Here is a 126157-nt window from a genome sequence, read left to right as displayed (position 1 = left end):
ATGCCCAGGCCTGAGCTGAGCCGGGCCCTGCTGCACGTGGAAATGAATAGATGACTATTCTGTGGTCCCCACCATCAGAGGGGAGCTTACTCCGAAGGAAGGCTGTGCCGCAGCTCCTGGGCTGCCGCCCTAGGCCCAGCCCCCGCCCCCTCTCGCCTGGACTAACCCAGCCACCGGGTGGCAACTACAGACAAGCCATTCCCGGCCCAGCCCCTCAGGGAGCCTTTCCGATGTGGAGGCAGGCAGGTGGGGCCTTCACGTAAGAATCCACAGGGGGTCTCCCTTCCCATTCCCGGTGGCCGTCCCTGACCTGGCGCCTGCGCCGGTCCCAGCACTCTGCCTCGCCCTCCCTTCCTGCCAGCCCCACCCTGCTGGAGCCTTCCCGGAGCTGCGCCGCAGGCAGGGGGCCGCTGACCCGGGTGGAGAGGTGTGCTCCCCGCCCACGCAGGCAGGTCCTCCCTGCAGCCGCGCTGAAGAGCACGCTGCCCGGTCACGCTCCACACCTCCCAAATCACCCCTGTCTCAGAGACACCTTAGGCTGTTGCCACAGCGTGGCGCCCCCGCGCCCAGCACCCTCCGATCCTCCATCCAAGACCCCCATCCGCTCCTGCTCCTACTGGCCTCGCCATTGCGCTCTGGGGTGAAGCCAGGGCTCCTTCCGTCCCTAAAGTGCGGAGAGCAGCCTCCGTGCTCGGCCAGCGGCGGGGGAGCGGCCTGGCCAGCCGGACCCTGGCTCGCGGGGCCTGCAGGTGAGGGCGATGATGCTCCGAGTTCCCACGGAAATTGCTTTCGCTGTGTCGCAGACACCGCTCTGCGTCCCCCGCCCGCGCGGACTCGCCGGATCGCTGCCGCAGCCGGTATACAGGTGGGAAGGCGGAGGCGCCTGTGGACGAGCCAGGAGCAGCCGCGTGGCTAGCGGGACTCCTCTGACAAAGAAGGGCGTGTGCCCCGCGACCAAGCTGCTCCAGGAATCCCCCTGGGAATCACCAGGAGAGAGATGCAGCGCCAGGCAGGCGCCTGGCACCTCCACCAGCAAGTACTGTGCACCATCCACAGGCAGCGAGCCCTGGCCGGGGGCTCAGTGGGTTGGAGAGCCGTCCTGTGCACCAGAAGGTTGCAGGTTTGATCCCTGGTCAGGGCACATGCCTAGGTCATGGGTTTGATCCCCAGTCGGGATGCGTACGGGAGGCAATGGATTGACGTCTCTCTCTCTCATCAATAAAAATATATCCTCAGGTGAGGATTAAAAAAAAAAAAAGGAGAGAGAAACAGCTTTAGGGTTCACTGTTAAGTTAAAAAAAAGAAGGTGCCAAATAGTACATATAAAATGCTACTATTTGTGTGAGAGTAGGGGATTGTAAAAAATTATATATGTATAGTTGGTTTATTTGTGCAAACAAGCCCTGTCGGTATGGGGGGGGTGGGTAGGAGTGGAAGGAGGGAGGATTCCTCTGATGCACTTTTTCCTGTAATCGCTTCATTGAGATATAATTTATACATCATCCGATTTACCTGTCAGACGCTGTCTGACGGCAGACATGTTCCGATGGTGGGGTCTGCTGGGTGGGGCAGGGGGTCCAGCGAGGGACTTTCGGGGCTCCGGGGTGTGGGGAGAAGGGTGGAGCCACTGCCGCGGGCTTTTGCAGCCGGTGCCACTCAGCTTCAACGTGCAGCCTTGTCGGGGCTGCGGGAGAGCCACTGACCACGTCCCCCTCCGCTGGGCAGAACAGGGCCGAGCCCCCTCAGCACGGACCGGGCAGGGCGCCCAGGCAGGGGAGGCGGCGTCTCGGAGAGCAGGTTGGGCACCCTCTGTGACAGCCCCCCGACTCCGCGCCTTCCCTGTGGTCTTTCTGTTCCTACTGAGCCGGCACAAGTGGAGTAGGGAAACAGACGGAGCTAAACAGCCCAGCAATTTACAGCCATCTCATAAATCGCGAAATTCCACTTCCCTGACCAAGGACACAGAGTCAATGATTTACGCTGCTCCCGAGCCAGAGGGTAGATGGCATAAATCGCCCCACTCAGGGAGAGTGATAGCAGAAATCCACCGAGGGCCATTTGTTCTAACCGCGCCCAAGGACGGGGACTGAATCTCATTTCGGCACATCAGCATGAAGCTGAGGGCTAGCCTGCTGAGATCCTCCCCTGAACTCTCAGCTTTAAAACCCTCAAGGGGAACGACCCAGCTCGCTTTCCCTCTGGGGAGCGTGGCTGCACCCCCCCCCTCCCGCCTCGCCCACCCCAGGCATGACGGCCCTTCCGACTCCTGAGCTCCTGAGGCCCTGCTTCTGCTCCTGTAACTTGTTCCCTGAGCTTGCGCAGTCCGGCCGGCTTGCTTCTCCTACCTGTCACTTTCTAAACAAACTTGCTCTTATAATTTGAGTTCCTGGCTGAGTTCTTTCGCTGCCGAACTTAAGGACAGAGGCCCCGTGTCACCGCCCACACGGCCTGTAACGCCATCCCTCTCCCTGACAGGCCGAGGTCCCAGAGAGCCCTGCCTTGTCCCCGCTCAGTAGCTTGGCGCGGCCTTTGGAGAAAGGAAGCTAGACACAGGGGTGGTTCTGTAAGCCCCAACCGATTAGAAGGTGACACGTATGGGCCAGGGGCTTCAGGCTGCGAGACGGGGAGGGGGTCTCCCTCCCAAGCGCCCCACGAGCCAAGTCCCACTGGACACGGAGATGCGTGAGCCAGAGTCCCAGACAGCCGCCTGGGTGGCGTTTTTAGACAAAAGGAGCTGGGAGGTGCCCTGGAGGAGCTATTAGCTAGAGAAGCCACTGCGGCTGCTGGGTCAGGAGGGACTCATTGGTGGCTGTCGCGCCCCAGGGTGGGAGAGGGAAGCTGTAAGCCCCGGGGGTCCACACTGCAGCTGCCCCGAACCCCAGAGCTTCTGACCTGCGCTGGGTGTTTTCTCAGCCACCCCTGGTGGCTGCTGAGCAAGGCTGCGTGCTCTCCTCTGTTCACTTAACAACGAGGGAAAGGACCAAAGGAAGCGGGTGAGGCAGCGAGGCCGGAGGGTCCAACCTAGAACTTGGTGGGCTCCCTTTTTACCTTAAAGAACCCCAGGCTTGGTAGGGGCAGGGTATGTGTGTGTGGGAGACACGGGGACCTTAGGAAAGGACTGTGGGCTTCTGAGTGACTCCTGACGGCCCCCGAAGGAGGGACCTTTGTCTTATCCTGCCTTTGTCTCTGTCTCAGCCAAGCAGGGCCCTCCCCGGGGGCATGGCTGTGTCCCCCTCCTCCAAGCTCCTCAGCTTGTGTCCCCTTGATGTTGTGGTCGGGATGGCCCCAGCGGTCATTTCCCTGCCACTTGAAATTGACAAATGGATGGGGGCCAGCAAGGCACCCCCGGGGAGGGCGGAGGGGCGGGGGCGGGGGCGGGGCCGGGTGGGGCAGGGGCGGGGCCTGGGCAGGCAGAGCCTCCCTGGGAGCCGGGAAGCAGCTGGACTCGCCCACCCCCTGCCCTGGGCTTCCAGCCCTCCGCCCTCCTGAGGGCTGGTCACAGGGGCTGCCAGCTGGGAGCCTCAGCTGCTTCTGGGGCCCAGCCCTCAGGGAGGGGCACTGGGGATCCTGGGTGCACCCCCTCCCACCAGCCTCTCTGTTCTGGGAAGTTCTGGGGCCTGGTTCCTCTCGAGCGCCCGGTTCCCCTTTAGGGCCCAGGGCCGCTTCTTGGTCCCCACGTCTTACAGCTGCTAGCAAGTTGCTTAATATGCCCGGGGCCTCAGTTTCCTTCCTTGTGACAACGGTTTGTTTGCAGGATGAAATGAGCTGAGCTGCATACAGGGCGAAGCCAGTTTTACCAGTCACGTTATTGTTATTGTCACTAACAATAATTGATGTGGGCCAGCCGTTCCTACTGCCTCATGTGCGTGGAAGGATGCGCTTTGCAGGTGATGTGTCCGGGCAGGGTTTGGGGGCTGGTGGGGGCTCTGCAGGCTCCTCTGCTCTTTCAGGGGTCCCCCCTCCATAGCTTCTCCCATCACACCCCCAAGCACCCCTCCCAAGGAAAACAGCCGCCCTGTGGGCCCACCCAGGGTTTATCTTGCGTTGGACACTGCATTAGTGGGCGGAGAAGCCGTAATTAGCCTAATGAGGTGCCTGCTGCACACACGTTGGCGCTCAGGCCCCCGCTCCGCTCGGAGGGCTACCCAGTAATTTGCAAGATCTCTGGGATAAGGCCTTTGCCTGGGCAGGTCCCCCCACAGAGCACACCGGCGGGGGTGGGGCGTTCTCGCTGCAGCGCCCGCCCCTGAGCTGCGGTTTCCCAAGTGAGAACTTCCAGACCCGGAGAGAACTTTTATGAGAACTTGTCTGAGCCAACTGATGCCCTGCAGGAGGGCAAGCTCTCAGGTGCCTGGGAGAAGGACAGTTCCGAAGTTTCCTTTGTGCGTTTGGGATTAAGGACAGAGGGTGGGAGAAGATCGGTCACCAGATCACGCGCTCCTTGGAGGGTGGTTCCATCTTTAAGGTGCCTGGAAAAGAAGATTGTTCTCACATTTCCAAGGGGTGTCAACTAGATGCACAAGAACAATGAACAGGGCTGGCTTTAAAGCTTTTGCTAAAGAAGGTCTATCCCTGGCTGGTGTGGCTCAGTTGGTTGGAGCATCCTCTTGTACACCAGAGGGTTGTGGGTTCGATCCCCAGGTGGGGCTCTCATGGCTGCCCTGGAGGGTGGGGCGCCCATTGGAGACATCGCACTGAGCGCCTGGACCACCGCCTTCCCAGAGTCCATCTGAGGGTGCTGGGCTCCCTCCAGAGATAAAAGGGGCCCCTCAGCTCCACAGCTCCTGAGGAGGCAGGGAAAACCCACCTGGTGGGTTATATGCACCACACACTTTCGGGGGTCACATGTGCCAAACAACCAAATAATCCCCTCCCACTCACGCAGGTGCAAGGCCCAGGGCTTCCCGGACACCCACGGCTCTCGGTCCAGGCCCAGGCCTGCTGCCTCTGTTCCCAGGCCGGGCCCACGGGCGCGGAACATCCTGGGCTGGGTGTGGCCGTGTGGTCTGAGTCAGAGCTGGCTCAGGTGGGGCGGAGGTGCCCGGGGGTGTCGCTGCAGGGCTGAGGGGCGCCAGCGCGGCGGGGCAGGCCCTGTGGTCCAGGAATCCGTGCACACGTGGCCCCCGTGCCTGGTCTACCTCAGGTGGTCCTGCCGGGTCTGCGGGGCAGGGAGGAGTTCAGAGCCGGCTGGGCTCCGGCCTGCTCTGCCTGCCATTCCTCAGTGGAGGGGTTGTGCCCGGTGGGGTGGGGCAGCGGAGCAGGCGCAGATGGAGCCCCGCCCTCACCTTGGGCCCCTGTTGCCCTTGGGGAGGGGCAGTCAACCCCTGTGCACGCGTGAGTGTTAGGTGGTGATCGTAAGAAACAGAAAACAACAGTGAGGGTCAGGGGACCCCATGTGAGGGGGTGGTCTGCAGGTTTAAATGGGTGGATGGGGAAGCTCTTGAGTAGCTCACATTTAAATAGACGTCTGAGCCCTGGCCAGTATGGCTCAGCTGATTGGAGCATCATCCGGAACTGAAAGATGGTGGGTTTGATTCCCGGTCAGGGCATGTGCCTGGGCTGCAGGGTCAGTCCCTGGTCCAGGAGCAAAAAAATCCCCTGTCTGGGGGTGTATAGACGGCAACCAATGGCTGCTACTCTCTCGCATCGTTTTTCTCTCTCTCCCTTTCTCTCTCTCAAAAGCAATGAAACCCCCCCTTGGGCGGGGAATGAATGAAGGAAGGAAAGAATAGCCTTATTGAGACTTGCAGCTGCCTGGGTGAGGCATTTCCAGGCAGAGATGAGGGCAAGTGCAAGGTCCAGAGACCAGAAGGTTCTGGAGGAGCAGCAGGTGTGCAGACAGTATGGCGGCCCCCGGGGGCTCCTTGAGCTGGGAGGACTGGCCCTGGGGTATAATAAGAAATGCATTTGTTTTTGTCCCCTCCTCTCCGGTGCAGAGCTCCTCAAACCCTCGGTATTTCCTCAGTGACAGGAAACAGTGATCCCTTCGAATCGGCCCAGGCCAATTAGACTTGGGGGCTTCGGGGACCCCAGGCTTGGGGCAGGAGTCCCTTGCACACTCACCTCCTCATGCGCCACCGGGGACTCTCCTGAGAAACCTCCAGTGGCCTCTCTGGTTTCTCCAGAAGCCAAAGCATCTTGGGCTTCCTGACAAAAGGGTGGCGGTGTTTCAAAGGGGACTGTCCCCAGAGAGCCAGGAAGAAGCTGTGTCTTCGGGTGTGACCTAGCCTCAGAAGTCAAATAGCCTCACTTGCCCCTGAGTGGCACCCTGTCTGGACTCAGGAGGAGGGGGAGCTCTGCCTCTCTGCCGGGGGGTTGTCAGAAGAAATCCTTTGGTTGCTGACTGTGGAAAACTCACTCCTCCCAGACACGAGGGGGAAGGTGGGTGGGCAGGTCTAACGTCTCCCATGGCGGGGCGGTGGGTACCCAGTAAGTCCAGACATGGATTGTTACCCTGAGCTGGAGAGGTGGGTTCCAATTCTGGCCCCTGCTCCCCGGCCTCTGGGCCCTGGGTGGCAGGGGCTTGTCCCTGTTGGGGAGACAGGCCATTGCCAGCCTCCGAAAGGTGGACGTTTAGGTGGGAGGCAGCTCAGCCGGGACCTGCCCACAGAGACGCTGCTTCGAGGGGGTGGGGCAACGAAACCAGCCGAGTCTCCTCATTCACCATGGAGACAAGAGGAGGCTGGGAGAGGAGGCTTCAGGCCTCATCCCCCACGTGGCGCCAGATGACAAAGTCCCCCGGGGGCTGTTGCCATCAGACAGGAGCAAAGGCTTCATGCGGGAGAACAGGGGACTGAGTCTCCAAGCAGGACCCTGGCGGTCCGCAGACACGGGCCCTCGCGGTCACATTCTCTGCCTGCCATGCGGCTGCCGAGCTGTCTCCCAGCAGCCGCTGCTGCCGCTGCAGGAAACCCGGGTGGCGCTTGGCACAGCGTCTCAGGAGTCGCCAAACGCTGGGTTCCTCAGCTCGTTAGTCCAGACTTCTCTCTATCTGGCAGGCCCTCCCCCGGGACGTCTCTGCCAGCAGCCTCGCAGGAGGCTTATCCAGGCTCGAGACGCTGAAATGTGGGCTGTGTCTGCACTGAAGAGGCCTGCGGGGGTCCTCCCGGGTCCTCTCTCTCTCTGAGTGGCCCTGTGAGTGTACCTGGTCCCAGCAGAAGCGCCGTGCAGGGCGCAGGTCCCGAGGGACACAGCAGGAACTTGGGTGACAGGAAGGGCATGCTCCACGACAGTCTTGGAAAACAAGAACACTGTTTTCCATTCACTGTTGCTGATTCAAACTGACGGTCTTCCCGGAGCCCCACAAAGTGTGGGGGCAGATCCGGCCGCCGACCTTCCTGATTCAGGTCCAGCGTCTTTTCTGCTCTGAACTGGTTTGGGGCAAGAGCTTTCACACTGGTTTGGGCAATGAATTTAAAACCAAAGGCTGCAATGGTCCTGGCTGGGTAGCTCCGTCGGTTAGAGCGTCATCCCCACACGCCAAGGTTGCAGGTTTGATCCCCGGTCAGGGCACATACAAGAATCGGCCGAGTGCATGAATGTGTGGAACAGCAAGTCAATGTCTCTCCCTCTCTTCCCCTTCCTCTCTCTGTCTTAAATCAATAAATTAAAAATAAAAAAAAAGGAAAAGACTTTTGAAAATGAGTGTCTAGCAAATAATGAGCCATGAACTCTGGCCCAATAATTCTTGTCTCCAGACCCAAAAAATGTGCACAGGCCTTGACGGCCCAGAAGGCATGTCTTCGTCCATTCTGGCTGCTATAACAAAACAAGCTTATGAACAACAGGAGTTTATTTCTCACAGTCCTGGAAGCTGGAAATCTGAGATCAGGGTGCCAGCATGGTCTGGTGAGGATCCTTTTCTGGGTGACAGACCTCTATGGTGTCCTCACATGGGGGGAGGGGTAAGCTTTCTGGAGTCTCTTTCTCTCTCTCTATTTTTTTAATCCTCACCCAAAGACATGGTTATCAACTTCAGAGAGAGGGAAAGGGAGGGAGAGAGAGAGAAGGAGGGAAACAGCGATTGGTTGCCTCTTGCATGCATCCTGACAGGGGTTCAAACCCACAACCTTATTTCAGGACAACGCTCTAACCAACTGAGCTACCCAGCCAGGGCTGGAATGTGGCCTTGATGTCCGGAGCCACAGCTGCTATCTTGGGCCATGAGGCAATCTTGGGACTGGGAGCCACATACAGCAGAGCACAGGATGGCTGGACTCTGAGCCCTGGCATGTTCCAGCATCCCTAGCAGACCTGGACTTCTTCCTCCCACTGCTGTCTTGTTGACTTATCACTATTGTTTTCGAGTATCTTTTACGCACAGCCAAGGACAGCTCTAGCTGATATACCATTCTTGGGAAATGTGCAGTCAGTTACGTGTCTCACGCAGAAAGTTAGCCCATCGTTGTAAGTGATCTCATTGGATGGCAGCACCGTAGCTGGCAACTCACCGGCGGAATAACGCTGGCCTTGATGGGGAAGCGGCCCCTACACCCAGACTTGCTACATGGCTCTGGTGACTTCCAGCCACACTGCGGTGGCTCCCAGCCAGTGGCTAGAGGGCGCTGTGAATACCCCCTTTACCTCCCTCCCTCCAAACTCCTCGGAGATCACCACACAGGAACTCCTAAGCAGACCTGAGAACAGGGTCGGGGTACAGGTGAGCGCAGGTGACTTGCATGAACTTCCAGAAAATAGAAGCCAGGCACGATCATGTTGGCTTATAAGCCAAGACCAAGGAGGCGGCAGCCTGCTACCTGCGCAGGGGAAGCGTTAGCTTCCCAGAGCACCTGAGAGGCAGTGAGCTCTGATTCTGAGGCTTGAGAACAGAAGGTCACAGGCTTTACGGGGTTGGGGTGGGCGGACGAAACAGCGGGTGGGTGTTCTGCTTGGCTCCGCGAGGCCAGAGTGCTGTATTTGCATTGGGCAGTGATCCGCCCTTGTGAAACCCTCATTAGCTGGGTGTTTTTGTGGGGCGAGGAGTCCGGGCACCCTCTAGCGAAGGCTGCCAGTTCTTCTGAGTCACCCTGTGTACAGGCCCCAGTCAGTCTTCCCAGGAAAGGGCAAGTCCTGCTGAGTACACAGGCCGGGAACCGCGGAGCGAGCCCTTGCCAGCCGGTCCCCAGCCCTGCGTTTTGTCTTTCATTTGCATATGTCAACAGGCAACCAAGGAGAAGCCGCCCGCTGCTGCTGCTGCAGAGAGGAACCCCAATGAGCCAAAGTGACAACTGTCCTGGGAAGATCCAGATCGTAAAGGCAGCGAGGAGAACCTAAAAGCCATAATTAACATCTTAGGGATGTTTGGGGCGGGTTCGGGTTCACAGAACGAGAATGGGAAGCTTGAGAAAGGGAAAATTAGGAGGGAGGGAGGGGGAGGGGGCGGGGGAAAGTGGTGGGGGGAAGGCAGAGACAAATGTATTTGGAAAAATAAAAATAATTTAAAAAATTAAAAAAAGAAAAAGAAAATAAAATAAATTTTAAAAAAGAAAAAAAAAGGGAAAATTAGGAAACATGTTCAAGGTCCTAGAGATTAAAATGCGGTGGTCAAAAAAAAAAAAAAAAGAATCAGGAAAGGGTCGAAAAATAGAGTCAAAGAAACTGCCCATAAAGACAAAGACCATGAGAGGAGAGATGTGGGGTAGCGTCAGCCCAGGGTGTCCAAATTAGGAAAAAGAAAGTGCTGGAAAGAAATGGAAGGTCCATGTATTGGCCCCCACGGCTGCGGAGGAAGCCAAGTCATGACTTAGGGCGACGCAAGATGATTATCTGGAGGTCAGAAGGTCTAAAACCAACGTGTCAGCATGTCAGGCGCCCCCTGCAGGCTCTGGATGAGATTCTCTCCTTGCCCTGTCTGGGTGCTAGAGGCCCCTGCATTCCTTGGCTAGTGGCCCCATCCCCCATCTTCAAGGCCTGCTGTCAGCGTCTTCAAGCCCCTCTGTGACCACCACCCCTGTTCCCTCCGTGGCCTTGCTCTCTCCCCCTTCTCTGACTTCGACCCTGCTGCTTCCCTTTTATGAGGACCCAAGTGAGGACATCTGGCCGGTTGACCCAGGAAAATCTCCATCTTAAGATCCTTAACTTAATCGCATAGGCAAAGTCCCCTTTTCCATGTAGAAGAACCGATTCATAGGTTCAGGATATGCACATTGTTGCGGTTGGGGAGGCGCTATTCTTTTGGCCACAGTGGGGAATAAAGAGATAATGGGGGGAATCTTCCCAGACCTAAAAACAGGGAGGGAGGGCAAGTTTTACAATTAAAAATTCCTGAGTGAGCCCCAGCCAGTGGCTCAGTTGGTCAGAGCATCATCCTGTGCACCAAGAGGTTGTCGGTTCAGTCCCCAGTCAAGGCACATGCCTAGGTTGCAGGTTTGATGCTTGGTCTGGCAGCACGTGGAAGGCAACCGATTGATATTCCTTTCTCTCTCTCTCCCCCTTCCTCTCTCTCTAAAATCAATAAACACATCCTCAGGTGAGGATTTAAGAAAAATTCTTGAGTTACTTAATAAGATGATTGAGAAAGGATCAACACCTGGGCCCTCTGACTTGCATACTTTGGAGTAAAAGGGGGAAATCCTGAGGGCTGCCTGGAGAAGGAAGAGCCTGTCATGTGACCACGACATGCTAGAGGAAATAGACTTCCTTCCTTCAGGCGCAAGGAAAAAAATTCCCGACTCTACAACGCAGAAAAACAATTTTTAAAAAAAAAAAATTTGAAAAAGGATTCTGCTAGTTAACCTCCCATGGGCTTATTCTGACCACAAGAAAATGGGCATCAAGGTGAAGGAAAATAGGGATGTCCCCACGCCAGGGCACTAAGACAGCACCGCAGCGGGAAGGCACACTGGGCCAGGAATGATCGCAGAGGACTCAGTGTTAGGGAAGCTGCTATTCAAATAGGCCCTGTTAGTAAGTTGAAGTGTTAGGGGCCACTTGGAGAGAGAGAACCCGGGAGGACACCTGCTGGCCTCTTCAGTGCAGACGCAGCCCATGTTTCAGCATCTCGAGCCTGGACAAGCCCCCTGTGAGGCTGCTGGCTGGGTAGTTCAGTGGTTAGAGCGCTGTCCCAATATACCAAGGTTGCGGGTTCGATCCCCAGGCAGGGAACATACAAGAATCAACCAATGAATGCATCGATAAGTAGAACAACAAATCCATGTTCTTGAAATCAATAAAAAAAATAAACTGAAGGAGCAAACATTACATGATTCTGTATGTTACACAGACGTGAAACTCTCACCCTTATCCTTTAAGGACACCGGCTTACAGGACAAACTACAAAGCTGTTCCCGGCCATGCTGGCTGGATGTCAGGTATAGCGCTTCCCGGAGGGGACAGGTGGGGGGACGTCACCAGGATGCACCTGAGGGGTGGCTACGCAAGGCTGTGCTTTACAATAACTTGCTGAGCTGAATGTTTATCTTTTCAACATTGTTCAGGATGTCTATGAGGTTTCCCAATAAAGAGGAAAAATGGAAAGGGCGTGGAAACCCTTTCATATAGTTTTGCTGAAAAAAAGAGGGTCCCTAGAGGCAGGCGTGGAGTTGCGATTTTTCCCCCCCTGGTTCTTTTGTGTATGTCATCGGCTCTCTGCCCTCCCCGCCCACCTGGTCCTCGTGCTCCTGTGGGGACCACGGGAGCTGGCAGAGGAAGTCCCTGTGGCCCCTGCTGGCTCGTCAGTGCGTCCCTGGCAGATGCGGCCACCATGCTGGCCAGCTGGACCAGGCCCAGCCCTCGCTGGGGACGTGTCTCCCTGCCACTTTGTGTGCTCAGCCATTTTAACTGGCTGCCAGGTACTGGGAATTTGACCATGTCAACGGTATTTTTTCCTTCTTATAAATATGTATTCTTGAGCTGGTTTCTGAATGCAATTAAGGGACTTAGAAGTCCTTTTATCTTTTGAGAGGGGGGTGCTTTTTTTTTTTTAATTCTTACCTGAGAATATGGTTATTGATTTTTTTTTTTTTTTTTTTTTTTTTTTTAGAGAGAGAGAGAAAAACATTGATGTGAGAGACACATTGATCTATTGCCTCCTGGACGTGCCCTGACCAGGAACCAAACCTGTAACCCTTTGGTGTATGGGACGACACTCCAACCGACCGAGCCACCCGGCCAGGGCAGGTCTTGCTTTTCTGCTTCGTCAGAGAGGTTTGGAGCTGTGCTCGGTTGAGACCCAGGAGTCTAGGGCGACCGCTGAGTCCTCTCCCTGGTGCCCAGAGAACACGGAAGCTCTGGTCCAGCCGGTGGGAGCCCCGTGGGGCACCAGGCGCTGCTCTGTCCCGCGAGTGATGGCCGCAGGACCCTCTGCAGGTCCCCACCGCTCTCTCCTGGCAGTCTCCTTTTTGGTCCTCTCTCCTGGAAACTCCAGCTGCCTTGGTCTCCCTGGCCCTCCAGCTCCATCGCTCCATCTCCTGCACTTGGGGAGCCTTCTCTCTTCCCCCAGGGCTCCCCGTCTCCTCTCAGGCTGGGCGGGGCCTTGGCAGGGCTTACCGCTTCCCTGTCCCAGGACCCACGGTCTGTCCCCGCCGTCACCTGCCGGGTCGCTGGACTCGCCTGATTGTGTCGCAGCTTCAGGAGGGAGGGACACCCGCTCCTGCTGCCCCATCCTGGCGGCAGGGCAGGCCACTGGCGCTGGTGTTAAAGGGGGAGCAATGACAACAGGACCCGCTGAGGCAGGTGTCCAGCAGGGATAGGACGGCGAGGGCTCAGGGCGCGGTGTCCCGGCGTGGACGCAGCGGGGGAAGCGGCAGCGCGTGCCAGTGGAAGGTGGGCTGCGGCCGCCGCCAGGGGAACACGATGCCCTGGGGTCGCCCCACCGGCATGCACCTTGGTAACAGTTCTGCCGGGCATGAGCCTTGGTAACAGTTCTGCCGGGCGTGCCAGTGCGTCCAAGGCCGGCCTGGCCGGTGTGCTCGGGCCTGGCTCCCGCAGGGCCCCGGCCCTGCGGGCCTCTGTCGTGAACAGGCCCGCAAACTGCCATTTGTTTGGGACAAGCCAAAGCCTCAGGGAACGTGTCTGCTTGACCAAGGAACGTGAGCCCCTGCCTGGAAGATCTAAGGGACCGCAGCGCCAAGGTGTCAGCAGCAGCAGAATATTCAAATGAGTAGAATATTCAAATGAGCAGAATATTCAAATGAACCCCTTGGGCTGCCCCTTTCTCTTTGCTCTTCATCAGGACTCTCTGGACCGTGTAAAATCCAGGGGACAGGCCTCCTGGCCTCCCTGCGGGGGTGGCCTGGCTTCTTGTGACTCAGTGCTCCCATGACATGGGACAGGGCCTGGACTGTGTCCCGCCCCTTCTCTCCTTGGATCCACGTGTCTGGGCGGCCAGTCTCAGACCACAAAGAAGTCCCGGTTGCCTCTTGATAAACCGCCCTCGTGGGGTATCCCTCCACCTGGGCACAAGGCGGGTGTTGGAGCCGGGCCTCCTGCCCCTTCCCTCGCTGGCCTCTGCTGGGGGAAGAGAGAAGCTTCTGGCCCCCTCTGCCCGCCATTGGCCACCCCCCACCCTCTCCAAACAGAAGCAGCCCGGCCTGGCCTCCGGTCTTGGCTTCTTTCGGTTAAAGGTCTGGACGTGGGACACCCGTCCAGCCTGTGGCTCAAACGACAGAGCCTTTGGGGGCCCCGGGGACGTCACCTCAAAGGTTCAGCCAGATGGGACGCTCGGCCGGTGGGATCTCGCTGAGCCCTGAGTCAGGCAGGGCACGGCCCTGGCCTGGCCTCGCTGGGGGACCAACGCTCCTGGTGTCTCAGGCTCCGTGCTGGGGGACATCGGTCCCAGGCTGGTCCCAGGCTAGTCCCTGACAGCCCCAACCCACTGCCCCACCACTGCTCCTGGCCCTTGGGCGGGGGTGCGGCTGGCCATGCTGGGACCGCCAAGAGGCACAGGCTCACATTCCTTTTGTGAGCGCCTGCTGTATACAGGGAAGATTCTATGGGCACTGAGAGAAGATGGGATGGAGGGGACCAGCTAGTCTTACTCCAAAGACGTAACCGTCGAGCAAGATCAAACGTACCAAGGTCTGTTGTCCTTGTGACCACGGGTACGCAGTGGCTGGGATATCGATGGAGCTGGCGGAACGGTGTTCCGGGCTCACTGCTTTCATCTATTATTGTCTTGTGTGACAACTCTGATTATACCCACTGCACAGACAGGGGAGGACACGCAGACTGTCAGACTCGTCCCCGCTTACGCGGTAAAATGCCGGGTCAGCGACAGCGTGGGCCAGGCAGGGAAGGCGCACCGAGGTGGCGGCCCTGAACTGCGCTCTGGGACAGGCTGGGCTTAGCCGGAGGACAGGGAGGAAGGGCAGGGACAAACGGCATAGACCCAGGGAGGTGCAAATGCGGGGCTCGCCTGGATGCGGGGGCGGGGGGGGGGTGCTGGCCGCTGCTGGCAGGGCATAGTGGGCCCAGAGCTGGGTCCCTCAGGAAAGCCATCGGGGTGACAGAGCGCGGAAGGGACTTTTGAGTGAGGGAGTGACACACTCAGAGCTGGGCTCGCCGGGGCCTGAAGCCGCTTCTGGGCAGAAATCAGAAACAGGTTTGCTGGTGAGTCAGCCGCTGGAACACGCGAGAGTCCAGCCTCCTGGAGGTCCGTTCCTTCCCCGCAGACTGGGCCGTCGCCCACGCGTCCCCACGGGGACCACAGCTTGGCCGCGCGGGCTGGGGGGAGCGTTGGCCTGGCCGGCCTGGTTCCAACCCAAACGTCGCCACGCAGGGGCCTGCTGGGCGTCTTCCTGCGCGTTGGCTACCCTCTCTGTTGTGTCTAGACAGCAGACAGGACAAGGGCTGACGGGGATGTCGGCCGGGGCGGGGGGTGCATTGGCCAGCGCTCCGTCTGAAATCGTGTTCAAAACCACAGTCAGGGCGGACTTGCTGGAAAATATCTCTTTTCCTGGAGACCTCTGGGCTCTGCCTCTTTGAATCACCAGGCCACTTCCTTCCTGTGTGTATCGTGTGCACGCTCGGGGAGTGGGCGGTTCAGTGCGTGTGTTGTTGCTTCAAGTTTTTGTCTGTGTTTTGTTTCTTTGGGGGTTGGCGGCTCGAGGGTGGGGCCTCTCTAAGGGGCCTTTGTGGTTGTGAAAGATATGGGGGTGCCTTGGGTTTTCTCTGGGCGTTAAAAAATCTCTGGTTGCGGGAATGGGAAAGAAGGTCCCATTAGGGCCACAATTGGGACCCTCCTCTACACACGACAACATCGGGGTTAACCTGAAAACAGCCTGGAGAGGAGAGGCGGTTGGCAGGTGGAGGGTGGGAAAGGTCAGGAAGCTGGGGTCGTGCCAAGGTCCCCCTCCCCCCACCCCCTCAGCGCTTTCCTGGACATCCACAGGCAGTAACGGCCACACGCCCTCCAGGGCCGCTGGCGCTGGCGGCCAGGGCTGCGTCTCCACCCCTCGACCATCAGAGCCTGTTTCCTGAGAAAACAAGGGACCTTTGGCCTGTTAGTTTTTCTTCCTCTTTAGGTAAACAGCGTGCAAGAGGGCTGCTCAGTCTTTTTTGGCTGTGGCTCCCAGAAGATACGATTTACATGCCAACTTTCACAGGCATGTATATGTACATGTTCATGTATATACACGCATACAAATACATCTATAACAGTATATGCATACTTATATCTATAACAATTTTCATTAAAAAACTCACCCTATATGGGTCACATTCGCCGCATGTGTGACACAGATTTTCTGTGTGTGCATGTGCCCACGCCGAGCGATGTAGACTACATGCATGTCTACCCATGACATGCTCGATAAGGGACAAGTTCCCATGCCCAACCGATCTCCCCCGGCTGAGCCTGTGCCCGCATGTTCCCGGGCCACAGTCCGAGGTCTGGCAAACGCTGCAGAGGAAGGCGGCCTGTGGGCGGGGCGCCGGTGGTCCCTGCGCCTGGGCCCGGGTCCCAGGGCCCCCTCTCCACCCAGGCGAGCCCATGGCTACCTACCCCGGACCCTGGGGTTCCTCAAGGGGTGAAGTGATTTCGGGGGCTCTGGGAAGGAACGCGAGGCCACACAAGGGATCGTGATGATGGACGCGCGGACAGCTCCGTTCTTTGTGGCCCGAAGCGCACAGGCGCCTGGGTTGAATTCACGGCGGCGGGGACTGCAGGCCCGGGGGCCCCGCCCCCGCTGGGCCGCATGCACGTGGGGGGCATGCAGCTGGCCCGAGACTGAAGGTGGGGTCGCGTCCGTGTGTCCAGGGGCCCTGGGCAAGGGCTGTGGGGCCCGGGCAGCTCAGAGAGGCCTGGCCCAGGGCTGCGGCCGGCTCCTCCTGTGGGGGGGCCCCTGTACCTCACGCCAGGTGAGTGTCACCCCCCTGGGAAAATCCGAGGCGCCCTTTCTGTTAGTCACTATGCTGCAGGGTGCTTTGAGCAGCGAGGGAACAGAGATCCAGGGCCACCACCGCCCAGGCTGCGGCGCCTTCAGCTCCCAGCCTCCCGCAGGCCGGCCTCCGGTCGGGGGAGGTGGGGGGCAGGCTGCCAGCCCAGCTCAGCCACACTGGGGGTCGCCAGCCCTTCTTCCCGGGGGGTACGGGTCTTCCTCTGGACCCTCACGTGGAGAGCAGCAAGGGCGAGAGGGGCCAAGATTTGAAACCTTCCCATGGAAAGGCAGTCACTGGACCGGGTTAGAGACACATCCCTGCCGTTCTGTACCAACCCCCAACCCCACCCCAGGGCCGCTGTGCAGTTTTGCAGGGTCGTTGCCGGGCGTGGCTGCCTGGCGTGAGGCAGGATCTTGGGGGGCTGGTCAGAGGGCCCCCTGCAGCCATCTACAGCCCCCCAGTGAGGGACGGGGTGCTGCCAGCCCCGGGGCTGCTCAGACCCCGAGCATCCGTGGAGTGGGGAGGGGGCAGAGGTGCACCCCCAGAAGGAGCCAGCACAAGGCCCGCCCTACGAGCCCCCTTCCACCGCAGCCCTCCCCCTGCCGGGCCTCCTCCCCAAGGCGGGGTCAGGGTTAGGAAATAAAATTGCAGACGCCCTGTTATATCTGAATTTCACATAAGCAATTTTTCACATAAGCACACATCCTGAATTTTATCTGGCCGCCCTCCCTCTTGGGCCTTGGGCCTTTAGCCCTGAAGTCCGCGGGGGCTGGGGGTGCTGGGGGCAGGGCGGAGGCGGGGGCGCCGAGCGGCCCACCAGGCAGCAGAGCGGACGGGGAAGACGAGCCAGAGGAGCAACATCCTGGAGAGAGAAGCTGTGCGTGGCGCCCGGGGACCACAAACCTTCGCGTGGGCAGGCAGTGATCTCACGTGACCTTCTAGGAAACCCCCTTCCAGCCAAGCTCATCGCAGAAGGTCTCTGTCCCCGCCCCCGCTGGCCCCCACTGGCACCCCGACCCTGCTGGGGTCGCTGGGTGCTCTCTGCGGGGAACAAGGGAGGCCCACGCCGCGGCTCTTGTGCCCCCGCATCTCCCGCAGTCCTGGGCCACCTCATGCTTGTCATGCCCTGACCTCTGGAACCCCAAGACATGAGATTCAACAGAAAGAGGAAGGTTGGGCAGGAGAGGGAAGTGCAGTGGCGGGGAGTCACAGCCTCCAAAGGAAGGCCTGTGTCTCTCTTGTTCCCGCTCCCAGGCCAGGTAACTTGGTTTTGTCACAGGTTGGCCTGAGGGGACAGGGGTCCCTCAAGTCCTAGGCTCGGCAGAAGGAGGGATCCCAGCGGGCCACGGCCCAGCATAGAAGAATTCCATGCTGGGTTTGCAGCCAGAAGCCATTTAGTAATTGTGTTGCCCTGGAGGGGGTCCCTTGTAATTGTTTGAATGTGCAGTTCAGTCAGGCTTAAAGAGAAAGTGGAAAATGTCTGCGGTGAGACTGGGTGGCTAGCTTCAGGCATAGTTGGATCCAGGGACTCAACTTATATCTGTAGTTCATCTCTCTCTCTTTCTATAATTCTATAATGTTTCCCGCCTTTTTGACTTCTTTGTAGGTGGCAAGCTGACCATCAATGGCTCCAAGTTTATTATTATTTTTAACATTCTTTTCTCCTCATGCCAGAACATGCTCACTGATTTTAGAGAGAGGGGGAGGGAGGGAGAGAGAGAAACGTCGATCGGCTGCCTCCCCGTGTGCGCTCTGGCAGGGGATTGCACTCACAGCCTAGGCATGTGTCCTGACTGGGAATCGAACCCACAACCCTTCGGTCTACCAGGTGATGCTTCAGCCAACTGAGCCAGCCAGCCAGGGCAACGGCCCAAGTGCAGACAGGCTTCCAGAGCGGAGAGCTCAGGACAACGCCCTTAAGTCCCCCAGGCCTCTCTGAGTTGCCCCCGCCTTGGGTCCTGGGCCCAGACCTGTGCCCGGGAGGCAGAGCTCTGGCCAGCCCTGGTCACGCACGCCATCCTGTGACGGTGGAGGAAAGGGGAAGTTGGACGGACAGCTGCAAGTCCCCACTGTCCTCTCCCACGCTAAACTCTCTGCTTGCCTCCCCGGGGCAAGGAACGGGGATCCCACAGGCATGGGGAGATTTGTCTCCTGGTAGATTCACCCAATTTCCTGCCTGTGACTTCTAACCAATCAGAAGGCTGTGTGGCTTTGCAATTGACAGGTGACTCGGGTGTGGCCTCGGGCAACAAGCCAGGCTGTGGCCTATGCTGACTGTGGGCGGAGCTGGCCCTGGGTGGGGGCTGGGGGTGGGGTGGGCTCCGGCCCATCGGTGATGGAACTTCCAGGACCAACCCCATGTGGCTCTGCCTGCTCCGGGCCCGTGGGGGAGGCCACCTCTGGGTTCTCAGACCTGATTCTGGCAGCGCACTGTGATCAGAAGGGCCACCTGTCACTGAGTTCGGGGCAGAGGGCATTCTCTGGCCGGCTTGATTCTACAGGCCCTCTCTTCTCCTACCTTGATGGCCAGGTAAAAGGTCTCCATGGAAACAGCTTTGGTGGCTGACGGCCGCTCCACCAACAGCTTCCCTGAGTCGCCCAAGTCGGAGGGTTCTGCGCATGCGGGGGAAACAACCTGTGCTGGGCTCAGACTTTGGGGTTTGTCCCCGCAGCTGTGGCCTCTCCCGACGACCACAGCTTGGCAAAATCAGGTCCACTCACCTCCCAGTCTCCTGGGCTCCGCTCCCCTGCCTGCCTTCTCTGTCAGATCTTCCTGGGCTGGCTGAGGTTGGCGCTAATTTTAGCTGAAGTGTTAATGGTTGACGTGGGCTAATCTTGCCCACCATTCTCTTATCTGTAAACTCTAATCAAACTGAGCTTCCTCCGGGGGCCCCGCCTCTGCACCTTTGCGGTCCTGTCCCCGGCTGGGTGGGACCTTGGTCCCTGGTGCACCAGGGTAGCTATGCCCATCCGTTACCTGGGCTGAAATTCCAGCTCCGGGGGACCTTTCCCATCCCCAGGACCCCTGACTAGACCCTCACTCCCTGCATTCTGACTCCATCTCGGAATCACTTCTGGCCTGTCTGCCTCCCAATGGCCTGGGAGCTCGTGGAGGGCGGTCTGCGGCCTCCCTGTCAGGGTGCCAGGGACTGTCCTCTATAGCACTCCGATGCTTTACGCCCGTGGCCGACTCACGCAGGGCCAGGAAACCTCTCCTATCTGCCCCTGGCTTGGTGGGGGAGCCTGAACACCTCGGGGCGGGGGGCGGGGGGGCTCCCTGAAGCAACCCACCCCCGCCCACGCAGTCCCCCCCCCCCTCGCCCCTCAGGTAGAGGTGCCGCTGCCTTGCAGACAGCAGGAGAGGGTAGCCCGCACTGACCGCTCTGTCCCTTCGCTGCCCGGGGAGCAGGGGAAACTGGGACTGCCCCCCGCAGAGCAGTTGGAAAGCTAGAGACCCAGTGCCCTTCCAGGAAGAGCGGCTCCTGCAGGCCCGCAGCGGGTGGGCCGGGGACGCCCCGCCCCGCCCCGCCCCGCTCTCTCCCTGGGTGCTGAGCCCCCTCCCTGCGCCCCCAGCGCGCGCCTCCCGCGCCGCACCCGCTTCCCGTCAGCGTGCCCCCTGAAGCACCCAACCTCACCTCTGCTCAGAACCCCTTTTCAAATTTGGAAGTTGGCTGGAGGCCAGATTACGAAGGCGGACCTTTAAATTTTTTTTAAAAAAGAGAGGCACGAAGCAAAGAAAAAGCACGGGACCGCAGCACGTGAGCGCTCCGGCTGGTCGTGGGCGCACCCAGCTGTGGGTGCCTGTTCACTGGCTCCAGGGCAGTTAGTGCTCAGCTGGCGCCGCTCGCCCAACACTCGCCTGTCCCGGAGGGCCCCGGCCGAGGCTGTTGAGGGCCGGAGCACCTGCTGTTTGCAGGGTCCTTTCCAGCCACGTTACACACCCTCTCTATCCTAACAACCACCCCAAGGTTTGAATTATTATCCCAACCACCCCCTTTTGTAGCCAAGTGCGACATACGTCAGTGTACTGCGCTCACACTGTCCCAAGCCGGGTATTTAGACGCGCTGGTCTTCAGATCCATCCTTAAGTCTCTTTCCCAGGCACTAGGACTGTGCGCAAGTAGCAAACTGCCCCCAAACAGTGACTTTACTCTGACACGTATTTTGCTCACGAAGCTGCAGTTCTGCAGGGGCTCAGCAGGGGGCGCTGTTTTGCAGACACTTGCTGCCCAGAGATCTTTCTCTGCGTAGGGCCAGCAGGGCGCGGCTCTGCCCGGTGGCGCTGGCTGCCCCAGTCCGCAGAACCACGGTGCTGGGTCATTCTGTGCCCTGGAGGGCCCTGGGGTCAGGAGACCCAGGCGCATGATGACCAAATGACGCAGTCGAAGTCACTGCAAATGACTCAGCAGTTGAATCAGAGAGGGCCCGTTTAGGGGACAAGCTGGTAGCAGGGACTCCAGGCCCGGTCACCAAGTGGAGGAAGAGCCCAGGCTCAGGGAAGCTCAGCTCATCTGGACGGGGAATTCAGCACCGTCCCCCCAACCCAAGGCCGCGGGCAAGGAGTTTCTCCATAGAAGAGGCCTTAACTTTATTTATCGAGACTTGACATTTTTTCTTCTATTTCATTTACATTTTATGTATTGATTGATTTTTAGAAAAGAGGGAGAAACACCCATTTGTTCCCCCACCCACCTACGCACTCACCAGTTGATTCCTGTAGATGCCCTGACCAGGGATTGAACCCGCAGCCTTGGCGTATTAGGATGACGCTCTACCCAGCTGAGCTAGCCGGCCAGGTCTGCTTCGTTTACCTTTGTGTTTAGCCCATTGTGTGTCTTTTCGAAAGTGGTTCTCACCTTTCATCTCTCTTCCCCTTACTTCGCGGTGCTGAAGACCCACCTCACGTGCACTGCTTCCCTCCTATGTAACAGCAACAGGTAGCAGTGACTGTGCTCCCTACACTTCGCCAGGCACTTTGCTCCTCATTCCCGCTGGTGTCACCGCAGTTTCAATTTCCTCTGTGATCAGATATTTATTTAGGAGAAGGATTTTAAAGTCTCGAGGGGTCAGGTTTTTGTGTGTGTGTTTTTTTGTTTTTTGTTTTTAAATCGAGGTATAATTTACACGTAGAGCCTTTTAAAAAATTAAACTGTAGTTATTAACTGGCACATTTATTGCATTGAGGTTTTGGAACCTCGATACGCTTTCCGCTTGTTGGTATTTACTGAGGGTTTCTCTGTGGTCTACATGTGTAATCAATGTTCATAAGCATTTCTTGAATGCTGGGAAGGGAAGTGGTCTATTTTGATACACAATTTGATGTAGATATGGCTCACAGATCGCTAGTCTATAACCACAAAATAATGTGTGTGCCTTCCTTTTATCCACATGATACCCAAATTATGAAGGCACGATGATCCCCCCACATGCCACCCTATTGCCCTGGGCACAGAGTTCCACAGGATATGCCCCCCACCGAGGACGTGGAAAAACTGACAGGCACAGGCCCAGCTCTAAGCCACACTTTGTCACCTCATGGGCCAGAAATGTGTCATGTTGCTCAGGAAGACGTTATTTTTTAGCTTCAGCCGTCACTGGCAACCCAAGAGCTGAAAACCAGTCTGGGGTGGGGGCAGCGGGTTGGGGGAGAGACAGGGGGGAGGGGGGAGGGGGAGAGACAGGGGGGAGGGGGGAGGGGGAGACGAGGTTCCACCCCCATGACCTAATCACCTCCCAGAGGCCTTGCCAAATACCATCACATTGGGGGGCAGGAATTCGGGGCACATAGAAACATTCAGTCTATACCAAAGGGAAAGACAAAACTGCCTGTAACTATTACCCTAAAGCTTCCGGACGGGGACCACCCCCCAGCGCTCCCGATCTCAGTGAGGTTTTGCCCAAGGGTCCCTTGTCCCCTCCTCAGTCGCTGTCTTTCATTGTCCATCCGCCAGCACCCAAGGTCTGGCGACCTCAGCGCGGTCACAGCAGGGGTGCCCCATGACGCGCCTGTCGCCTGGCACCCAGAGTCACAACATCCACGGCAGGAAGCCACCAGGAGCGTTAACCGAGCGGGGAAGGACCCTAACTTTGGGGGGAAGGAGGGTGGAGAGGTGCCTCACGCACACGCGCGCGCGCACACACACATGCACACACACACAGCGTGCGTGCCCTAACCCTGCGAGCGTGAAAACCACTTTCCAAGTATATTCTCCAGAGGTTTTTGGTTATGTTTCATTTCTATCTCTTTAAAAAAATATATATTTATTTAGAGAGAGGGGAAGGAAGGGAGAAAGAGAGGAAGAGAAACATCGCCCTGAAAGAGAAACGTAGATTAGTTGCCCCTTGTATGTGCCCCGTCCAGGGACAGAAGCTGCAACCCAGGCAGGTGGCGTGAACGGGAATCGAACCCGCGACGGTTTGCTGTGCAGGACGATGCCCAATTAGTCGAGCCTTATGGGTCGGTCAGGCCTCTAGTTCATTTCTCTTTGGTAGAAATACTCTTGAGGGGGCAGTGCTGAGGCACCCGGAAAAGAATTTTTCAAAAATAGGAAAAGAATTTTTCAAAAACAAACAAACAAAAACCCTAACTAACGTAGTTGATTACTTTTTAAGAAAAAGTTTTTCAAAGTCGATGTGTTTGGTATTACTCTTCATTTGCATATTTTCAGCAGGGAAATGTATGGGTTGGCTGTTTCCCCAAACAGCACGTGGATGGCAAAGCGTCTGGGCTTTATTTTATATTAAATGCAGTGTAAAGCCCAGCCTTACGGGTTAATGGCTGCTTGGGCGCACTGCAGTGGGTTACAGATTCCAGGTCACGATCACTAACTGCAGAAAACCTAGAACTACAGAATCAGCTTGTTATTAGATTTGAAAGAATTAAGTCATCGGTTTGCTGAAGTCAGTTTTACTGAGTGTCCCCTCCCTCCTGCCCTGTAAGAGTAAAAACATTGAAAACACTGCCGTGGATTTGCCGACCCTCCTGACGCCTAAGCAGAGCGAAGTCTAAAGGGGAGAGCGCCTTCCACCGTCCGACGCCCCCCTTCCCCCCCCCCGCCCCCCGCCCCCCGCCTCAAGCCCGCAGCCTCAGACCCAGTGCTGCGGCCTGACCACCAGGGGGCAGCACTTAGCTGACCTTGACTCCAACGCTGCCCCACCCCGCCTGTCCCGGGGAGGCAGCGGTTTTTCTTCCCTCCGCCCCAGAAAGCAAACACGAAAAAACACACGAGGTCTCGAACCTGATTGAGTGCAAAGGACAGAATTAATACCGTCACTACTGTAGCATTTTAAAAAGAAAAAATCAGTTAAAAGCCCTCCAAGACTGCCCTGGCTGGGGGGCTCAGTTGGTCGGAGAGAGCATCATCCTGGACACCAAAAGGTTGCGGGTTCGATCCCCAGTCAGGGTGCATATGGGTGACAACCAACTGATGTTTCTTACATAGTTCTCTCAAATGAGGATTTAGAAAAACAAAACTCTGAGACGAATCTAAGGATAAAAATAGCCTGAATTCTTTTTTTTTAAACCATTATATGGAACTTAATAATTAAAACTTAAATGCAGCCCTGGAACAAGCCAGAAGTCTACGAAAGCAGCCACGCCTTTTTATAAGCAGATGAGCCAACAACCGCACACCCGGGGACACCCCCAGGTGCGGTTTTGTTGACGTTCGTGTTCTTCATACCCAGAGCAGGTGGCATCCTTTGGGTCTGACACCCGCCTGCCTGTCCCTGGGCCACGGTGCAGGGTCCCCGTGGCAGTGGACCGGCCTTGGCCCGAGCCTGTCCCGGGAGGAAGTCGAATGAAAGCGGAAGTCCCGCCTTATCGGACGGCAAAGGTACGATAGGAACTCTGCCCTGGGGAACGCAGGTATTAGTGGGGCTGTCGAGCACTTGAGTGGTCGCAGGGAGGCGGCTCCTGGTGTGGCCCGTGTCCCTGCATCGCTGCCCTGCAGGGGACACCGACACACGATGGAGAAAGGCCGTGGGTCACGGGAAACCTAACCCAGCGCTGACCCCACCCTTCGAGATGTGGCATCTTTACTGGGTGCTGACAGGTGGCTTTGGGTCTCGAGGTCAATTTGCAAGGGCCACCGGAAGTAGTTCGCTCGTGTCTGGGAGGGTCAGCAGCCCCCCCCACCACCACCGCCCCGGCCTCAGGGTTCTCCCAGGTTTCTGGCTGTCTGCCTGGTCAGAGGTGGCAGGGACCCCCCTGATGTCGTTGTGCTGACCGCGCCGGTCTCGGCGAGACTCTTAATGGCAGGAAACCCACAGATACTGGGGGCCCAGCCACGGTAGTGAAGTTGCTGAGGAGCCAATGGAGAATTCCAGGACCCCCAACCGAGGGAAGGATCCATCCTTATACCTGAAAGAGAAGCCCGAGACCTCCTGAGACTTTCTGGGTTTGAAAGGCAACTTACGGGCTTTTTTCTTTTTCTTTTTTTTAAATTTACTTATTTTTAGAGAGAGGGGAAGGGAGGGAAAAGAGAGGGAGAGGAATCGGTGTGCGAGAGAAGCATCGAAAAGATCGATCAGCAGCTGCCTCTCAGAGGCCACCAACTGGGGACCTGGCCTGCAACCCAGGCACGTGCCCTGACTGGGAATTGAACCGGCGACCTTTCACTTTATGAGACGATGCTCCAACCAAGTGAGCCACCCAGCCAGGGCTGTACTCATGATTCTTAATAGGGTACAACCCTCCCCCTTCACCCCCATCCAACCTGGGGACATTTCGCGATGTCTGGAGCCATTTCCGACTGTCGCATGTAGTGGCTAGAGGTCGGTCAGGGATGCTGCTAAACATCTTACGATGCACACAGGACGGTCCGCTGCCAAAAAGCGTTGTCTGGTCCCAAATGTCACGAACGGTTGAGAGACCCTGACCCACGCTGATGTACGGCCGGGACAAATAATTTGATGGAATGGTCCAGGACTTGGAAAGAACGAGATTCAAAGATTGGTGAGAAGGAGGTGGGGTGCGTGGAACTGCTTGCGACCTATGTTCGTGCACCTTAAACATACCTGTGCAGGAGGAGGCTGTGGCGAATTAAAAAGACAAGGTGGCGTGTTGTGTGATGTCATCCTGGTGTTTGCGGGACAAGCCCCAGGACAAACAGACCCCCGTTGCAGGGATGGGGGCTGTGGGTGAGCGCATCCCCACGGATTTCCTGTCCCCGAGGCCATCCTGGAGACGGCCACAGCTGAGCCCGAGTGACCTCCGGCAGCAGAGATGTGCTCGGAGCCCCGTGGGTGGCCCATCCCGGGGGCCTGGGAGGCTGGCTGTCACGCTTGGCCTCTTCCATGACGCAGGGAAGCCATCTTCCCTGCTGGAATGGATGTATTCTGGGCCCTGACTTGCTTTTTCCTGCCTACGATGCTTCTGCCCCGACCACCATTCCCGGACGCGCTGTCCCCCACGTCGCTTTGGATGAAGAGCTCCGGTTTCCCGGCGAGCGCATGGCGCACGCCCAGGTCACCCCTGCCGCGGCGCGGGCGCGGCTGCAGCCGGCCGGGCAGCGCTGGGGAGCGGCCCCGCGCGGGGCGAGCTAGGAAGGAGGCCAGCAGGCCGCCCGCCCGGGGAGGCCGGGAGCCCCGTCTCCCAGGTGGCGCTCCTCCTCGGGCTCAGCGAGCGCCCTCTGGTGGTGCCCGTCCGTGGCCAGGGCACGCCGCCTGGGACGCAGCGGTAGGCGTGGCCGCGGCTCTCGCAGGGTCGCCGTTACCCTCGCACTCGAGCCCAGAGCCATGGGGTTTGCAGGCCTTAGCTCCGAGGGAACAAGCATCTCCATTTGCGGCTGGGCGACTGAGCCTCGTCATCAAGAAAAACTTGAGCGGCTGCTGCATACAGGGCCGAGGGGTCAAAGTCTGCAATCCAGGGGACTCTTTGGGGTGCCTTTAATTATTTCCATGTCCCCAAATAACCGTGGGCTGCAGCAGCCGGGACAAGGACTTGTGAGGATTCAGACCCTTCTGGGATGAGGTCTGGGATGACAGCCCCTCCTGGCTTCGCCCCCACCCTGCCTCCGCCAGGCGGCGCCTGCGTGTGGCTGCTCTGCTCTCCTTTGGTGGTTTTCTGTGATCGGTCCAACCAGACCCCCAGATTAAATCGTCTCTGTTACAATAACCGGTGTGACGTCCGTTTTCCTCAAGGATACACTGATCCCTTGGGGTTTGGTGCGGACGTAGAGAACCTTCCTGCAAGTCCCTCGGTTTATGAAATCCGCTGACATTTTACAGAAAACGGGGGCACCAGGGAGGCGAGATGCCGTTGTCGAGGTCATTGCCATTCAAGGGACAGGCTTTCTGCCTCCCATCGACGGGTTCCTGCCACCACCTCATCCAGGCTTTTAAGCGCCTTTCGAAGCTTCAAACGGAGTGATCTGCTTTTTCTGCGGGATTCTCTGCCCCTCCTGAAAGCGCTAAGAACAGCGCCACCATTTCCAGGGCAGAAGGAAGGCAGGGCCAGATGTGGGAGGTGGCGGGTGCGCCTCCACGCGGCACCCGGGACCGTGTGGGCGCCCCGCCCCAGCAAGTCCCAGCCGGGTTGACTTACCCTGCGTCCCGTCCACGAGACGGAGACGATGGTGCCGGCTCTTACCAGGCTCTGCGGGGGGGGCGCAGGCCAGGACGCCAGGCAAACCGGAGCTGGAACCTGGGTTTCGCCACCTTCCTCCCCAAACTTGGCTCTTCTCATCTCTGTAGCAGGGACCTCGATGTCTAAGCCACAGCGTTGTCACACGGGTTGCAACCCACGATGCCTAGCATGAGCCCAACGCGGGTGCCACTTGTGGTGGGCAGTCACCACCATGGCCATTGCCCCCAGTGCCCAGCAGGGTGACGCCCGGGGGCAGGTGCTCCGCACGGCTGTGACTGAGTTCTGCCCGCGCCATCTGCTTGAGACAGGCCTGAGGCCGGGGATGACACCTCAGCCCTCTGAGACAGCGAGCCTCTTACAGCCTGTCACAGATGCATGATTCTCCTCCACAGAATAAAACGCACGAGTAAAAACCCACAGTACAATCCGTGTGTCCTCTGAGTTCCTCGCCATCACCGACCTGACGTCGCAGCCCCTGGCACAGACACGCTAAGGAAAACCCCACGTTTATTGTTCAGACAGATGGCGCCGGGACTGTTTTAAAAAGGAGAGCGGCTTCTCTTCCATATGATGACGGTAGAGAACAGAGTTTATATCTCATCTGATTGGAAAAACACTTAAAAAAATTGCTGCGGGTGGATGTTCGATAGAAACCGCTTCCTCGAGGCACAAAGATCTTAGAAGGGATTTTACCAGGAACGCAGATGTGGGCAAATAATTGGGCCAACCAATGCTTACAAACGTGTAAGCACTTTTTAAAAAACAGTAAATTTTATTTTTTAATTTTTAGAAAAGATTTTAAAATTTATTTTTAGAGAGGGGAATGGAGGGAGAAAGAGAAACGTTCATGTGTGGTTGCCTTTCGCGCGCCCCCTAGTGGGGACCTGGCCAGCACCCCAGGCATGGGGCCTGCACTGGGAATCGAACCCGTGACCCTTTGGTTCGCAGGCCGGTGCTCAGTCCACTGAGCCATGCCAGCCAGGAGTGATGTGTTAATTTCATCAAAGTTTCCCTGTGGGTCGAATGACAGAGAAACTGAGTCCCATGGATGACAGAGCTATTTGGACTTGAAATCATCTTGCATAAAAGAAAGAAATGCGATACGGCTCTTCTATGAATCGTCCAGTCGCCATTACGGGAAGTTTTCTAACACGGAAGCGATGCTCCATATTGCGAACGCTGGCTTAGTGCTTTCATAGTTTACAACCACCAGAGACAGGTCTCACGACGGGATCCTCCTCCAAGATCGGAGGGAGTATTTGCACTGAGTCATTGGAAAAGGGCTCTGGATTCATGACCCCCTTTGCTGAAATGTTTTCCTTGGTCCGCAGTGACCAAGCAAGGCGGGACGCGAAGCAACCTATATGTGTATCACCCCCAAAGCAGATAAATGAACCGATAAAAGAAATAGGGAAAAGAGTAACAGCAGGAATTGGCTCCCAAAGGCCAAATGCCTGTTTAAAGGAACAAAGTAAATACATTCCTACAGCCCAAAGTTAAAAGGAGACTCACAGCCCTGGCTGGGTAGCCTGGTCGGTTGGATAGGGTTTCGCAAAGCGAAAGGTTGCTGATTCGATTCCTGGTCAGGGCCCACGCCTGGGGTGCAGGTTCGAACCCAGGTCCAGGCGCATACAGGAGGCAACCAATCAATGTTTCTCACATCGATGTTTCTCTCCCCCTTTTTCTCCCTCCCTTCCCCCCCTCTAAGAATAAATACGTAAGTCTTTTTTAAAAAGTATAAGCACAGGGCATCATCTTATATCTACATAGTAGGGGTTGGTGGAAAAATTTTTTCTTTTACTTTTTCCGGAAAAAAATACCTATTTAAATCCTTGGCCATTTTAATTTTTTATTCTTCTTTTCTTTTTTACAGGAATAAAACAGTAAAAAAGAGCCAATTTGAACTCGTTGCTTTGCTCCGTGAACAGCAGCTGCTGGTCGCGCCAGGAGGGGGTTCTGTGGTTCTGTGTCGTCCCCAAGTGTGCCTGTGTGAGGTGACACGTAGTCACACCACAGGGACGACACACCCAGGTGTCCCCGAGGGGTCTGCGCAGGCTGCCTCCCCCTCTCTCCTCTGCTGGGTGCAGAGTGGGAACAAAGGCGGGACTGGGGGAGGGAAGTCCCCCATGAACCTACTAACAGCATCTTGCACACTGCTTGAAGCTGTCATGAAAACCTTCCAAAGATTGCACCCCGGAAGCGCTCCCTGAAGCCCGGTGGGCCTCCTGGGGTGAACAGGGGGCCCTCACCATCACGCCTGTGGGGATGACCCCCCCCCCGGACTGCCCCGGGGTCAGCGCAGCTCACACGCGTGCTCTGTGCCGACAGAACCGGCGACCCTCTGGACGGGGCAGGTGTGGATGAACCGGGAGGGGAGCTGAGTGTCCCTCGCCGCCCCGGACCACGCACCGGAACCGGCCATTTCGGGCAGAGAGTTTACAGTCAGGCCTGACTGCGCTCAGGCCTGTGCTCAGAGGTCTCCAGAGAGCCACCATGCTAAGGCTTTCTGGAAGGGGGGTGGGGGGATGCTGCGTCTTGGTGCCAAGACTGCCGCCACCTCTTTTGGGTCCTGTCCCCGGTGCCCGCCCTCCGGGGACAAGATGGCTGGCCACCCCCGCAGCCCATGGACCGAGTTCTGACAAGGCGGGGCTCACTCAGCCACAGGAACGTGTTTTCTTCTGAATTTACTAGAATTTCAAAGGAAGACAGGAAAAACTCTCAAGGAACTTCATTTGTGAACGCCCACCCCGCAATGAGAGAAGAAGGGATCCCGTCCCAAGGGAAGAAGCCCAGAGTGTGGGTGGCTGCTGTCCCCTCGCACAGCGGAGCTTCTCGTCAACAGGAAGCACCAAGGACGGAACTCACACGCGTGCGTTTGGCAACCCCCTTTCCTCCCTGGTACAAATTGCCCGCCACCGATGGGTACAGCCCTTTTCTCTTAACTAGTAAGAGACATGCAGGGCGTGGCAAAGTAGGTTTACAGTGAGTAAGCCAAACACAGAGTTTATTCTTGTATTATCATTTATTATTGTATTATTGAATTGTATTAGTACAAGAACGACTGTAAATCTACTTTTGCCACACCCTATATTTTTGGTCAGTTATGTTTCTTTTTGCAAAGGGGTTTGCAAAATAATCTTGGGGATGCCCGGGGTGGGGAGGGCCATGTATTTTCACACCCAGAGGCGTGTCCCCTGGGGCATGGAGAGCCCTGTTGTCGCCGCCAGAAGGAATAAGCTCGGCCACTTTGGAAAACATCAGCTGTGTAAGGCAACAGACGGAAATGCTTCCGAGCGCCTCTCGTGCTACCGCGTAAGAAAAAGTCCACGTTTGCTGGGTATCGAGTAACTTGCTGAGTACTGAGTATTCATTGACGAGGAAAAGGTGTAGGGCCTGAATCCAGGAATGACAAAAAAATTGCGCTCTCCACGAGAAAAGAAAAGACACGTACATGTTCCCGCTTTCCGGGGGGATCTGGACAAATAGCAAAAAGCATGTAAGCTCCAAGTCCCCACAAAGGAGCCCTTCCCCAGCCAGAGTTGCCTTTTGGAGGGGACAACTCCATGACAAGGTCAGGACACAGCATAATGGTTCTGTGGCATCTCCTGAAAATAATAGAAAAATAATTTCCGGAGTACAGTTTCAACTTGGCTTGTGAAGTTTCAACTACGTAACAGAAGGTCACGTAGTGTAAAGCCTTCAGATAGCATACATTAAAAACACCTTTCTTTAACAATATATTATTTAAAAAAATGATATATCTAGGTAATGCATATGCGGAAACGTGAACTAAATTATGGAGGCAACCCCCCCCCCCCCGGGTTTAGAAGCATCTCCCTCGTGGAGACATCTGACCTCCCTGGACGAGGGCGTTTGCCCAGATCAGATGGGAAGGTCGGCCACTCAGCCCGGCCCAGGACGTGCCAGGCGATGAGGCCGGTGACCTTTCTAGAACTGGGACTGGTTTCCCTCTTGTTCTCCAGCGCCTATAACTCACTTCCCCTTCCCTGCTCCACAAAGTGTCCCCACGTCACAGAAGGGTGTCAGGGCACCTCTCGGCCCACCTGTAAACCATGCAGTTTCCACTAGTTCCTGCCCAGCCTGTTAACTAATTTGGTCCAGGGGAGCTCTGACCGGGGACCCGTCTACAGGCGGTTTCTGAGCCACACGGAGGGGACTTTCATGCAGGGGACTCGTGACTCTTAACACAACCGTGCACCCCTCATGCGTTCATCCTGGTTCGAGGGAGGACGGAGCGGGGCCTCTCACACAAGGACACAGCGCTCTGTAGACAAGTGGACCGAATCCTAGGGTGCTCCTAGCCAGGAGCAGCACCCAGGGATGCCCGGTGTATGGAGCCAGCTGGGGCCCGCGGCAAGTCAGGGAGGAGCCCACAATGGGCGGCATTCACGGAGTGGGAGGAGCCTGCGGGGTGGGAGGAGCCCACGGGGTGGGCGTGGCCCACGGGGTGGCCGTGGCTGCTTCTCACGCTGTTACTTATCGCACATTTATAAGACGGGGTTGGAGGGGAGGTGACTTCGAAATTCGTGACCTTGATTTGCTAAGACCTACAAATGACACTGCCCAATTTTGAAGGTTTTCCTTTCGTATTACGACGGATGGATTTTATTCTCAGTTTACCTTAAAGGGAAAAAAGCAGAAACCTGGCAGAGAGCATGAGGAAGATACAATATTTGCACAGCCAGTTTTGGAAATTTCTGGTTGGCTGTTTTACGTTAAAAAAAAAAAGTGTAAAAATAAGCGAGACTTGACTTTATGCCTCCTGGGTTCTGTGTGCGTGTGCGTCGGGCTTTGGGGTGCACAGGTGAGCGCTTTGAGGCAGCGGCTCCAATCTCTAAAGGCTGAGCGGTGTGGCCACAGCGTCTACACACGAAACAGCTCGTCCTAAGGTTTTCGGTGGCGAAACATGGCACAAAGAGTCAGTCCCCAGAGCTACCACAGGCCCTTTGGGGATTTTTAAAAAACTCCCTTTTTTGTGGTTCTGAGTAACAAAAGAAACCCCCGGAACATCAGGGACGTGGGGGTTAGTAATCACCACACACAGAAAGCATCGTTTGGCATGAAAAGTGAAAACTTCCAAAAAATTTCTTAAGAGCCTCTGTTTCTTAACTAATTTTGCTTGATTTCAGGAACCGCTTATGCAAAACGTGAATGAAGTACCGAAACCCCCACGTGCTTTGGAATAATTAAAAAACAAAAAGGAATTACGCACAGGAGATACTCAAATTAGTTTATTATAATTCTTCAAACAAGTAAAAAAAATCCCCTCCCCGTGTGTGTGTGTGTATATATATATAATAATTATTATTATTTTTTGCTGCTCTTTATGTCCGGGGGAAGCATCCTTTCCGGAGGAGAAGCTGGCTCCAGTGAAGAGATGGTCTCCGCCCTGCTGTCCCGGGGGCGCACGCGCAGCGGAGCCGGGCGCTTCCCCCTGTTTCGGGGTGATTCAGGGCTCCCCTAAGGCTCTCACAGGGTTTAAGTTACTCTTTTGCTAGCGAGGGTTTCCCCCCTCTTCTCCGCGTTCCTTGGAAACAAGCGCTCTCCTCAGCGAGGCTGGGTTCGCTCCTCAGTGTCCTCGACCAAGAACCGTGGCCTCCAGAGGTAATCTTGGAAAGAAGAGGCTGCGTATTGCTGCCCGACACAGGGTGGCTAAGGACACATTTTTTTTTTTCCTCAAGAAATGTAGGAGGCACCAAAAAAAGGGACCGCTCAGGGATGGGGCTGCCCCCTCGGTGTGTGACGGGGCCATGGGCTGGGCTGTCCCCAGTACCTGGCTGAACCCGGACGGATGCGGGTGGGGTCGGGGGCAGGCTTCCCTTCGGAAAGAGGCGCAGCCAAGTGTCAAACCAGCCTCGTGGGTCTTTGAACCAAAGGGTCAACGCCTCGCCTCTCTCCGGGGGCACCGCGACCACTTCCTGGGGGCCCTCCGGCGACAGTCCACCGGCGGGAGTGTCTTCAAAGGAGAAGTGTGGCCAGGCTGGCATCTTCGCTCGTATACGGGCAGCTCCGAGTAGTGAGTTCAGAACCTTGCTGTTTGGGCCCAGGGTGTCTTTGGAAAGCGCCTGTCCCCTGAGCTGCCCGGCACCGGGGAAGGTCGCTACACCTCACCGCGCCCTGCGAGGTAGGTTGTCCGGTGCCCAGCCTACCGACGCCCGCGGCTTGGATGGCAGTGTGGGAGGCGCTCGAGCCGGGGGCCTGCGGGAGGAGGCTTTGCGTATGAGATGGAGCCGTGTACGTTCCTAAAGGGCCTCGGTGACCACCGGCGCGTCAGCGGGAGGCCACGTGCCTCCTCTCCTCCGGGGCCCGGGAGGGGTTGCAGGCGGCGCCCACAGCAGGGCGGCCGCCTCAGTCCCAGGCCGCGCGCCTTTGCTTCTGAGTCCTGGGTGGTACCAAGTGCACACGTGTGACCGCTGCATGGAAGAGGTCAGTCGCTGGGTTAGGAAAAAACAAAAAAAGCATGTAAAACACTCCCTTCTAAAAACAAAGGGCTGCAAATTTCTTTATTTCGGAACAAAAATACTCTTGCAATGGCTATGAGTTTCCACGGTACGAGGCAGATGCTAGCTAGCACACCCACTGCCGACAGTATGACTTGTTTCCTATCCGTCTACTACCTGAGTGGCGTCAGTGTAGGTTCAGGCACCAGTAGGAACGTTTGACCAGACACGTACACGGCACTGACACAGGGGTTGCCGGCCTTCCGGGTGACCAGGGCACGTAAAAAAAGACACCGACAGAATGGAAAGCAGTTCTTTCCTGGGCGAGCCGCCAGGCGCGCGCTCAGGGCCGAGCCCCGCGCGCCTCGCGCCGCCGCCGCAGCTCCTCGCGGTAGCAGTAGGAGCAGAAGTGCTCGGTCTCGGCGCGCCCGTAGAACGCGCAGTTCTCGCGCTGGCAGCGCCGCTGCGCCGGGCCCGGCCCGCCGCGGCCACATTCACCGTTCCAGCGCGTGGCCGGCGCGTCGGCGTCGGCAAATTCCAGGCCGTCGCGCGCGGCCCCGAAGCCGTTGGTGTAGGTCTGCGACTTGGGCTCGGCCGCGCCGACCGCCCCCGCCGCGCTCGCCAGGGCCCCGGGCACGGCGCGCGCCAGCGACTCCACCGTGTTGACCGTGCGCAGGGCGGCGGCGCGCGCCGGGCTGTAGCTCTGCGACGACAGCGAGCGGTTCTGCTGCGGGTACGTGGCGCACGGCCGCAGCGCGCCCACGGCCGGGGCGCACGCCTCGTCCCGCGCGCCCGCCGTCTGCACGTGGATGACGCTCTGGCGCGCCGGCGGGCTGCGCCCGGGGGCCGGTCCGCTGGCGCCCGCGCGCCGCGCGCCCCCGCCGCCGGGGCCCGGGGAGGCCGCGCCACCCGCCGCCGCCCGCGCTGCCCTCGTGCCCGCTGTTGGCCCGGGGCTCGGGCGCTCTTTGAACTTGAGCACCAGCTGCGTGGGCGGCCCGGCCGGAGGGCCCGGCGAGGCGCGCTCGGAGCCCGGCGCGCTCTCGGCCTCGGGCCTGCGCGGCGGCCGCTTGGCCGAGGCGGCTGCGGCGGCGGCGGCGGCGGCGGCGGCGGCGGTGGCTGCGTCGCGGCGCCGCTGCTCCTGCTCGGCACTGAAGCGCTCCTGCGCGCTGGTCAGGTAGTAGCCGATCATCTCCTCGTGGAACTGGTGCCGGTGGCTGGTGAGCAGCAGGCCGGCGAAGATGAACTTGCGCTCGCCCTGCATGGCGGCGCGCAGGATGTTGAGGCTCAGCTTCACGTCCGTGCTGTACTTCCAGGAGTCGCCCCGCGGACCGCTGCCCTTGTCCGCCGGCGATGCGCCCACCACCTTGTCCGTGGGCGACGGCGTGGTCTTCTCTGACGGCGACGTGCTCGCGGACGCGCCGGACTCCTCTTTGCTGCCCTTGCGCGACTTGGCCTTCTTGTCCTTGGCGCGCTCGGGCGCGTCGCCGTTCTTGCCGTTGGCGGAGTTGGCGCGGCCCATCTTGCCGTGCACCAGGCCGCCCAAGCCGCCCATGTTTTTCTTCAGCTTGATGCCCAGCGTCTTGCTGAAGCTGCCCAGCTTGTTGGCCACGGAGTCCGCGCGGGTCTTGTCCTTCTCCTTGCGCTGCTTCTCCTTGTCCTTGTCCTTGCCGTTCTTGCCGTTATTGCTGTTGGAATTGCTGCACACCGAGTCGCGGTCCGAGTCCAGGGAGTCGGCCAGAGACTGCACGTCCTCGCCCGCGGAGGCCGTTGGGGACTCCGGCTGTGCCAGAGGGGCCTGTGGGGGGACAGGGAGGGCGGGGCGGGAGGGAGGTCAGAGGTGAGCCGTCCCCACCTGGGACCCGCGAAGACACACCTGCCCCTGCCTGGCGGCGCTCTGCTGGGCTCTCTGGCTGTCTGTCCCAGTCCCGACGGCCTCTTGGGTGGACTCGGGTGGCAGGGAACCTGGACCCCTGTGCTGTGTCCTTCGGGCGAGGTACCCACCCGGCTCTGAGCCCCAGCACCTCTGCGTGCTGGAGAGAGGGTTCCCGGCCCAGGCTCTGGCCTTGCAGCCCTGGCGAGGCCGCTGTCGCCCGTGCAGACGTGGGACCGGGGGCCGGGGACCCAGGTCCCAGGCCAGCCTCTCTGTACCGACAGGGGCCTTCTGGTGAGGGTGATACTTTGTCTGCACCTGTGGGCACCTCTCCTACAAAGGCATCTTTCCTGTGCGCTCCAGGCAGGGCACGGACACCTTGTCCTCGGAATCTTATCCTTAGAGTATTGGAACAAACGTCCTCTCCACCCAGTGATGCCCAGCCACTTGGGGGACCCTGTCACAGACGGGCAGGGTGGGGTGCTAAGTTGAGAAGGATTTTGGAATAGAACCTGGGCTCATCGGGGGAGATGTTACCATTCCATGAAAAGGCCCTGGGCGCGGCTGGGCCGAGCGTCGGGAGGAAGCCTCTCCCCTCTGACCCGGGGGGAGGCCGTGTGGACACAGGGCCCGGACCAGGGCCCAGGAAGGTGAGAACCTGGGAAAGGGGGCGGGAGGGGGCTGAGGGTGGGCGGCACCACCGGCTGCCATTTGCAGGCTCCCTCCCAGGAGAGGCGGGGGATTCTCCCGAAGCATTGCCGGGTGTGGCTGGAACCGGTGCTCCGGGCTCTCCTGGCTCCGGGGGGAGGAGCCAGGGAGAAGGGCCATTACTGCCCACTTTACTTTTGCCCCGCCTCACAAAGGGGATCCGAGAGGGGTGGCCCCCCCCCCGCCCCCCGCAGCCAGGTCCCTGAGAGCGTGGGCGGTGGAGCCAGCCCTCGCCACCGCCCTTGCCATCCTGCCCAGGGCCGGAGGAGCGGGAGGTCTCACTCAGAGGGTAGCAGCTCAGGGGTTCGCTGGGCGAGGGGGCTGTGCTTGGTGCTGGGCAGCGCCCGCTGGGAGCGCGGTTAGCAAGGAGCCCCGCCCAAGGGCTCCCGGGCTGGAAGGGCCGGCGCTGGGTGCCGGGCCGGCGCCGGACGGGGGCGTCACCAGGGCCCCGCAGGGGCCTTACTCGCTGCGGAACAGGGCTGTGTTGTGGCTCAAGAGCCACCTGATTCTGGGTTAGAGCCGCTGCCTTCGCCCCTCCTAGGGGCCAGGAAGGAACATCCACGGGGAAGCGGGTGCTGTGGGCGCCTGATGGGCAGGCGCTGGCTGTCACGTGCGCTATCAGTGACGGGGGAGTCTGTACCTGCCTGTGCAGGTAAAGACTGAAGCGTTGAAAGCACTGGGTCCTGACTCCGCCTTTAACATCAGTCCCGCTTTCTGGCTAAATAAACTGATGTCTGGGCAGGACTGATTATTTAAAAAAATTTTTTTAAACAAATCCCTTTCCCTGGGAATTCACTACTGAGCTGACCAAACATCAGCCAGCGCCTGGCATCTGGAAGCAGCGGAGACGTGGAGGGGTCCCGGGCTGTTCCAGGGACCCCACCCGGCCTATCGTCAACTCCGCCCGGCACAGGCTGTTCCGATCTCCGCGGAGATAGTGTGTGTGCGCTAGGACTTGCCCACGGTTTGTTTTCTGAGCGGGCGTGTGCATCCCTCTCCTGGGGAAAATAGGGGGCAGACACGCCCTGGCAGGAGTGTGCATCCGTGGGCCCCGGGGTTTCGCGCGCCAGAGCCTCGGGAGTGGGCAGCGCGCAGGGCTGGGCCCAGGGGCAGCCTCGCGGGTGGGACCCCAGCAGCCCGCGGTTGCGGTCGCATTCCCAGCCCGCGGCGCCAGGCTCACCCGGGTCTCCGAGGGGATCCGGATCCACGTCACATTCATGTAGCTGTGCAGGAGGTTCAGCTTGGCTTCCAGCGACAGGATCAGGCTGGCGAGAGAAGACGCCGGTGAAACCCCCGCCCGCGCACGCGCCTGGACAGCTGCCCAGGGAGGGGGCGCGGGGGCGGGGCAGGGCTTACTGGGCCAGCCGGGCGTGGTCCTTGTCGTCTTTCCCCCACTCCCAGTCCTTCCCGGGGTCCACCGCGAAGTGCAGGGGCAGCAACTTGTGCTCCGAGTCCGTCAGGGGGATCACGGCTGGAAGAGAAGAGGGCGTCGCGCTGCCAGGGTGCCCACGGTGATCCCCCGAGCGCCCGCAGGGGGAGCGGGGGTCAGGCGCTCCAAGCCCAGGTGCCTCCGTGGTAAGGAGAGCCACGGGGACCCGCGCAACCTCTGCGCCGCGGGGGCGTCAGGCTCGCAGGACGCCAGCGCCAGCCCCCTGGCTTTGCCAGGGAACCCCACGCGGCCTGCCATTAACCCCATGCCCCCGCGGCGCAGGCTGTTCCGATCTCCGCTGAGATAGCTCCTGTGTTGTGACTTGCCCACGACTTGTTTTCTGGGTGGGCATGTTACTCCTCTCCCGGGGAGGATCGGGAACTAAAAGCACCCCCGGCGGGCGGGTGCGCGCCTGCAGGCAGAACCGCAGGTGCCGCTACCGACGGGGATTTCGCGGTTTAAGGCGCGTCGGAAGCGGAGCTGGAGAGGCGGTGGAGGATTGGGGTCTGTCCGCGGACAGGAAGGGCTGCTGCTGTTGCTGCTGTTTCCGAGGAAAGACCCAGGGGGGCTCGGCACGCTGTGCGCGGCCACCGGCAGGTCAAGGTGGCCTGGTGCCGCCCGCCTCTCGCTTCCCGGGGAGGCTCCCGGGCTGCCTGCGCCTGTCCCGTGCGCGTTCACTCACGGCTGTCAGCGCAGCGAGCCGCGGGGGCGGCCACCCACGGGGGGCTCGGGGCCGCCTGCAGGGAGCTCACCTGCCGTGTCCGGGCAGGATGAGCCGGCGACAAACACCTCCCCGCGTGTCAGGGAGCGAGAGGCGCCCTGCACGGTGAACAGCCGGCTGTGGGAGGCTGGCTGGGGAGGGGACTTGGGCGGACGTGACAGGCAGGTGGGTGGAGACTGCAGTGAAGAGAGACGGGGCTGGGGTGTGTGTGACTGATTCATCACGAACCCCCCTGAGCAGCGGCACTGAAGCTGGGGGAGCGCTGGCTCCCCGGAAAGGCTGGGGCGGAGCGGCGTGTGCAGCTTGGCCTGGGATCTGCTGGCAGCTTCCGAGCAGCTGCGGGACCCAGCGAGGGCCGCTCCCTGGCCACACGGCCACTCCCGTTGACGAGGAGCGGAGAGCGGGACCAGGGGCAGGAAGGGAGGGGGCCAGACCCCCGCCGCGGCCCCCCCTGAGCAGCACGCCAGGCGCTTGGGGCCAGGCCACCTGCTGCGCTCGCTGGAGCGGGCTTCCTGGCTCCACGTGTGCCTGCGGGGGGGGGGGCAGCGCTGTAGGGGGCCTGCCGGTCCAAGCGCTGCGGGGGGTGGGGGGGCGGGGGCACCTGTGGGCGCCCTCACGCGGTGCAGCCGGGTCGCGCTGTGCGGGGGGTCCTCTGTCAGGGCCCTCGCTCTGCTGTCCCATCCTCCTGGGAAGCAGATGTGACCACTGCCCCTCACAGAAGGGAAGGGGTCTGGCACCGCTGGTCCTGGGCCGGGGCTCCCGAACGCAGGCTTCCTCTTGCCCCTGCCCCGGCCGCCAGGCACCTGGCGCCTCCCGCAGGCTGCGTTCCTCACCAGGAGCCTGGCCGGTCCAGGAGCCCCTACGCACCATTCCTGTCCTGGGCCTGCCTCCTCCTCCTCCTCCTCCCCACTCCCGTCCCTCGGGTGCTGGCCCCGAGCCAGCTGCCACGCCCCTTCCCAGGATTCAGGGCCGGGGTGCAAGGGCAAGAACAAAAGGCAAGTAAACAGAAGCGGAGTCTGAACACCCTTCCGTGCCCGTCAGGTCGACTCAACGCTGCCCTCCAGCGGCGCTGAGGAGGAACTGGGAGCGCAGGTCACCCCGCCCGCGCATCGCCCACGAAAGGGAAGCCGAGCTGCGCCCGGGTCTTCCCTGTTCCGGCGGCACCGCGCTCCGGCTGGGAGGCCGGCGGCTCAGCCTGCCTTGATGTAGCCGCCACGCGCGGCCGCCCTCCCCGGGCTGGGCTGCAGCTGGGTCTGGACTGGCCAGGAGGCCGGTCCTGTGGCTCCACGCGTCGCCACGTCAACGGGGGGAGGTTGGCCTGGCTTCCCATCGGCAGGCGGCATAGGGGCCACAGAGGGTCCCTTCCTGGGCCCTTCCTAGGGCGGCTCAGCTCCCCGGAATCCTTGGCCAAGGTCCCATGCCAGCCACCCCGCCCCCCCGCCCACGCGGCCAGACCAGTGGCCGGGAAAAGGTTCCAACGACTGCACCATAAGCAAGCACCCCTCGCGGTTCTTCAAAGCAGGCAGATCTGGAAATGGCTGTCCTAGAACAGTAATCTGCCTGAAGCCGTTTCTGCGGGTGCACCCTGGGCAATCGGGGCCTGGCTGTCCAGCCCCCTCCCCGGGGGAGAGGCGGCAGCCCCCCGCGCTGAGGACGGAAGAAGTGCCCGCGTGCCCCGTGGGACGTGGTTGGGGGCGGGCGGCCTCCCCTGCGCCCGCATCGTGTGCCTGCTGAGGACGGCAGGAGTGGGCTCCTGCTGACTCCCCGCGTCGAGAAGGTGAACCCCTCGGCCTCCCTCCAAGGGCTCCTGGGCAGCCCCCCCGCCGATCAGAAGATGGGAGTCGCCCGAAGGGGTCGGGCTCTGACAGCCTAGTGGGGCCTGGCCGTCGCTCAGCCTGCGTGTTAGGGTGGGGGAGGCCAGGTGCCGGGTGGGGCCAGCAGGAGAGACCCCCCGGGCTACCTGCAGGCGTCTTCCCCTCAGAGGGTGCAGCTATGGGCCGTGCTGAGGGCTGGGTCTCAGGGCCAGAGGACCCAGCGCACGGCTGGACACACCGGGAAGGCCTCCAGAACAGCCCTCCCCGCTCTCAACAGCGGCTGTGGGTGCCTCTGCCTCTCCTCACACCCCTACTCTTCCCCATCGCAACCCCGACCTCCCTGCTAGAGGTGAGGCAGTGGCTCGCCCTCTGCTGGCAAAGCTCAGGAACAGCAAGTGCCTTTCCAAATGTGATTGCAAACTTTTCAGGGTTTTTTTTTAAAGTTAAGTATCATTGGTGTACTTAACCAACTACAGTTATGTTATATTTAGTTGGTACAATATAACCAATCATATGTTGGTTATATTAATTTCATTTTTTTTTAGAGAGGGAGAGACAGAGAGACAGAGAGAAGCATCAATGTGAAAGGGAAACCTCGCTCACTTGTTGCAGATCAAACCTGCAACCCAGGCACGTGCCCTAAGTGGATATCGAACCTGGGACCTTTCGGTTTACGGGACGATGCTCTAACCAACTGAGCCACACTGCCCAGGGATTTTTTTTTTTTTTCTCTTGGAAAGGTTCCTATTTTTTAACCTGGAAATATATAGGCACCATCTGAAACTAGTCTGGACATATTTCAAGCACTCATTTTCCACAAAAGAGTGGAGGTTTCTGCTCGGGAGGGGAAGGGCTGAGAGGGCACCGAACTATTGTTACAACAACCAGTAGCAGCCAGGCAACCGGCCCGTTGGCGCGTCCCCTGTGACCCCAGAGCGCTGACGTCGCCGGGCTGCCAGACCGCACGCGAAGGGAAGGGGCACCTCCGAAGAGCGGCGGACATGACCTCACTCGGGGCAGGCTCGGCGGGATGCCAGTGAGAACTCAGCTCAAATTGTTCCCAAACCAGCAAAGAAAGAGCGTAGCCCAGGGAGAGAACATAGAACCGGACAGCCTGCCACCAGGGGAAACGCTGATGGTTAATTTTAAGTGTCAACTTGCCTGGCCTAAGGGATGCCCAGGTGGCTGGTTGCCTGGAGGGACCATCCCGGGATGGTCACTTTATAATTAAGGGGCGAGGCCCTTGAGCATGTCAAATGAGAGGCGGCCCCATGGGGGCACTGGGCAGGCAGGAAGGAAAGGGGCAGAAGAGAGGACGGGGAGGGGCGAGGGGAGCAAGGAAGAGGGGCCCGGCACCCAGGGAGGTGGGGGCAGCGCTGGGAGGTCACAGGGCACCACGCGGTGAGGAAGCGGCAGCGCCGAGGCCTCTCTGGGCCCCAGGCGCCTCCCTGCAGCGCCTGCAACACCCCCTCGGCAGCCCAGCACTCGCTCAGGCCCGTCTGCCCCTGGACACCAGCCTCCGGGCGTCACGCGCAGCCTCTAAATCTCTGTTCTGAATTGTAACAGTTGCCCCCTCCTGAAAGGAGCTCATGCCAGCCTGGGGCGCGCGCTCTGCCTGGTACATGCAGGGTGGCTTGGTGGGGTTGCCTGTGCCCCCCTCAAGGGGGTAAGGACCCCCCTGCCGACCCAAGCAGGGACGCTGACATCTTTGGGTTCCTCAGACCCGGATGCAGCAGGTGTTTAAGACATAGTCACTGAGCCCATCCTTGCCCCCGCCCCCCGCGAACACTGTTATTTTCAGTGACGACATTTACGCACATCCATGGTAGCACAGCTATGCACAACTCGTCGCTGCCGAGGGCGCGTGCGCAGGGCGTGCTTCCACCCCACACCCCCCTCCCCCAGCCCCGGGGAGGCCCCCCCGCCCCCGCCCCCGCCCCCGCCCCCGCGCTGCGCCCTGCGGCGTCCACCCTGCCCCCGCGCAGCGCCCGCCTCAGGCAGCGGGCCTACCTTGTTCTCTTTGCTGGTCTCTCTGCTCCATGGACACCAGGGCAGAGAAGTGCGCTTGATCGTAGGCGAGAACCAGAGGCGAGCAGTGGCACCGGTTGGGAGGCACCTCCAGGGGCAGGTAGATCCCGCCGAACGGGATCGGCGCGAAGGCTGCGGACACAAACATGGGCGAGGGCGCGTGGAGCCGGCGGAGACGCTGTGGCGAGGGCTGGGGCGGGGGCCGCGCAGAGAGGCCGCAGACGCGAGAGCCAGGGGCGCAGGATCGGCCGCAGCCCTCCCGCCCTTTCCGCCGGCCCTGCCGCCGGCTGCCCGCTCTCTGAGTCCCTTTTTTCTCTCTAACACAGTCGCCTGAAGAGGGGCAGGAGGGGCCGGGACAGGCCGAGGGGACGCCACGCTGCTTCCGCCTGTGTCCCGCTGAGCACACTCACCTTCCCCGCCCGAGTCCCTCAGCATCGTGTCTGCCACGACCACGATGGGCCTCCTCAGGATGTGGGCCAGCACGAAGACGTGGAACTCCTCCAGGCTCTCGTACACGGGGTCCTCGGGGTTGTCCGCGCTGCGGATGGGGCAGAGCAAGGGGGCGCGGTCACTGGGCTGGTTGGAAGGGGGGGGGGGGTTGGAGACGGGACACCTCCCTCCGAGCGGACACCTAGGGACCCTGGCCAGCAAGGGCCCCCCGGGGCCCCCTGCCTCCCATGCCCCCCCGCTGATGATAAACGCACAGGTGCCCAGTCTGGGTGGGTGGTCTCAGGGGAGGAGGTCCTGCTGGGGGCGAGGCAGCCCACGGGGAGTGCGCGGGCCCTGGGGGCCGCTCGCTGGGGCAACGCTCGGGACGCAGCAGGGGCCAGAGGGAGGGAGTGTTCCCTTTGACTCTAGCACTTCGGCCTCCTCCCACTGGCTGGCACTGTGAGCCCCGGCGCATCAGGCAGGCGGGTGGGGCCTCTTCCAAACGCGCTCCCGGGAGAGGGTGGTGAGAAGGCTGCCTGGACCTCAGTCCTCAAGCCGGAGGGCAGGAAGGGACTGGACATCTGCCCCCGGCCTCTGCGGCTGTCCCCAGCCCGCGCCCTTGTATCGAGTCCCAGGCTCGGGGGAAGAGCAGGCCCCACGAACTGCTGCCGTCATGATGCTGCGACGTGTGGGCCGAAGGCTGTGGCCTTGATGTCCCCCAACAAGCAGGCACCCAAAGGGGAGGAAACATCGAGAGGCGAGAGGGAGCCCGTGCTCCCAGTCCAACGGGGCCTCTGTGCATCCGCGGTGCTGGCCCGGGTGGTGCCTGGGCTTTCTCCTGGGTGCCCTCAGGTGAGGGACACCCGGAATGAACGGACCAATAGAGGTCCCTGAGGACTGAGGACTCGGGTGAGAGGCAGCTGTGGCCCTGTCTGAGGGTGCAGGGCGGGGTGACGTGGGGACACGGCCCTGCACACACGGCCCACGGCCAAGGACTTGAATTCCTTTGGAACAAAGTCCGGCCAGCCAGGCCACACAGCTCAGTGGCGCTCCACGGGCACCCGTCCTTTCTGGGGGCTCGCCGGTGTCAGAATCCACGGTGGATTCTGTGGTTGGCTGTGACTTCCTATGGGGGCCGCAACTTGGACCTCAGCTTCAAAAAGTACGACCAGCCCGGGCCGGGGGGCTCAGTGGGTTAGAGCGTTGTCCCGATGCACCCAGGTTGCAGGTTCGATCCCCGGTCAGGGCACACACAGGAATAACCCAATGAACGCATCAGTAAGTGGAACAACAAAGCGATGTTTCTTTCTGTCTCCATGTCTCTCTCTTTGCCCCTCCTCTTAAAATCAATAAAATAAAAATTTAAAAAAGTCCAACCCGAAGGCCCCGTGGCCGCCCTCTGGCTGCACCCGTCCCACACGGGAACATTCCGGCTGAGTCTGCAGAAACGAGCGTTGCCCGCCCCTCTGCCACGGCACTGCCTCTTTGCCAGGGACACGCGTGGCGCGCCCGGGGCTCACCCGGGAGACGCTGGGCTCGCCGCATGAGCCTTTGCTCTCACGGTGCCTTCTCGATGCCAGACATGAGATATTTAGTTGGGAAAAACCTGAAACTTGGCAGCCTGCGGTGTCAGAGCCCAGTGAGTGGGAAGGGCCACGGCTGTCCCCGGGCACCCTCCCCGCCGCCGCCTGCAACGTCGTGTGACGAGGGCCAGGGAACACGGTGGGCGCAGGCCTGTGACAGGCATGTGGGGCTGGGCACCGCCCCCCCCCAACAAGGGTCTAGAAGGTGTCCGGAACCTGCCCACGGCCCTCCCCTGCGCCCTCGAGTCGAATCTACCACCTGGAGGCGGGACTTTCTCCGCCCCCCGGTCTCAGGGTCTAGGTGCCCCCCAACACCCCTCCCAAGGGGCCGGGCCGGCACTTACCCCCCGCCCGTGCCGCTGTTCTTGCTGAAGTGCGTGCGCGGCTCGCTGGAGGCCAGCTTCAGCAGCTCCGTCCACTCCCGCTCCCACTCCTCCTCGGTGTACACCAGCCCTGACTGGCACAGGGGGCCGGGGTCAGGCTCGGGGCACGCGGGGTCAGGCACCGGCGGCCTCCGCGCCCTCCCCGGCCAAGTCAGCCCGGGCACCGACTGTCTCCATGGGCTATGGACGATATTTTTCAGGACGCTCAGTCTCTGATTTCAATGCTGTTGGGCGTGCACCCAGCACCGAGCATCATTCCCAGGGGGCGACCGTGAGGCGTCTGAAGGACTTCGTCACACGGCCGGCAGACCCTCCTTCCGGGGCGGCCATGTGCCTGCGTCCACGCAGGCAGGACGTCTGGGCCTCTGACTGTGAGCACACATGGTTGGGGCCGTGGGCTGGGCCAGCGCCTCCCTGTGGCTGTGCCCGACCCCCATGCCGCCCCCAGCAGGGACGTGACACAGGCGGCCTTTGGGAGGGGAGGTGGTGGGTTTTCCCAGTCGGGCTCGGGGTCACCGCGCCGGGGGCTGAGCTCCTCCGCCTGACCTCACAGACGGACGTGGCCTTGGGGCAGGGCCCCGGACTCGCCGCGGCTGGAGGGGTCCCCGGTCAGGGCGCGGCCGCAGGCACCCACCTCCTTGTTCTGCTGTGTCTGCTGCCACCTCCACCGCCGCTTCAGGGCCTCTCTCTCAGCCCCCGTCCTCATCATGGTGTAGAGAGCTTTCCGCAAGACCAGGTCCCGGTCGTGGAAGCCCCACATCCCTGCAGCGGGGAGCGGAGATGGGACTGAGCCGGGGCGGGGGGGAGGGCAGGCAGGAAGCAGCTCAAGCTGCCGAGCTGTACCGGCGGGCCTCCCGCGCCTGCAAGCGCAAAGCGAGCTCACCGGTCGCTGCAGGTCTCACGACCAGCCAGCAGCCGCCCTCTGCTCTTGGCCTGGTGTTTCCTGGCCACATAAGCAGGTTCACGAAGGCGCACGCCCCCTTCTGAGCAAAACAATAGCAAGTGACCTCGGGCGATGCCCTCCGGGGCCCTGGGCGAGCCACTCTCGGTCCCTCAGATTGGCTTTAAGGGGTCTAATGTTCACCGCACAAGTCTTGGGCTTCAGACAGACAGCCTGTGGGGACAAGCGGATGGCCTGTCTCACGGAGGACCCCAAGTTCGGGTCTTAGTCAGACCTCGGCTTCATGAGGGTCGGCCAGCAGCCCCCACGCATCTCAGTCCCCCGAGGAGTAGGGCGGACGCCACCGTCCACTGCGGGCCGGGAGGAGGGGGCGATGGCGCAAGCCAGGCAAGGCCACAGTGGCGTGTGGCCCCCGGGCTGCTGGTGGGGACAGAGCCTCTGCTCGCTACGGTTTCCGAAGGAGAAAGGCACCTGCCTTCCCGAGACCCTGCAGCGAGGCTGCGGGTGGGCACAGATGGGACATTTCTCGTTTATGTTCTTCTCCCAGGTTTTAAACGGAACAAAGTGAAACGTGTCCCGTAATGGGAGGAGACAGTCATACATTATGATGAACTATCACGTGTCTTTGAAGAGTAAGCATGGAAAAGTCACAATAGAGTTCTAAGGGGAAGATGTTGGATTCCAAGCTGTAACACAGTGAGATCATAGCTCTACTGGGGGGGAAAAAAAAGACTAAAAGGCAATATGCCAACACACTAAAAGTAGCCATTGCTGTAGGAGTGTTGATTTTTGTGTGTGTTTTTTTTCCACGATGAATGTGGAATCCTTTTGTGATGGCAACAGATAGATAGAAATGGAAATTGTAAAAAAAAAAAACAACAAAAAAACCCCACCTCCTCTAGGAAGTCCTCTTGGATTTCTCTAGTCATCATTGCTATTCCCCATCCCTGCAGCTCCACCCAGGCCTCCTTCTATCATGGCAGGTCTTTTCTCCTGTGTTTTCTATGTCCGCCCCCTCCCCCAAGCCTGCCAAGTACTTGAGGAGGAGAGCTGGCATTGCTGGGAGCTCTTCCCCATGACAGTGACGCCTGTGGTTCTATTTAGCACACGTCTGTCCTTTCCCGATGCACAGAGCAGGCCTGGGACACCGCCACCCTCTGTGCCATGAAGCTTACCCAGCGAGGCCGCGTGTAAAAGGCAGTTCCCATCCCCCGTCGTGGCCAAAGGAAGAAGCCGCTTACAGCTCGTGCACACGGCGGACCACCAGTTCAGGCGACCTGGAACGGGAGGTCACTTTGGAACAGGGTTCCACAGCCGGCGGGACCACTGTGTGTTTGCAAAGTTAGCATAGGCGTCAGCGGCTGACTTTCTGGGGGGTGTTTGAGAACCTCGGTGGGAAGCGGGAGCATTATGGCTACTTTTTCTTAAAAAAAAAATGTAGGTTTTCTTGTCTTTCCAAGATACCAGATGGTCAAATCCTCCCATCAATTAGCGAGAGGATTAAACAACACCAAAGCCTTCTCTCCGTGAAGCTGGGGACGTACTTTACACAAAATGTAAAACTTCTGTTGTGTAATTTCCTTCAACACAGTTTCTCTTCCTGAGAGTTATTTTTTTCCTTGAATCATCCTTCTTTGTTGGTGCCTACGTACCTTTGAAAGTATGGTTTATGTTTCATTTCATACAGCCAGACCATTATAGCTACGTAGGTAGAGCTGGGTTAAATTGCATTAACATGTCTTGCGACTGCCGTTTCCAGGAAGATAGACATATTTTTCCTTATTCTTTCAACTATGCACAACTAAAACTCTTGGACATTATGTCTAAAAGGATATAGGAGACTGAACAGGGGCGCGAGGTCCTCCTGGCCTGGAATCTCAGAACCTGAGCGATATATTGGCGGCAGGCTTCCTGGAATTTCTTTTCTTTCTTCTTTTTCTTTTAAAAGATTTTATTTATTTATTTGTAGGGAGAAGGGAAGGGAGGGAGAAAGAGAGGGAGAGAAACATCGATGTCAGAGACAGACGCCCATTGGTGGCCTCTCGGTGCCCCAACCGGGGACCTGGCCTGCAACCCAGGCACGTGCCGTTTCCTCCTTTCCCCCGTTCCTCCCAGAAAACCAGAAGAAAGGCCCCGAGAACCTGTGATGTGGGGAATTGGAAGTGGGGATCCCGCTCCCTTCCACATACAGTTAAGACTCTTAAAAACTATAGGATTAGAAATAATTTTCCTACTGGCAAAGAAACTGAGAGGGAAACTGGTCTCTTCTAAGTTGGGCTTAGCAGAGGAATAACAACCAAAACCACGTTCTGCCAGAGCCCACACCGGTGTGGCTCAGAGGACTGGGCATCATCCTGCAAAGTGAAGGGTCTCCAGTTCGATTCCCGGTCAGGGCACATGCCTGGGTTGCAGGTTCGGTCCCGGATCGGGTCATGTGTGAGAGGCAACTGATCAATGTTTCTCTCTCACATCGATGTTCTCTCCCTCTCTTTCTCCCTCCCTTCCCCCTTCTCTCCAAAAACAAATAAATAAAATATTAAAAAACAAATCCTACCAGAAATGTTGTAACTATTGACGTGGCTCTGATTTGAGCTAATATTGGTTTGTGGCTTAGGACCTGGAAACCAAGAAATTAACATAAAAATTGTTATCGGGTGGTGATTTCCCCTGAGAATCTGGACTTAAAAAAAAATCCATCTCTCTCAACATAGCTGAGAAGACCCTCAACGCAGGCCACACAAGATCCCCACAGGTAACACCCTGCTCACAACCCACAGTTACGAACCCAACTGGAATCAAGCCGCTGTGAGTCGGAGCCATAAACACCAAGCCAGCTGCTCACAGAGACCTATGAACTCGAGGGTAGAAACTGTCTGCTAGACATGATAAGCAGGCATGTTTAAAATGTTTCAAATGCCCAGAGCGGGGTGCCCGGGGAAGCAGCTCCTCTCTGGGACGGTGGTCGTTCGAGCTCCCCGCCCAGCAGCATCGCTGAGAAACCGAGAAACGACATGGGAACGGGTGCCGTGACTATTAAAAAACTGAACAGAAACCTGAGCTCCCGCCAAGGAGAAAATGAGACAGACCCCACGAAGGGAGGCTGGTGGGCTCCCGGGGGGAGGAGCTCTTAGTCATCTGGCCTTTTCTTCTGATTCATGCATGATGACGGGACCAGTTAGCTTGAGCTTTGTAACATATGGTTACTGCACAGCTTAAAATAAGATGTCATTTTGCCCATCACCCACGAAGGCACTCAGAGGGAAGAGAAAACAAAACGTGACCAGTCTCTACGAGAAAGACGAGGGGCTCCTTGCTCTAAAGGTGGTCCTTTTGGGGAGACCACACCCGCCCAGGGCCACGGGACCCCCTTCCCCGGGCACCCCGGGCCTCGTGTGTGTCTCTGTGTGTCCCCCGCCCCCACCACGGGATTGTGACGCTTGGCTCCAGATGCCTCATCCCCGGTCCTTGACGTCACCCAGAGCTGTGCCGGGGGCTGGTGGGAGGGCCCACGATGAACTCGTGCCTCCCTGGGGTCACCTCACGTTGCGCAGGGTGCACCAGAACCCCAGCCTCGCATGCTCCGCAGGTCAGCCACTTTGTAACTGCCCCCAGGACCTCAGACTATGCCTGCCCTTTCTGGCCCCTCCACCGCCCCCCACACCTGCCCTGGTCCAGGGGTCTGCATCTCGGCACCTCCACTGACCCGCATGCGAAGGGGACGTTCTTGGGGTCGTGCCTGGCTCTTCTGCCCTCCCCGTGTCCCCCATCCCAGCAGCATGTCTTATCTGTCCACCTTCAGAACAGACGCTGCTTTGTCATCTGCCTGCTTCTGGTCACTTCCACTGCTACCGCACAACCCTGGCCGCCCACTCCTCTTTGGCATAAAGCAGCTGCCTGCTGCCTGCTCTTTCCGCTTCATCCCTTGCTGCCCAGCAGAGCAGCCAGAACTCGCATCACGTGTGAATGCAAACTCCACGCTGCCCTGCTCATCACGTGCCTCCCTGGGCCCCTGGCTGCTACTCAGCTGCCTTCTCCCAGTCCCCCAGCCCTCAGGGCATCAGCTCCTGTGCCCCGCCTTCCTCGAACAAGCCCCGCCTTCGAACCTGAGCCCCTCTGCCAGGCGGCTCTTTCCGGGTGGTTCCCATTTGCCCTGCACATGGGTGCGCCACCCCTCCCCACCTGTTCCGCACCCACAGGGCGGCCTGCACAGGCCGCAGGAACGGCCGGTCTGCTCTCCGCGCCTTTGCTGGCGTCCCTCCACCTTGCCCCTTCCTCGGCCAACAGCCCCCTCGCGGAATCGCCTCATCCCCCTCGTTTTCTGCCCAACCAGGGCTGCCCGGGAAGGATGGGACGGCCGCCAAGGTCGAGAGCACAGCACCCCGTGGACCCTCCTCTCTGGTCTCGTGCACCGTCCAGAGCGCCGGCGATGCCAGCTGTGCCTGCGCGCCGCCCGCCCGCGCCGGGGCAGCGCCTGCCGGCTGAGGCTCTCACGCCCCCTCGCTCCCCGGGCTCCGCCAGAGGCTCCCCGTCTGCGCGCCACGTGCGTGCGCTGACAGCCCCCGAGGCCGGCTGGGCCCCCCAGGGGATGCTCCGTGGCCTCAGAACAAGGGCACAGTCCTCCATGTGTGTGTCCGAGAAGCCCCCCGTCCCCCACATGTGATTTCGTCAGGATTTATAATGCAAACGACTCTGGTGAGACAGGCGTTGTCTCTGTCTCAGGATGGACCTCCGTCCTCTTTAGACATTGGTTTTCTGCAAATTATTTAATGCAAAGGAGACAGGCTGGGCTCGCTGCCTGAAGCCCTTCCTCATCAGGAGGTCAGAGGAGACCTTGAGGAGGAGGAGGCTGAAGGCACGTTTGTTTCCTCGACCTGGAGGCTGGGGAGGCGGGGGAGGGCGAGCGATTCTTAGCTACGCACGGCGCGCCGGTGGGCCGTTTAACGCTCAGGGAGCTCCACGGGGCCGGGCCCGTCTTCCCATTTCCGGGGACGGGCAACCGCGGCTCGGGAGGTCACAGGACGTGCGCGAGTCCGCAGGTCGCGGTAGGTCCCCTCTTCTCCTCAGAGCCCACGACCTGTGTTATTTTTGTTGGGCGCCCCCTGGGGGTTGGAAAAGGAGGGAGCTCGGCGGAGCTGCGCAGGGTTCTCCTTGGGCGGGTGCACGGTGGGGAGGGGATGGGCCTGGCCAGGCTGGATTTAGGAAGGAAGCGAGAATTCAGGAGACCTCAGCCTTGCGCCGTCACGGACCCCTCCGTCCAGCGCTGGCAGCGCCGGGCTGGGGCAGCGCCTGGCTTCGGAGCAGGCGGCTGGGTTCCCCATCCAGAGTCCCACCGGGAAGCCTCGCTGGGTCCCTAAGCCTTGGCCCATGGGCCCGGGGGTGGGGGGGCAACTCACCCGCCTGCTCCAGGGCCACCATGGTGGCCTGCTCGATCAGGTCCCGCTCGATGAAGCTCCGGAAGTCCTCGCTGTACACGCTCAGGTCGGGCAGCTGGAACGTGTAGATGGGCATCTCCAGGGGGAACTGCTCGCTGCTGCACTCGCCCGCCACGTGCGACCGGGCCAGGGAGACGATGGCGGAGCTGGCGTGGGAGATGCCCCGGGAGAGGCGCTTTTCTGCAGGGCGGGGGGAGACAGAGATTCCAGCCCAGCTGGACGACATGAGGCTGAGCGGACGGGCGCAAAGGCGGCGTCTACTCATGGCGGGTTCGGGCGCAGCAGGAGATGGACGGAGTTCACTGTGCAAGTACTAAGGCTCTTAACTTACTTCAGGTGCTGTGGTTATATGTTTACAAGACTTAAGCGATCTGAAAGGCCTGCATAAGGGAATCAATGCTACTAGTACTAATAAGAAAATTTGTGTAATGGCTAGATGAAAGATAAAGATGCAGAAAATAAGTCACTTTTCTCGATGCCGAAAGTCTTAACAGGGTCTGAATAAATGGAGAGGCGCAGGTAAAAGTCCTGGATGGGAGCGCAGTATTACAACATGCCAATTATTCCTAAAATAAAATAAAAATCCGATCCAATTCCAATCAGGGTTCTAATTCTAAGGCTCCTAGGGCAGAACGGATATCCGAAAACAGGAGAAGATTTGTGGAAGAGAATAGCAGTAGAGGAACTTGGCCTAAGCCGAGAGAAATGCTGTAGGAAACCACTTCAGCGATGTATATAACGAGATGGGTGCTGCACAGATCGGCGGAGCCCAGAAAGAGATCCGGGCGGATTTGGGAATTTGTTGCTCCCCTTACTGATGCATTCAGCGGCTGATTTGTGTATGCGCCCTGACCAGGGATCAAACCCACAGCCTCGGTGTGTGGGGACAACACTCTAACCCACTGAGCTACCCGGCCAGCGCTCCTTTTTGGCAATTTAATATATAGCCAAATTGGCATTTTAATTCGGTGGGAAAAGCTATCCTTATTCAATAAACATGCTAGAGTGACTCTCTCGATCCAGAAGAAGCAAAAGTAGATCCTGAGCCACTATTTATAAAAATTGCAAATCCGTTAAAAGACCTAGGGGCAAAATTGAAAAACAAAGAGGGGAAAACAGGTCCGTAATTTTGCATCCCAGGAGACGTGCAACGGCGAGAGCAGACACCCACCAGCCCTGAATGCAGAGGGAGGCAAACATTGTGTGCTGCAGAATAGCCTGCGAACAAAGTCATGAAGCAGACGACACAGCTGGGATGTATGCACACACACACGCGCGCGCGCGATGAACTCTAGGCTGAATTGTGTGGTATACACAGTAAAATGAGACTTGCAGTTGGGGAAGGACAAACACCACATGATCTCACTTCTATGTGGAATGTAATGAACAAAATAAACCAACCAGCAAGACAGAAACAGAGGCGTGGACACATGGAGCAGACTGGCAGCTGTCGGAAGGGAGGGGGAGGGGGGCTGGTGGAAAGAAAGTGAGGGACTTGCCAAAGAACATACACGCATGACCCACAGACGTGGGCAACGCCATGCGGATGGCCTGAGGGCGTGGGGGGCGTTGCTGAGTGGGTGGGGGACACGGGGCGAAACATTGGGACAACTCTGAAGGCATAGTCAATAAAATATAATTTAAAAAATAGAATGAGGCTTGAATGCTACAAATGGATAAGAAAAATGCAAACACATCTGTAGGAGAATGAACAAACTTTGTGCCATGCACGTGGCAGAAGGAGAAATTCAAGTGGCTGGCGAGCAAACAACCAGATGAAAGTTAAAACAACATGCTCTTTTCCCCTCCTCGGCGTGGAAAAGTGGCATAAAACCATCGCGAGGACCAGAAGGAAGGGCGACGCCCAGGTTCACACGTGGTGAGCAGAACCGTGTTTGGGAAGGGGTTCCTCAAGAGATTAGATGGCGAATACATGCGTTGGCAAAGCCAACCCTCGTTGGGAATCCTGCTCTGTGGAAAGAAAAGCACCGGTGTGCAAGACAACAGGGGGAAAGTTTATTTTAGCATCACTGGTAGCGTCCAAAGCAAACAGCCACTACAAAAGCCCAGAAAAAGACAGAATAACCATTCCTACGGCGGGGGAGGCGGGGGGAGGTTAAAAATTACTGTAGGCACAAATGGTAATAAAAAATACCATAAAAATAAATTAAAAAAAAATTAGGGGACACTGTGGAATAAACTATGTGGAGAACAGGCCCATGATTTATGGGCCGATGAAAGGAGCAATTTGCAAAGTGTAGCGCGCATCTGCCTCTGGGGTGTTTGCATTGGAACAAACAGCGAGAGGAGGGAGGCCGACTGGGACTTGTCGCTGGTCAGGACTCCCGTGGGACTGGGGGGTGCGGAAAAGAAGCCAGTTTTCTTTCTGTCTCTTTGCATTGGGCCCTTTGTTACAATAAGCAGATCTTACTTTAGGACTGGAGAGGAGAATGGAGCCCGCGAGCGCAAGGGAAGACGAATGTCGAGGTTGAAGAGATGTGGAGACTATGTGACTTGGGGACGAATTGAAGGAACTTGAGACGTCGGGCCTGTGGAACCCGGGACTCAGGGAGGACTCATCCCATCCCCCCGGCCTGACTGCTTTTCCTGATTTTCCAGGGACACGCAGTGGGGCTGGACTCCCCGCCTCGGGGAGGCCGCTGTTCGCAGCCCCAGCCCCTGCAAACCCCTGCGCCCTGCCCAGGACCCCGTGCCGGCCCCGCCCCCGCCGGCACCTGGGGCGGTGTCCTCCTGCCTCCGCAGGCAGGGCCGCTGCGCCTTGGGCCCGGGCCGCGGCGCCTCCCGCTCCGGCTGCTTGGGGCTCCGGCCTTCGTTGAGCGCATGCGGTAGGTGGGCTGTGTGCGCCTGGCGCAGCTGCTCATAGTCGCTCAGAGCGGCGGTCAGGTCCCAGTTTTTGCCTGTGGACAAGGAATGACGAGAGATGGCAACGCTGAGGCACGCGTGGTGGGCTCGCTGGAGAAAATAACCGCGCAAAGAAGGGTTTCTCGCCAGCATTTAACCGACGAACTTGGTCCTCGAAGGGACACGGCGACCTCAGGCATAGCCTCAAAGCATAGAATTTCACAACCACCTCTGTTGTGCACCCGAAATATGCAATTATATCCAATCCATAGCCTTTAGATGAATACATGCGCACACGCACACACACAAACACCAACATATGATGTTCCTATCACACCTTTTTCAGAAATCAAGTTGTAGAGCCTATTCCAGGGAGGACCGAAACGTGAAGCAAAAAAGTGAATAAAAAGAATTCCCCAATTTGGCTCAGGATTTTCTGTTTTCTTTTGTGCTCAACATGGGAAAACCAGACCCTTGGGAGGGACTCTGTGGGGTGGCCACAGCCGGAGGCGGACTTCAGGGCTCAGGCGTGGCACTGGGTCGGGGGCTGGGCCCACGCGCTCTGCCCCGGAGGCAGGGCCGTGGCCAGCGCTGACGCAGAGTCTTCGAAGCCCCGGGGGAGCGACCGCAGCGGCTGGAGCTCCTGACTTCTCCTGGGAGGGACGGGTCGCCCCACCCTGCCCCTGATTCAACGAGGCATTGCGCCCTTTTCGAAGACAAAAAATTCAACCCCTTGCTTTGATTTGGAAGAGCAGATAAAATCATACCCTGTCCTAGTTAGCTCTGACTGGCAGGTATTAACAATACTGACTAATTACAGGCTCAATTACTTTGTTCACATGATGGAGTGAGGCTTTGGATGTGTGAAATAACATCTGAAGAGCTTCCTGTAGGGTCTATCCATTTTTTTCTACTTTTTTTCTAGGGCAGGCTGGATACTATCAATTATGATACTTACTTTATAGCACGGCATCATTTACAATTTAATCGTATTTTTTACTGGAGTATGCACAACACCCGCAGCCTGTAACACACGCCCATAGGCCTCCACCCAGTCAATTCATGCCCCATCCGGAGCCTCCGTCCCACGCGGACCCGGGCTCTGCTCTTGGACCACACTCTGGTCGATGGCAGCAGTAGGGGTTTGCTCGGCACGCAAGGTGGGGGGCCCCTCCACGCTCCTCCGCCCTGGGCGGCGACACCCAGCCGACAACACCAAGGCTTCTGCTTATGTGCGAGTTCTTAACGTGCGCCCCGCTTTCCTGCCTCCTCAAACGCTTCTAAAGATGGACTTCAGTGCGCACGGTGACTTTTTGCTTCGAAAGGGCCTAGCTGTATGGGAGTCCGGCCACACAGAGGGGCTCCCCGCAGGGCCGCTCTGCTCCAGGCCATCGTCCTGCCGGTTCACTTCAGGCCGTGTTCCTGGGTGCGCAGGGCGGGGAGCCCGGGAGGAACGCGCGCGTCAGGGCAGTGAGGTGGACGAGCCTGAAAAAGGAGGACACGGGGTCGCCCACGTGGAGACCCCCCCCCCTCCCCGGGGAAAGAGTCTGCGCTGGAGGTGGGGGGCCCTTCCAGGGAGGAAGCATTTAATTTCAAGCAGCCAAGATGGAAGAGCCTTGTGAATAAGACCAATAAAATGGCCCGTGTTGGCGGCCGGGGCTGCCGTCTTCCCCAACGGAGAGGAGAGGGCGATGAGGCCTATGCTGCATTGCTCAGCGCGCCGGAAGGACACCCGCCCCACATGTCCTGCCGGGTCTCTGAGCGTTTCAAGAGCGTTGGCATGCACTCAGCTCTCTGACGAGGAACATGTCCTGAGAGGGGCCAGGCCAGAGGAGGTGGCCTGGAAGTGTGATCCTGCGTGGGATTTTTTTTGGGCCATTTTATCTCAAATATCTCTAGTCCAATGGAAGCCTGTCCCTCATGGGGACAGGACAGTGGGCAGAGTGGCCAGTGGGTTCATTTCAGGATTGCTAGACCCGCTGACAAGCTCGTTCCAACACTGGCCCGAGGCCCTCTGATGGTCTTCCCTCACTCCTCTGCTGAGGATCCACAGTCACCAGGCCACTTTCCTGTTGCCCACTCGGGAATGCGGGACTTGCCCACAGCAGCCCTGTAGTCACATGATGCTGACTGGGGTCCAGCAGAGACTCTCCTGGCAATCAGATGGCATGTGCTCTGGTCTGAGTATCCGATGTCCCTGGATCTCGGGGAAAGGAGACTCTGGTATATCCAGGCTTGGGACACTTTTGGTTCTCATTTTAATGAACAGAAGAACCATTCTGGGGCCCACCTCCCTTTCCAGGGTCCCTAAGTCCTGGGTCAGCGACGGCAATTGGGCTGCGCCCTGGCAGAAGCCCTCAGCTCCTCTCGCCTCGCCCAGCACGTGTGATTTCTGGGCGCCCGCCCTGCGTAATTCCCCGCCGGCGCCGGTGGCCTTGCTGCGGGCGCGCCCCAGGACCTGCTGCGGGGCCGAGCTGCAGTTTTTACTCCACACTTTCTTGCCTCAGCTGTCTCCACCCCCACGTCTTGGGTGTACATACTCTTTGGGCATTACTGCAATTATCCAAGTCAGCAGCTGCTGCTCCCAAGTCACGGGAGAGCTCCCAAAGGCCGAATGTCAACGTTAATGGAATTACCTGTCAGTGTGACTGGCAAGGGGTTGGGAGCTGTCGCCTGGGTGAGGGGACCAAGAGCGCACACCGCACACAGATTTCCAGACCGTGCGTGCCCGACACCCAGGGACGCGGCTGAGGAAGAGGACGCATTTCCCCACAAACGTCTCTAAGTGCTGTCGTTCTCAAATGATCAAATCGACTGTTAAAAATACAGACATTTTAACCTACATGATAAAAAAATATATATATACATATAATCAAACACAGTTGCCATCATTTTCCTTAATTTTTGCCAATTCCACAAAATTATGAAAGATTACACTAGGCGCATGTGAGAGGTTAATTTTCAGTTAATTTTTTCCTAAATGCAATCTGGCTGCTTTGCCCAAGGATTTTTTCCTCCCACTTGGGTAGCCACAAAACAGAGGCACGGGCTCACCGAAGGATATCTTGTTAGAGCGGCAAGGACTGAAATTCAGTGATTACAAAAGGACGAGAGCTGCTTTCTCTTTAAAGAGGGAGCTGACATTTTATAAGCAACTCACATGTGTTTGGCCTCCCACTCAACAATCTTTCTAAGCCCTGGCCGGGTGGCTCAGCTGGCTGGAGCGTTGTCCCGCACACCAAAATGTTGCAGGTTCGATCCCCGGTTGGGGTGCCTACAGGAGACTGATGTTTCTCTCTCTCACCGATGTTCTTCTCTCTTTCTCTCTCTCCAATCAATAAACATATTCTCAGGAGAAGAGTTACAAAAATGCTTTTTCACTAATATGTGTAAAGCAGCCAGACAGCATTGGGCTCATGAATGTTAGCTAGTACGTCTATTTTTAGAATAGTGTTGGTGGTCTACTGAAGTCATATTTCATTTGAAAAGTTGATTAGCCACATCATAAAATGGGTTCGTAAAAAATGTTCTTTGGGTGATTCATTAATGCTTTTTTGTGTGCATGCAGCTACAGGAGTCCAACCTTCTGGCATCTCTGGGCCATGATGGAAGAAGAGGTGTCTTGGGCCACACAGTAAATACACTGCGACACGTAATCACAAAAAAGAAATCTCATAATGTTTTAAGTAAGTTGACGATGTCGTGTTGGGCCACATTCACAAACGCCCTGGGCCGCACGCAGCCTGAGGGCCACAGTTTAGACACCTCTGCAAGAGTGGGTACAAAGATAAATAGTAGGTGACCACTTTGCAGAAAGAACCTGGCACTTAGGGACATGATTGAGCTCACATCCTGGCTGCGTGACTTCAGGGAATTGTCCTGGCCTCAGTTTTCTTGCCTGTAAAATGGGAAAGCTCACTCTTTTGTAATTGGGTGTGTGGATTCAATGCAGTTTCACATTGAGCATCTGACGTAAAACAATGCACTGTAAGTGCTGATACTATTGTCGATGCTATTGTCTTTGTTTTTCAGAACTTCTCTAATCAGGAGTTAAGTATGTGATTAATTATAAAATAAGAAACAATGAAATATATTTTACGACAGAAGTCCACACAGCTTTGAGGGATGGCAAGGAAGGACCAGTGAATTCCAGCTCTTCCTAGAAACTTCTTCACTCTCAGCCTCCGCATCTTTGCTCAGATCCCAGTTTTAATTAGCGAGGCTCTTCTCGGGCAACCCTGGTTTAAAAAGGCACCCACTCCACAGACTCTCCCTCCTCCCCTTCATATCATTCTCTCCGTGGCACTAACAACTACTGGGTTTCCCAAAAAGTCTGTATGTTTTTTTCCCATGAAATAAAAGACACATTCTTATTTTCACCAATAACTAGATTGATTTGTATATTCTGAGTATGCCAGCTGTCTCCCGCTATTGGCTTCTAGTGGGGGGAGGCCAGGGCTGCTGCTAAACTTCTTCCAATGCATAAGACAGCCCCACAGCAAAGAATTATTGGGCCAAAATGTCAATAGTACCAAGAAACTTTGCAAACCACTTTTGACACATTCGCTCAGTCACAGCACCTTCTCCATACACCATAGAAATGTTTTTTGTATATCAGTTGCATTTTTACCATTCTGGAAATAATAAAGCCTGATATGCGGAAAATGTTGCGTATTTTCTTCCATCTTCAATATTAAAATGAGTGCACAAAATTCACCAATTTTGATAACTTTTTTTTTTTAATGCCTGCTGATGTGGCAGCTGTCACAATACACTCCAACACAACTGTTTCTAATGAAGGTAAAGACAACTAAGCGCTACCAGAGCCATCGTATGGAAAAACCTAAATGAACTTTTTGGCCAACCTCATAAAATACTCTATAACTTATTTACGCTGCTTATTGCCTGTCTCCATGAAGATGAGGACTTTTGTCTGGCTGATCACTGCTGTATCTCCAGCAGCCAAATCATTCCATGGAGGGACTGGCATGTGCCAGGCGTTGTGGGGACCCAGAGAGCAAAGCCCAGGTGGTCCCTGCTGTCATGGGGCTCACATCCAACCTGGAGGAGGAGCTGAAGTTCAAGGAGGAGAGAGAGTGTGTTTAGGGGCGGGGCAGCCGGAGCTCAGCACAGAGATGGGGGTGGTTTGGGGGAAGGGAGATGAAGGAACGCAGTGGCGGATAAGGCCAAGGGGACCGAATATGTATGACCAGATGCTGGAGACACGTGGGCGCCACGTGGAGATGATTCTGTAGGAAATAGGGAGGATCAAAGGAAAGCCAGAGAAATCTTAATAGCAATGCTGGGATAAAATTAATATGGGGATTATCAGATGAAGACTTTAAAGCAGTTATTATAAATATTTTCCAACATGTAAGAGAGAAGACCCTTTATAAATATAGAAAGTCTCAGCAAAGAGATAGAAGATATAAAGAAGAAACATGTGGAAACGTTAGAAATGAAAACGTTCGAGAACCAAAATAAAAAACTCACTGGATGGGCTCAGTAACAGAACAGAGATGACAAAGGAAGGAGTCAGTACATTTATAAATAGATCAATGGAAATCATCCAATCTGAACAACAGAGAAAAGAGTGAAGAGGAAAATGAATAGAGCGTAGGAATCTATAGGACAATAACAAATTCCGGAAGGCATGTATGTCATCTGAGTCCCAGAATGAGGAGAAAAATTTAAATAAATAATGGCTGAGGGTTGGTTTATTATTGCAATCAATGTAACTTTTATATTAGCAGTTTAAAGAAGAAAAAATACTTGATTATAGCAATTGAGTTAGAAAATGCATTTGACAAACTTAATACGTATTTATGATAAAGCTCTCATGAAACAAGGAACAGAAGGAAATTTCCTCTACCTTAGAAAGATCCTCTCTGGGAACCTACGGCTCACATTCTACACAACAGCGAGAGGCTGATACTGCCCCCAGGTCATGAACAAGGGAAAGATGTTCTCTTTCACCAACCCACTCGGCCTTTGACTGGAAGTCCTAGCCAATGCCATAAGTCAAGAAAAATAAAAGACGTACCTATTAAAAAGGGAGAACTAAAACTCCCCATATGCACAGAAAACATGATTGTCTATGTAGAAAATCCCAAGAAATATACACACACCAATGCATACACACCCCATACAACAAACGATCGAGTTGAGCAAGATGTCAGGGTACGAGGGCAACACAGAAAAATCAATTACATTTCTCTGTACTAGCAATGAACAACTGGAAACTGAAATTTAAAAATAATATCATTTATAATAGCTCAGAAACCCCGAGAGATATGAATTTAACACACGGTGTATATGATCTATATGCGAAAAACTACAAAATATTTATGAAAGAACTCCAAGAAGGCCTTAATAAATGAAAAGTATGGCTATACTGACTTCATGGATTGGAAGACAAAACACAGCTGTGATTTATTTATAGGTTCAACATGCTTTCAATCCAAATCTCAACAGGAAATTTTTATAGACAGAGGTAAGCTGATCCTCAAATTTATATGGAAAGACATAGGAAACAGAACAGTTGAAACACTTTTGAAAAAGAAAAAATAGCATGGGAAGAATCACGCTAACTGATTTCAAGACTCACGACAAAGCTATAATGATCAAGATGGTGTAGTTTTGGCAAAGGAATGAGCATCTTGATCAGCGGAACAGAACCAGCATCAAGAACTGGATCCCCAGAGACATATGCTCAGTTGGTTTCTGACTTCAGCGGAGGAGCAATAATAATATGTTCAACAGATGGTGCTGATTGGACATATATACAGGGCGGGACACGGTAGGTTCATGGCCTGGGTTATACAATGGTCCTTAGCCATGCCCCTCACAGCATGATCCTAGATGCGGTGCTGCCTGATTTGTGAATCTTAATAAAGCCAATTAGATCTTCAAATTTACTGGAATGAAGTTTGGTTTTTTAACGCCTTGGAAGGTGGGCTAGGCTTAACATACAAGAAAAAACTGAGGTTAAGGGAAGTAAAAGAATTTGCTCTGCATCTCAGTGCCGGTGAGTAGCGGAGTCTAGATCGGACCCCACCCTCACCGCCAACCGCGTTCTGGACCCGTGCGTCCACAGTCACGTCGAGAGAAGCCATGGACACTGTCAGGGAAGTATCACACAAGGGGACTCTCAGGACATGAGGATCAGGCTTTGATTCACATACATGGCCAACATTCTCGAAGCGTATTTGATTCTAAGCCCCGAATTTGTTTGAAATTCTGGGAGGTTCAAGGAAATTTAATAACTACGCTATTATCACTGCCGTTTTCTCAGAATCCTAGGCGGTTCTTGCTTTTCAATGGGGTCGAATAGTTACCTCCACCATTCACACACATCTACAATGATTCACACTCTTCCCAAGAGAATTAAGGAACCGTTGTGACTTAGAATACTTGGCTGAGCATTGCCTAATTCCACAAATGACAGCTTATACATTTGAAGCAAAGAGTAGTCATTTAAATGTTTTTCCTTTTACACATTTGATGGTCCTGAGAAGTTATAACAGGCTCTTCTCAGCTCCTCTTTCCACCACGTAGAAAAAAAGATTTTAAAATTACACGAAATAAATCCATTTAAGAGACTGGGACAGAAACTTTAATCTTTAGTCCATTGTGATTATAGTTGAATCATCTACATGTGGATTATGCACATTTTCCTGGAGCAAATGGTATCGATTCAAAACTTGAGGAAGGATTTTTGCCTTCTTACTTGTGAATTAGTACCTTCTTTTTAACTGGCTACTGGGTTTGTTTTTTTTTTTCCTATCAACATTGTTGGCTTAAAGTATTTTTGTCTCAGCTAAGATAGAGATAAGCAGCTCAGGTCTCCAAAAAAGCGTTTCTGGAATGTTCTAATTTCTGCTCTACTGAATCTATTTTCTCTAAAAAAGTCAATACTGCTCAGTTTTGACTCATTATCTATTAGCGTTAACACAAAGCCAGGCCCAGCTATTGCCTTCTGCACTTTTCCTGCGGAGAGCTGAGTGATCCCAAAATAAAGTCAAGAATAACACAAATAATTTCATCACCGACAACTGCTTTTACTTTTTAAAGAGCCCGAGTGCTCCTGTTGCCAGGTAACAGGAATCTTATCTTTTGTCACTGGGTTGGCTCCTGAGACGGGGGCTGGGGACAAAGCGGGAGCTTACCTTCCAGCAGGTCTCTGGCCAGACCAGGTTCTGCCCCCGTGGACCGAACAAAGTCTGACAGGACTGCGTCCATATCAAGAGTCATAGGATCATGTAGAAGGGCCGCCCAACACTCGGCCGAGGTGGGGTTGGGGAGCAGGCTAGAAACCATCCATCTGCAGGGAGGACAAGAGAAGCAAAGGTCACGGAGTGGGCGTGTGCAGGGCAGTTGCGGGGGTTGGGGCAGGCAGAGGCCCCGGGGAGGGGCGGGGCCCCTTCCGCCTGCTGTGACAGGCTTTGGAGCTGGTTTGGGACAACTGCTGGCTTCTCCATGTGAGATATCAAGTAATAGAAGTCGAAGTCAAGCATCCTGCATCTGTAGGTGCCGTGACCAAGTCCGGCACGTCTGACCCTACATTCTGGCAATTCCAATGACAACCCATTGAAAAGAAGATAGACCAGATTAAAAAAACAAAAACAAAAACAAAAAACAAAAAAAAAAAAATGATCCCCGAGGGCGTTTGGAGTGGCTCAGTAGGAGTCACTGGATTTCTAATCCTCTTCCCAGCTGCATGGGCAGGGGTGGGAAACACGTCCCCGCCCGCCCGCCCCGCCCCCCCCCCCAGTTCGCCTTTATCAGTGAGCCCTCCCGCTGCTCTTAGGAAAGACCCCCATCGGTGAGTCCAGAGTCAGCTGAAACACCGCACTTGCTGACCACAACTATCTGCCGTCTCTCCAAACATCGGCCCAGTCACAGCCCAGCAGTCTGACAAGGTTCACAAGGATGCGAGACCTCCAGGCAGCAGGATCCCAGCGAGAAAGAGGCAACGGGCACCCTGCCGCCGGATCAGGGGCTGCTCCAGGGAAGAGCACCCAGCGCAGGGCAGGGGACGGCGACCCACCAGTGGACCAGCGCTGGGCCAGCCACGGGTGGCCTCGGGTCACGGCTCAGAAAACGCAAACACATCCCTTCATTTGCATAGGTAGCGGCCCAGACTGGTGTGCACCTGTTTTTGCAGATAAAGTTGAACTGGCCACAGCCACGCCCACTCATTTACATTCCGTCCCGGCTGCCTCTGCCAGTGGCTGAGTTGAGCAGTGAGAACAGACACCACGAGGCCCACAGATGCCCAAATATTTACTACCCGGACCTTTACAGAGACTGCGCCGAGCCCAGTCCGGACAACAGACCACTTTACACTGACGTGAAGAATGCATGGAGCTAATGTCCATGCTGTGGGGGGAGTTTAAATCCATGCTGCTCATGAGGGTCCAGTCCTTTCTTTCGAGGTAACCCTTGGGCTTCAGAGCCAGGACGCTGGTCTCATCTCCGCCCAGAGCTGCTGCTCTGATAACATAACGGTTAACCTCTCAGAGCCGTCTGTGCCTTGGTGAGACAGGAAGGGGGCAGACGTTGGGGACAGGGGCGGGGGGCGGGGGCGGCCAGGCGGGGACGTTGGCGACCGGCAGGGAGTTCATCGTTCATGCCCATCCCACACCCGGCTCCTCCTTGGGGGTCACGGCTGCTCGGGGCGGCCTGGAAACAAGAACGTCACTGCACCTGATGTTGACGGCACCAGCTAGGAGACTGCCTTCCTCCTCCTCCTCCTCCTCTCCGCGCGCCGGGGCCTCGGCCGGGAGTCTCTCCTTCCACCACGTCCACCTGGGGGCACGTCAGAGAAGGAGAACGCGTTACCCTCCGCACCCCCGGGCAGAGCACGCTGCAGTGCACGCAGACACCACCCGCCCGTCTTCGCCTGTCCTGTCGTTCGCTTACTGTCAGATGCTGCGACTTCCCGGGGGCGCGTGGCTGTCAGGCGTCCGGGCCAGCGCTGCTCTGCCCCTGCTGGACGTGGCCCATGGTGGCCCGGAGGGAGGGGTGAGACCACAGGCCCTGAGAACTCTGGAAAAGGCCACCAGAATGAGAGAGACACTTCCTATTTCCTCGAAAGTGAGAACTTCACCTTTCTATTTGAAGAATTCAGTTTTTTATATTTTAAAATCGAAATACTACCTTTTGAAATTCCAAAATGCCTATTCAGTACGAGCTTGCAACGGTCTCGATAGTGGATCCCACACCCCTGAATTTCCTCCCCCCCCCACACGACCCCAGCCCCTCCCTTCACTTTTAAATGGGCACAGGCACCGGAAGGTCGGCCAGGGCCGGCAGGAAGAGTCTCATCGGTCGGTACCGACTGAGAGAGGCGACGGCTGGGGGGTGAGAACGCGGGAGCCACTCCGGCGCGGTACGGACGCTGTGGCCGAGGTGCTCGGACTGAGCCCTGGCTCTGACCGTCCGTGACACCCCCGGCTGGCGTGGCCCACGCGGGACCCCAGAGTCAGGCGGCCGCTTCCCATCCCGGCTGCAGCGCCCAGAGCACCCCGCCTGGACCTGCCGCGGTCACAGGGAATCCGGAGTCCAGCGTGATGGCCACACCTTGGTCCCTGTGGGGTGCACGGTGCTCCATTGTCGGGGATCCGGAGGCACCCCATGGACCACCCTGCTGTCCCGGACAGTGCGCCGTGGTCTCCGTGGGGAGCGGGGCGATTGTCACGAACAGCATCCTGACTCCTGTGATCCGCCACCTGTCGGCAACGTCGGGGTTCCCCGCAGGTGCGGGAGCCCTGGGATGTCTGAGAGCCAGCAGGGCCCCGACAACACAGGTAACAGGAGGGAGGCAGGTCGACAGACGACACACACCCCGCGGTGGTACAGGACCCCTGCCTGCCTGCGTGGCGACACCTGAGGGCTCTGCCTGCGTGTCCGGCACACACCTGTCGGCTGTGCGCCCTGAGGCTGGGACAGCAGAGCCTGCCTTATATACCTTATGTAGCCACCCATCCCGCTCCCAGCAAAGGTCGGGGCGCCACCCACCGGGGAGTGGTGGGCGCATGGGGTACGGCCCCACGCACCGCAATGAGTGTGCCGCATGACCGTTCACACTTTTCTCCCTTAACGGGGTTTCCTCTGCCGCCTCCCCCTTTGAAGTGACTCTCTCCCAGGATCGAAAAGGTCCCCGATTGGCCCCGCGTCTCGATGCTGGCTTTCCCCAGCCTCCTCAGGAGGATGACGGCCCTGAAATCCAGGCTCAGGGCAGGTAGAGAAAGCAGGGAAGCAATGTTCTCAGTTCCAATCGTGGAGCCTTTGAAGGCCTTTGAGAGAGACCTGGATAAGCAAGGAGGCCAGGGATCGCACCACGTGGCAGGGGCAGGGTGACCTTAAGGCGTCTGCTGGCGAGTCCCTCGCTTCCAGTGATTCTGGGAGAGAGCACGTTAGGGACAGAGCTGAGGAGAAACACAGGTGCTCTGTGTTCTTTCTGGGCCAGAGACCATGTAGGGAGGAACACCAGGGAGGTTGAAAGAGGAAGTAAAAATGCGGAGGCGCCCTGGCCGGTGTAGCTTAGTTGGCTGGAGTGTCATCCCCCACACCAAAAGGTTACAGGTTCGATTCCTGGTCGGGGCACATGCCTGGGTTTTGGGTTCAGTCCCCAGTTGGGGGGTGAATGAGAGGCAACTGATGGATGTTTCTCTCCCTTTTTCTCCCTCCCTTTCCCTCTCTCTAAGCATATCCTTGGGTGAGGATAAAAAAATAATAATAGTTAAAATAATTGTTAAAGTAGAGGAAAGGATTGCCCTCTGGCCCCCCTGGGGCTGTGGGGGGAGGCCCATCAGAAGGTGGGCAGAAGGCAGCAGAGTCGGGTGATGGCCTCCTGGAGAGGGAGGGGGAGGGGGAGAGAACAACGGGGGAGGGGCAAGCGGTGGGAAAAACCCCCATCACTGGGAAACTGAACAGCGCACTTCTAAGTAACCCACGGGCCAAAGAGGAAATCTCCAGGGAAATAAAACTATATATGTTGAATGGGAAGGAAATAAAAACACAACATATCCAAGTCTGTAAGGTAAACTTTGGTTAAAAGCCCTGCTGAGAGGAAAACTTACAGCCCTGAGTGCGTCCGCTATGAAGGAGTAAAGGTCTCCAATCAATAGCCTGTGCTCTCACGTTATGAAACGAGCCGAGTAAACCCACAGCCAGCAAAAGGAAGGAAATGAGGAAGACACGAGTGGAAGTCAGTGAGGCTGGAAACAGCAAAACAAGAGAGAAAACTCAATACAACAAAAAGCTGGTCTTGTGAAAACATCAATGAAGTGGACGAACCTCTGGCGAGACTGAGAAAGAAGAGAGGATGCAAATTACCTGGGACGAGATTGAAAGAGGAGATGGTTACAGATGCTCAGACCCCAAAAGCATAATAAGGAAGCGTTACAAACACCTGTTCCACACAAACAGGGTCACTCAGGTGAAAGGGACCAAATCCTCCAAGAGTGCAAACTACCAGAACCCACTCAGTGTGAAATGGGTCATCTGAATGTCCCTCCAACTATTAAAGAAATTTCATCTGTAACTGCAACTCTCCCTCCCCAAAGAGATATCTCCAGGCTTACACTGTTTACGAAGAATTTTGAAGAACATAACCACATGTTTAAGGAAGAATGAATATCAAGTCTACCCAAACTGAAAAACTTCCAGAAAACTGAAGGAGGTAACCCTTTTTTTGTTTTCTTTCTTTCAATAGTGTGTTAATTTGATTTTAAAAAAATTTTTTATTGTTGTTCAAAAGTTTATGAGGCCAGTATTAACTTAATACCAAAATCTAAGTAATGCCGTATATAAAAAGTTATTAAAATTCCGTGTGAATGCAAACACAAATATGATTTATATACCATAAATAATGCCATATAAATAAATATAATAAATAATATAAGCCCTACTTGGTCATGATGTAAAAATATATGTATATTTGTAAAGTTATATATGTATGTGTATGTATGTCTCTATATCAATATATCCATATCATCACAAGGAACATTTATTCCAGGGATGCAAGGATGGTTCAGTATTCAGAAATGTATCAATATAATCCATCATATTAATAGGCTGAAGAAGACAAATCCCACAATCATATCACTCATGTAAAAACTTTCAAAACACTAGGGATCCAGGGGAATTTCATTGACTTGATGTAGAATTCTACAAAAAACATTGCAGCTGATGGTTCACAGTTGAGGGCGAGAGACTTTCCAACTGTGACTGGGGGCAAGGTGAAGAGTATGTCTGTCCCACCTCTTTCCTCAACACAGTAGCCGAGTGCTAGCCAAAGCAATAAGGCAGGAAAAGGAAACACAAGGCGTACAGATTGGGAAGGGAGAAAAAATTGTCCCTACTTACACATGACATGATAGGCTACATAGAAACCCCCAAAAGAATCTATAAAAGATTTCTAGCAGGTTCACAGGATATAGGATCAATATACAAAAATCAACTGTATTCCTATATACTACCAATGAAGACATGAACACTAAAAATAATAAAACAATAGCATTCATAATCAGTCAGTAAACAGATGAAATACTTAGTTACAAATCTAACCAAATGTGTATAGATACGCTGAAAGTATAAACAACCGATGAAAGAAATCAAAGGAGCTCTAAATAAATGGTCAGATATACTGTGTTCATGGACCAGAAGAAAAAACATAATAAAGATGCCAATTCTCTCTCGAATGATCGACATGTTTATTGCAATAACTAGCAACATCCCAGCAAGATGTTTCTAGGTACAGACAAGTGTATTCTATAACTGATATGGAAAGACAAAGGAACTAGGCAAGCTAACGCAGTTTTGAAATACAAAAGTAAAGTGGATTAATCATTCTCCTTGAATTTCAGACATTATATAGCTACAGCTTACTCCATGGCTGCACAGATCAAAGTCACAGAAGCCAGAAGCCAGAAATAGACCTTCACAGAATAGCCAAATGATTTTGTTTTTGCTCTGGCTGCATTTTTATCAGCTTTATTGAAATATAATTCACATACCACACAATCACCCAGTTTAAAGGGCACAATTCAATGGTGGCTATAAAATTACATTAGTAAGTTTTAAAAATTGTGGTAAATTACACACAATAAAATTTGCCATTTTAACTGTTTTCCATGTACAATCCCATGGCATTAAAGCACAGAAGGCCTCACCAATGTGCACACAGGTCCTTGCATCGAGCCCACGGTAATTTCCTCTGTCACTTCTAGTTCAGCGTATGTGCTGCCAAAGGGAATATTGGCCAACTTACCTTTGATAAAGGTGATAAAGTGATTCAGCGGAGGAAGGCCAGTCTTTTCAACCAAGGGATACCATATGTACATTGGATACCCATCAACAAAAGCCCAAAACTAACCAAATAAAACCCCTCAACCACACGTTTCATATAAAAACTGAGTCGAAACACTCAGACTCAGTGGCTTGCAGGGCAAGACCCAGCTCCGGCGGCAGGGCAGGCGGTGCTGCGTCTGGTCGGAGTTTGGGGACATTGAGGACTCATCCCCCTGCCCCGCCTGTGGTTCAGACAAGATCTCACAGGGGCTGAGGCGCTGACGCAGGCAGAGCTGAAGGAGAATGAGAATGAGGAGCGATGGAACGGCTGTCCTGCTACGTGGGGTCGCCAGGCCAGTTCATGGGCCTCCGAGAGCTTGATTTACCAACCAGTAATGGGTGGCTAGGTTTTCTGAGTGTCTCAGCTTTCTTGTAATTAATTAATTAGAGAGAGAGAGAGAAACGTCGATTTGTTGTTCCACTTACTGAGGTATTCCCTGGCTGATTCCTGCATGTGCCTTGACCAGCAACTGAACCTGCAATCTCGGTGTATCAGGATGATGCTCTACCCAACTGAGCCACCCAGCCAAGGCCCCCCAACCAGTAATGGGGACCGTCCATCATGACAGGTGTGAGGGATGGCAAAGCTGACTGTCCCGCGGCCCTGGACTGAAAGGGGATGTATAGTGGGCTGCAGGCTCTCACCCAGCCCTTCAGGGTGTAGACCAGGGCACTGTCCTGGCTTTGTCTACACGTCCTGCCTCAGCCAGTCCCCTGGGAGCCGCTCCCGACGTTCACGCAGAGCCTCTTGCCAGGATGTGCCGCTCCTACCGTGCAGCTTTCTTCCTGCCCTTTATACCGCCTCCTCTGGTCTTAAATCCCCTGCTCCCAACGGGTTTCCTTCCCTCTCCTTCCCCTCTCTCCTGCCTTCCTTATCACCACTGCCATCGTCCTGCAAACCTCCCTTGTCTAAGTCACCTTGCAGCCACCCGAGACTCCAGCAGGAATAAACCCTCCATGGCGTGATGCTATCTGAAGTGCCTCAGGAACCTGGGAAAGTGGAAAAATACAAACTCAGGGATGCGCAAGGCCTCACGGCTCTCCTGCCCCTCACAGCAACGTGCTCCTCCGGCCGCGGCCGCCCAGCCCCACGGGGGTTACGTCGGAGAGCCACGTCCGCGGTTCAAAGAACACACGGGGACAATGCACACTGGGGGTGAAGAGAATGAGGGAGGAGGAACGCGCTTTGTTGTCATCTCAGTTCAAGACACGTCGCTTGCACTTGAGGCTCTCCGTGTGGGCGAGGCCTGAGCGGCCGGGAAGGGGGCTTCTCCTCCCGCCTTTCGCCCAAGGTCACCGTGTTCCTCCGTTTCCTCGGCAGAGATTGCTGCAGCTCTTACAGGGACACGGCAAAGGGGCACGGCCACGCCCTCAAGGGAGGGCCCTGTCCCCACGGCGCTTCCTGGCCTTGAGGAAACGGCGCCTGCGCAGGTGAGACAGGCCCCCGCCACCAGGCCGAGCAGGGAGCTGTCTGCCCAGGTGCAGACTCCAGGAATCCAAGTGTGACTTTATTTTTGTCTCCCTCTGACCTTTTTAAAATGTCTTCAGGTGGGGGCACTCGGAAGGGGAGTGCCTTCCGCCGGATGAGGGCCGGGCGCGCACCCCGACTTGCAGAAACGACCTGTGCCATCGAAGGAGTGCGCTCTGTCCCTGCTGTCAGCCAGCAGCACCCCCCCACCATCTCACAGGCCCTGCCCTCGCATCCCGGGGCCTGTCGGGGGCCTCCCACCTGCTGCGAAGGGGCGAGGCCTGGTGCCAGGTGCCGGGTGGAGGCAGGAGGGGGCCGCTGGACCCGAGGGCGCTGCACATGCGACCCTGTGCCCAGGCCTGGCCGATGCTGAGGGTCACAAGCCCCTGTGGACTGTATTCTGAGTCCTTGCAGATCCCTACCACCAGGTTGCTTACTGGCGGTTTCTGTGACCCAGGGGGCTGAATGCCTGTCCGTGTGGTCATTTTCGCCCATTTCAGCCTCCTTAGGAGTCTCGTGCACGTCTCTGGCTTCTGCTGCTGGGGTCCCTCTGCCCTTCCAGTGGCCCAATGACCGGGCCCAACACGACTCACGCATCCCCTTCTGAGAGCCCCGAGGAGTGTGGCCTGGCCCGTTTCCTCTCCCAGTGACACCTAGAGGAGCTCCCCGCCAGGACACGGCACCTCGTTCTTCAACGTGCCCAGGTGAGAGGCGGGCCCCACCCCCGCCCATTAGAAAAAGGCGCTGACATCGGCAATGGATGGCCCTTTCAGAAACTTCTTCTCATCGCAGAACCCCTTCTCCTCCCACACCCGATTCCCTCCCCCCCCACCCTCGACCAGAAGGGTCCAAACACCTGGGGAGCGATCCCCGCTCATGGCCTTTGTAACCGTGCGCTTTGGCCGGGCACCCACTGTGGCTTGTAGCAGCAGTTTTACTTCCACACCTGGGTCTAAATTTCAGTGTTGATGCCCTGTTACACGTGGCTTTACAAAGGACGTCCCATTGGACAAAAACGACTTTGCAGAGTGTTTGAGGGAAGATTTGTTTCCACAGTGAGCGTGCTGAGTCGATTTGCCATATGGACAAATGTACCTGATCCCTACCTCACAGCACATATGTGAACTTTGACTCCAGGCCAATGGTACTTCTGGAAGTGAGGGGTGAAACAAGGAGGCCTCCAGAAAGCCATGCAGAGGGACACCTCCCCAAGCCTGAGAAGGGCAGAGGCTCCTGAAATAGGAGGCCCAAGCTGCCAACTAGAAAAACGGTGAAGTATAAACATCAAGAACTTCTTTTCACCAGAAAAGCACCACTCAGTGAAAAGGCAAACTGCAGAGAGAAAGAAGATCACTGAACTGCCCAAAATTGAAAAAGGGCTGGTGCCCCGTGGGGGGACCAGGGTTTGCGACCCCCAAAGATGACACCTTGAGATATTAATTATTTTAAGCTGGTCATTTTTAAGAACCGAAAGACCGAGGAGAAAATGCTGACCTTTCCCCGACTGCCTAAAGGTCATTTAGGCAGAGGACCTGCTTTGGGAGGGGACCTGCCATCACAGATGACAATGGCTTAGTATGACCTTGGAGCGGCGGACAGGGAAGGACTGCAGAGGCCTCTTTGTGCAAAGCCCCCTCTGTGTCCCATTGCAAAGGATGGCCCAGCAAACGTTTGTTTACCAGACACTTGCTTTTCTATGTCCACGTGAACTGTCTTCTTGCCTTTTGAAGTCCTTAGTTCAAAATGGCATAAAAGCCTTAATTGACTGTTCTGCCCTCTGGCCTCATAGTCTTATGCCCTGCCCCCCGCGTGTACATACGTATTAAATTTGAACGTTTTTGTCTATTGATCTCTGTCATAGAGTTTATCTCAGCCAGAACTTCAAAAGGTGGGAGGAAATTGTCTTCTGCACCCCACACCAGAATATATGCAGAAGACCTTAATAAGAAATGGCTAATCCAGCCTGGCCGGTGTGGCTCAGTTGGTTGGAGCATCGTTCCATAAACCGAAGGGTCTCCGGTTCGATCCCTGGTCGGGGCACATGCCTGGGTTGTGGGTTCGGTTCCTGGCCAGGGCACGGATGAGAGGCAACCGACCAACGTTCCTCTCTCACATCGATGTTTCTCTCCCTCTCTCTCACCCTCCCGTCCCCTCTCTCTAAAACCGGTAAGTATGTTCTTGGGTGAGGATGAAAGAAAAAAGAAATAGCTAATCCAATAGAAAAATGGAAAGTTATCTGAACACATACTTTACAAGAGGACACCTGAAAGGCCAAGGGTCCAAATAAGTTTCTGAACGTCATTAGTTATCAGAGAAACTAAACTACAATTGCAATTAGAGTCCCTCTGAATGTCTGGACTTCCTAAACCTGCAAGTACCGAGGGCTGGCAGAGATGGGAAGAAAGTACAGCTCTCCTCCGGGGCTGGGGAACGTGTGACTGGTTGACAGCTTGAGAAAATTGCTTGGCAGGATCTGCCAAAGCCGATCATACATATACCCGACGACCAGAACCTTCAGTATGTGGCATATACCCACGACACTAAGTCTCCATGGGCATAAGACGGACGGGAAGTATTTTCATAGCAACGTTTGCATTTTTAAAACTCAGAAGGCTGTGTGGTCTTTGATGGGTGTTTTTCTGTAGGCGTGTTACACTCCACTGGAAAGGATGAGCAATATAAATCTATGAACCATGAAAGAGCTCCTATATGAAGCTAATAAATAGGCTCATAAAGGACTTTTCCGGCCTAACTCCCATCTACACGCATTTAAAAAGAAGATTTTATTTATTTATATTTTTAGAGAGAGGGGAAAGGAGGGAGAGAGAGGGAGAGAAACATCAATGTGTGGTTGCCTCTTGTACGCCCCCTACCAGGGACCTGGCCTGCAACCCAGGCATGTGCCCTGACTGGGAATTGAACTGGCGACCCTTCGGTTCTCAGGCTGGCGCTCAATCCACTGAGCCACACCAGCCAGGGCTACACACATGTTAGAAGACAGCCTTACTGGCATGTGGCTGGGCATTTGCTAGGACGCTATTGATCGCTTCTCTCAGTTTGAACGCTTTTACTCACATGGGCACGCCGGCCCCTCTGCCCAACCCTTCCTGCGCAGAGCCAGAGAGATCTTCAAAGGAGGCAAATTACGCCACGGCATCCCCTGCTTGAAACCCAGCCATGGCTTCTCACGGCACTGAAATAAAACCAAGCGTCTCCCTGAGCCTTCATCAGTCCCGCACCACCGCTGCGCCCCGCCCCTGGGCTGGCCTGCGCCTGGCGACGCTAGGCCAGCACGTTGCCGGGGGCTGTCGCTCCGCAGCCCCTCCGCAGCCCCTCCTCAGCCCTGCTGGCTCTTCCCTGGCATGAGATCGGGAAATGACACAATCATTTCCGGGGGGCCTCGCCCTGAGCCCTCTATTTCACCCGCTTATACGTTCTCCATCGAGGACGCTGTCAGCGCCCGTGTCTGGTTACCTAAAAAAGTCCCCGTGCGAACCCCCGGAGCGCGTGCAACAGGCACGCCGGCAAGTCTGCCCTGTAAGGGTAGCTCTGTGGACAGCGTTGTGCTTCTTCCTACAGCACCGTGGGAAAACGCTGCGTGGCTACTGGAAGGTTTACTCCAATGCCTGCCTTTGTCTCCCTTCCCGACCTCACTTCCAAGTGTTTTTCCTGGTGCCCTTTCTCCTGGCACACGCTTGCTTCCGGTTACACCCTCAGTGTGTCTGCCTTCGGGGATCTTCGTACGGGTTGTGCTGTCATTGCCACAAATCTACCCCAACTGCAGCCCAGACGGCCTCCCGGCAACCGCTGGCCCATCCATCACGGCTCCTCCACCTGGGAACCTCATCCTGACTCCCCGCCCGGCGGGCTGCGTACCTGCGGCTGTCGGGTGGCTGGTCCGAGCTCCGCTTCCTCTCCGGGTTACCTGACTGGACTGGTGGGGGGGAGCGGGGAGTGAAATGACATAAACACGGGGCCCAGGGCGCCTGCAGGCTGGCTGATGTCTAAAAGGAGACGGTTCGAGGCCCCGTCTTCCTGTCATGCACTGCCAGCCGTTCTAACAGAGAAGATATGGCATCCGGTTTCCCACAAAGCAACAGAAATGTCACCCTTGCATGCAAACTTTCTAAAAAAAAAAAAAAGACTAAGCTGAAAAACAAAACATCATCCAAAAAAAAAAAATTACGTAAATGGAGTGTCTTAAAAGTGTTCGCTGGCCACTGTAAATTCCAGGAGGAAGCTAAGAGTGTTGGCTAATCTAACTTTAGACTTTGATTAGTTAAGCATGCATGTTGTCACTGCTATGGCAATAACAGACATAGAGTATACAACTTCCCAAAAAATACATGGGGGAAAATGCACCCCTCACTTTGACCCCCCCAGGTCTCTCGGCGCTGGCGATTGGCCAGGCCTGGCAGGCGAACAAGCACGTGACACCGTAATGCATGTACTGCACGGCGTCTGAGTGCCGTCGGGGACAGAGACGGGCACAGGGTCGGAGAGGGGCGGGGCTGCGCCGGTGTTTGGGGACCTGTTACATGGGCCGGTCAGGGTGGGCGGGCCTCACTGAGGACGTGATTCTGGAACGAGGACGAGGAAGGGGTGCGTGGCGCGTGGTGCACGGCCAGGGTGCGGACGCCTTCCCCTAGGGAGGTTGCAGGGGCCCTGTCCAACCGGAGGGACTGTGGGCGAACAAGCGTGTCCAGGCCGGTCAGAGCCGAGACCCGCGTGATGTCGGGGGGCAGGCCTGGCGGCCACCCCGGCACTCACAGCCGCGCTCTGTGTGGCAGGAGAAGCTGGGCAGCCTTTTGAGCCGTGGCGAAACACGAGGGAGCTTCCGTGGTGAGAAGCCGGCTTGGCTGCCGCTTGGAGAGCAGATGGCCGAGGGCGGCTGGGGCGTGGGAGGAAGGAGAGAAGCAAGGAGATGAGTCAGGAGGCCCCTGGCTTCTCCCGAGGACGGAGGGGACGGTCCCGGCGGGGACGGCAGCGGTGGGGGCGGCGAGAAGTGGCGGAATTCTCGGCAGAGTTCAAAAAGCTGATTTTAAGAGGAACCCGAACGAAGGCAATAAATAAGCGGGGAGGAAAGCAGATGTGAGACAATAGCAAGCGCAAGATGAGATGGGTGGATTTAACCTAAATGTGTCACTAATTAAATTAAATGTAAAGACACCAGATGCTCCCGTTAAAAGCAATAAATTGGCAGGCTGAGTAAGAAAATTCAGCAATGCACTGTTTAGAGAGGATGTCCACAATGTAAAGATACAGAAAAGATAAAATTAAAAAGGTCGGTACGGAATACACTATGCAAATTACAATCAGCAGAAAACTGCTGTAGCTACATTAACGTCAGACAGAATAGGCTTTGTGATCAGGGGCGTTTACTAGCAATGAAGAGAATTGGTTCATAATAACAGAATCCCATGGAATAGGTGTAGGGACATAAAAGATAATGAACGTGCTATGGACAAACTTTACCTAAAGGACAGGCTCAATGACATGCCCAAGAGCTGATGACTACAAAATATTTTTAGTGTACATGGAACATTTACAAAAGTGTTTATCATATTTGGGGATGTAAAGCGTATCTCCCAAAATGCAAAGGATTAAAGCACACAAGGGAAGAGGTTCTCTGGCCATACTAAAGTTAGGTGGCTAAGTAGCCAATCTGCATAGGCTTAGAAAACTTCTCACACACACTTCTAAATAACTCATAGGCTTTGCTTCAAAATCATGCAGGAGGTTGGGTGGCGGTAGACGCAGGAAAGACTAACACAGGTATATATAGACACAACAGATGACTGGTCACAACTTGAGAATAATAAAAGCTGGGTGATAGGTACGTGGGGATTCATTCTCCTACTCTGACTACATTTATAGATATTTAATATTTTCTAGAGTTAAATGTTCAAAAGGTAAGGAAAAGGAAATAAATCCAGCAGAAGTGACTCGCTGTGAAAAATATAATACAATGCCTCACCCAAGAGTGTACGAAGAAATCACAGTGCAGACGATACATGAGGTAATGTGTGGCGTGTTTGCTGTCTTTCAGCCAGAAGGTTCCAGAGCCCCGGGAGTGGTAGGAGGGCTCCTTTGTCTTGAGCGAAGGGGAGCTGGGAGGCCACAGGGCACAGGCGGACTCCAGGCCTTCCCTGTGAAATAGTCTCGGATGTGAGGCATCAATTAAAGAGAAATCTATGCTCTAGAGTCTCCAGGCAACAGTGCTGGTCTTCATGCATGTTCAAGAGAGAAGGATTTTTTTTTTTTCATTGAAATGCTTCTTTATCTTCACCCTTTGGTCTTACCTGTTTGCTTGCTTTCTGCCCAGTGGAGGCTTAGGTCTGTCCCCACGGCGATGGGGAACAGACTGGCAGCCAGGCAGCAAGGTGGGTGGGGGAACTGCTCGCCTCCAGGAGCAAGTCATGCCAGGAGAGGGGACAACTGAGCAGAGGGGGAAGGCAGACGCGTGCGTCTAATGGAGGGTCTTCGCCCTCCACACCTGTCGCTGCAAGCTGAACCTCGCCGCGGTGGCACAGTCGCCCCCACACCTCACCTCCTGCTCCTGCCGTGGGCGGAAGGGCGCACTCACGATCGCGGCACCCCCGACGCTGTCCCGGGTGCTGAACCTCAGGCCCCTGCCCCAGGTGCCGTGCCCCCAGGCACTGTCTCAGGTGCTGAACTCCCTGACTCAACGTGGAGCCCACATGGCCAGCGTTCTAATTCTCCCGTGCGAAAGCCCTGCCAAGGTCTTTGACTTCTCCTTCTGCAAATTGGGGGTAGCAATGACACCTCCCTTACGGAGTCATGGAGGAGATGGGATACGATGTCCTAACTGCCATAGAATCACAATGACCAAAATCTTCACAAAAGATGTCAAGGGTGCCTGGCGCAAAGGAAGGACGTGACAGAGGTTAGATCTTACTGTACCGCTCCCAGGGCTACTGCTCCTGCTGCGCTGGAACATAATATGGTCCAGGGGACACTCGTAATGTTATTTCAAGTGGCCTGAGGGACACATGCAAACAGGAGCCAGAAGCGGACTAACCAGTAACGCGAGATGGCGTTCGGGGAGTGAGCCTCCAGACGTCACTGGCCTGTTCCAACATGTCCCTGGCATTGTGCCATGTTCCCCAGCCCCCAAGAGACAGCCTCTGCCCCAAGGCATACACTCAAAGTCACCACCAAATGTCAACTCAGAGTCTGACTGCACTTACACGTCACTGCAATCTGGTATAATATCATTTTATGTGATGAATTAGAATTTAATGGGGGAAGATCATAAGACTAAGTCTTCGAATGCTTTGCGCCTTTACAATGGAAAGGCATGTCCTCTAAAATTCCATATGAGGATGTGGAACAGCCACCACAAACATGGCTGACCCACGGATGTCCCTTAGGTGGGGTCATCTAGGGGCCTGACCCCAAAACAATGGCCAGGCAATACAAGTTTGCTCACTTGCCACAATCGCAAGCATATACGCTGTCCCATGGTCTGAAGTATCTTAATGGAACCCACAGAAAGAAACGCTTCTGATTTTTATTTTGTACAAATCAAAAAAAGGCAGGTCTCTGTTTACTTTTAACATTGGTGAATCATCAAAATGGATTGAGGGGCCTAAAAAGTCACATCGTCAACTTCAAAAACTACTTCAACATAGCAACTGCCTCTTAAATCTGCCTGGAAACATGCAAATGGCAGAGCATAATTTGGATAAAGAAAAATACGAACGTATTTGTTGTACCAAAAAACAAAAAAAAACAAAAAAACCCCATACAAACACAACAAAACAGGAAACGACAGCTCCTTTCCTGCCCAAGCACGTGGCCCCAGATTGTGCCGCTGTGCCAACCAGCTGGTCTGACTCAGCACTGATTTCTGTGGGACCTGAGCCTTTTACCGACCTGGGCCTCTGACTCTGAGAAATTAGTATGTATAATCAGATGAGCTCTATGAACTCCCTGATGCTCTCTGATGACTATATCTTTTTTGAAAGTTTATTTATTTATTTTTAGAGAGAGGGAAAGGGAGGGAGAGAAAGAGGGAGAGAAACATCAATGTGTGGTTACCTCTTGCACGCCCCCTACTGGGGATCTGACCTGCAACCAGGCATGTGTCCTGACTGGGAATCGAACTGGCGACCCTTTGATTCTCAGGCCAGTGCTCAATCCACTGAGCCACACCAGTCGGGGCGATGACTACATTTTACAAGCATCCTGCATCCATCCCAGAACTGTCTGTGTTTCCCTCTCTACTTATGTAAATGCTGCTCAAAAAAGGGTGCTGATACAGTGGTTTCATAAAGACAGGAAATTTCAATGGAACACCGCACAACTAATATGTTCTAAAAATAAGCAACAACCGACCATTCACCCAGACTTGGGGAGCTGTCTTGCTTCAGCTCAAGTCTTTCCTCCTGAGCACCAGAGCTGGTGGCGGCAGCCACTTTGGCACCTCCATCTGATGGAGCACAGCCACCTCCGTCTCAGCATGGCCCCAGCAGAAATCACAACCTCTCCTTCCAAACCTGCACCACGTCCAGCGTTCCTCATCTAAATTTAGAAAAAGTCAAGCCCTTCCCACAAGGCTTCTGAGTAAACAATTGAATTATCTGGGGAGATGTTAAAAGGCCTGATTTAGCTTGGGCTTCATCCTCTGGGATTCTGGTGCAATTAATCTGGGATACTGTCTTGGTATTTAGATGTTTAAAAAGTGGGGAGTCATTGCTGTAGGTATTTTATTTTTGAACGTTCACAATTGATTTGTTGTTCCACTAATTGATGCACTCAGTGGTTGATTCTTGTATGTGCCCTGACTGGGGCTCGAACCTACAACCTTGGCGTATTGGGATGATGCTTTAACCCGCTGAGCTACCTGGCCAGGCTGCTCCAGATATTTTAGATCCTTAATACTATCAGGGCTCTATTCCTCCTCCTGTGGGTCTTCAATCTTAGAAGGCTCTCATCAGCTCTGATCTCCCAAACAGGGCCTCTGTGGCCGCAATGAATGTGGTGCCGCCAGGGGCTGAGCGTCTGCCCCTCTGGCCCCGAGGTCTCCCAGCCCCTAGGCTCTGTTGTAGTGGTGACCGGCTCTGCCTGCACATGAGAGTCATCTGTGCTTCTTAAAAAGACACTGGTGCTCGGCGGTTTGGAATCGATGTGGTTGGAGCCCACATGCATTGTTAAATGCTTCCCGGGAGATTTGATGAGCAGCCAGAGCTGAGTACCACTCGTTCCATGGCCGGGCACCCAGCCCAAGGGGAATTAATACTTTCCGTGTGGTATCCAATGGCCACATGTGCCTGCTGCTTGTCGGGGCCTCCAGCCCGCCGGTCCTGCCGCTTTTGGCCCTTCGCCCTCCTCCTTGAGCCCCCGCTCCTCTAGCTGCCTCGCCTAACAGCCAGCCATGCTTTTACAAACAGTATCAATGCCCGCCTGCCCTTCCCTCCCCACCACCCGCTCGGTCTGCGCTTGTACCGAAGTATCGGAACATCGCTGGGAAATAATCCTAAAACCCCGATGATTGGACTCTTCAGATTTATATCCTGTGCTTCCAAAAAGCACTCGAAACTGCCGAATGGCTGTATTTCCTTGGAGATTTCATGTTCCCGTTCTCCAGGACGACTAGTTCATGCTTTTCTGTTCCCCTCAAATCTCTAACAACCTCTCCCCCTGCCCCCTGCCCCTTGGGCTCACCTGGGGACCTTGCTGCCTGCCCCTCACCGTGGTCTGTGGAGAACCCCCCAGTCTCCCCGCCCAACAACTCTCCAGCCTCGGTACCCTGGCCCTTTGCTTTTCTCTCACACATCCGCCCTCTGTAGGCTACCCTCTTCCCCTTTGGAAGGTGAGTATGGGACACAGGCCCTCCAATCACCCATCGATTTCTCCTTCTCTACTTGATTACCGTTCACATGGCTCACCCGGAACCCAGGCTTCACATGTGCTAGTGGCCACTCCTCTTTTGCTCTCCTTTGCAGCAATGGTCTTTGAAGAGTGATCTATATTCTCTGGCACGGGCTGCTCACTTCTTTTCCCTTTGTTTTGTAAAGATGCTTGTGATGGGAATAGAATTTTAGATTGGCACTGGGCACGTTGAAGTCATCAATCCATTGTCTTTCAGCTTCCAGTGCTGCTCACGGCCATCACAGGCTCGTGGATCCAAAGATGTAAGATTGTGGAAAGAGGTTTAACATTGCTTGATTGATGCACAGATTCAGGGCGATGCCCATCAGAACCCCACTGGCTTGCCCTGGCGGGTGTGGCTCATGGACTGAGTGCCAGACTGCGAAGCAAAGGGTCACTGGTTTGATTCCCAGTCAGGGCACATGCCTGGGTTGTGGGCCGGGTCCCCCGTACGGGGTGCGCAAGAGTCAATCACACACTGATGTCTCTCTCCTTCTCTTTCTCCCTCTCTTCCCCTCTCTCTAAAAATAAATAAATAAAATCTTAGTAAAAAAAAAAAAGAACCCTACTGGCTTTCTGCAGAAACTGATAAGCTGATCCCAAAATTAATATGGCAATTCCAGAGACCGGGAATAGCCAAAACAAACTTGAAAAAGAGAGAACTCACATTCACTGATTTTAACTTTTACTACAAATCTGAAAAATTTAAGGTAGTATTGTATTTGCATAAACCCTTCCACTTATGGTAAAGTGGTTTTTGACAAGGGTGTTAAGACAATTCGGTGGGGAAAAAAGTCTTTTCAGCTAATGACGATTGGACAGCTGGATAGCGATATTCAAAAGAATAAAGTTGGATGTCTGCCTTACACTGTGCACAAAACTTAACCCAAGACGGAGCATAGATTTCCTAAAAGTAAGGATTAATACTGAAAAATCATTCGAAGAAAACATAGGAGTAAATCTTTGTGAGCTGGGTTAGGGAATTTTCAAGAAACTCTCACCCAAGGACATGCTTATTGATTTTAGAGGAAGGGGAAGGAGGGAGAGAGAGACAGAGGGGGAGAGAGGGAGAGAACAGTGATGTGTGGTTGCCTCTCATGCGCCCCCTACTGGGGACCCAGCTGACAACCCCAGCATGTGCCCTGACTGGGAATCAAACCAGTGACCCTTTGGTTCACGGGCTGGCAACTCAATCCACTGAGCCCCACCAGGCAGGACTAAAAACTGTTTTTGATTCAAAGGGCACCACAAAGAGTGTGAAAAGGCAACCCACGAAATGCGAGAGAATATTTGCAAAGCATGTATCTGATGAGGGACTTATATCCAGAACATATAGGCAGCTTTTGCAGCTTGATAATGAAAAGACAAATAATTAACAAAAAGTAGCAAATAATTTGAATAGATCCTTCTGCAAAGAACACATACAAATGGCCAAGAATCACACACACACACACACACACACACACACACACACAAAGATGCTTAATGTCATTAATCATTTTACAGAAGCGCACATCAAAACCACAATGAGATGCCACTTCACACTTACTAGGATGTCTATGATAAAGAAGACAGGTGATAAAAAAATGTTGACAAGGATGCAGAGAAATTGGAATCCTTATACTGCTGGTGGGAGTGTAACAAGATACAGCCCCTTCGAAAAATATTTTAGCAGTTCCTCAAAAGGTTCAATAGAGAGTTGCCAGATGACCCAGCAATCCTATATGTGCCCAAGGGAAATAAAAGCATACTTAATATGAATTTTCATGGCAGGATTACTTATAACAGCCAAAAGTAGAGATATCCAAATGTTGACCAACTGATTAATAGATACATACATAGTATATCCGTATAATGAAATGTTATTAGCAATAAAAGGAATGAAGCATTGATACATGCTACAACATCAGTGAACCATAAAAACATTATTCTAAGTGAAATAAGCTCATTGTAACAGGTAATACATTATATGATTCTATTTGTATGAAATGTCCAGAATAGGTTCATTTATAAAAACTCAAAACAGATGAAGGGTTACCTGGAACGGGGCCATTGGGGAGTCACTGCTAATAGGTATGGGATTTATTTTGTGATGCTGATTGGACAAATCTGTGAATACATGGATTAATTTTATACTATGTGAATTATAGCTCGGTAATTTTTTTTTTTAAAGAAAATAACAGTAAAACCCAGTGGGGAGGTCCAGGCATGTGTCTAACCTCCCAAGGAGGGGCACCCTGCTCTCTGGCCTCAGTGTTTGGAGCAAATACTCATCGCTTCTTTTTACCTCTCTGTCCTCCTTACCCTGCACTTGGCCTCATATACAGGTAAAGTTACGGGACGTACAGAGCAGTGCAGAGATACTAAAGCCGTGCTTCTCTGAACAGAGGACCTTGAATGGGGCCAAGAGAGCCAGGAATCAGAAGTCTGTAAACAGGGGGAGTTCAAGAGCACGGTCCCAGAAAGTGATCTCTGAACTTGTGGCTCATCTCCAAGCCGAGCATGCCCAGAACACCCTGAAGAGGACAGCGAGGACTTTCGTAGCTACAGGATTAATGATACAGAATTAACCGCCGTCTAGGCCCAAGACTTGCTACCAGGAAGTGCACATGCTTGGAAAGGTCCGTAGATCATTGGGAAGGCTTTGAGAACAAATGACATTAGAACTACATCTCAAGGAAGGAGAGCCTGAACTTGAAGCCCAGACTGACTTCCGGTCGAACGCACATGTCTCCAGCCCCTCCCAAATCACCCCCCGCCCCCCCCCGCAGCGTGTCCGCCCGCCCCGCTGGTACAGGGCAGGGGGAGGGTGGGAGGAGCAATGCACAATCCATCAAAACCTGACTGCCAGCACCTTGAAAGCCAACAAGATCTGATTATCAGCCACTTTAATTGTCAAGGAGAAAGCTTTGCGTTAGTCCCACTGAAATGAAAGTAATAGCCCAGTGAGTGAAGACAGGAAAGAAAACTATGAAGAGATAAACAGCCAGGGCTGGGTGGCTAAGATGGTTGGAGCATCGTCCCATGAACCAAAGGTTGTGGGTTCAATGGCTGCAACCTTTTAGACCCCTGGATCCTTGCTAGGGGTGTGCACAGGAGGGAGCTGATCGATGTTTCTTTCTTACATTGTTGTTCCTCTCTCTCCCTCTCCCCCCGCAAAGAGATGAACCCTGACAGCATATCTTGTGTCGAAGCCCTTCCTGGGACGCCCCATGGGAACAGCTCTGGGGTCAACAGCCGCCCAGAGGATGCCAGCTCAGCGGAGGGCGGCCCTTGGCCTCACAGGAAACCGGGAGTCAGCAGGGAGCCCGGGGGGCACAGGTGCCCGCCGCGGCCGGCCCGGCGCAGGCTGAGCGAGGCTGCCGGCTGCCTGCTGGGTCAGAGCCAGCGCCCCCTTAGCCCGCCCCACAGCTGCCCTGCACCTGGCTGCCCGGCTGCTCCCAGGAGCCTCTGCCCCGCTTTCACCTCGGCCTTAGATGTGACCACCATGACGTGCCGAGGAGGAGGACAGAGCCCAGACCAGCCTGGAAGCCGAGCGAATGGCCTCGGCCTGCAGGGAGACATTTTGGCTGGACCCTGCGCTGGAGTCCAGTGAGGACATGGCTGTTTCAGGCAAGAGAGGGGATCGGGTCTCCAGTGCTCACCGCTGGCTGCCCGTAGGGCCACGCCAGCCTCCATGTGGCATCCAGACTCAGCACAGTTTTTATGGCGACTTCAAAAGCGCCCCGAGTGTCTGGGAGACACTACCAGCCCCAAACATTATTTTGGGAGAGTAGGAGGCATTTGCACTAAAACAGCTAAGTACTGGCAACACTTTCCTTCCTCCGTGGGAGTCAGCCAGCCCGGGAGGACCGACGGGCTAGATCTGAAGCTGTGAGCAGCCCGGTGGCGGAAGAGGGGCCTTTTTGTCAGGAGAGGTGGTCTGGGACCTCCTGGTTCACAAGGCCAGTAGGGGTGGTGCTACTGCTGGAAGGGCGGCCACCATGTCACACGTGCACACGCACCCACAGCTCTCCTCCCCGCTGCCTCACACCCGCAGACGCATGCAGGCTCACGTGTGCGTGCACACGCACAAGCCCCACCCCTCCCCGCCCAGCGTTTAGCGGTTCCGAAGTCCTGGAGAGTGTGGCTACATCGATCATCATCCTTATTTATTTCCTGGAAGACTCAGCTGCTTAGGCAATAAAACGTCAAATATATCTGGCTCCGTGGACACTCGGAAGATCAACAGGTGGATGCATTTAAAAGAACAAAAACCACGTATTCATGCATTCAACAAATAATCGTGTCGTGGAAATGATTTTGGGTGCTCAGCGTGTACCAGTGAACACATATCCATGCCCTGGTTGAGTTCGTATTGCAGCTGGGGACACAGACAAGCAAACAATTGGCACAAAAATAAGTTAATTAAACAACAACTTATAAGTCTCTAAATGCTATGGATAAAATAGAGGGCTCAAATCAAACAGCCTCACTCAGTAATACTGTAATAACTATATACCGTGTCAGGTGGGTACCAGACTTATTTGCAAGTTATTTAAATGATCGCTTTGTTGTACACCGAGACTAATGTAATATTGTATGTCCACTATAGTTTAAAAATTAAAAAAAAATTAAAGATTTTTATTTCATTTATTTATTTTTAGAGGGAAAGGGAGGCAGAAAAAGAGAGAAACATCAATGTGCGGTTGCCTCTCGTGCGCCCCCTCCTGGGGACCTAACCCACAACCTAGGCATGTGCCCTGCCTGGGAATCGAACCCTCAACCTTTCTGTTTATGGGGTGATGCTCCACCCCTAGAGCCACCTGGCCAGGGAGGAAGGTGATCTCCTAAGTAGCACAGTGCGGTTCTCTGAGTGGAGCACGTCACTCCGGAGCTCAGTCCTAACCACGGGACTGATTCAGGGACAGAGACTTGCTCCGGGAAGGGTTTACAATGGGCGGCGAAGCCGGCGGGCAGCAAGGAGAAGAACGTAGGTGTGGGAGCAGCTCGACTTCTCAAGGAAGTTGTTTGAGCTCCAGTAGCAGCGCATTGAAAGCTTATTTGTAGGCCAGACTTCCCACAATTAATATTTGAGGTTAGGAAAACATTTTAAATCAACTGCAGAACGTTTCCAGGGAAAAACTGCACACCGGAGTGGACGCAGACACGTGCCGCTGCCACTCAGACAGCTGAGGCCAGCTGCCCTGAGCCACAGCCAAGTGACGGGCCACAGCCCTGGGGAGGCAGCTCTGGGTGGCCTCTGACAGCTCCCCAGCCAGTGCAGGCGTCCTTACTGCTGACCAGCGTAGCGCTCCGCAGGGCCGGACGCCCCCCTGCGTGTGGCTGAAGCTTCTTCCCTTGAGCACGTCCAAGGTGTGCCGTGACCGTAACAAACCTACTTCCTAACCACCTGGACTTGGAGGGAGCGTTGGCAAAGGGCCACACCCGCGGTGGACAGTGTAACTGACGAGTTCAGAGAGCATCCCAGCCAATCAGGCTGGTTTGGAAATTTAAAAGCCGAGATGTGCGCATGCGCGCTCACACACGCGGGCTGGCATGCACAAACGCGCATGCGCACGCAGGCACGCCCCCACTCCCTGTCCCCAGAGTTCTAGAGGGGGCTGGGACTGAGCAGCGCTCCACAGCCCTTTCTCCTCCACTCCCCTCTCTTTGCAGTAGCTGGTGGCTCCCACGCACCGGTGCTCAGGCTGGCGGCGAGGGCTCCCCGGCACCTGACGCCCCAACTTGGAGCACTGACTTGGGGGCAGGGGCGGGGGCGGGTGGCTCTCCGAGTTGGAAGACTGGCCGCTCAATGTGCTCGGGAGAGTCTCACAGCCCCAGGGGGAGGCTGCCTGGACCACCTCGGAGACGGAATGGGTCCAGACGGGCCGGTTCTCCGAGCTGCCTAGTAGACTGCGGGGGTGGGCGACGTGGGCCTCGCTCTCCCCGGGCTCAGGAGGCCCGGGCCTCTCACCCCTCCGTCCTTCCCCAGGGGCCGGCGGAGCCTCTAGGTGAGAAGTGGCGGCCACTTCACCTTTCCGTGAGTCCCCTGCTTTTCACGCTTTTAAAACTATCAACGATGAAAAATGCATTTTACATGAAACAAAAATTACCCTCAGTACCCTTTCGGGCACGTGTATTTTTTATTCTATTCTTAAAAAAAAAAAATGCTGGTTATATGGATGGACCTGGAGAACATTATGCTGAGTGAAATAAGCCAAAGACAAATACCATGTGATCTCACTCATGTGTGGAATCTAATGAACAAACCAAACTAATACGCAAAATAGAGACAGACTCACAGATAGAGCAGGATGACAGTCACGTGGTGGGAAGGTGGGGAGGTGGGGAGGTGGAAGGATTGAGCAAAAAAAGAGAAAGGGAGAACTCACGGATACGGACAACAGTCTGGTGACTGCTGCGGGGGAGGCGGTGGAGGTAGAAGAGGGTATAGTGGGGATTCGTGGTGATGGAAAAAAATAAAAATAAAACATTTATTTATTTATCTTTATTTAATTAAAATATTTATTAAAAATATTTTATTCATGTATTTTTAGAGAGGGGAAGGGAGGGAGAGAAACATCAACGTGCAGTTTCCTCTCGCGCGCCCCCTACTGGGGACCCAGCCTGCAACCCAGGCACGTGTCCTCACAGGGAATCCCACCTGGTGACCCTGTGGTTCGCAGGCCAGCGCTCAGTTCACTGAGCCACACCAGCCAGGGCACAATAATATATCTGTAAAAATGCTGGTTATAATCTACCGAATGGAGTCCCGTCGCCGGGAGTTGCCGATGGCCGCCCTTGAGCAGCGCTGGCGGAGGGGCTGGGACCTGCAGCCTGAGCTCACAGGGAAAGGGGATGAGCGGACGAGCGGCTCCCTCCGCCCTAGGCCTCTCTCCCTGCCACGGTCTGAACGTTTGTGTCCCTCCGCCCCCCAGGTCATATGCCAGCACCCTAGCCCCTGATGTGACGCCCTCGGGAGGGGCCTCTGGGACAGCTCTGCCCACGTGGACACGGCCGTTAGCCTAATCACATGCACCCAGAGAGCTCTGCGCCCATGTTCCTCCCTCAAGGGCACGAGATGCTGTCCTCTGCCACCGGAAGGGGGCGCTCGCTGACACGCGGCTGCCTGGGCTCTCGGATCTCGGACTTCGAGCCTCCGGGGCCGTCAGAAACAAGTGTGTGTGGTGTTAGAGCCCCCAGACTGGGGCATTTTTTTTTTTTATTGTGTATTCTATCACAGTTGTCCCAATTTTTTCCCTTTTGCCCCCCTCAACCCAGTCTTCCTCATCCCCCCCCATCTCTTCTCCGTTGTCCATGTGCATGGGTCACTCATACATGTTCTTTGACTAGTCCCTTGCCCTTCCTTCCACCATTTCCCCCTCCCCCCGCTTCCTCCAGCTGTCAGCACTATCGAAGGCGAGCGGCAAGGAGGGCACCCGGCGTGTCCCCACCCAGCCGGGGCAGAGTGGCAGGTGCGCCTGGCGTGATGGAACAACAATGGAGGCAGACGCGGGCAGCTTGGGGTATCTGTAATTAAAAGGACTCTTTCTGCATATCTGTCCCTATGTTTTATGGAATCACTTTAAAAAAAAACATCCTTGCATCAATTTCGCTCGCCCCACGAGACTTTCCGCTGTTCTCCTCACTTCTAATGACACACACACAAGTGCTTAACGTGCAAACCAGCTCCTGGCTTTCACTTCCATATATATTCTAAAGGGGGCTTCTGGAATGTTAAGAAACAATTAGCTGTCTTCTGGAAACGAGGGGCGTCTTCAGCCTCACTCTGGAGTAAATTCCTGTCCTAAACTAACAAGGCGAGGAAACGTAAATCAGACCCCACTGCAGGCGATGCGGGAGCCGCCTGAGCTCAGAGAGGGAGACTCTGAACCACGGCCCAGCGACTCAGAAGCCAGAGCTCTCCGTGTCCTGGGAGACGGCCCCAGGCTCCGGAAAGGGTGAAGTAAGGGCTTTCTCACGGGCGTCCCGGTAACTTAAGAAAGTCACATGAGCATCCGGGATAGTGCGGCCCGTGGGGAGAGCACGGGAGCTAATCAGAGAGGGGCTGCGGAAAGGGGTCTCCTGTAGTAGTGGCCTGGAGCAAGAAAGCACCTCAAACAGCCTCGGTGGGGGCGGGGAGGGCACAGGAGCCTGCGGGAGCGCCCGCCAAGTTCAAGGGCCAAGGGCACCTCTGCAGAAGATGGGCCGGCCTCCGGTCTGCGGGCCGCGGACGCTAGCCGCTGTCACTCAGGTCCTGGCCTGCCATCTTCTGAAATGCCAGCAGCACCTGTGAACTTTCTGGGGGGAAAGGCGCCTGGACTATAGGCACGAATACTCTGCATCTACTCAGCACTTACATTTTTTTTGTGTGGCAAATTAAAAAAATAAGGTTATACATTGGCCTCTTGTGTGGTGACAGTTGAGAGCACCCCTTGGGGCAAACTGCATATTTGAACGGGAGGAAGCAGGAAGCGTTTCTATTGTCACAGTGATGTCCCCATTGTTTTGCTCATCTGACACTCCTCCTGCTGAGAGGAGGGGTCTGTGACATGTCCCCTTGAATCCCGGTGGGCTTGTGACTCCAGGATCAATAGCACCCAGCAGATGGCCTCAGGGTGACCTCCAAGGTCCTTATAGGTTGCACATTTGTCTTGAGCTCTGTGACTCCTCGTGACAGCGACCCGAGGTCCTCCAGAGAGCGAGACCACGAGGAGAGGCCACGTGTAGGCTCTCAGTTAACAATGCTGGTCTCTGAGCCTCCAGCACCCAGGCCCCCCAAACCTGGGCCTCCCAAACCTGGGCCCCCCAAACCCGGGCCCCCACAATGAGCCTTCTGGTCACCCCAGTCCTCGGTCTCCAGGTCTCTGCAGCGGGGCCCCCAGATGTCATGGAGCTGAGACAAGCCACCTCCCGTCCCCTGTCTGAATCCAGGAGCAATAAAAAAATGTTGTTTGGATTGCCAAGCTTGGGGGTCATCTGCTACGAAGCAGTACACCCCGAGCCAGAGGGCGGGTGAGTGAGCGTGTGGGAGGGAGAGTGTGCGGCAGGCGCCTGTGACCAGGCTGGGACGCGTCTCCAGGGCCGACCCGAGGTGTGCGCTGTGGACGGTGCTCGAGGGACCAGCACCCCCTCTCTGTGACGGTGCCATGTGTCGCTGGCCTTCTGGTTCTCAGGGCCCTGCTGCTTCCTCCGCCACAGCCGCGGCCACAGAGGGAGCAGCTGCCGAGAAATGCGCCCAAGGGGGAAGCCAGGTAGTGAGCCCGGAGCGGAGGCTTCTGGCAGGAAAGTACAGCCGACTTGCTCTGGGGGGCAAGGCCCAGGCCTAGGAGGGTCCCCCTGTCAGGAGCTCGGAAGCAGCAGCTCTGTGGCTCTGAATCACGGCCCTTCCAGAGCTCTGACCTCTGACCCCATGGCGACATCACAGAGACGCCGGCCTCCTCCTCTTCCATCCTGGGGTGTGTGTGAGAGGCCTTTTGTTCTCCAAGATGAGGACCTCAAAGAACAGGGCTCTGGAGGTGCTTCTCTAGTGGGGAGACCCAAAAAGGACCCGGCGGACCTTGTGGGCTGAACGCCACGCTCGATGGCACGCGGGGACGTGGCCGTGTGTATCTCCCAGGGACGGTGGGGCCATCTGGGCCCTGCTCCCGAGAAGCAGTACCGCCACCCGGTCACAGGGAACTAGTAGCTTAATCCAACGTGGGACGTCATTTTCCTAAGCCAGGTGGGGTCACCTTACTGGATGGTGCTGAGGAAACAAGAAAACAGCACGTACTTGGGGCTTAGCGAGGGGAGCTAATTGCTACCTGGAAATTGAGTTCTTATAGGAAACAGCAGGAAAGCATTTGATGCCCTAATAGGAATTACAAATATTCCAACTTCTGAGGGAAGATGTGTGCTAAGCAGCTGAGACAAACTAGGCCCGGGGTTTCTTTGACTTACTCGAAGGCGCCTGACAAATGGGCGGCTGAGCTCTTTGCTGACTCCTGGGCTGGAACGAAGAGTTCACAAAGGGATGCACCCTTGCCGCGGTCACCCGGTGCCCCCGCCACGTGCCCGGGCCTCCTCAGCCACGCAGAGGCCGCCGACCCCTCCCCCGGTCCTGGAGGCACACCCTCAGGGCCTCTGAATGCTGGGCGGAGACCGACAACCAGGAAACAGCAGCCATGGAAAGAACACACGCACGCACAGCCACGCAGCCTCATCCAGCAGCCCCGTGGGACAAGAAGGACAGTCAGGTTTCTGCAAGACGCAGCCAGAGACCCCCCCAGTTAGTTCTCCCATGGACAATCTCTGTAGCATTTGCCCCTGCACACGCAGGGGCGGGACGCTCGGCCTGCAACTCCGAGGGCAGGGCAGGAGGCGGGGGCGGGACAGAGCCCGCGGCCCTTGGTGCCGTGGGGCTGGGGGCTCTGGGCACCTCCTGCCAGCCAGGCCCGCAGGACCACGGGGGGCACTCGGGAGTGGCATCGACCCCACTGACCGTGCCCCGGGCTCCGGGCCTCAGAAAACACAGCCCCCCAGAACCCAGCCCTTTGGGCGTTCAGCACGTGGAGGTCCCATCAGGATGGCCCGGGGCTGGTCCCGGCTGCGGCTCCCAAGGCGGCCCGGGGCGTGTCGCCGTGGTGGGCAGGCGCTTGTCTCAAAGAACGTGAGAGTGCATTTTTGGAGCAACGGCAGCATTAAAAAAATAAATAAATAAGACACATCAGAGGCAACCTCATCTACTTTGTGGGGCTAATATTCCCTGAGGATAAATTGCGTCACAGACGCGTGTCTGAAGGAATAGGAGGGTCACTGTTGAGTTACGTTCAGCCCATGACCAAACACCAAGAGAATTCTGAATGGTTTCAGATCCTGACCCTACGCCGTGTGGCTGATGGTCCTTTATGAACATGCACGAATAGAAAACCTGATATATTCTAAATATATGTTTATAACATTATAAATACAATATCTATAAAAAACAATAATTATGCATTTATATACTTAAGTAAATATTAAATAACTAGAAATATACGTTTGTGTGTAAATGAAATTCATAGCTACATATTTTATATATGTATATTATATATACATTTATATATAAAAGTCTATAACTTTATATATAAAATGTTAACTATATATAAATATAAATACAAATATATAGAACAATCAGCCACACAGCATAGTGTCAAGATATATACAGTGTGTGTCCGAATGTCGCGCTGAAGTGACAGGACTTCAGCGTGACTAACCTCCACGTCCCAACAGGGGAGCTGTCCTCCGCCGACCTGCAGCTCTTATATGAAATCACAAGAAAAGGCACGATGCCGTTCAGCCTCATGGTAGCCGGGCTACGCCACTGTTCACATCGGAAGTAGCCGCGCCCACGGAGATGTGGCAGCGTCAACGCCCCGCCCTGCCGCGCGCTTGCTCCGTGGGAGTAGGTGGGCTGCGGGACAGTCACAGCTCATCTCTTTTAATGGACCCAACTTCTTTTATAGAAAAAAATAGAAACAAAGTCACTGTTCCTTCTTTTTTTACTGGGTCTTGGAAAGGCGGTTTCCATCTTTGATACAAAAACACTCCTTGGACTATTTCTGGTCCTAAGCCTTCAGGCCTGAGCAGGACGCATGGGGAGTCTGCGCGGCCACCTTCCACCAGGCTCGGCGACCTTCCGGAGTGAGGGCGCTCCCAGACACCACAGTCTTGTGGCTCTCCGGGCACGCTGGTGGCTTTTAGGCTGAGGAAGAAGGCTCCGTGTTTGGTCCTCTCTGTTTACGTTTGAGGGCAGACTTTAGCAACGCAGGGCGCACCAGTAAAAGGCAGATTAAAAGAGTAACAGTTCAAAGCCACTACTCCACACAACAGCGATCTCGTTCTGGAAAAGGAGACCGACGCTCCGAGTGGCCCCAGCCACAGGCCCCCACAGCAGCCACGTCTGGGCTGGGCTGGTGTTCCCAAAGGTGCAGCCCGGAAGCACCTATGCCAGGCCACCCGCTGCTCAGAGCCCAGGGGTAAGCTTGTCTCCCCACAGCGGATTCCAAGTCACTTCCAAGTCACTTCCAAGTCCCGTAAAGAAAAGTCACTTATGAAATGTTGTTTTCCTTTTTGTCTTCTCCATTCACAAAATGCTACTTGAAAATAGTGCATTTTCAGCTTGTTTCTCATTGTCCCTGAGGCACAGATGGCTCCGATTGTCCAGCAAATTCACAACGGGCACAGCCCCTTTCTGAGCTTGGCGACGGGGCTGCCTGGGGGGCTGGGGACGCCACCGTGCTTGCCTCCCCGAGGACGCTGGGAGCCAGCGCCCCCCGCCCCCGTCCCGTGTGCAGAGGAGCGGTCACGGCAGGGCCCTGAGAACGCCCTTCCCCAGGCTGCACGTCATCTGCTGACACACCCACCACAAGAAATGGGCGCAAGGCATTCACCCAGCCCGCCCGGGCAAAGGCCAACCACAGGCCCGTGCGGACCCCTGGGCTGGAGCACCGATACGCTGGCTCTGCTGACCTCCACGGGGCACGCCCACAGAACGCACGGAGGAACGGCAGACGCAAGACGTGGTCGTCATCCGTGTCGGGGGCCTGGGAAGAAGGACGGCATCGGAAAAAGGCTGCGTGGGGAGGCTCCTTGGCCGGCGGGCACCGTGCCGAGAACTCCCAGAAACTGCCCGTGAGCCGCCCGTGAACTTTTCCTCCTCCTATAGTGGGTGGAGGAGGAAGCTTCCCAGGACTGCCTGTTTGAAGGCCACGGTCGCCGCACGCCCTGCAGCAGAAGGAAGGCTAAGGCTGCTTTTTAACGACCCGAAAAGATCAGAGAAGTGCAGGCTACCTTGTAACCTGGAGAGAGCGGAGAACTCAGCAATGAACTTGCGCTGGCAGGCCCGTGAAAACAGGACAGGTCTGGACACCTCCTGCCTCTCCCTGGGGCCAGGGTCCCCCGGGCATCCCTGGACGCCGGCCCACCTGGCAGGGCCCTGCGCGGAGGAAGGGCAATGCCCAGCCACACGACCCCGCGGGACCGAGAGACGCAGGGAGGACAGCAAGACAGACACCGCACAATGCAATATACAGATGATGTGTCATAGAACTGCGCGCTTGAAACCTATACGATTGCATTAATCGACGTTGCCCCAATCAATTACATTTTTTAAAAAAAGGGAGAGAGACACACAAGCAGGAAAGGAAGGGGCATACAGAGAGGGGAGGGCAGAAGACGGAGGCAGAGATGGAGAACGAGCCCAGCACCGCTGCCCACGCAAGCGTCCCACCACCTCTGGGTCCCACCTGACGTCGCGCTTCCCTGGAGTCTGTCTTCTAATCTCATCTCACGTTTTCTGAGAAACACTGGGGAGCGTTCCTGTACCAGAATCTTCCTTCTCTGCCGGCCATTATCAAGCCTGTGTCTTGGGAAGTGAAGTGGGTCCTGGGACGCTACTTGGTTTGCTGTCTCCCCAGGACCTGTGTCCCTCCCGCCTCGTCGTCAGAACCTGGCTGGTGCGGCGGTAGGTTAATGTGCCTGGCCTCAGGCCACGGGTCTCCACTGCGGTAAGCCAATTCAGTTTCCCGTTGTTCCTGCGCCCCTTTGAACTCGTGGCAGCCACGTGACCCACTGTAGCTGATTAAACCTAAATAGAAACCTCCCTGGCAGATTTCCAGGAAATGTCTGCAATGCCAACAAGGGGAAATCAGAAGAGCTGGCACTGACCCCTCTTCCTCCCGTGAGCTAGGACGTGATGGCCGGTGCTTCAGCAGCCACCTTGTGGCCAGGCAGTCAGGAGCATTACAGAGATGTCAACCGATGGGTAAAGCCTCTGAACCAGAGCTATAACCTTGGGATTCCTCCTTAGGTAAAAAAAGCAAGCCCTTGCCTGGTTAGTTTTCTGCTTACACCTGAACAGATTCCTAACGGACACATGTAACTTTTATTTACACACATCAATAATTCAGTGATGACAGGAATTGCAACTCCTTTCCCATGTATAAGCATTCCTTAATCTGCTGAAGACTTCCACACACAACTGGACTTGCTGTCACGTTGTTACCAGGCAAGCGTGTTTCTGCCTTTCTGAGACCAGAACACGCTCTCGGAAAAGTAAAGTGACAAACCCAAGGGGCGCCCAGCCGGGCCTTTCTGGCCTCTCCGTGGAGTCGCACCCAGCAGCCAGCTGAGGAGGGCAGTGCCGGTCACAGGGTGGCAGGGGAAGGAGGTCCCTCCAGGAGGCAGGGCGTCCCTCCAAACGTGGCCTGCTGGCCTGACCTTGAGCTCACCTTGAGGAGGTCCTTGGGAGGTAATGAAGGTACAGCGAGGTCTGAAGGGTGGGTCCCTGATCTGACAAGACTAGTGTCCTTGCAAAAAGAGGCAGAGACACAGGAGACTGCGCGCTCTCCGGCTGCAGGCACAGAGGAGAAGCCACGTGACGGCTGCAGGAAGGCGGCCGACTTCAGGCCACAGGGAGAGGCCTCGCCAGACGCCAACGTGCCACACCCTGACCTTGGGTTTTCAGCCCCCAGGAGTGTGAGAGCCTGAACAGACTAAGACTACCGCCCCCTCAGCTGGGAATGTCAGCAGCAGCTAAGCTTTGAAATGAGCCATGTCCAGAACGAATCTGGACGACCCTCGGGTGGCAGCTGCCCCGGGGACTAACTGTCCCCGCGGGCGTCACCGCTGGAGGCCAGCCTCTCCGAGCGTTGTGCCGTCAGCCGGCGCAGACGCCTGTGCCCGGAGGCTCTGCCCCCAGCGGGCGCCCAGTGGGCGAGGCCAGAGGCTCCTCGCCCCCGATCTGCTCAGGCCCCACCCGCGCTGCCGCAGCCCCCGCAGTGTGCCCGGGCCGAGGGAGCCGCGCCTGCGTGGGCCTCCCAGGCAGGCCCCGGGGTTCCTGCGGGGAGAGAGGCCAGAGCCAGTGAGCACGCGTGCGGTGCGGAGCGGGCCCTGGGGCGCCGGGGTCCAACCTCCTGTCTCAGTCTCCACCATTAAGAGCAATTTAAATTACATTTGGTAGGAGAGAGAATGACTTTTCAGACCAGGGAGCGGCAGTGATGGCTGCAGCCAGGGCCGCGGGACCCAGAAGAGGCCGCGAGAGAGGCGCTCGGAAAACAGATCACAGGGACCTTTTAGCCGATGGATGTGTATGTGGGGTGATGTGCGCGAGTGGCGCTGTGTGTGCGTGTGGTGCTGTGTGTATGTGGCACTGTGTGTGTGTGGCGCTATGTATGTGTGGTGCTGTGTGTGTGTGTGGCGCTGTGTGTGTTGGCGCTGTGTGTGCGGTGCTGTGTGTGTGTGGCGCTGTGTGTGTGTGTGGCACTGTGTATGTGTGGCGCTGTGTGTGTGTGGCGCTGTGTGTGTGTGGCGCTGTGTGTGTGTGCACGCCCAGAACGAGGCAACAGAGGCGAAGCAGGGGGAATAGCCAGAATCTCTGCACTGATCGGAGCCACACGGCACCAGATCTGCCCTCAGGACAATGGCCGCACTGTCCTCACTGCAGAGCGAGGACACTGGGACACAGCGAAGGCCGGCCACCTGCCCGGTGCTGTCACTGGCCAGGGCCCGCCGGCAGCAGCCGGCCCAGGCGGAACACGCCGTGCCCTGGCTGGAGAGGCAACGTGTCCTGCCGCTCCTTCCTTCCTTCATTTGTTCCCTTGTTCCCTCGTTCATCCCAACAGCAAGCTGCTCCGATGGGGCCGGGGGCTGGGGACCATGGGCCGCAGCGCCTGCCTGGAGCTGGCGCTCTAGAGGGGAGACAGTCCAAAGCCAAACCCCAAGAAGCTCCGATAGCAGCAGCAGCAGCAGCAGCAGCAAACACACACTGTGGGTGCAGACGCACGAGCACGTGACTGCGGCAGGTCCGGCACAGAGCGCCCGGTGGGGCCGGGGGAGGACGCGGGGCCGGCAGAGGGGTGGCTGAGACTCGAGCGGGAACCAGGAAGCAGCCGGGGACCAAGCCGGGAGCACGGCCCACCTGGGAGGCAGGGTGCTTCCAGGGACTGGCCCCCGGGGCCTCAGAGCCAGTGTGTCCTGTGTTGCCTGATGAGGAGCCAGAGGCTGACCCCACTGTGTCGCGGGGGTGGGGCGAGAGGGCAGCCCTACTTCCGTGAGCTGGAGAGAGATGTGGCGGGTGACCAGCATCCTCAGAATGGGTGACAGCTACTTCCTCACAGGGCGGTGCGGGCGCAAGGGCCTGGGTAAGAGCCCGAGGGCCAGGACACAGGTGGCCCACGGCAGGCGGCTTGGGAGCGGGGCTGGGAGTGATGGCGGGTCCCAGCTCCAGGGCCCTCGGCAGGAAAGGAAACTCGATACGACTGCTTCGAGGTGGTCAGAAATCTCCAAAAACTTTCCCAAGATACTTATGGAAAAAATGGCCACGCGTGTTGTTCCAGGGTCGTATATAGACAGGCTACACATGGCAGGATTGTGTCACAGTGAGGGACTCGGAATGGCTCAGCTGTTCGTCACGGGGTCTGGTGACACGGACCCTCAGACCCCCGTCTGGAGCCCGGCTGCTGGGGGACGCGGTGGCCGGGGAGAGACACGGGAGCCCCGAGCTGACACTGGAGGAACCCCCTGCTCACAGCTCATTCCTCAAAGCCAGTGTGCCCGCATCATGTGCCTGGGCGCAGGGGAGCACTGAGCCCAAAAATGTCACCAAAGCCCACAGCACTGGAGAGAAAAGGGCCCGGGGCTCAGCCACGGCCACGTGGGTTGAGGACAGGAGTGGCCCGTCGGCGAGGGCCGGGATGACGCTGGGACTGCAGGGCGCAGAGGGTGGGCGGGCGCGGAGCGGGTGCTGGTGGCTCAGGTCCCCAGCAGCCAGACCATCAGACAGCGGCACCGGGAGGAGACCGGAGGGGGGCGCGCCGGGCCCTGCGGACCTGCTCCTCAGCCTCCGCAGGGACAGAGGAGGTGCTGCCCGAGTGCCCCGTGCTGTCTCACAGCCTGGTGCCCGCCCGGCCGACCCAGCTGGGCAGGGCGAACAAAGGCACCCGCGGGGGGCCCCCAGCCTGAGTTACCAGACTCGGTGCCCCAGCCAACCGGGAAGGAGGCCCCGGGCCGTGACCCTGACCTGCTGAAATCAGGCCGCGGGCACCTCAGCGGACCGAGGGCAACGTCTTCCAAGGCTGTCTCAGCTGCTGTGAGGTCACTAACGTACCAGGGGCAGAACTTGAATTACACTGCTTCCCCGGCGCTGCCCTTGCCGGAGGAGAGAGGAGGCGGCCCGGGGAGGGACTTCGCAGGACGGCAAATGACAGGTCCCTGCGGCCGCTCCGTGGGCCGACCCGACCGGAGGCCCGAGCTCTCTCTCCGGCGCCCGGACAGACTCCAGAGCTGCCTCCCCAAGGCCCCCACACCCTCGCACCCACCGCCAAACCCAAAGGGAAGAACAGTCCAACCAGCTGCTGCGAGCCCCCTCCCCAGCTCCCACGCCCTGCTGTCTCCCTCCGAGTCACCTTTTCCAGTGTCACCACATGGGTGACAACAACAGGCAGATCCACCATCTGCGCAGGGAGCTTCGCAAGTCTGGGCTGCGGCCTCACCACACAGATCCCCCCACCCCAGTGTCAGTCACCTCGGTGACTCCCCCCTTGGCTGTCAGCGCCCTGGGCCTTGAGGTGCGAGTGACAGCCGCCCTGGAGGCCCAAGCTGTCATTTCTCGAGGGCACAGAGCTTCTCCGCACAGACACACGTGTGAGGTCTTTGCCTGTCACGTGGGCTCTTTGGGACCCCAGCCCAGGCCCTCGGGCCCGAGACCTACCCGGCCACTTCCAGGCCGCAGCCCGCAGCGCAGAGAAGGTGGGAGCAGGGCATTTGTGGGGCGCCTTTCAAATACCAGGAGCGTGACTGTCACACGCAGTGTGTTCCCAGCGCAGAGCCCCAGGCCCGTGACAGGGCAGTGCTGCCACACAGGTGCGGCGCAGGCCGGGCAGGCGCAGGCCCCGGGGCCCCGCCCAGGCAGACACGGACTCCAGCGTCACCGACCTGCAGTATGTGGTTGGAACACAGAAAATGGTTGCTAAAAAAAGAAAAGGAACTGGACCTGGAACGATGTGCACCGACCAGAAGGATCCCCTGCTGACACGCGGGGCGTTTTTAGACGTGACCAAACACGGGCCTACGATGCCAGGATCCTCCGCTTCACGTGGTAACCTCCCCATAAAGACTAGGCCTGGAGGCGTGCGTGGGCTTGGGGTAGAAAAGGCCGTTCCTCAGACAAACAAATTTGGGGGATTCTGAATTCCATGCGAGCGGTTTCTTTTCCGCGGGTCTTCTCAGAGCCTTCGCTGTCATAATGGACCTTATGCGGCTTCAACACAAATGCGAGGACAGAGCAGTTCCCAAACTTACCGGAGCAGAGAACTTTGTTCTATTGTCTAACGGCACAGGCGTTAGCATCGTGAAGTTTAAATGGGACGTCTCCGGCTTCCCCAAATGCTGCCGTAATGAGGAACCTCCTGGAAAACCTGCGCCCCGCTCCCGCCCCGTGGTCCAGAGGCTTTGCTCCTGTCTGGCTGAGGAAGCCTGAAAGCCGAGGAGCGGTCATATCGCCTCGATTCTGAGACACAGGATCAGCCTGGCAGCAGCGTGTAAGGGGGCAAGAGAACAAGGCAAGCCACGGAGCCCCCCGGCCCACCATGCTGGTTTCTCGCTCCGGCTGCGCGGTCGCTCTGGGTCAGCTCGGGCTGCGGGATGACGGGACAGCCCCTGACGCGGCACTCACAGCCACACACAGGGCGTGTCACAGCGTGGAAGTGACACGCACCACCCCCACTCACAGCTCCGGGGGCTCACCCCCGACCAACCCCCGGGAGGCAGCCCCGCTGGGGACCACACGTACGGAAAGATGGCCCGCGGCGACTGTGAGGGCGAGGCTGCTGCGACCCCGACCAGCGGCCACGTCTTAGCCTCAGCCACACTGAGAGGTAAAGGTGAACCCTGATGTTTAGGAAAATGGAGTTTTATGAACTAAGTGAAGTTCATCCATGTTTACTGAGCAGAGAAGCTCGCACAGGTTTGCATCCGAGCACACGGTGGCCAAGTTTGTCGTGCAGCAGGTCCGGGAGGCCGAGCAGCCTCACCGAAACTACGCTGAGCAGCCGTGCTGGCTCCGGAAGCCTCTCTGCAGCCGGCCTTCCCCGGCATTTGCTCCTGGTCCCTAACCGGAGGCAGGCGTGGGGACTCCCAGCCCTTCGACAGTCCCCAGGGCCGGGGAGCGGGCCCGCCTCCACGCAATGTGGAAACAGCCTTCCCAACACCCTCTGCTGGGACAGTTGTGATGCCGGGGGTGGCAGCCGCTATTTGCAGGCGTCCAGTTTGAGCCACTTGCCATCAATTGGAGCCACATTTAATTTCTCTCACTGCACGTGCACCTTAGAACCCGGAGCTCTTAGAACACCAATCTGTGGTGCACAGGAGGGTGCCGCGATACCAAACTGGCTGGTCACAGGTATTAATTAGCAGCCTAAGTCATGTGCGGAAGAAATGTGGATTGCATCATTCCTAAAAGGTGATCCGCTCCATAAACATGAAGCTTAAACATGAAGAGCAGCTCATGCGATAAACTGCGTTACGTCATTAACCTGACACCCCCAAAGAACCCATTCCCGCCTTCCCTCCTCCATTCATTCCTCCATTTATTCATCCACTCATTCACCCACTCATCTGGCTTTGCACATTCAGCAAGCATCTTCCAGACAGTCCCAAAAGCTGGTTAGGTAAGCAAAAATTAAAAAAACAAACAAAAAAACCCTCTAAGACACAGTCCAAGGCATGAAGCGTGCAGTAGGGATAGGATTATGCAGTAGACGCGCCATCTGCTCAAGTGCCAACTGAGCAGGACACCACACCCAGGCCTGTGCGTTCCGTCTCTGGAACGGGCCCCGCGCGGCCCGGGAGGCCGCCGCCTGCGCCCTGGCCTGCTGCCTCCAGCCTGCACCTGGGCCGCGGCCCAGCATCTCCTCCCGAGGCCCTGCTCAGCCACGTCTCACCCCGGAGTCTGCGCCCCTTCACCTGCTTTGTCTCCATAGCAACGCTCCTCACCTTTCCGGTGCCAGCTTGCCAGGTGTTCCCACTCCCGACAAGAGCGCACGCAGCACTGGGTTGGCAGCATTTCTCATTGAGGACAAAGGAAGGGAAGGAAAGATGTGACAGCAAAACAGAGCGGGAAAAAACCAACAACACTGAAGTTCAGAGAAAAGCCTCTTCACTCGCGGAGACCGCAGCGTCCCTAAGGCCCGCCCTAAAGGTGCCGCAAATACCCTGAGCAAATACCCTGAGAAACCTCGAGGTGAGAGGCCTGGTTTTGAAATCCGCCTTTTCAACTCAGTGACCGTCAACTGTGCTGATAAGAGAGAGGAGGCTGTTACATTATTTGCATAGCTTCTCCCTTTCCCCGCCCAGAGATTTCCCATCAAAGTACCCGTTGTGAGGTTACGTCATTTATACCACGTGCTACCGCTACAAGGTACACAGGTGGCCGACCTTTCTGACTGTTGTATTTGAATAGATCAGAGATCTACCAGCCATCTCACACCAAGCTCCGCGCTTCTGTTCACTCTGTTTTGGCTGGATTTTGACATTCCATAGTTTTATTCCAAACCCTTCTTCACGAGGCTCCCAGCAGCTCAGTGCTCTGGTTTCGGGAGCGCTTGGGAATATCTGTCCGTTGTCTCTGTCTTTATACTTAGCGGGCAGTTGGGCTACATCAGAAAACAGGGGGGCACCTACTGAGCCACTTAGCACCCTTTCAGGGAGTGCAGCGTGGCAGAGGCTGGCCCTGCACAGTGCCACCCACTTAGATCTGTCACCTTGTGCCAGGGGAGGACCACCAAGGGAATCCAGACGGTGACCAGGACTCGGTCCTCCTGCATGTGTGCGCACCAAGGAGTTTACACCCTAAGTTTTCTTCTCGGAGTTTTAGGGTTTTGGGTCTTCCATTCAAGACTTTGACCCATTTTTGAGTTGATTTTTGTGCACGGTGCAGGGGACAGGGGACCTGTTTTGGTCATCTTTTAAATGTTTACCTAAACGCAAAAATCCCTTTTCAATGACACAGTCAAGTCTGGCCTGGATATTCTGACACAGTTTTCTCTTAGCATCCACTTCATTCTTTCTTTTCTTTTCTAAAACTCCCCCTTAGGAAATCAAATTCTGGTGACAGTTGGCTCCTTTTGTGACGTTTCCCCGAGCCTGGCCAGAGCGACAGCTTTCCGATGAGCCTCCCTGTTTTGCGGCTTCTGAATTGGCCTTTGTGTCGGTACCGTTCCTCCTCGCGCCTTCCGCCTTCGCCCGAGTTCTGCCAGCGTGGCTCTTGTCTCCTTCTGTCTTGCTCCCTCCTTGGAATCTTTTCTCTAGGCCTCAATTCCGCTTTTTCAGAGATCGTATCTCCAGCATTTTCTTGGGCAGTCTGGGGATACTTTTCTACACTCCTGAGCTGGTCTCTGAAGGGTCCACCTTCTTCCTCAGTCTTTCGCTGGTTTTCCTTCATCTTGGGTTATTTCCTGTGTTCTCGGCACGCTAGTTCTTTTGTTGTCCTTGTCATCTCTGAATGAGACCAGCTATTGATCAAGACCCAGTGTGGCATAGACAGGGTGGAGGGTGGGGTGTGTGTGGGGGGCATGGATTAAGCCGGGAAAGTATAAGACCTTGATGGAAATTTGTGTGAGATATTTTCTCACCTGTCTACATTTTCTTCTGTCCTGGGAGCCTGTCTCCTTGAGTTTTGGATTCCGGGGGTAGGACGGCGCATAACAAGGCATTTATTGTCACGCAGCCTCTGGAGGCAGGTCTGCCACTGCTGTCACCCGTGCCTCCCTCTCACCATGGGCCTTTCGCGGGTCCCCAAGCTGGGAGCCCAGGTCAGGTACAATAGAAACGGCACAGGGCACAGCCCCCTCTTCGGAGCCACGCCTCCAAACACCCAGTGGCATCGGAATGGCTGCACCCCAGCGGAGAACGGGCTCATATATTTCACATGCGGTGTCCCTGATCCACAGCACATGCTCAGTAAATACCTGTTAAATGAATATATGATCGCACCGACCAATGAGCCAGGCGGACACCAGTGGACGCCAGGCGGTGGCCAGCGAGTGCGGCACCGGGGGAGACAGCAGCCCGCACGCCTGCAATCGACTCTGGGGCACCAAGTCCCCGCCCTCCCCTCTCACGTGGTCCCGGGGGTGGGGTGGGGCTGGCGGGTGTGTCCACGCCTCCCGAGGCTTCAGCAACTCCCCCGCTTCATCCCTCATGCGCGTCCCTTCTGTTCCGGAAATGACACCCTGAGCCGAGGAAGGGAGGCTCCTGCCATCTTCACTCTTGGTTCCGTAGGCCTCTGCCCCTGTGGGGTGACAGCTCCAGGGAGCGGACACCATCAGGTGATACGGGGACCCTGGAAGCCCGCACACCACCGCAGGGGCGCCTGACCTTCGCCGGTGGCACAAGCCTGTGAGCATGAGGCCAGCCGGAGCCTGCAGCCTCGGAGCGGCCTGAGCGCGGCCGTTCCCCTGCGCAGCCTCCCTTTCGGTTCCCATGACTCCGTCTCTACAACACCTCGGGATGGAGGGGCAGAAGACCCTCACTGTGGCGGAGGGAATCAGCCCAGGATCAGAATCTAAGCCGACTTACAGGACAGGGAAGGGCCGAAACGGACACACTCGACCTGGACCCTCCGAAGTTGTCCTCCAAGCCACTGCTTCCGCTCATGGGTACCCCGCGATCTTTGCCTTCAGGGACCCACTTCTTGCCTTCTCTTCATCCTCCCACCCCGTGTTGTGCCCACCCCACCCCGCGCCTGGGCTCTCACCCTTCCTAAGGGTTAAAGGACTAAGGGGCGTTCCAGGCCTATCCCACGAGGCTCACACGCCCCGGAGAGGGCGGCTGGTGACCTCCAGCGGTGACTCGGACCTGGGCGTCTGCGCACCAGTCACTGGTCCTTGGTCAGCCCTGCCTTGCCCGGTGTCTTAAATCAAAACCCTCAGGAAAACAAGAGTCTGTAAACACTTCTCGCAAATGACTTTGAATGTGCTGCCCACAAAGTGTGACAACTGGCAGGGGCTCTGATGTGCCCTGTTACCGATGGTCCTGGAGAAAATCCTGATGGAAGCAATTACTTTAATGACAGTGAAAAAAAATGAACTAGATGCCAAATCAATGATGTGAGCCCCACACACGAAATAGCAGATCCCCTGCCCTCTGACTATTTGCATTCCCAGTGGGAAAGGTGGCAACGTGCGTTGTTGCAACATTTTAGATCCCGCAGAGTGTCTTCGCGCGCCTTGACGCACACTGGCCATGACCTTGAGGGGGACTGTATTCTTTACCTATGAGAAAACGGAGCTCAGATGAGTAAACCTGAAAAGACTGCTAAATAAAACAGCCAAGGTCCGCACGGGAACTAAGGAGGCCGCGGCTTAGCTTTTGCCTCTGCCGCAGAATCAAAGATCGTAATTGCAATGATTTCATCTTGCTGCCCCCCCGCGGTGCCGCAACCTGCACCGCAGAGGGGTGAGGGGCATGCAGCGGGGCCACCTGCAGAACCAGGCAGGGGGGTGAACGCTGACTGAGCAGGTCCTACGTGCGCCCGGTGCCACCACAGGTGACTCGCATGCCATCGGCTGCGCTCAGGTGGCGGCATCCCTGGCTTATGCACAAGGAGCGCCCGCATGAGCCCACAGTGTTAGCATTAGGTGCTGTGTCACAACGGGGCGAAGCCACGGAGATGGGACGGAGGGGAGTTGGGGGTGTTACTGCGCAGGTGCAAGGATCGAGGTAGCGTGATGCTGTCGTGACAACAGACGAACAGATCAGTGGGACAGAATGAAGAGCCCAGAAACAGACCTTCGCTTATGCGAGCATTTGATTTTTGGCACTGTTATAATTCAGCCTGGATAGGAGGGTCTTTTCAACAAATGGGGCTGGAAAATGGGATACCGATATGCGGAAAAAGTGAACTTCAACCCCTACCTCGCTCCATACACAGAATTCATCCAAGACAAATCCCAGGCCTCAGTTAAAAGCTAAGCTATAAAACTTCAAGAAGAAACACAGGAGAATACCTTCATGGCTTGGGCAAGCATTATTTACTTACTTATTTATTAGTGATAGAGAAAACAATCACCATATATGAAAAACGGTATGTTAACTTCATAAAAATTTTTACAAATCCGCTCATCAGAAGCCATAACTGCAACTCAATAATATAAAGACAAATGGCCTAGGAAAAACTGAATAAAAGATCTGGACAGACACTTCAACATCATTAGCCACCAGGAAAAATGCAAGTTAAAACTACAGGGACGTGCCCCGGCCGGGGGCTCGGTGGGTCGGAGTGTCGTCCTGTGCACCAAAAGCTTGCAGGTCCCATCCCCAGTCAGGGCATGTGCCTCGGTTTCAGGTTCAGTCCCCAGTAGGGGTGCGTATAGGAGATAACCGATCGATGTTTCTCTCCCCTTTTCTCTCTAAGATCAATAAAACCATACCCTCAGGGAAGGATTAAAAGATAATAGAACTATGATGACACACCAGTACGTGCCCCCTGGAATGCCTTAAAGGACGTAAGGCCAATGATACCAAGTGGCAACAAGCACGTGGCGCACCCGGAACCCTCGTCCTTGTGGGCGGGAGTATGAAATGCTCTCGCGGTCCTGCATCAGCTTGCCCTGTGACCCAGTCACCCCAGGCCTCGGTGTTACCCTAAGAGAAATGATCAGCATCTGGCCACAGAAAAGCGTGCACGAAAACGTCCACAGCAGCCTCACTCAACAGAGCCCCGATCTGGGAACGGCCCAGAGGCTCGGCAACAGGAAAGTAGCCAAATGACCCCCAGCACCGGGAGACGCTGGGATGTGGACAGCAAAGCCAGGAACGACTCCCCGACAGAGCACTGCCAGCCACGGTCACAGAAACACCGAGCTGAGCGCCGATGCGCGGCAAGAGCCCGGTCCCCTTCACAGGAAGTTCTAGGTCAGGGCATGAGGACTTCCTGGCGTGCAGTTAATACAAACGTTCCGTATCTCGGTATGAGTATGGATTACTCAGGTGCACGTATTTGTTGAGACTCATCTTAAAGTGTAGTTAGCAGACATGAGCTCCATTTTACTTCAAAGGAAAAGTTGGGCTCTAGGCTGAGAAATCTGGACCCCAGAGGTGCTTTAGGCCCCCTCTCCACCGGTGCTGAGTGATGGGGCGCTGGGCAAACCTGGGGAGGATCGGGGTGCGGCGCCTGGAACAGAGCCTTCCCTAGGGAGGAATGAGTGGTCCCTCAATCTCCAGACAGGAACGCATTTAAAAAAAATATTTTTATCCTCATCCAAGGGCATTCTCCTCCTCCCATTGCTTTTAAAAAAAGGAAGGGCTGGGGGCAGGGAGAGAAGTCAATGCAAGAGAGAAACATCGATCAGTCTCTCATAGGCTCCCCGACTGGGGATTGAACCCATAACCTAGGTATGTGTCCTGGCCAGGAATTGAACCTGCGACATTTCAGTCTATGGGCTGATGCTCCAACCAACGGAACCACACTGGCCAGGGTGCAAAGAGATTTTTTTTATGTGCAAGTGTAAAGTCAAGAAACAGAAATATTTACAAAAGAAGCAATTTATATTTGAAAAACCTTTATTCCAATTTAACAGCTGCAGAAGCATTCCCAAAAATTATAATAGAATTACGGCAATATTTTTCCTTCCTCTAATAACATCAAAATTTAGGAAAATATTCATTCTGAGCCTTGAAAGACCAATTCTTAGCAAAAATATATTTATGCACATTAACCAATTAAACATGTAAGTCAATATAAAAAAGGCATATTTACAATTTCCTGATACTTGTAGACCCAGACCTGATTTAAATAGCCTCAGAATTCTAGAGATATTAACAATTATCAAATCTCTTCCATCTGTATTTTGAGTGAATAAAATAGCCCATCACAAAAAACATTTTTAAAAAAAATGAGAATAATGAGAGCTATCAGGAATTTTTAAAATTGATTTTAGAGAGACAGAGGAAGAGAAAGAAAGAGAGAAACATCAATTTGTCATTCCATTTACTGATACATTCATTGGTTGATTCTTATATGTGCCCTGACCAGAGATTGAACCCATAACCTTGGCGTATGGAGACGATGCTCTTAACCCACTGAGCTATCCGGCCAGGGCATAAAAAGCATCTTACCTGATATTGTAAGTGAACATAGTTGGAAGTTGTAGAAATCTGAGAATCAGTCACCCATTGGGAAGAGTTCAGTTTCTACAAGGCATGCAGAAAACGACCCTAGAAGCGGCCACTTTGCTTTTGGGGCGGTGGGCTCCCCAACTCATCCGAACGCAGAGCCCCACACTCTTTGGGATCTTACAAATGAAACAGGAAGGCCACAGAAGGCCTTCATTTTAGCAGCTGGTGAATAGACTGGAATGTTTTTTTCAGACTTGACATGAAAGGCTATTTGGCTCTTACACAAGGAAGACTCCTTGGCTTTGCTTGCAGCAGACTGGTAATTCCAAGGGCCTCAGGTGCCCTACAGACAGCCAAAAACACCAGAAGAGTCAGGGCATTTCCCTCCCCGGGTGAAACAGATTCTAACAGATATAAGAACAGTATCCATAGCAAAGTGGTTCACGTTCACAGTGCGGTTTTGCCAGCTGCTGGGAAGAGAGTGAACGCGAAAGGGAAAAGAATAGGGGGCTGGCTCAGGGACTACGGCTGCCGTAACGAGAGAGAGGCGGCAGGCTCCCGTGCCGATATCTGAGACCTCGCGGGGTGACAGGTAAGTCCTATTCCATCTTCTTTAGCCAGGCACCTAATCCAGGCACCGCAGACGGTGCCAGAACAAAGCTTACCGCCGTGGGCCCTTTAAGGAAAGAACGCCGTAGATAAACTCTGCTTCCACTCATCTCTCTGACCCAGGAAGTATGTAAGAAATATTAGGTACCTGTGGTGTAGGGACACTAATTTAGGCAACATTCTAAAAGGCTCGTCACAAGCAAGCCTGAGGGGCGAATGCGGATGAGCAGGAACCTTTAGGAACCATTAGACGCTGGCAAGGCGAATGAGGCACAATGCCTGCAAATAGGAAGTGGGAGTGGGCGTTGGTGGCTCAGGCAGAAGTCCTGGGAGGGGCGGGACCCCCACCCGGGGCTGCACACCCCGCCGCAGGCACCCGTACAAGGGGAAAGAAATGAAATATTACAGAAGCTCCGCTGCCGCGTTCACCCACCAGGAAAAGACCACTCTCTTCCACTAAATAAAACAGTTGCAGCAGAACTGGACATGCTCTGTAACTTTTGCTTTTTGCCGGAATGAAAATGAGCTGGGTTCCAGGAAGAGAAAAGGAAATTTTAAAAGCTAGGGTTGCCAGGTAAAATATAGGATGTCCGGTTAAATTTGAATTTCAGATAAACGGCGAAGGGCTTCAATGAGCATGGCCCGTCCAAATATTTGGGACAATCTCATGCTGAAATGTTGCCCATTACTTAGCTAAATTCAAATTTAACGGGCACCCCGTGTATCTATTTGCCGCGTCTGGCAACTGGTAAGGAAGCGCAGACCTGTTTCACTTCCTTCAAACCCTCTTTGCTGGTCGCTGTGGAGGACAGTCAGGCAAGGGGACCAAGGCAAACATGCACTGAGCTGTCACTGCAAATGGGAAGCCAGAGGCAGGCGGGACTGGCCATTGTCACAAGATGCTAATTTGATCTCCAAAGGAAATGCGCCCTGATTCGAGGCTCCGATGCAGTGGAAGCAGACGCAGCCTCCCACAGACGCAGCCCCGGCCTGCAGCCCACACGTGTCCGCCGAGGGCAGGTGCACGGACGCGTGTGCTGGCCGTTGAGGGGGTGTCACAGCTGGCACAGGGCGGGGCGGGCGCCTCCTCAGGCGTGCGATGTGCCAGGTGCACTTGCTACCCCAGGACAGTGTGCTAACCCTGTAAGGCACGTGGACCTGAAGTGCAGAGCGCGTGGTTGGACCTGAGTCCAGGGAAAAGGTCAACCCTGTGCTTCTGTGGCCCTCATCACCGAAAGGCGGTGCCCTGCCAATCAGAGGAGGAACTGCCACGTGTAGGGGTTCGAACATGCTCTGCCCACGTGTGTGTGTGTGCAGGAGGCTTGGGTACAAATGATGGCAACCATGTCTGTGAGGAAACCCGCTTGGGGCTGACTGGGCATGGAAACCCTCCCATCGCGGCTGAGATTCTCAACATTAAACATCTTGGTCACTTTCCTGGGAGATACTGTGAGGGGTCCCCTCACAGAGTAAATTCTAATATGAATACGTTTATTTTTGTATAATATAAACACAAACTTCACAGTTAGCAAGGGGCTGTATTTGCTTAAAAAAATGAAAGGCACCCAGGCCAGGTGGCTCAGTTGGTTGAAGCATCATCCTGTGCACACAAAGGTTGCAGGTTCAATTCCCGGTCAGTTGGGGCCCATACAAAAAAAGGCAACCAATTGGTGGTTCTCTCTCTCTCTCTTTCCTCCTTTCTCTCTAAAATCCATAAACATAGCTTTGGGGGAGGATTAAAAATAATAATAAAAATATAAACTTAGGGTTTTGTTGTAGCTGCTATTTTGTTTTTAGCTCTTTAACTTGGTCAGGCTGGAACTAACCTAAGTGCACAAAATAAAAATCTCTTCTGATAATAAAAATAACCTATTGTAGCTGGTGTTCCCCATGGACAATCTCAAGATACAGGCAGTAGTTTCTGAAATAATTTTGCAGGATATTACAGCATCAAAGCCCAAAGCTCACCGTCCAAAGGCTGGCAGGGTGTTTTCTATTAGAACCATCAAAGGCAACATCAAGCCCTTTGCAAGTCATCAAGCTTCGTGTAATGACACCCACACTGTGCTTCTTTGGCCCTGACCAAATTGGTTTTTGCTCTATTTTTTCCCCTGTAATGGACATTGGTAGTTTGGGAAAATATGCTTTTTAGGTTAACTCTCAGGTTGCAGAAAATACCAACAAGAATAGGGAACATTAGAATCTATACTACAGCCAAAGAATTGAAGAATTAGATTTCACATTACGTGAACGACTGCATCCCATTACCGGGATTTCCTACAATGATTCTTTCAAATCTGTCCACGCAAGCGCATCAGAGGGTTGCCCGAGGGTTGTGTCTGTTTCAGGAGGGAAGGGCCGGGGGCAACAGCAGGGACTGGTCACTTCAGTCAACTTATTCGTAATCCCTGCAGAATAAACCACCATCTTTAATTTATCTGCTTGGTCAACAGAGGACGGGCTGTCGAGTGGCAGAAAGGGCTGGGGTTTGGGGCCAGAAGACACGGGCCAGCCCCCTTGACGTAGTCACTTCCAGACCCTGGGCAGGTACTTCCCTTGAACTTGAGTCTCGTGGGTCACAAGAGGGTCATGTGCTCCCCAACTTCAGAGGGTGTAAGAGGCGATGCCGTTAGGAGCTTGGTATCCAAGGCCTGTCCTCAGGGACACGTCTTTATTAATACAACACATGGCCTGGGGCGCGAGTGACGAGTGCACAGTGCCCACCTGGCGGTCCCCTCTGCCTCCGCCCAGCGGCATGAGCCCCTCCCTCACGCCCCTCCCCATGGGGGCTGAGCAGGGGGCAGGACGTGCTCCGTGGGGGGATGCTGTCGCCTGGGCATAGTACGAAAAAACTAATTGACCTGCACAAGCAGACGCTGGGTTGAAATCCCTCGTTTAAATGCAGAATTCGCCTCTAGAAAGACCAATTCTGTCCCCTCAGGGTTCTGAGAACAATTCCTCACTGAAGTGCCTTTCGATGCCTGCATGACCCAAAATGCACTCTGTTTCCATCGTAACTGTATTTACTGTACCTGCAGATCCTCACGCTGGCTTCCGCCTGCCTGAGAGAGCGCCTTTGCGGACGGCTCGGGCATCTCCTAAGCCGAAGGTCTGAGCCCGTGTGACCCAGCACCCACCAGAAATGCACCCACATCTTCCAGAGTGGCCACAGCCACGCTGCTCAGAGAGCCTGGAATCCCTGCGAATGCCCGTCAACAGGGCCTGTTGTATTTGTACACAGCCCCGAGAGCTGCCGGGCCGCAACTGCACGCGGGGACCTGGCCGGGCCTGCGGGGCTCGCACGGGCGGAAGGCGTGTACGCAGGGTGACTCCCGCGGACCCGGGAGGGGCACACAGACCTCCCGGTCGTGGGTGAGAGGTGACAGCAGAGGTGCCTGGACGGGCTCTGGGAGCAGGCGCAGAGCGCGCCGGACATGGCTGTGGACTACACGGTGCGGTCACCCTGTGAACATTTATCAAGTTGTGCCCTCACGGCGAGCACCTTTCTGTGTGACATTATGCTCTTATGAAAAGCCGCACGTCGCAGGGGGAGAGGCTGGCTCCCCCGCGCCACCCCCGGGACTTGGCTTTCCTGCCACTCACACAGGCCAGAGGGCAGATGTCCGCGGCTGGCAGCGAGGGCGCGTCTCCCCAACGGCTGTCTCCGGCCGAGGCTGAGCCCTGGGTGGGGACAGCGGGGCCGGAGGGCCTCCTGCAGGGAATCAAGCCTTGCCGTTTGACTGGGTTGCACATGCCCGCAAGATTCGTGACTCTCCAAATTTGCGGTGACTCACCTGTGATCTCGTCAAAACTGTGACAAAACCCTGACCTACTTAGGGCTGGGGAAGCTGCAAGAGGCAGTGCCGCTTCCCTATTTAAAGCGTCTCCCATGACTGGAGCCAGAGCAGAGCCGGAGAAGATCCCAAATTCACCGCATTCCAGGAGATGGCTCGCGTTTGCTGCTTGGCCCCAACGACCCCACAGGTGGACGTGACGTGCGTCATCATCACCGCCCGGGGAACCCGAAGGCCGGGGCTGAGGAAGCAGGTAAGAAGCTGCAGAGCGCCGGCCCCAGGTCTCCCCTCCGATGTCGCCCCACTGCTGTGTGGCCTCAGTCCCCACCCAGCAGGCGGACAGGCCTGGCAGCCGCAAGGACGGGCCCCCAGGGCTGCCCCCTGATGGCCTGGGGGCACCACGCCCTGGCCACGTGCCTCGGACACACACTGCCTACCCAGCTCCCGGGGGCTGCTCTTGGGAGCGTTCGTCTTCCACGTGACAAGAATGTTTTAAGCATTTTCCCCTCAAACCTAAAAAATACAAATGAGCCTTGATGAACTTGGTCTCCTGAGGACGTGTTCGGACGGTGACTTCCTTTCTCCGCCGTTGTGCCCAGCTCTTTCATTAAACACGTGCTGCTTTAGGACGGAAGCCCACACGATTTCCACGGACCAGGGTGACTGGGGGTGGCCACCGCGGTTCCCGCAGACGGTGGCGGCGTCACAGAGGGGCCCCCGCTGAGCCTGACCACGGTGCCCACACCCTGGCTGCGCCGCTGTTATTCTTCCAGGCCTGTTCACCTTGTTCTTTCTGTTCTGTGACTCCAACTGCCTGGGGACGAGCAGAGCTGACCCGTCACGTATGGCATGACACCCAGGGGTACACCTCTGACCCGGGAGGGTGGCTCCGCGCTCGGCCCCAAAGCTGTCTCCTGCGGCCCGAGAGGCCCTAGAGTGCCGGTCACTCCCAGCGGCTGCATGTGGCTTCGGCGAGGCCCGCCCAGCCTAGTGGGAGGGCTGCGACCTTGGGTGAGTGGGGACCTGCACCGGAGCTTCCACATCGGCCTGTGGGTCCTCTCTGGGAAGTCCGCCCCAAGCTCAAGGACAAACGCACTGATGAGAAATTAAAACTCCAGGGAGGGCTACGACCCTTAATCGCTCAGCCCTTGGCAACATCGTCTGCAACGTTTCCATAGACAGGAGGGTTTCTTGCCATCCAAACGCCTTCCTGCTCCCATCTCACTGCTTATTTTAAAATAATAACTTTAAAAAGCAGGACCGTTTGACAGGCCCACCTTCGCCGCTATGCATGGCCGCGGCTGTCCCCTCACCTGCCTGGCCAGCCCCAGGCCGACATGCAGCACCAGGCCTGCATTGCACCCAGCGCTCCTGCCCTCGCGCTGCCCAGCTCGCCAGCAGGCAGGTGGGCACGGGCGCCGTCGGACCGTCCGCCTGTGCTGGCGGGCAGCCTGGTACCAACCACGTGCGCCGTTTTCTTGCTCCTCTGCCTGCCACGAAGCCTCTGCACGCTGCTTCCGACCCTGCGGTGCACCCCACGGGGGTAGGGGGCCAGGCCCTGCGTTACAGATCCCGAGAGGGCGGAGGGCACAGCTGCGCAGCGGCGGGTGGTGGCCTCGGGCTGGGGCCAGCCTGGGCGGCCCTGACCAGGCCCTCCCTGCACCTCCCACCCCTCCCCACAGATGTCCCGGGACCCCATGCTCCAAGTTGGCCGTCCCGCTAGGCTGCAAGGGGCGCCGGTGCCACCTGGGGCCCAGGCTGCGTTCTGGGTGAAGGTCCGCGGAAGACGGATGTGGAACTGTCAGCCCTGGGCACGCCGCCCCCCACGCGGGTGAGGAAGCTGGGATGTGCCTGGGATGACAGCCCAGAGCGAGTCCCAGAGTGAAATCCCTCCGGGGGACAGGGTCAGGGAGAGCCCAACACTGGGCAGGGGCCGTGGCTCTCTCGTTTCCGGTGACCGGCCACACTGAGCCGCCAGGAGTCATCGCTTGGCCTGGACTGCGCCACAGGGCCGCCGGCGCCCGGCCCTCGGGAGCCCGCGATCAATACCCAGTTCAGCGGCCTCAGTGCTCTCAGTCAGCACAGCGCCGCGTGGTCACAGAAGCCTCGGTTTAGGAAGGATATTTAATAATGTGCAAAAGGCTTGAGAACCCATGCCGGTGGGAAGGAAAACAAAGCCGGATGCAACGCTCTTTGCACCCAGCATTACGTCTGCTCCGGTGGGCACTTTTTTCTAGAGTATTTGCTACTTCTATGAGAAAGAAAAGGTGTAGACGCCACCTCTGTCAAATGAATGACAGGGCACAAAGCCAAGGGCCGTGTGATTTCACGAGAGTAAATGTAGGGGCAGAGTCAACAAAATGCCCAGAGTCACCCACTGCTCCTGGCCTGGGGGGACAGCGAAGACCTCTGTCCACCCCGCTGGCCGTGACGGGGCAGGGGGTGCCCAGCGGGGCTGCCACCCTGGGCACCTTCCGGGTGGACGGCACTGCATGTCAGGGTTGGCCAGGGGTGCGCTGGACCGAGGGAAAGCTCAGGACATAGGAGGGGGACACCTGGGGACCTTTCACACAAACATGTGACCACTTCAGCTCGCCTCCAGGGGCAAACTCAGGTGCCGTGTGTTCCCGAGACAGGCCCCCCTCATCCCCCACGTGTGGGAGGGCGGTGCCCAGGGCAGGACCATGGCGCCCACGGGCCTGACGCCAAGTGTGTGACAGACATGAACACAGGGGCTCAGCAACACGTCACAGAGCAACATGGGCACCCTCCCCGGCTACGTACAACTAATGACGCTCCACGCTTTGTTACCAGGATACGGGGGACACTTGTGACAACCCCACGTCACGTGACTTGGTAATAATGAGTGCTATACTCCGGGGAAGCGGCAGAGTGACTTCAGACTCCCAGATCTCCTGTGTGTGGGCGGGGGGTGGAGGGGACATTAGTGCCAGGCTTTCTGGGGGCGCTAGCAGGCATGGGGTGGCAACCCAGGGAGCCTCTTCCCATGGGACTCTAATGAGGTCTGCAGGGTCACCGGGGGACCACACGCTCTGTGACGTGAGGACGTGGCTGAAGGCGCAGGGAGGGAGGGGCAGCCACAAACTGTGCTGTACGTGGGTGCAGGCAGGTGGCGAAGGCCAGGTCACCTGGGGCGGTGTCTAACCCTGAACCTCAAGTAATGGTTCCCCAGTGGTAGGTAATACTCCAAAATGTCCTGTGCTTTTTAAAAAAGTTGTGAATAACTGAGCTCCCAGAAGCTTGCTCAGATCTCATCCACGTAGCCGGCTCGGGCGCGTCCCAGCGCACGTACCCACCTCCTCCCCGCTTCCCGGGGCGGACTCAGCCCTCGTCTCCGGAGGCGCATGCTCTGCCACGCCCAGCGCGGTGCTTTCGCTGTCGCGGTGATGTCATGAAGAGGAGCAGGCCAGTCGCCTTCCAGAAAATACCACACTCTCGGCTGGGAAGTGCTGGCCAGTCCGTTGACAGGTCCACCCGCCGCCTGCACCCCTGCCCCGTGCACAGCCCTGGCGGCGGGCCGCCCGGCACCCAGCGAGGGGTGCTCAGGGGGTGCTCGGCTGGGACGGCCTCCTCCAGGCTCCACAACGACTGACCCAAGAGGGGACATGGAAGGTGGCCCCAGGCTCACAACGCCCTGGGGGTCTGACAGGGGCCAGGCGACCTCACTGGCCAGATGCACCCGTGCCGGGGCCAAGCCCACGAGCAGGCTGTGGTCAGGTGAGAAAACACACCAGAATCAACCCACCCAAGAACGGAGGCCCGGGGCACCCGGGGAGCAGCAGCGGCAGGACCAGCGACCCCCATCCCGCCCCCTTCGCCATGTTCAGGTCACGGACGGTTTCTCACAGACCGTAAGACACAGTTTTAAGGGATGAATGGAAGCATTTTTTTTTTTTAAGTGATCAAAACCTGAAAGGATCAGGAAGACACTTTGGAAAAGACCAAAGATATGAAAGACAAAGAGAATGAAAGGAAATGAATAATGTAATCACAGAAATCAAAACCCTGTGCCCGGGTTTTCTAGTGGATTCCGGGGGAAGCTAAGCAGGGTGCGTCACTTGTGCAGGGAGCAGCAGCGAAGCACACGGTGAGACCACGGCTCAACGCACAGGCTCCCGACCGGAGGGCCAATGAACAACCGACCGGAGAAGCAAAGAAAGGAGGGATGTGGCAACAGGCCATCTTGGAAGAGCAAGAGGCTAATCGCGCCTCAGGGCTGGCGCCAGACGGGAAGCACGTCCCGGGCCGGGGTGGCCGGGGTGGCCGGGAGAAGCCGGGAGAAGCCGGGAGAAGCCAGGAGATGGGCAGCTCACTCTGTTATCTTCCCAGGCACCCAAGGCAGCTTCCAGAGGCCGCATCTCCAAGGCCTCGCACGGTCTGGCTGCACAGGTGGCCCCAGATGTGGTCCTTCCCAAACACCAGCTGCGTTTTGCCCTTTTCCCACACTCGGAACAGCACAGTGGGTGTTCTCATTTCCACTGAGACTTGGACGCGCCAACTTCCTGTCTCCAGGCATGTGGGGCTTGGCCCTCCTGGCTTCTGGGAGGCTCTGGTCCACTGGCCACGTGTCCCGGTAATTGACAAGCCCTGTGTCAACCCCCTGTGGACCCTACGAACAGACAGGCGGGCAGAGAAAGAAGGAAGCTATTCAGAGGCTTCCAGGTGGATTTTCCCACTGAGCGGCGGGGCTGGCAGGCACCCGAGGTCCAAAGGCTGAGTGACCTGCCCCTCGGGCAGCCCGCAGTGGGCCAGGCTGGGCTGCCATCCTCCCCAGCTCTCCTTCCTCAGGATTTAGGATGTCCTACTTGTAAGTTGCCACGGCCTTTGAAAGATAGAGAAACTCTGAAAAACTGAGGGTGGTACACATATAACTGTTGAAAACTGAACGTTTAAAATAAACAGCCCTGGCTGGTGCGGCTCAGTGGACTGAGTGCCAGTCTGAACCAAAGGGTCACCGGTTCGATTCCCAGGCAAGGCACACGCCCAGGTTGTGGGCCAGGTCTCCAGTAGGGGGCATGCGAGAGGCAACCACACATTGATGTTTCTCTCCTCTTTCTCCCTCCCTTCCCCCCTCTATAAAAATACATAAATAAAATAATAAAAATAAGTAAATAAGCCCACACTGATCACTGCAAGTAAGCTGTTCCAAAACACAGCGTGGGGGCAATGCGTTTGCATACATAAAGAAAGCATAAGAAAGTACAAAATGTTCATCAGCTCAAGTCGACCCCACAGAGGAAGCAGTCTTCGAGGCGTCAGAGACTGAGGTGGGTGCCTGGGGAGACGGCTAGTGCTTCCGGAGACCGGCGGCTGGCCGCCGGGGCGCCCCCTGCTCGGGTCGCCTGAGCAGAGGCACGTGCCTCACAGGGCAGCCGAGAGATGTGAAGCGGGCAACGTCGGGAGGACCCAGGGCAATTGGTGGTGGCTACTCTGTCTGAGGAGGGACAATGGCATCCATTTAATATTCATCAGTGACCAAAGCAGGAAGCGTTCGTTCAAGGCTTTATTGATTGATGTCCAAGAGGCCACAGCGATTTCCGAGGTACAGCGGTCCGTTGGTCTGAGGCTGCTGGACCGGCAGGCGCAGGGCAGGCCTCCGCGGTGGAGGGGGCCGGGGCCAGATGTCCAGCGTGGTACCTGCCTGCCTCTGTGCCCAGGCCGCTGCGCCAGGCGGGGGCTGGGGGCCCGGGCAGCGCCCAATCTCTAATACAATAGCTCGTCTAATCTAACAGAAGGGCCTTTGTGGGCAATCGTTCTGGAGGTAAACAACTGTTCTCGGGAAAAGAGCCCTGAATTTGCAAATGCTAACCAACGCCCAGCTCCGAGCACAATGTCACCCCATTTCTCAAAGCACGTGGAGCCCCCTGAATCCCTCAGCGTCCATACAACCGCCCGCCTGCCAGACAGTGGCTTCTAGTGAATGGTTTCCTCCTCCACACTTTCCCTGAAAGCCCCCTAAATAACTAAAGTGGAGAGAGAGAGATCTAGCAGGAGAAACAATCCCACCTTCAATGAATCAAGGAGACCCCCGTCATCAGAATGGGCCCCATGAGCCAGCGCCCACCGCTGACCCCCGGGGCAGACAGACGCCGCTGGGAGAAGTGGCCTGGGCCTGGTGCGACAGCCTGCGTGGGCAAGGAGCGAAGCCACCGAGCAGACCCTGGCCTGCGGACTTGGCCTCGTCCGGGGAGGAAGGGGCGCAGCAAACCCGAAAAGGGACGCAAAGGCTCTGCGACCGGCCACGCCGGGCTGAACCGCCAACACCAGGGCGCGCAGCCCTGCTGAGCGAAGGAAACGCATTTGGGGAAACTGGATTCCAGACCACAGATGCAAATCGAGTACACACTGCCCAGCTTCACCCTGACCCCCATCCATCGGCAAAGGGCCGACGCCATCAAACTGACAAATGTCACACGGTGAGGAGCCCAGGAAGCAGGCGTGGACGGGCGGAGGGGCAGGAGCCAGCAAGGGCGGATGCGCGAGGACACTCTCACGGGGCGGGGGGCGGGGACGGGTGAAGGGCCACCCCTATCTCCCCCATAGTCTCAGTTTCCTGTTGCCACCGTCACACACCCACAGGCGCAGTGGCTTTAGATAGCAGTATGTGTGGGTTTTTTAAATTTTTTTATTTTTTAATTTTCAAGCGATATTTTGAAGCTTGCAGGAATTCTCCCAGTGAGCGTCCAGAGCCATTCAGGAAAAGAACAGGGGATCCAAACAAACAAACTCTTCCATGAGCGCCAGGGAGCTGAAAGAGCACTTTGAAAGTAGGCCCTGGAGAATCCCTCAAGGATCACCGGCAAAGGCGCTGACACTGTCTGACCCTGGAACCCATTTACACACAGCCCCAAGGCCAAGAACCGTGGGAACGCAGGTTACCTGCGAGAGGGCAGATGGGACGAATCCTGACAGGGGAAGAGATTATGATAAATGACAACACGGTGCGGAGGCTCGGGGCAGTGAGACCCCCAGCGACCGGGCAGGCCGCGCCCAACCCCGCTGCGAAGCAAGGAATGCCCAGGAGGTCTGCACTCTGTGCGCGGGGAAGGCGAGCTGGGGGAGGAGCCACAGGGGTCTGACGGGCGCCTTGGTGTCACCGTGGGGACACCGAGGCTGCGAGATGGCCCGACTCCACCGGAGACTCACCCAACGGAGGCAGCCCCTGTGGAGGCAGAGCCCAGTGTGCCTCATGGACGTGCACAGTGGAACCATGAAACTAACATGCACTGCGCGGACTGGGATATAGGTAGGTGTGTACAACGGAATGATGTGACTATAGTGTACACTGTGCTGCAGGACAACCAAGTCCCATCACTGTGAGTCACCAAATGCTCTGGGTTTTATTTACCCTGTACACAAGCAAACCGGGGGGCTGAAGTTTGAAAATGTTTCAGATTTTACGTAAACTACATTCTCAACCACATTACTTTCACACTCCTGGGAGCTAACCAATTCCAGAAAGAATAATTCGGTTTCTAATCTCAATTCCCCCGGGACTATTAAATGCACTTAACAAGCACACCTTGAGAGTCTGTTCTGCACCAGGCACCTCTGAGAGGTAATAAGGATGCTCCTCAAGGAGCCTAACAGTCAGGTGGAACAATGTTCTCCACACGACTCATTTCTAATGATAGATACCCAGGACAACGCTCTGTGTTCTCCGCGACCAGGGAAATGAGCACAAATACTTTCAACAGACACCTCACCTTTCCTTACCGTTCTGTCTCAGCAGTGACTAGTTGGCTCTTAGAGAAAACTAAGGGGTTGTTCTGCGCAGAAGCACGGAGTGAAATGGAACACCACAGGTCAGGCAGCTACGTGTCCGTATTTCACATGTGAAAATAAGACCTAGGCAGAGGCGTTCGCCCTGCAGCCTGCAGGCCATGTGTGGCCCAGGGAGGCTGTGAACGCGGCCCACTGCAAAATCGTACCTTTACCTAAAACACTATGAGATTTATTTTGTGATTATATGTTGCAATGTATTTAGAGTGTGGCCCAAGACAACTCTCCTTCCAATGTGGCCCAGAGATGCCAAAAGCTTGGACACCCCCCAGGCTGGGAGCTGCGCCCCGGGCAGGCCCGGCCATGCTGTCAGCGGGGACGGCGTGGCCACCCACGGGCGCTCATCGGTGCCCATGTTCCTGGCCTGGCCCTCCTCAGACACAGAGGAGTTGAGTTTCAATGCAACAGCACACAGACCTGGTACTAGTAACCCCCCCACGCTGAGCAGGGGAATCGTGCCTGTGCTGACCGCTCCCTGGGACCCCGGGAGCCCCCTGGGTCAGGGTGCACTTCTGAACACACCACCCGCCAGACTGTTGACCGGATGAGTTGAGGCAACTTTGGTAGCGGAGACGTAAGGAAGCCCTGCCAACCTCGCCCGGCGCAGGCAGGGGACCCAGGGGACACATCGGGCTGACAGCACACACAGCGCCTGGCCATCTATGGTCAACTCCACGTCCAGCCAAGTGGACCCCACAGGCTTGGCTCACAATCAGCACTTCGGACAAGACAAACTGGACGAACCAACTAATCAAGAGGCGTGCACACGCACAGCAACCTAACTTGCCATTCCAGGCCGCTTGCCCCCAAGAGCCCCGGCCGGGCCTCCCGCGTCCTGCGCGCCCAGGGTGCCAGCCGAGGCAGCGGGCTGCGGACTCTCACGCCGCCTGACTCCCAGCAGGGCTTGCAAAAGAGCCATGTGCTTGCGCGCATGGGGCGGCACAGAGGCCTCTGCGCCCTTCCCCACTGCCAGTGCCAAGGACAAGGGGTGCCCTGTGGGCTGCTCTGGGGAGGCCAGCAGGTCCTGCGATGGAGGACCCTGTGGTGTGCAGGGCTCCGCCAATGGGACATTTTGTTCATTTGTCTCCCCCACCCTGCGCATCGTTCACGGGAACGACTCTCTTTCATCAACTCCAAAGAATAAGCAAGTGAGTTCTGTACCTATCCCAAGAAGTGACCCCGGGGGCTGCCATTCACGTGACCGGCACCAAGATGTAGGAGACGCGGCCCCGTTCTCAGGGAGTCTGTAGTCCACTCTGATTTAGAGGAACTTCGTTTTTTAAAAACTAAAAATAAAAAAGAAGCTGGCTAACGAGTCTAGATACTCTACAAGAATCACTGAGCCATAGAAGGTCATCCATCCTTCTTACCTACACTTTCTCTACCAAAAAGCCAAAGCAAGTTCACCCAAGCGGCCCCCTGAGTTACAAGTGCAAACTGTCGCTCCAGCGAGTGATGGGGGAGGCAGACTGGGCTGGTGAGACGGAGGCGGGCAGACTCGGCCTCCGGCCCCTTTTATTGGACCAACTGATCATGCTTCAGAGTTGCGCCCGCTGCGCACAGGTGCACCTGCTCCCCGCTGAAGCCTGCGGGAGGGCAGAGAACACGTGCTCCCCTGGGGACTCCTAAGACTGTGCCCAAGGCCACAGAGCTGGGCGCCCCGTCCACGTCAGCTGGCGACGTGTCCCATTTATTTTTACTGTTCAGTGGGGGTTCTGTCAAGAGACAGCATGATGCCGTTCAAAAGACTGGAAAAAGGAAATATTCTCATTTATATAATTTAAAGAGAAAAAGTTAACTGTGTAAGTCTCAGATGCCAATCTTGTTTAAAGGCATGAAGAATTACACATGCAAATGTATTGCTCACACTTCAATCGCGCACACTTCTGTCCAAGCTTAAAATCATCATTAGGGACGTGATGGGGAAGTGGGTGGCGGCTCTGGTCTTGGAACCCCCAAAATAAAAGGGTGCTGACTCAGCATTCGGCAGGGGGTGGGGGGTGGGATGCGGAAGGCAGGGCCGGGCATGGCCCAGGGCACAGCCCACTGCGTGGTCTCTTCCAGAAGGAGGATGTGCCAGGCCCACCCTGAGCTTAACTGAAGAAACGGGAGCCCTGGCCGGGTGGCTCCGTTCGTTAGGGCATCCTCCCAATATGCCAAGGTGGTGGGTTCGATCCCCGGTCAGGGCACATACAAGAACTAACCAATGAATGCATCAATAAGCAGAACAACAAATCGATGCTTCTCGCTGTCTGTCTGTCTGTCTTCCTTTCTCGCTCTAAATCAATAAAAAGAAAAGAGAAGAAACAGGAGAGCCCAGGTCACAGACAACTCCTGAAATGGAAGTGCAGGGATGGTGATCGGGGTAGAGGGCAGGGTGGCAGCCACAGGACAGCAGAGTCGGGGCCTCCTCAGTGGCATCGCGTCCCAGGCTGGCAGGGACCGCAGCGGGCGCACGGCCCCCTCTCCCAGCGGCCGCCTTCCCTCGGGCGAGCTCCTAAACTCTTGTCTCAGTAACTGAGACACGATCTAATCTCATGGGGGGCAGGGGGTGTTCACACCACTCCCTAGCACCACGGGAAACTGCAGCAATCTGATAAACCATCGAATGAAACGCTGAGCAGTAAAGGGAATGGCTTTTATAGGCTCTCCTGGTATATTTCATAACAGTCAATACAGCGTCTTAGTTATGTATATTCATTCAGACACCCAATTTCCATTACAGTTATAAGGAAAAGGATGTAAGAGTAAGCCCAGCTCAAACAGAAAACCTTCCCTGGGAAGGAGACACTCAAAAGCCTCCCAACTTACAAAATGAGCTTGTTTACTTCAGACTTAGCTGCTTAAACCAGGAGAGGGATGCATGTAGAGCCGGCCTGAGCATGAATGGACATTTGACTCCTCGGAACGGGAAGTTCATCGCCGTGAGCAACAGGGAACCCTGTCCCCGCAGTGTGGCCACGGCGCCTCCTCCCCTGCCCGCTGCGTCTCATTGCCCGAGGCCACCTCATCCTCGGTCTGACGCACACACGGCTGGGGGCGCAGCAGCCCCCAACAGCAGACACAACGCCACTCCCGCGTGTCAAGGGGGAAATATTTTCAAATTAGATATATTACAAAAAGGAACGGGCATGCTTGGTTTCTACGCAAATGCCCGCGGATCCGAGGGTGCCCTGAGTAGCATGGTCTGGGGTCACCCCTGGGGAAGGGCATCTTCGAAAGGATCCGGGGCCACCTGTTTTTGCATTTGTTAAAATCTAGTGGCCCTTCCCCTGGTGCCATTGGAAGTGCTCCAGATGAAGAGCGTGCCTCAGCACACAGCTGAAAAACAAAAAAACAACACCCCACATTATTCCCATTTGTCCCCTTGAAATCAGCAGTTTGGTGTTACATGAGTTTTCCACGGAATGAGAAGTAGAAAGAAAATTATCGCCCAGCGAGGTGTGATGGGTCCCACTTTGCATGCGGGCTCCGCGGGGAAGAGAGAGGAGTCCGATTTTCAGACCACACCCAGGCGCTGCGTGACCACCCACACCCCGGGCAACACCCATCCCAGCGCAGCCAGGGGACCCTCCACACAGGGGCCTTCCCCCACCCCAGGCTCAGTTCCTGCGAGGAGAAGCCTCAGAGGCGATGTGCCGACAGCACAGGCCTAAAGTCAGGTTAAATACATTGACGTGGCAAGTACCGTTGCCTCTTTTCCCCCGTTTTTATTTTCTTTGGCAAAAGAAATGTGCAGGGATGAAACACTTGCTAGTCTCCATCAGAGACGCCCTGAGGCCGGTCACTGACACCGACTCCTGGGGTTTAAGTCCATAGGCGTCAAACCAGGAGCAGACCCCACGGGGCCCTGGCAGCATCAGGCCTCACCAGGGCCAGGATGCCCTCGCCCCGGGCCAATGCGCTCCCTCCCTCCCTCCCTCCCACCAGCGCTGCCCCTTCCGCGCTCTGGGGAGGCCCTGCATATTCACACTGGAACCAGCCGCCCCTCTCCCAGGACGCAGAGCTGTGAAAGCCACTCCCTGCCCCAGCCAGAGAAGCCACCACCTCTGGCTATTCAAGTAGGTGCCCGTCCTTCTGTCAGCTCCCATCCCTTGGGCGACAGGCACGCGAAGGCGCAGCGCACGCGCGCGACCGCGCACCCACACCGGCACACTCCCCCCAACCTGGCGGTCCCTCCCCAGGTGGCTCAGGTAGGGGCCCGCCAGCCGCGTTTAGCGCGCCCCCTGCCGGCCCCGCGGGAGCTGACTCAGCCTTTATTCTCGGCCTAAGACAGGAAGGAAAGACACGACCTTAAGATCCAAAGGGAACGAAAAGAAAAGCCAAGGCAATGCTGGCTTCTTAGAAACGGAAGACACAATACTCTAAGCATAAAAAGGATGTGAAGAGGCTTTAAAGTGATTGTTTTTGAAGTGTTTTAGGAAATAAGCGACGGACATCTAAAAATCTAGCGGAAACATTGCCTTTGTATTTTGACAAGTACTACAGTGAGTTAAATCAAAAACATTATGGCGAATATTTCCACAAGTCCACAGGTGCAAAATAAAGTGGATATGCAGCCAGGGTGTTTTCGCAGCCTCGATTTCTACAGGGTTCACAACCAGGAGCCTTAAAAACCAAATGTCATACTCAATTGCAGAAAAATCTCAGCCATGACTTAAGAGCTCAAGTTTTAAAGCAACTACGCACCATGGGGCAAAGTCACCGAAAAGGCCACACCTTAGAGACCGTTCTGCCACCAGGCTCCCTGCCTCCCGCAGCCTTGCCAGTATAAATAACTTCAGCACCTTTAAGAGGTGCGGCGCCTTGGACGCCCCACTTGCTCCAGTGGGAGGTGCCTGTCCCCTTCCCCACAAGGTGAAGACAGACAGCCCAGCGTCCCCACAGCCTCAGTGCGGGCCCCAGCATGGCCGAGGGCTTCAGCAGTTACTTCCTCAAGGGACACCTGTCCCCCGAATACAGGCTGAGACCCACACCTGGCAAGGCTCCATGAGGCAGTAGCTTCTGTCCGCGGCCACCCTGAGGGTCGCGGGCCCCACGCTGACCGCTGCCTGCCCGTTTCCTTCACACCCATCCAGCGTTCAAGAGCTTCACGCTTCTGATCGGGCTGCCACTTGTGTGTGGCATGTGGTACTGCGTTCCTTACAGGCCCACTAGCATACACTAATAACTGAAGGCATGCCTGCTTTAACCAATTAGAAGCAGTCATTCATTATTAAGCACAAAAACGTCAATACGTTTGTCCCTTACCGAATACCCTTTCGATACGACAGGCTTAAGGAGGTATTCAGACCATCTTGGGAACTTGCCCCCTTCTGTTCCCATAATAGTTGGTGCTAATGGAGCGCCCACCAATGTAACAGTGGTGGCGTTCTGCGCCCATTTAGGGGGGAAACTCCCCAGAACCGGGTGTGCTGTGGGCAGGGGGTGGGGGGTCTTCCAGCCCCTGTTCTCTCTCCACCCTCCTTAGGAACTGAATCGGCCTTGGAGGCTGGTGGGACACATGGCTACTAAGGTAAGGAAATGAAAAGTGGGAAGGGCCCCAGGAAAGCCGCCACCCCTGTGTGCGGGGCGGGCCGCCCCCGGGCACCTCCCGGAGGGGGAGGGGGGTGGAGAAGGAAGGGGAGCTGCAGATTTTCACCAAGGCCTGCGAAGAGTGAGGCGGCCCGGCCCACCTTTTCCTGACACATCGCCTGCCACGTCAAATATAACATCTTTAAAAAAAATTTTTCCGGCTCACGACTCACGACTCACTTTCGTTTACAAAGATAAAGCATCCATGATGCACATAAGGGCCAGGTATGACTCTGCCTGGATCCATGTGCTGTGGACGAAGCAGTTCCCAGACCCGCCGGATCGTACAAGTTTCCCTGCAGCCACACTCCAACCGATGGGTTCTCAAACCAGTGGAAATAAGAACCGTTTCACTTGAGCAAGGGGTTTGAGTTCAGAGAGCAAAGGCAAACCCGTTTTCTCGCAAAGACTCTCAAAGGCTGCAATAGCTACACGGGGAGGAGGGTACACTCCAGCGGTCGTGTCCAATGAAGGAAAGTTTTTGTTAATGATGACATCACTGACATTTCCCAAATTTAAAGGAGCACTTAAAGCTCAGCAGATGCAATTTTTCCCCTCCAGTGAGAAGATACTAGGGAAGGCCTCCGGGTCCACAGCCAAATTGCATTAAGGGTTTGCCTCCTGTCCAGCCAGACCCAGCGGAGCGAGCGAGCGGAGCTTCGGACCGCGGGGGCCCACGCAGCCACAGCCCGGGCGCCCGGCTAGCGGCCTCACGCGCTGCTCCAGGGCCGGGCCGGGCTGTGCCTGGGAGTTGGCCGGTGCCACGGGACCCCCGGCGCGTCCACGCGGACCAAAGGGCCGGTCCCCCCACGCCTGTCATCACGTTCCAGTGCGGACAGCTAAGCGGCCGGAGGAGACACCGGCCCCGATCCAGGGCGAGCGCCGCACCCTGCCTGGGAGACGCGCGCCTCTCCGGGCCGGAACCGGTGGCCACGGCGCCCGCGGGGTCCACAGCGGAGCCCGCAATGCAGACGCGCCGGCGAGCCCTGCGCGGAGCCCACGACCCCCGCGCCCCCTGCGCCCCCGCGCCCTCGCTCCAGGGCCACCCGGCCTTTGCGCCCACCCGCTTCGCCGCCTCGCCGAGCAGGGACCCGGCGCCCGCGCTCTCACGGAGCACCTGCCTAGTCGGCGGCCCCGACCCCGCCGCCGCCGTCAGCACCGCGGCCAGCGCCGTCTCACCTGCCGCGCGCGCCGCTCCGCTCCGCCAGCCCGCTGCGCCGCAGTCGCCGCTATCCGACTTCCATTTTCTCTCTCTTTAAAGGAAAATCAGATCAGCTGTTTCGCTCGCGCTCCGGTTCCGCGGCCCCCTCCCCAGCTGCCGCTCGCGGTCCCGGGGGCCTCTCCTCCCCCGCCTCCTCCCGCGCGCCGCTCCGCCCCTCGCGCCCGTCCGCTCCGCCCGCGGCCGCGCGCAGCGCCCGCCTCCCGGCTCCGCCCGCCGCCACTCGGCGCGCGCCCTCGCCTGACGTCACCCGCCTCGGCCGCGCCACCGCCTCCGGTGGACGTGCGCGCGCCGCGCGGCGCCCCCGCCCCGCCGCGCCTGCCTCGGAGCGCGCGTGCTCGCGGCACGATCCGGGAGAGCGCACGGCGCCCCCGAGCCCGCGCCCCGCACGGGCGCTCCCACGCTCGTCCTTCCCGGTGCCCGTGGGCACCCGCCTGCGGGCCAGCAGGAAACGCTGCTTGAACAGCCTGCCTTTGCCCTCCGCGTGCCTGGCACTGTTTGCGTCCACCTTCCTCGTTTCTTCCTCCCCGCTCACTCACCCTTCCTAAGCATCCTAAACTTTCTCCCACCCATCCTGTTCCGACTCCATTTCTAAGCCCTGCTCGGGGCCAAGGCAGGACATCTAATCCAGGGCTGGTCCTTCTGCCTCTTATTACGCTTCTCCGACCCTGGTCCATTGCTTGCCTTCTTCTTTATACTTTTTCACGCCCCCATTTCGCATGGTTCCCCTGGCTGATGTCCAGGACTGCCCACTGCTCTCTGCCCACGCTCACGCCTGCCTCTCAGTGTAACCACGCCCCCCTATTGCAAATGGTACTTTATATTACCGATTACTAATACCATCCTCATGTATTTCTCGATAATCATTATGTTGCTCCTCACTTAGGACATTTGCAAGGTTTTAAACATTATATACGTTTATTACAATTTAGTAAGTTATTTGACTTCTTAATGCACAGTAAAGTCGACCTTTTAAAATGTACAGTCTTGAGATTTTTAAACAGGTGTTTGGATTCGTGTGACCACCAGCACGCGGGAGTGACGTCGGGGGTGCGTCACTCAAAGAACTTCCTGGTGATGCCCCTTCATAGCTACGCTCTCCCCAGACCCTGTCACCTTCTGGTATATGGTGACCACTGATGTGTTCTCCATTGCTGTGTTTTTATCATTTTAAGAACATCATATACATGGAATTATGCAATATTCAACATTTTGGAACCGATTTTATTCACCTGCCATACGTTGAGTTTCATTCACGTTGTGTGCATCGATGGGTTTTTTTTTTTTAATTGTTGGGTTCTATCCCATTATCCACATTTTGTTTCTTCACTCATTGAAGGTTATTTGGGTGGTTTCCAGTTTGGGACGCTTAGGGAGAGATATTCTAGAAAGATTTCTATGCAGAGTCTTGCATAGACAGAAGTTTTCAAATGAGACAGGTAAATACCTTAGAGTGTATGGCTAGGTCTCCAAGTAAAATTGTTTCAACTTGACAGGAACCTGCAAACAGTTTTCCAGGGTGTCTCCATGATTTTCACAGCCCCCAGCAATGGATGAGAACCCCACTTTCCTGCATTCTTGCCAGCACTTGGTATTTGTAATGTACAGTATATTGTTTTATTTTAGACATATCCTCACTGGTGTGTAACAATATTTCATTGTGCTTTCAGTTTTCAATCCCCTAATTAAAAATGAGGTAGAGCATCTTCTCATAGTCTTATTGCTCTGTTGATCTTCTTTGGTGAGGTGTCTGTTCACGTCTTTGGTGCACTTTGTCATTTTTCCCCCCAG

At 56.0% G+C, this 126157-nt stretch overlaps 1 protein-coding gene across 1 annotated transcript; it reads right to left on the bottom strand.

The window, feature by feature from the left end:
• Positions 1-33709: 33709 nt before the first annotated feature.
• OTUD7A (OTU deubiquitinase 7A) lies at positions 33710-124450 on the bottom strand. The gene is made up of 14 exons (XM_054561970.1): positions 124327-124450; positions 63451-63576; positions 63235-63336; positions 61695-61849; positions 53400-53582; positions 50626-50844; positions 46408-46509; positions 44966-45093; positions 44293-44405; positions 42347-42474; positions 41919-42068; positions 37301-37415; positions 37125-37209; positions 33710-35161 (listed from the first exon to the last, which is right to left on the bottom strand). Exons 4-14 carry the CDS (start codon positions 61843-61845, stop codon positions 33710-33712), a joined length of 2826 nt encoding a protein of 941 aa, XP_054417945.1. The 5' UTR covers positions 61846-61849; positions 63235-63336; positions 63451-63576; positions 124327-124450.
• Between the last annotated feature and the right edge of the window lie 1707 nt (positions 124451-126157).

Source organism: Pteronotus mesoamericanus, unplaced genomic scaffold, assembly GCF_021234165.1.
Source record: "Pteronotus mesoamericanus isolate MK-2021 breed Mesoamerican mustached bat unplaced genomic scaffold, CSHL_Meso_final scaffold_582, whole genome shotgun sequence".
NCBI classification, from domain to species: domain Eukaryota; kingdom Metazoa; phylum Chordata; class Mammalia; order Chiroptera; family Mormoopidae; genus Pteronotus; species Pteronotus mesoamericanus.
The sequence above is the reverse complement of the archived record's forward strand: the minus strand, read 5'-3'. Positions and strand labels throughout refer to the sequence as shown.

What these genes read in the sequence shown, in the direction of transcription:
- OTUD7A (XM_054561970.1), bottom strand. Translation starts at nt 61,845, where the DNA reads ATGGTTTCTAGCCTGCTCCCCAACCCCACCTCGGCCGAGTGTTGGGCG. An exon ending in AACAGCGGCACGGGCGGGGG is followed by an intron (nt 42,475 to 44,292) that starts GTAAGTGCCGGC and finishes CCCCATCCGCAG; the next exon opens with CGCGGACAACCCCGAGGACC. An exon ending in AGACCAGCAAAGAGAACAAG is followed by an intron (nt 37,416 to 41,918) that starts GTAGGCCCGCTG and finishes CTTCTCTTCCAG; the next exon opens with CCGTGATCCCCCTGACGGAC.